General features: G+C 56.8%; 3 protein-coding genes and 1 long non-coding RNA gene across 13 annotated transcripts; 3 read left to right on the top strand and 1 right to left on the bottom strand.

The window, feature by feature from the left end:
* Positions 1 to 72,393: 72,393 nt before the first annotated feature.
* Positions 72,394 to 108,033, top strand: TCF3 (transcription factor 3). 7 transcript variants are annotated; one of them, XM_082650148.1, is made up of 19 exons: positions 72,394 to 72,478; positions 74,398 to 74,529; positions 77,729 to 77,801; positions 91,068 to 91,141; positions 91,301 to 91,379; positions 94,089 to 94,156; positions 95,416 to 95,545; positions 96,217 to 96,266; positions 97,483 to 97,585; positions 97,668 to 97,837; positions 97,928 to 98,060; positions 98,470 to 98,528; positions 98,630 to 98,708; positions 99,487 to 99,560; positions 99,920 to 100,078; positions 100,153 to 100,255; positions 102,824 to 102,953; positions 105,196 to 105,422; positions 105,639 to 108,033. In XM_082650148.1, exons 2-19 carry the CDS (start codon positions 74,458 to 74,460, stop codon positions 105,779 to 105,781), a joined length of 1,926 nt encoding a protein of 641 aa, XP_082506274.1. In that variant the 5' UTR covers positions 72,394 to 72,478; positions 74,398 to 74,457; the 3' UTR covers positions 105,782 to 108,033. The 7 variants fall into 7 exon arrangements, with proteins under 7 accessions (XP_082506274.1, XP_082506271.1, XP_082506273.1 ...); XM_082650145.1 differs by lacking the exon at positions 105,196 to 105,422 and adding an exon at positions 103,121 to 103,356; XM_082650147.1 differs by having other exon boundaries at positions 99,917 to 100,078; positions 105,199 to 105,422.
* Positions 95,059 to 112,634, bottom strand: LOC309819717. The gene is made up of 3 exons (XR_014296459.1): positions 112,533 to 112,634; positions 95,515 to 95,692; positions 95,059 to 95,242 (listed from the first exon to the last, which is right to left on the bottom strand). It is a non-coding gene; the product is annotated as an uncharacterized lncRNA (long non-coding RNA).
* Positions 112,635 to 112,805: 171 nt separating this feature from the next.
* UQCR11 (ubiquinol-cytochrome c reductase, complex III subunit XI) lies at positions 112,806 to 116,909 on the top strand. Its single transcript, XM_082652614.1, has 3 exons — positions 112,806 to 112,950; positions 115,890 to 116,038; positions 116,538 to 116,909. The coding sequence occupies exons 1-2, from the start codon at positions 112,901 to 112,903 to the stop codon at positions 116,008 to 116,010; spliced, it is 171 nt and encodes a 56-aa protein (XP_082508740.1). The 5' UTR covers positions 112,806 to 112,900; the 3' UTR covers positions 116,011 to 116,038; positions 116,538 to 116,909.
* Positions 116,910 to 124,591: 7,682 nt separating this feature from the next.
* On the top strand, positions 124,592 to 135,910 carry MBD3 (methyl-CpG binding domain protein 3). Of its 4 annotated transcripts, none has more exons than XM_082651763.1 (6): positions 124,592 to 124,802; positions 130,587 to 130,746; positions 131,302 to 131,439; positions 132,304 to 132,394; positions 132,853 to 133,030; positions 134,172 to 135,910. In XM_082651763.1, the coding sequence occupies exons 1-6, from the start codon at positions 124,789 to 124,791 to the stop codon at positions 134,362 to 134,364; spliced, it is 774 nt and encodes a 257-aa protein (XP_082507889.1). In that variant the 5' UTR covers positions 124,592 to 124,788; the 3' UTR covers positions 134,365 to 135,910. The 4 variants fall into 4 exon arrangements, with proteins under 4 accessions (XP_082507889.1, XP_082507888.1, XP_082507887.1 ...); XM_082651762.1 differs by having other exon boundaries at positions 124,592 to 124,898; positions 131,341 to 131,439; XM_082651761.1 differs by having other exon boundaries at positions 124,592 to 124,898.
* Positions 135,911 to 139,063: the final 3,153 nt, after the last annotated feature.

Here is a 139,063-nt window from a genome sequence, read left to right as displayed (position 1 = left end):
CTGACGGGAGGGGGTGGGTGTCAAAGCCAGGCCTTGAACACCAGGCTAAGTGGGGCTGGGCTTTCTCTCCTGGGCTGGGATGCCAGCAGGAGGGGTTCCCAGTGGCCTCTAGAACAACTCCTTCCAGCCCCAGTCTGTACAAAGAAGCATCCTCATGGATGTGGTGGGGGCTGAATGCCTCCCCCTCCCCCCAGGGCGGTGACAGTGGGGGAGGGAGAGGTGTTTGTTCCTGAACCCAGCAGGTGAGTCACCGAGGTGTGCAGGAAGGAAACAGTTTTCTCCTTCCTTCTATCAGCTGCCGCCTTCTTCCTCCCTCCCCAGGTGTGTACATGAGGGGGTTCCCCGAACCCTGGCGGGTCACGCGCCCAGCAGAACCCGGTTCTACCTGCCTGCCCTCCCCCCACCCCAGCAATGCTTGCTGTGTGCTTGGGGAGGTGAGACTCTGGGGGAGCAACGCTAATCATCCCCATTTTTCAGATGAGGAAACTGAGGCCCTGGGAGGTTCAGGGATTTGCCCCAGACCCCCAACCGGTGAGCCGACCGACCCCAGGCCTGAGTCCCAGTGTGCGCCCAGTTTGCATGTGTTGTGGACACACCGGTGTGTCCAGCTGGGGATAGAGTTGGTCTTGGCGGCAACGCTGAAGTCCCAGCCGAATCTGTGGGGCACGGGGTCCAGCTACACAGAATATCCCTGCCTGCGGTCCCTCCCTTCAACCCAGCGCTTTGGACAGTCCCAGGGACTCGGGGGAGGGGTGATGACAAGGAGACTGAGAGGGACACTCCAGCCTGCACTTTCAGGGCGTCCCCTATTCAGGGCCTGTGAACCAGCAGCCGAGCCATGGGGGCTAAAGTTTGGAGGGGCTCCTGCCTCCTCCCCCATGACTCCCACCCAGCCAGATAATCATTAAAGGAACTGGGGAAAGGTAGGGTCAACTGGCTCCTCCAGAAAAGGCCGCTGCAGTCCCGCTCGAACTCTCTCCAGCTTGACTTCTGGGGAGCCCCGGGAGTGGGGAGAGCAGAGCCTGGCCCAGACACCCCAACACGGAGGGACTGAGAGGGTCTGCCAGGAAGGAGAGGGGGGTCTTGATGCCTCCCTCTTCCCTCCCCATCCCTCCCCTTCCCCCCACCTTCTCCAGCTATTCCTCCCCTCCTTCCCTCCCCCACTTCTCTCCTCCCCTTCCCCCTCCTTCCCTCTCTCCACTCCCCTCCCCTCCGCTGCTAACAGCTGTAACTGCTGGTTAACCCACTTCCTTAACAAGCACCCTGGCCCCCAGCAGTCCCTGCCGGCTCCCTGTGTAATTGCCTCTGTAATAAATCCCTTACTTTGGCTGGGTAGGGAGCCAGCTTCCTCCTCTTTACTTAAGATACACACACACACACACACACACACACACACACACACACGCACATGCACGCATGCACAACATAACATTTCTATTATTATCGACCTCGAACTCCCTGTGCATCGGGAGGGAAGAAGCCAGGCTCCCACTGGCTGTGTCTCCCAGGGGAACTTGGAGGGAGAGACCCTCCAGCCCCCTCCTCGCCTGCCCTCCACATAGAGGGAAGGTAGGCGGGAGGGCAAGGGCCCTGGTGGAGCGAGAAATCAGGGATGTGCTCCCATCAGGAGGGTCCCCGTGTGGGCTGCTAGGCCTGGGGGGCGGGGTGTCCCCAGGACCATAGCAGTGGCAGGAGGGGGAGGGGTTGGGGAGGGCCGAGGGTCATCTGGTCGACCCCTCGCTTGTTTTCTGGGTGAGGAAACTGAGGCAGAACCCAGGCTCCTGCCTCCCAGAGTGCTGAGCAGCTCTCGGCTGCCCGGGAAAAGCCCTCTGAAGGTCCCAGAAGCATAGCGGGGGACAGGGTGCAGGGGGACGACCCATGTCAAGCCAGCTAAGTGCCGCCATGGCTGATTCGACCCCTCTGAGGGGCGGCCCATTTCACAGATGGGAAGATTGAGCCTTGTGCTGGCTGCTCCGTGGAGCCCCTGACCCCAGCCCCCTGGGGCGCCAATCCCCTGTGGGTGCCTCTTTGGCTCAGGGTCCTTGGTACCAGGGCCTCACCCCCCCAAAGTCAAGGGTGAGTTCTGAATGTGAACCCCAGTTCTCCCTTACCCACCTCACGGACCCTCTCAGCGCCCCAATGTACTCATCTGTGGAACGGACACAACACATACACGGCGCAAACCCGAGAGCACCTGGGTGATGCCCAGGAAATGCTTGTGCGGGTGCGGCCACCGAGCTGTGTCTGAGGGAGAGCGAACCGGGTGGGGGTCAGAGGGCCCCCGAGGCAGGGCCAAGAGGACAGAGCCTGGCATTGATCTGCACATTGATCCTGGGAAGCGGCAGGAGAGAAGAGCGAGGGGCGGGCAGAGGCGAGGGGGGCTCCTCCTTTCCCCTGCAGGCCCCACAGGACCCCGGCCACACTTCACAGGAGGTTCCAGGGCAGCGGCGCCAGGCACCTGGTGGTGGATTCAGGCGCCTCTGGTTAGCCAGCCCTCGTTTTGTGTGTTGGTTCTGGAATTCCCAGTCTGCCTGTGTACGAAGCCCCTGATTTTCTGTTTCTTGTACCTTCCCAGGGCTATTTTTTCCCCCAGTTTCTCTGAATGGGGCAGAAATGACTGGGCAGGGGCAGGGCTAGGGCCCTGGTTTCAGCATCCTTGGGCATCATTGAGCTGTGGGCCTCAGCTCACCTCCTGCCCCCGATCCCAGCAGGTGGGCAAGGCCAGGGTGGTCACCCCCCTTTTATGAGTGAGGAGACTGAGGCCCCAGCTCCCCCGCTACCTTGACGATCACAGACTTGGGGTGTGAGCTCAGGCCCCCGCTGGTGGACTCTGGGTAACACAACCAATTCGTTGTGCCTTGGTTTCCCCATCTGTGAAATGGGGATCACGTTGAGTTACTGTGAATTGATTCAAGGGAAGTGCAGGGCCTTTGTTCTAATGAAGGTGGCTGGATGCATACTCAGGCCTGTGTTTGGAACCCGGGGCTGCACAAAGCTGCACGGAGGCAGCTCTGGAAGAGGGGACTGGAGGGTCTGAGGACCACACCCTGAGAGGCCCCACTGTGATCCCGTCGTGTCTCGCTCCATCTGCTCTCCACCCAGAGTGTACGCTGCCCTGCCTCTTACCTGCTGTCTCTCTCCCAGGCCTGGACATCCCCTGAAGGCACAAACAGGATTTGGGGTGCCCTGGTGTCCCCATCGCCCCGCTCAGGCCAGGACCGCTCAGTAGGGACGGACACCTGCCCGGAAGGTCCGTTCAAGCGTGCTTCAGCAGTAGGCTGGGGCCTGTGCAGTCCCTGAGGACAGCTAAACACATGGTGTGAGCAAGCATCCTGCCTCAGCCCTGGGCCCCTCATCTTCCCTTTGGGGGGGCTCTGGGAGGGGCATGGGGCCGGGCCTTTGTCCGGGGGTTGGAGGGGGTCCCCAGCAGGCTGGTGCAGGGGCTTCACGTTGCTCGCTGGATCAACTGTTTCCCTGAAGCAGCGCTTTCCGTCCTGCCCACAGATCGATGTGTGGGTGGAGGTGCGTTTGCAGAAGATTATTGATGCTGGGGCAGCCCCACCGTCCAGCTGTGGGTTCAGGAGCGGGGAGGAGGTGACGGCTGGGCAGCCTTCCTGCTGGTTCAACCCTCTCCGAGGTTGCTTTGCAGATCAGTCTCTGTACGTGTTTTCACCGAAGGTCCGTGATGGGTGCCTATAGCCCAAGATCTCAAACCCAATCTCCTGGAATTGAGCCCAGCTTCTCACCCAGATTCTCTATTCCACTTCTTAGCTGGTGTCCCTGGGCTGGTTCTCACACCCGCTCTGTGCAACATTTCCCTCATCTGCAAGAGGGGGTTTTACTGAGGATGAAATGAGAGAATTCATGTCAAGCCCTTAGAACAGTGCTCATCTGCTGAGCAGATGGGAACTGCTATCCTTATCAGCCTGTTTTGGGTCCAGAAAGTTGGGACGGAGGAGGTTGCAGAGGGATAAGGCAGCCAGAGAAAATAAATTAGAAATGAGGTCAAGAGAAGCTGTAGCTGGAAGAGAAGTTAGTCCATAAAACCCACAGCAGGTGGTTCTAAACCCAGCAGGTGGGCCACAGTATTGGCTCTGAGCTCCCCAGCAGGCAATGCGAAAAGAGAAGCACTTGCCGGTATGTTCATGCTTATGGCCACGCATACTTTTGTGGCCATTGCTAAGCCTGGTCCTGGACGTGTGCATACGAGTGTGTGCCCGAGCAGGGTGTGCTCAGCAGAATTTTAATGGCCACGGAACCTGCACCCACAGGTGTTGCATCCTGTATAACCCCCTCTCCGTGAGTGTGGGCTTGCGTACCACCAGTGGAATATGGCAAAGGTGATGGGTGTCCACCCATAATTACACTGTGTTATATAAGACCCTATCCCAGCAGAGATTCTCCTGCTGGCCTTGAAGAGGTGCGCTACCATATTGTGAGGGACCCCTGGAGTGGAGCATGTGTTGGGAAACAGCTGGCACACTCATTACTGAAAGCCAGAAAAAATAAAGCAACCCGGACTTCAGTCCTACAACCACAAGGATTGAATTCTGTCAACATCCACGTGGGCTTGGAAAAGGAACTTGAACTCTAGAAAAGAACTCAGCCTGGCTGATACCTTGACTGTGGCCTGTGGGACCAGAGCAGAGGACCCAGTGCCCTGACTCCTGACCCACAGAGCCTGACAGATCGTAGATGTGTGCTGTTCCAAGCTGGTAAATTTGCGATGCTTTGTTATGCAGCAGTAGCTAACTAATACATGGTGTGACGTGCTCTTGCTTTCTGCATTTTTATTGGGCATCAGCTCAGGGGAGGGTTCCTGCTCCTTAATCAGTCATGCACCTGATCATCATTGGCACTCACATTTATTGAGCACCTACCGTGTGCCAGGCTCTGCACTAAGTATTTGATCTGGGTCATCTTGGTTCGTCCCTTCTCCTGTCACAGGAAATTGGGATGTTCACCATGCTTGTTTTCCCTACAGGGAAGCTGACACCTGAAGGTTGAAGTGAGCCTGCCCCAGAGCATGCAGACGGTAAGCTGGGCCTTGAGGGTGTCTGGCCCCAGGGCCCCCCCTTTGCCTGTACCTGGAGGTATGGCCCTTGTCTGGATCTCACCAATCACTGGTGCTTCCCCTGGTGCGGTGGCCTTCAGAGAGAGGATCCCCTGTTGAATCAGTGCCCCAGAGGTGGGGGGCTGGCTGGCTGGGCATCAGGGAGCCTTCCATGGGACTGTGAAACCTGCTTATGTTTCAGAACCACTGAGAGTCGGTTCCGGTGCCTTGGGGTCCCACACAGGCTGCTCCCTTCGGAGGAGGTCCCTCTTCCCAGAGGCCGCTCCTCCTGGCTCATCGGGGCTCAGCTGGTGTCACGGCCCTAAGGAAGTCCCTGACCCCTCCCTGTTTCACAGTCTCACACACCTATGTGTCTCTCACAGCGGTCATGTCACACGTTGTAATGATATCTTTTTTCCCGGAATTTTTGGGTTAGTACCCTTCTCTGCTACCAGACGGTGAACTCCAAAAGGGCAGGGGTCAGGGGCCGCCTGGTGGTGGCTGTGGCTCCAGTGCCCTGCGTGGTGCACGGTAAGTGCCTAGTAACCGGCTGCCGTACAAGTGAGTGAGTGAACGAGGGATGGGTAGATGGATGGATGGATGAACAAATGAATGGGCCTCCCTACCTTCCTGCTTCTTGATCGTCATGAAAATAAGGCAGGCATATTGCAAACAACCCGAAGATGTATCTCAACCTGGAGCTGCTGGAAACACCAGCTCCCCTGGCAGGGCGCATCGACCCACCTTGGGGCGGGTGGGCATCTGGCTTTGTGCAGGCAGAGGTGGGGGGCTTGAGGCGGTAGGGAGCTGCGATCAAAACCCACCCGGCAGCAATCAAAACACCCCCACCCCACTCCCAGCCATCTCTGCAGACACCCAGGCCTCCACAGCCAAGCGTGGGTCTGCTGATGGAGGGCTGCAGCGGTGTGTGTGTATGTGTGTGTAGGGGGGATAGCAGCCTCTGCGGCAACCAGGATGGAAAAGTCCTCTCAACACACAAAAGCAGGAAAGGCACATTAAAACCATTATCAATATTTTGCCTGGAAAAAATACAAAAAGCATTTTCTTCTCTGAAAAATTAATAACCTGAAAGACGGGGAGGCTGGGTTTGATGTCTGGCTAGTGGGGATAAGGTGAGGCTTTGGTCCCCGCAGTGGGTGCCTGGGCCCCTCTGAGCAGGCCTCCTCAGCCCCCACCTTCTCCTAGTCCCGGCCGAGGCCCCAGGGGGTCCCTCAATTCACCCCCATTCTCCCCTCTGGGGCGGGGGGCGTCCTCCTCATCTGAGTTCCTCCCAACCCTCCCCAAATGAGCCATGATCTCTCACCTGTGTTTCTGCTTGTCCCTCTGCTCACTCTAGGAAACTCCTATTCTACCTGCAGAGCCCAGTCCCAATGCCCCCACTCTATACAACTTCCCCACCCCTCCCAGATAGAACCTTCGCTGCCCTTCCCCAGCTGCCCGACTCCAGCACCCTCACTTCCCTGCTCCAGGGACTCCTGAACACTGGGGCTCGCACTCTGGCCCACCCAGTGCCCCCCGCCCATCTCCCCATCAGCCTGGGGGCTTCCTGAGATCCAGACCAGAGCTGGCCCTTGGGACTTTGGCATCTCCCAGCGCAGTGGATCAGTGTCTGGACAATGAACAGGGCTCGTTTTGGGAGGTGGCAGTTCCCTCAACCCTCTTCCCTCCCTGCCTCCCCCTTCCCATTCACCCTTAGGCCCGGAGAGAAGATTCTGGAATATGGCTGTGGAGGAGGGGTAGAGCCACACTCTCTTCAGGTCTCAGTTTCCCTGTTTTTGAACAAGGGGTTTGAGTCAGATTTGAAATTTTGGAATCATTTATTTACTCATTCACTCTGGCGTTGACTCTGCTCCCTCCCATCCCCCCCACCACAAGGGCGAGGCATTTTTCTCATCTTACTGGGGACACTGAGACCCAAGGAGGTCCTGGGAGGTGTCTCTCAGAGGTCCTGCGTTCTGACGAATGAGGTCCCCTCCCATCGAGAGAGGACTGGGGAGCTGTTCTTGGTGCTGAAGCTAGAACCGGAGGTCTTCAGTCTGGGGAGAGGGCTTCCCCACCCCCAACCTGGCCAGCTGAGCTCCCTCCCCTGCCACAGCGTTCAGAGGCCATGTCCCCCCTCCCCAGGCAGGCTGGACAAGCCCAGTCCAGTCACATCGGGTTGTCCGCCCTCCAGTTTGCTGCCATCGCATCCTGAGGGGGCTCCCTCTAGCCCTGCACCCTGTCTGGTCCCTCCCTGCTCTGTAGCTCCGGCGCCCCACCCCATCTTACCCAGCCCCTCATGTTAGCCCCACAGGGCTGGGAGTACCAGAGCCCAGCCCTGCCTCCCTCTCTGTTGAGCAAATGGACAATTGAAAGTGGTGGCATCTGGACACTGCTGGGTGACCCCACTCAGTCCCCGGTCCCTCTATGTATCCCAGCCTCCCACCTCCCAAAGCAAGGCTGCAGGAATCCAGAGCCTGACTCGGGTGGTCCTGGAGGACTTCCTGGGGGAGATGACCCCACCAGAATCTGGACAGATGGGAAGTAGGAATGGTTCTCCTTCCACCACCACCCTCAACCCTTGAGCTGAGCTTGAAAGCCTGGGAGGGGGCAGCATCTCATCCTCCCGGAGGGGAGAGAACGGAGCTCATTAGGGGAGGGGATCAGACACGCAGCTTCGGCTGGGCGGGGGAGGCGCTGACAAGAGGGAATGTTTTATCGAGGTGGCTGCAATCTCTCTTCCAAGGCCAGCGGCCCCTCAGATATTGAGTATCCCTGTCGATGCCGCTAGCTGTAAGTGGAGGAAAAAAATCGCTTAATGGGCTGCTTGAGTCTCATCAGGTGGGTGGGTGCCGGGTGGCGGTGGACCCTTAAAGGGGCCTCTGTCCCCCCCTCCTCGGGCTTGCGAGGGTTCATGGGGGGGGGCTCCTGATGGCTGCTAATAACCCTTCAAACAGTGATCCCATTTGCTGAGTTCCTGCTACAAGAGGCTGTGGAGTCTCCATTTATTTTAATCTTATAATCGCTCAAAGGATCTTTACCGCACCTACTGTGCGCCAGGACTGGACGGGGCGCAGGGGGAGCAGGGGAGTTCAGTCTGTGGATGACAGACCTTAAAGCATGACCCAGACTAAGGGGGGCTGAAAGGGGGACTGGGGGCTGGACAGGCAGCCTGAGGGCTCCCCAAGAAGAGCCCATTTGCCTTGAGAGCTGTAAGTAGAGCAGGAGTTAATTAAGTGAAGTGGGAACAGCATATGCAAAGGCTTGGTGGCAGGAGGAGGGCGAGCTTGGCAGCCTCAGTGTCCTGTATCTGTACGAGCCCCACACAAAGATGTGCCCCCGTTGCTTTGCTCAAATTTGAGCATCGTTCTCACTGTTTAGTACCTAGCTTTTTTTTTTTTTTTTTAATAATAGACTCTGCTTTTTAGAATAGTTTCAGTTTCACAGGAAAAGTGAACACTGTGTAGGAAATTCCTATATACACCCCCACCACACACACACACACACACACACACACACACACACACCGTCCTCTATTATTACCATCGGTGTGGTACACGAGCTACAATTAATGAACTGACCTTAATACATTACAAGTGATTGTTATCGGTTGAATTTTGTCCCTTGCAGAAGACACTGAAGTTCACCTGTGAATGTGACCTTATTTAGTAATCGGGTCTTTGCAGATCAAGTTGAGATAGGCATTGGGGTGGGTCATAATCCAACGTGCCTGGTGTCCTTATAAGAAGGGAACATCTGGACACAGAAGCACACACACAGGGAAAAGGCCATGTGAACATGAAGGCCGAGATCGGGGTGGTGCTTCTATAAGCCAAGGTCACCAAGGATCACCAGCGATCCCCAGAAACAGGAGAGAGGTCTGGAACAGATGCTCCCCCAAGCCCTCAGAAGGAACCAGCCCTGCCCATGCCCTGAACTTGGACTTCTGGCCTCCAGAGCTGGGAGGGAATCATTTCTGTTGTTTAAGCCACTCAGTCTGAGGTCCCTTGTTAGGGCACATTAAGGTCCATAACTTCCATTAAGTCTCACCCTTTGTGTTGTAAGTTCTATGGGCTCTCATGACATAATACTGTTCATCCAGCATTACAGCGTCATACAGAATGGTTTTGTAGCCCTAAAAACCCTCTGGGCCCCGCCCATCCATCCCTCTTCCCCCAATGCCCGCATCACTGATCCTACTCTCATCTCCAGAGTCCTGCCTTGTCTAGAATGTCCCAGAGTTGGAATCACAGTGTTTAGCCCGTTCAGACTGGCTTCTTCCTCTCAGTCATGTGCATTTAAGGTTCCTGCGTGTCTTTCTATGCATGGCTTGTTAGCTTTCTTCTTAGTGTGGAGTAACATTGCATCTTCTGGACAATCCGTCCACCTAGTAGAGGACATCTCGGTTACGTCCGGGTTTGGGCAGTTAGGAATAAAGCTGCCGTCAACACCCCTGTGCAGGTTTTTGTGCGGACATAAGTTGCTGGCCCCTTTGGGGCAACTAGCCTTTGCACTGAATACCTCTTGGGAATATTCAGTGCCGCTGCCTGGGCAGCACTTGCCTTTGGAACAGCTGTGTAGTGCTCGGAGCTGCCGGCACTCTGTAACTGATTTCAAGAGCATCTTATCCCTGGCTTTTAGGCTGTTTCCAGATTTTTGCTGGAACAACGAATGCCTCTAGGAACATACTCTTATGTAAATATTGCCCCACTGTGCATGTCCCCATGGGATGGGGTACATTTCTAGCAGTAAGAACACAGGCCAGGGGAATTCATTTACTATTTATTGAGTACCTACTGTGTGCTTGGCATGGTTTTAAGGGGCTCGGGACCCAGGGAGGAAGGGGGCAGATAAAAGTTCTTGTCTTCGCCAAGCTCGCATTTTCAGTTTGGGTTTTAATTTTTTGTTAGATGTTGACACATCATCTTCTGGAAAGGTCCACTCAAATGGACCCAATCACCACAAGTGTTTAATTGTGAGTAATTGTTTGTGTGTGTGATGGGCCTGTGAGAGGATCCTGGTGTCCCCTGTCCTCCTGGGCTGATGGAGATGGAGGTGGGGGGCTCCTAGTCAGGGTCCCTCGAGGGGCAGGAGTAGCCCGTAAGCAAACACGTCAATCACTCGATCAGTCGAATCAGGTTAATAAAGCTGCCAGATGGAGAGATGGCTGCGGAAATCCATGCGCCGGGCCAGGTCCGACAGGGAAAGTGTTCCAGGACAGCTGACACCCAGCAGGGCCGGTGCTTGGATGGGGTGGGAGGCACATCCCAGGGTGGGGGGACCTCTTGTCTAGGCCTCAGTTTCCCCATCCATCAAGGGGGTTTCCACGGCCGCCCTTGGCACAGTGTGCCGGTACCTACAGTCCAGGCCACTGTTCTTATCTACGGGTGTCGTACTCTCGTCCGGTCGTCCTGTCCTGGGCTCTGGGGACTGAGGACCGAGCCATGCTTTGGATGCGGGGCCCTGCCCTCAGACAGCTCCCAGGGGAGGTGAACATTTATGGAATGAATGCATCTCAGCATATTGTCCCGAGTGGGGCACCTGAGGCTCGTGAGAGACTGAGCAGGGCAGCAGTGAAGAGGTGCAGACCCGTGTCCCTGCGGCAGGGGCATCAGAGAGAAGGCAGGGAGGCCAGGCAGGGGCAGAGCGGTCTCGGGAAGCTGGGAGCTGAGCTTGCAGGAGCGAGGAAGGCAGGAGGGGCAGAGGCTCAGACACACAGCCTCACGCGCTCACGCATGTGCACCAACAAGGCACGTGATCCCAAGCACACGCACGCCTATCTAACCTGTAACCACTCACACACGGGCACGCACAGTTCTCACACACACGTGCAGAGGCATGCACTCACACACGATGCCTCCCACACACTCCTGCACATCATCCACATACTCACAGGCACACACACAGCTACACGCATGCATGCACCCACACCACACACACGTACCAACTCTCCCTCGCACACCCATGCACACACACTAAGAATACACGGTCAGGTGCACAGACCAGCCTCTGCCCCCTCCCTCTCCCCGCCCCCTCACACAGTGCACACACATACACACACTCACACCCGTTCCGTTCACACGCTCAAATGCACCCACATTTGCACACTCACACACACGCATTCGGGACTGCCTTGGAACCATTCACACATCACACACCCAAGCAGCCATTGTCAAAATTGCTCAGCCTGTGATAAAATCCAGCTTTTTCATCTTGCACACGAATTGGCCAGCCTCTCCCTCCCCCACCCCACTCAATAACCAGGTTAAAATAAAAATGGAATTCCAGCATCTGCTTTCAAAAATAACCCCACACACTCCACCGGTCAATGCAAGCTTCCTCAGCTGCTAAGAATTAGAAAGGCAAAGGCCAGGGAAGGAGACTGGGTGCAGTATGATGCGAAAAATAAAATAAAATAAATGCAAAACCCAGGGAGGCTGGCGGCTTTGTAAAGCGTGTCTGTACTGTGCACAGAAGCCAGGGAGGAGGCCTGAGCAGAATGACCACAGTTGATTTTAGGTGCGTGAGCCTGTGGCCAATGGTTGTGTCCTCTTCTATTCCTTTTAAAGTGGTTATAGAACTGAATTTAGAGTTTCTACCTCTGCAAAACAACGCTGATCTGTGGATATATGTGTGTGGGGGGGGATTAATTGAGATCATTTAAATAAATCTCTCAGCACTGGACTTGGTACAGGATACATATTAAAACTGTTATGTACATTCAATTTTTTTTAACAATCACATATTTGCATCAAATAATTCATTCCTGTTTCTCACCCTCAAAGAAATATTTTTTGCCCCATGCCAGGAACCCTATCATTTTATTATAAACAGCATCTTTAGTTTTACAAAAAAGCTTCCTTTGACAAAATCCAATTGTTCTTTTTTTTTTTTTTTTTTTTTTTTTTTTTGCGGTACACGGGCCTCTCACTGTTGTGGTCTCTCCCATTGCGGAGCACAGGCTCTGGACGCGCAGGCCCAGCGGCCATGGCTCACGGGCCCAGCCGCCCCGCGGCACGCGGGATCCTCCCGGACCAGGGCACGAACCCGCGCCCCCTGCATCGGCAGGCGGACTCTCAACCACTGCACCACCAGGGAAGCCCTAACTGTTCATTTTAATAAACCCAATTGACTGTTGGGCGCTTTGGGATTTTTTTTTTAACTGGAAGGTTTAGGGCAGCACACATACCCCCACCCCCTTCAAAATAACCAGTGTCTTTTCTGAAGTCTGTACCCTTGTGTCTGGGCCTCCCTGAACTTCTGTGAAAGGGGGGTGCCCTTTAAACAGGAAGATCCCACAGCACCCCCGAGCCCTTAATTTCAACATTATATTATAGTTTAAATCATTGTCCTTCCTTACAGGGGCAGCCAGTGTGTAGGACCCAGTAAGCACTGGATAAATGTTTCTATCTCCTTTGGGGAGGGGGGTGACTAGTGGTCACACAGATGTGGCAGAAAGAATCCAAAGGCCCTGAGCCACACTTTCTGGGTGGCAGGCCCACCTTCATCCTATGACCTGTGAACCAGGCAAGGCACTGCGTTCTTACTAGTCTTGGTTTTCCCAGCAAGGGAATGGGGCCAGCCAGTCCAGGGAGATGGCCAGGTAGGGTTCGCGGATGCAGCCCCGTGCATGCTGGGGCCAGGGGAGAGCTGGGGAGGGGTCCTCGCCCCGCCTCCTCACCCCCTACCCTGGCTATTCAGTCGCCCCCACCTCAGGAAGCCGTGCGTCCCCGAGATAAGACACGGGTCAATAAACTTTTTTCCAAGACGGGCCGGGTTGCTCCATCCTCCCCAGGCCCCCTTCCCGCCTGCATCTCCCTCCCCACGCCGGGAAAGGTCAGACGGGAGGCGACATCGACCCTCGCCCGGAGCCAGGCCCTCGGCCACGCCGCGGCCGCGCTGACCAACTGACCACGCGCAGCCGGGGGGCCCCGCGCGCTGCCGGCCAATGGGAGCGCGCCGAGCTGCTGTTGCTGGGCAACGCGGGCCGAGAGGAGGGGCGGGCCGACGCGCGATGGATCCGAGGCGGCCACGATCAATCCGGCACCCGTGCGCGTGCGCGGCCCGCGGCCGGGAGGGATGCTGCAGCCGGCGCCCAGTGGCTATCGATCGCAGCGGCCCGAGGCTCTTAATAAGCTCGGAAAAGGGCTTAAGGGGGGGTGGTGCCCCGCCATCCGCCACCTCCTCCCCTTCTGCTCCTTTCAATAATAATAACTACAACAACAGCAGCAGCAGCAGCAGCTCACGTTCATCCAGCGCTGGACCATCCACTTATAATCTCCCAACATCCCAGCCAAAGGAGCCCGTTGGTGCCCAGTTTCACCCCGGAGGTGCATGCAGGGGCCACCCCGGGGAAGCATCCTGTCCCCACCACCCACCGGCTGAGTGGCCTGGGGCAGGGGGGCTCCGGCCTCAGTGTTCCCACCTGTACCGTGAGGTAAAGTAGTACCTGCCCGGTTGGGGTCTGCGAGGTGTCCCATTAAGCTCTTTGTTTCTAAGTTGGCATCAACCATGTTTTGTTCTCAGATGGGGACCCTGAGGCCCAGAGAGGAAAAGTCACTGGCTCGGAGACTGCACCTGTTACAAATTCAGGGCGGTCCCCACTCCTCCCCCTCGCTTCTTTCTGCCTCAGATTCATCTTTTTCACAATATTTATTGAGCATTGAGAGAGAGCTAGACTTCACTAAGTGCTTTGCACGTGCAAGAGTACAGGTTCTTCAAAATCCTGTGCATTTGGGTAATGTATCCCCATTTTACAGATGAGGAAACAGGAAAAATGAGGCAAGCATGTCTGGAGGATCGAGGCCCCTCCCTCCTTCTGAGATCAAGGTGTCACAGGGCCGTGCTCCCTTGTAAAGCTCTAGGGGGGGATCCTTACTGCCTCTTCCAGCTGCCTGTGGTTGTCAGCAATCCTGACGTCCCTTGGCTGGTAACCACATCACTGCAGACTCTGCCTCTGTTGTCACAGGGCCATCTTCTCTCTGTCTCTGTGTGTCTCTCCTCTTTTCATAAGGACACCGGTCACTGGATTTAAGAGTCACCCTAATTCAGGATGACCTCATCTTAGCTAATTACAACGGCAAAGATTGTATTTCCAAATTTCCAAATAAGTCCACATTCTGAGGTTCCGAGTGGACATGACTTCTGGAGGACATTATTTGATTCACTGGGTGGGCATGGAGGGAGGCAGATATGGTGGTGGCCTTCTGCATGGTCTCAGGACATTTTTCCATACAACTGGCTCCGGGCTAGGATCCCAGGGAAATGCTGACAGAGGCAAGAGGCTTCACCAAAATGGGCTCATGTGACCTCCGGCTGTCATGTGGTCAGTGTCTTTCACTTTATCACATGGGTATCTTTCCATGTCATTAAAATTTCTCCTCCTCCCTCACCTCTAATACCCACCCAGCATTACCCGCAAGGAGGAGACATCTCTTTATCAATCCCCTTCCCTTGGAAAGCAAGGCTAGTCCCAGCACATGTTCTTTTTTTTTAAAAAAAGTAAATTTATTTATTTATTTATTATTTTTGGCTGCATTGGGTCTTCGTTGCTGCGCGCGGGCTTTCTCTAGTTGCGGCAAGAGGGGGGCTACTCTTCGTTGCGGTGCGCGGGCTTCTCATTGCGGTGGCTTTTCTTTGTTGTGGAGCACGGGCTCTAGGAGCACGGGCTTCAGTGGTTGTGGCTTGAGGGCTCTAGAGCGCAGTCTCAGTAGTTGTGGCGCGTGGGCTTAGTTGCTCCGCGGCATGTGGGATCTTCCTGGACCTGGGCTGGAACCTGTGTCCCCTACACTGGCAGGCGGATTCTTAACCACTGCGCCACCAGGGAAATCCCCCAGCACATGTTCTTTTGGCAAACAGCAAAATAGCACAGGGTAAGTGGAACAGTTGGGGATCAGAACATGGAAAATAAAGACCCCCCCACTGCCGCATGTCTGAAACTGGATAAAAAGCATTTAAAGTTTGTTACCCCACCTCAGGGGTGGGGAGGGGAGGCAGTATCACCAAAACATAGACAGATGCCCAGAGATGGGAATGGGCAGCCCACATGGTATATTGTTCTTTGTAGTTGAGGTGAAATTCATATAACATAAAACTGACCCTTTTAAAGTGTACAATTCAGTGGTAATTAGTACATACACAATGTTGTGCGATCACTACTACTGTGTAGCTCTGAAACATTTTCATCACCCCAAACTAAAACCCTGTCCCCAGTAGCCATCACCCCGCCACCATCCACTCCTCCGCCGCCCCTCCCCCAGCCCCTGGCAACCACTAATCCACTTTCTGTCTCCGAATTTCCCTATTGTGGACCTTTCATATAAATGGAGTCACACACTATGTGGCCCTTTGTGTCTGGTTTCTTTCTCTGAGCTTCATGATTTCAAGGTTCATCCATGTTATAGTGTGTGTCAGTGCTTTTTTCCTTTTTTTTAAGAAAATTTAAAAATTGTGGTAAAACATACATAACAGAATTTACCACTTTAACCATTTTAAGTGCATAGTTCAGTGGCATTCAGTACATTTACATTGTTGTTCAACCATCCCCACCATCTGTCTCCAGAAATCTTTTCACCTTGTAAAACTGAAACTGTCCGCGTGAAACACTGACTCCCCAGCCCCTCCCCCAGACCCTGGCCCCCACCATCTACTTCCTGTCTCTGTGGATCTGACTCTCCAGGGACCTCCTGTGAGCGGGATCAGACAGTATTTGTCTTTTTGTGTCTGGTTTATTTCATTGAGCATCATGTCCTCAAGGTTTATCCTTGTTGTAGCAAGTGTCAGTGCTTCACTCTTATTACGGCTGAGTAGTACATAACAATTCCATCGTATGGATGGACCACATTTCGTTTATCTGTCATCCGTTGATGAACGCCAAAACTTTGGGTTATGGTGAATAATGCCGCTGTGAACATGGGTGTACCTTGGTGACTTTTGACCTCATTAACTTCCATGTGGCAAGTCCTGGGGCAGCAAACAGACCCCATATGGGGCCAAGCATCCTCTATCCAACCCCACATGGGCCTCAAGACCCCAAGTGAAGGGAATATACCAGAAGGGGTCCTGGACAGAGCCCCAGGTACGGCACAGGACCCACCTGAGTTCGAATCCCAGCTGTGTGACTTTGGGCAAGACAGTTTCCTGATTTGGGCCTCAGTTTCCTTGTCTGTAAAATGGGGGTAGCGAGCTCATTTCTTTCAAGCACAGTGCCTCTGTATGCAGAGCAAGTCTTCAGTGAACTTGCTGTTGCTGTTATGATGATGATTTTGAAATGATTGTTGAGTGTCCTCACGGCTGCTAGACCCTCAGAAGCCCACACCCCCATCTCCTGCCTCTTCCTCCCCCCGCCCCAGGCATCCCCAGCCCTTAAGCAGCATGTGAATGCTGGACTTATTTCTGATTTATTCTGGGCCCCCAAAGAAATACATTTTCTTCAATTATTAATCATCGAGGTGTGAGAGATACACAGGAATGAAATTAACTGCCTGACCTTTGAGGAGAAGGACGCAGGGGTGGGGAGAGGGCAGCCCCTGTTCCAGCAGAGGTCAGATGGGGGTCCTGAAGTGGTGCTGAGACTCCAGGGTGGGTGAGGGGGGACTCATGGAAGAGACCAGAAAGGGGGTGGTCTGGTGAAAGGAGTGGGGGAAGGGAAGCCCCTTCACTTGTCTCTTCTCTTTTTTTCTCTTTTCTGTTTACCTCTTGGGAACCAGTCAGGTGGGGTCACACTGGTGGTGGGTTGGGGACTGGGTTCAAAGGCAAGAGGGAGCTGAGGGGGGTAGGACCCCCCCAGGTGGGCCTCAGCTTCCCTGACTGTGGGAGGAAGATTCCGGCTTTGTGTCCCCAAAGCCCCCACCCCAGTGTCTGCTACAAATGCCCCCCAGTACCCCCTTCATCATGGCTGGGAGACACAGAATCAGACACAGCCCAAAGGAGGCCCGAGGGTGGGGCTTGGAGGATGAGGAGGGCTTTAGTAGGTGCACTGGGTGGGGACAGAACTCCTAGCAGGAGGACAAAGTCCGGGTGGGATGAGAGCACGAGTGACAGCAGCTGGGGCAGCTGGAGCACCGCTGGCTGGCTGGCGTGTGGCTAGACGTGCAGTGGGGCATGTCACAGGCTGCTGTCCAGCTAGGGTGCCTGGACCAGCGTCGGGGAGCTATGGGAGGGCTTAGAGAAAGGGAGGGGCCAGTTCAGAGCTGGCCTTGAAAGGTCTCTGGGGGAGCCCATGTGAGGTTAGGGCAGGAAGTGGTGACCAATGTGCCCTGGGGGTGGGGCAGGGGAGGCCAGGCCATGCCAGGACCGAGGCATAGCTTTGGGGGGAAAGTTGCTGAGCCACTTGTCACTCCAAATCCTCCAGAGGCTCTCTTTTACCCCCGGGATTAAAAGCTAAAGCTGCCACAAACACCGTGCACCCTCCTTCCGAAGACAGGTCCCAGTCGCTTGTCCTGAACGCCCCATGTGGCATCCAGCCTCCAAGCCTTTGCACATGCTGTTCCCTCTGCCTGAAACCCTTCCTCCCAGCTGAGGAGAGGAGAATCACCCCAAAGATGGGAGGAAATGCAGAAGCCATAGACAGCAAGTAAGTCAGGAATTCTCGTTGGGGTACGGGTTACCACACCCATTTTACAGAGGCAGCAACTGAGGCCCAGAGAGGTTAGAAACGCACTAAGGTCACACAGCCCAGCAGTGGATGAGCCAGGTTTTCTGTCTTAATTTCATATCACCCACAACAGCCAGGGAAGGATTTGGGGGTCTGCACGTGCACCGGGGGATGCTCTCCCCAGGTCCGGAGTGGGTGGGGGCGGGCGCGTGGGGCCTCTGCGGTGGGAGACCGGTCTGCTGGCCCGGTCCCTGCCCCCAGCCCACTGCGGCGGCCGCGCCGATCAGCAGAGAGCGATCGATGGAGTATTGAGCACTTTTCAAGCTTCGGTGATTTTCGTGGATTCAGTGTAAACCACAGCCCAGGCCCCCCGCTCCCATCGACCTCGAGCGGAGGCGCCCCTCGCCACGATCCGGCGCTGACAGCTCCCGCTGCCCGAGGCTCTGCACCCCAGCACCCCGCGCAGGGCCGCCCCCTCTCCTCCAGCAATCGTCCCGGAGAAGGTGGGGGCTGGAGGGCACAGACAGGGCAAGGGAAGGGGGGAGGTGCCGTGTGCACAGAGCCGGGGCGGGGGGTGGGGCCCTGGAAGGTGTGGGGCGGGGAGGGGCCAACTCGGTGTCAGGGGGTCCCTCGGGAAGGAGGGCGGGCTGGGAGAGCAGAGGCTGGTCTCAGGCTTCCCACCCCTGCGAGCATCTCTCCTTGTCTGGAATCCTGTTCTTCCCCTCCCAGGCCTGGCCCTGCTGCCAGCTCCAAGTCCAGTGGCTGCTTCTGCTTCTTGCGACTCTTTGCCGTAGGGCTCCCCTCCCCCCCACCCCCATGCCGTCCTATTCTGAGAATCGCTTGCTGCTCCTGAGCCAGCAGGAGCTCTCCTCTCACAGCACCTGCACAGGTACAGTAAATACTCGGAAAGAGAGTAACCGGTGCAGAATAGTCCCACTTAAGCACCTTTGTTCACCCACCCACGTGCCCACTCATCCACACATTCACCAGCGTGCCCATCAGAGTATTCATCCATCCACCTGCTCATCAATTCACTCAACCCACCCACCCATCTGCCTTTTCACCAAGACAGTCGTCCAGTATCCACCCACCCATCCACCCAGACAGTCAACAAGCCATACATTCACCAACGTACCCGTTCATCCAATGCCTCCTCCATCCTTCCATCCATCCATCAGTGCTTCTGCCTACTCACCCATTGATTTACCCACCCATCCTCTTACCCATTCATCCATCCATTTATCTGTTCTTCTAGCCACCCATCCATCCATCCACCCATCCATCCATCCACTCATTTGTCTATTCATTCCCCCACACATTACACCCCTATTCACTCATCTGGCCATCTACTCACCCACCTACCCATCCACCCATCAGTCCATCCACCCACCCATTCATCCATCCATTCATCCATCCATCCATCCATCCACCTAGTGATTCACGTGTCTATTCCACCCATTCATCCATCCTCTTATCTATCCTTCTATCCACACATCCATCCATCCATCCATTCATCCATCCATCCATCCATCCACCTAGTGATTCGCCCACCTATTCCACCCATTCATCCATCCACTTATCTATCCTTCTATCCACCCATTCATCCATCCACTTATCTATCCTTCTATCCACCCATTCATCCAGCCACTGATCTACCCACCCAACCATCCATCCACCCATCCACCCATACACCCATTTGTCTATCCATTCTCCCACACATTACACTCCTATTCACTCATCTACCTAACCACTCAACCACCTACCCATCCACCCATCCATACATTCACCAAACCTTTCACCCATCTTGCATGCGTTCACCAACTCACCCATCCATAAATACATCCATTTGTTTATCCCTTTATCCAGCCACCCGTACAGTCAACAATCCATGCATTCACCAACATACCCAATGACCCGTCCATCCACCTAGTGATTCACCCACCTATTCCACCCATTCACCCATCCACTTTATTCTTCTATCCATCCATCCATCCATCTGTCCACCAAGCCATTCACCTGCCTCCCCATGCACTTACCTATTCATCCGTCCAGTCGTCCCTCCTTTTAGCCATCCACTCATCCTTCCTCCCACCATCCAGTTTCCAACCAAACACACATCCATCTGCCCATCTATCCACCCATCCATTTACACACCCATTCATTCATCAACCCTTCTACTCACCCACCCATCCAACCACCCTCCTACCCGTCCACTGATTCATTCACCCTTCCATCCACCTGCCCATCCACTTACCCATCCACCCACCCACCCACCCATCTATTTATCAATTCACCCATTCATTCATCCACCACAGGCATTTTCCGTGGTCCTTTCTGGGCCATGGTGATGCTGCCCTGTGGAGATAAAGGTGAGTCTGAGCTGGCCCCCGCCCCATGAGTTCCCAGACCAAGGACATTTTGCTCTCGTGTAACAACCATGTTCAGCCCAGACAAGGGCTGACACTCACTGCCCCCACCCTGGCTACCCTGTCTCTTTGGACTCCACCTGCAGGATCACTCAGCAGATCTTTATTGAAACACGGCAGGGAAAAAGCTGGTGAGGCCCCTCACGGAGCTTCTGTCCTAAGGGGGAAGACCGGGGGAATAAAACAGCAAAGAAGCCAAGAAATTAGAATCATTTGCTGCAAGACTGATTCCCAAGCTCTCTGTTCCTGGCTGCACTGGCAGGTGGGGGCAGGAGTTTGTCTCCCTCCTCTTCTCCCAGGCCTGGGGGATGCAGAGCCAGGGTACCACGGGCCCCAGACCCAGGGTGGCCTCAGGTGAGGGGGGCAGCCGCCAGAAGCAGGGATGGGGGGGCGCCATGTCACAGCAAAAGAAGGAGATGGCGGCTCTGAAATCCCCCTTCATAATTAATAAATGAAGAATATGGTTGTTAATCGATGCAGCTGTGAAGAGGGTATTGATTCCAGCCTCTCGCTATTTTGTGTGTGTGTGTGTGCCGCTTAGATTTTTACACTTCATTTAGAACAAGGCTTCCCTGGGGAACTCTTAAAACCAAAAGATATTTGCAAGACTCCAGTGGGGCAGGGGGCAAAGGGGGCTGGGCTGGGAAAGCTGGGGGGCAGGGGGGCTAGGAGGCAATAGCAGCAGGCAGGGTGGGAGAGGAAGGCAAAGAAATATTCTTCATCATCAAAGTTGCCGAATCACTGTGTCTTCCCTCGAAGCACACATTTGAATATCTGATTGAGGATCAATTACTGTGGGTATTGGGAAAGGTCATTGGGAAAATTCACAGGAGGCCATAGGGGAAATTCGTGGGTAGAAAAATAAATCCCTTTATTATTTTTTATTACACAAACACTGCCTGTCTGTGGTGGCAAAAATGTATTAAAATGAGGGTCATCATCCCCTACAACCAAAAGTATCCACCCCACCATTCCAGAGAGAGAACTTTCAAGATTTCCACGTACATTTGTGGAAAATAATTGTACCTAAATATTAAAGAAGTTTGCAAAAATGGCTTCATACATTGTCTGTGATCTGCACGAAAAGATTAGCAGCTCTTTCTGATTAAAAAAGTAATATGTCACCAGGATCAGAAATAATTAGAAAATATTGAAAAGAACAGAGAAAATCTAATCATTGGTAATTTCATGCCTTAGAACTGAAACAGCAGTTCTCTTCCTTAAAAAAAAAATTCTCAGGTTTAGGCACCAAAAAAAAAAAAAAAAAGCTTTTTCGTATTTTGGAATAATTTTAGACATACAGAAAGAAAAGTTGCAGAGATAAGGCAGGGAACCCCACCCCAGCCCCTACCCTTATGGAAACATCTTGTCACTGATGTGTGTGTGTTACGACCGAGAAATTAACACATTTATATCTTATAGACTTGATCTGTATTTCACCAGGTTTTTCGTAATATCCTTTTTCTGTTCCAGAATCTCATGCAGTATTTCATATCACATTTAGACCTCTCTTCTTTTGCGGTACCCGGGCCTCTCACTGTTGTGGCCTCTCCCGTTGCGGAGCACAGGCTCCGGACGCGCAGGCTCAGCGGCCATGGCTCATGGGCCCAGCCGCTCCGCGGTACGTGGGATCTTCCCGGACCAGGGCGCAAACCCGTGTCCCCTTCATCGGCAGGCGGACTCTCAACCACTGCGCCACCAGGGAAGCCCTAAACCTCTCTTCTTTTGATCCATAATAGTTCAGGCTTTTTTTCATGCAGATATGCTTAGGGATACGAATACACCCATTTTTATAAACAGGGAATCAAAATGTTTTTCAGTCTTTCTTCCCACTTAATGTAATATTGAGAATATTTTTAGGCCAGCAGATATCCATCTTTTCTACAATTTTTGCTAACAGTATTTTGCTTGCTGACATAACTGAGTTTCTTTCCTTTTCCTCTTTTTTAAGATCGAGATGAAATTCACATACCATAAAATTAAGCATTGTAAAGTGTGCAATTCAATGGTTTCTAGCATATTCAGAGTCGTGCAACCAACTTCACTATCAAATTCCAGAAGAGAAACCCCATCCCCACGAGCAGTCACTCCCCCAGTCCCTGGCAACTACGAACCCACTCTCTGTGTCTGCGCATCTGCCTGTTCTGGACGTTTCCCATCAGTGGAATCACACGCTGCGTGTCCTGTGTCTGGCTTCTCTCACTGAGCATCGTGTTCTCAGGGTCCGTCCACACTGCAGCGAGTGTCAGGGCTTCACTCCTTTTCACAACTGAGTGATATTCCCGTGTGTGGAGGGACCACATTGTTTATCCATAAACCACGGATGGGTATTTGGGCCGTTTCTACCTTTTAGCAAATGTGAGTCATTCTGCTGAAAACACATGTGGTCACATATTTGTTTGAACACCTGTTTTCAATTCTTTGGGGTACATCCCGAGGAGTGGAATTGCTGAGTCATATGGTGATTCTATGGTTAAATTTTAAAAAAATATTTATTTACTTATTTATTTATTTTGGTTGTGCTGGGTCTTTGTTGCGGCAGGCGGGCTCCTTAGTTGCGGCATGCATGTTGGATCTAGTTCCCTGACCAGGGATCGAACCCAGGCCCCCTGCATTGGGAGCGTGGAGTCGTCACCACTGCACCACCAGGGAAGTCCCTATGGTTAACTTTCTGACTATCCAATTTTATTTAATTAGCCACCTCTCATTTAAGGCTTTATAATAATTTTCTCTTGTTAAGAGCGATCCTGTGATGAATATCTGTACCACATCTTCTCCGATGGTTTCACAAGTTAAAGGACAAGTTAAAGGTTTCTTTTCATTTGAAAAGAAACCTTCTCAGAATTGTCACCAAATCATCTCACTGAAAGGCTGTCGACACCCACATCTGTTCCAGTGGTGGGTATCATTATTCTTTTTAGTGTTGCTGCCCTAATGTGGAGGACATAGCATCTTATTTTAATCATCTTATCTCATTTGGGTCATTTGTCACTGCTTCTGTGATGTTTTGCTCATTTTCCATTGGGGGTACCTAAGTTTTTTCTTAAGTTGTAAGATCTCTTTACAGATGGAAGACACGAACGTTGCCATTCATGTTTTCATATTCTTCTAGGTTTGTTAACCGCTTTCTATTTTTGCTTCCGGTGTTTTATTTCTAGCCCAATTTCTCTCTTTATACTTTCTGCCTTTGGTCTCTAGCTAAGGAAGCCTTCCTCTCCACCAAATGATATACATCTGACTATCCTCAGATTGTTCTTTGTCTTTCCGATACATCTGTGCTTTCACTACTTATGTTTAGAAATTTATTCCACCTGGGATTTATTTATCTCCATTTTACTGTCTTCCACAGCTTGTCATCCCGTTGTTGCCAGTCTGCGCAAAGCTCCTGTTGGTTCTGCGTATTTACACTGTAATTATCGTTAACACCTTGATGCCTCTTTATAAACTCTCTTGGGGTTTCCGCAATCCAATGACACCATCCCAAAATAGCAATGAGTGATTTCCTTTCCTATTTCAGCTGTACCCTGATTTTACAGCCCCCATGGGCATTGATTCAAGTGTTACCGCCCCTTCCGTTATTAACGAGGGCTATTTTGTTATCCTGCCCTATGGAGCTGGCTAGCACTTCCACGGTGGAGTCAACCCACCCTGACGATGTTGACAAATTATCTTCCATTGCAGGGATTTACCGGAAAGCTTCGTGGAAAACAGAAGGGGGCATGAGCCCATCAGAAGGAACTTGCCATCCCATTCAGCCGTCACTCTTGAGGTGCAGGCTTCAGGAATTTGGGGTTACCTGGTGCAGGTCCTGGGGTTTAGAATGGACCTCATGCCCAGCTCCCTGTTCCCAAGACACATATGGGTCCCCAGTGAAAAAACTAGAAGACGCTATTGGGAACCTCTCTCTCGGAGACTTCTGTGAAGATTTCGTGTGGTTAACAACGATGCCAATGCCGGCAGACCTGTCCATTTCTTCATCACGTTAAAGGTAGTCTCCTTTTCCCGTTTTACCTAGAACCTCTGGCAAGTGTTTGTGGCATCTCCTGAGGAGCCCTTGGTTCATTTCCTCCAATCTATTAAGACGGTGAAGTCTATTTTTATTTGAATAGATTTTCTAACACTGACTAGCTTCTGCCATCCTGGAACCAGCTTTAATTGATGACGGTCGGGTGTTTTTTCTTCCAATATCTCTGGATTCACCTGGATGAGATGAATTTTTCTTTTAATTTATTTTGTCCTTTTGCAGTTTTAATGGGTGGAGGTGGTCTGCAGATTTATTTTTCCTTTTATCTTTGGCAGGTTTAATATCGGGGTCCACTGATATTGTTAAGATCATGGGGGCCATATGAATTTCCTGGGCAGCCGTAACGAAGTACCACAAATGGGGTGACTTAATATGACAGAAACGTATTCCCTCACTGCCTGAGGACCAGAAATCTGAGGTCAAGGTGTCGTCAGAGCTGGTGGCTTCTGGAAGTATCTGAGGGAGAGTCTGTTTCTTGTCCTTCTGCAAGCTTCTGGGGCTTCTGGTAATCCTTGGCGTCCCTTGGGTTTGGCAGCGTAATTCAGATCTCTGCCTTTGACTTCACATGCACTTCTTATCAAATTGGATTTAGGGCCCATCCTACTCCAAGTACGACCTCATTTTCAGCTAATTACATCTGCAAAGACCCTATTTCCAAATAAGGTGACATTCTGAGGTTCCGAGGGGACGTGACCGGGGAGGGGGCACGGGACACTAGTTACCTCGTTGAGGGGTGTTTCTCATTTTCCCAGGCTTTGGGATAGTTAAATGGAATCACGTTGACTTCTCCTTTCTTTAACCTTGAAGGAACTTACCTGTGAAACCATCTCCGTCAGGCACCATCTCTTTTTTTGTTTGTTTGTTTCGTATGTTTAAAAATTGAGGTGACGTCCACACAGCACAATTAGCCGTTGTACAGTGTACAATTCAGTGGCGTTTAGTGCATTCACAATGCCAGGCAACCATTGGCTCTCTCTCGTTTCAAAACCAGTGTATGGGGCTTCCCTGGCGGCACAGTGGTTGAGAGTCCGCCTGCCGATGCAGGGGACGTGGGTTCGAGCCCCGGTCCGGGAGGATCCCACATGCCGCGGAGCGGCTGGACCCGTGAGCCATGGCCGCTGAGCCTGCGCGTCCGGAGCCTGTGCCCCGCAACGGGAGAGGCCGCGGCAGTGAGAGGCCCGCGTACCGCAAAAACAAAAACAAAAACAAAAAAAACAGTGTACTATGCTATCCACAGGCCAGTTTACTTTTTCCCAGCAAAGGTGTGGAGGTTTTTCCCCACACCAAAAAACTGTGAGACATCAGCTGAATGTCCTAAATTTAACTCAGTTCTTTTTTTTTTTAATAGTTGAACTCTTATTTTTATTTTTTTAATTTTTTGACCACACCATGAGGCTTGTGGGATCTTAGTTCCCTGACCAGGGATTGAACCCCAGCCCTCGGCAGTGAGAGCACGGAGTCCTAACCGCTGGACCGCCAGGGAAGCCTCTTAACTCAGTTCTGATACCATCTACCTGAAGACCACGTCAGATCCCACAGGTAAGGGCTCAGTCCCACAGGACTGCCCCCACTTCAGATGGCAATGGAAAAATCCGGGCTGTCACCTGTGTTATAAACCCAAGGGTCCCATGACCCCCTCCTCAGCTTCGATTAATTTCCTAGAGTGGCTTCCAGAATTCAGGAAACCAGTTTACGTACCAGATGGCCTGTTTCTTATAAAAGGATACGACTCAGGAACAGCTACACGGAAGAGATGCCTAGAACAAGGTATGTCAGAAGGGCTCGGAGCTCCCATGTTCCGGGGACCATCCTCCTGGGAGCCCCTTGCCATGTGTTCAACAACCCAGAAATTGTCCGAACCCCGTCCTTTTGGGTTTTTATGGAGGCTTCGTTGTTGCATGATTGATAAAATCACTGGCTGTTGGGGATGGTGAACTCAACCTCCAGGCCCTGCCCCCTCTCCAGAGGTCTGGGGGGTGGAGCTGAAAGTTCCCATCCTTTAATCACTGGTTCCCTGTCCTTAGGGACAGTCCCAAAGTCACCTCATTAACATAAACTCAGGCTAGTTGAAAGGGGTTTATTGTGACTCCCACAAGATCCCTCTATTTCTCTTGTCACTTAGGAAATTCCAGCATTTTACGAGCTCTGTATCAGGAACAGGGACAAAGGCCAAATATATATTTATTATTATTAATTTCAATATCAAAGCACTCCAGTGGAAAACCCCTACCTCATTAGCATCACCCCCAGCCCCTCCCCCAGCCCCTGACAACCAGGAACCCACTCTCTGTGTCTGTGGATCAGCCCGTTCTGGACGTTTCCCATCCATGGAATCTCACCCTGTGTGTCCCTCTGTGTCTGGCTTCTCTCACTGAGCATCGTGTTCTCAGGGTCCGTCCACATGTTATTGAGTGTCAGGGCTTCTCTCCTTTTCACGGCTGAGTGACAGTCCCGTGTGTGGAGTTTATCTATCATCTGTTGATGGGCACTCGTTTGGGCTACTGTGAATCAGGCTGCTGTAAACATTCATGAACAAGTATTTGTTAGAACATCTTTTTTCAAGTATTTTGGGTAGAGATCCATGGCTTCACCTGAGGGCAAAGCTCTCTCATGTTTTTCCTTGTGTTCTGCTGCTTTTGGGGTCAATTTAGAGAATTTATGTTTTTCCAAGAAAATCATCCATTTCGTCCCAGTTTTCACGTTCATTAGCATAGGATCCTCCATCGTTTTATCTTTGTGCAGCTAAACGTCCTCGGTATTTATGGTTTCATAGCCTGTCTTTCATTCCTAATTCTCATTTGTGCTTCTTCTCTCTCTCTCTTTCTTGATTCCACCAGCAAGTTTATCTATTTTAGAGTGTTTTCCTTTTTTTTCAGAGAAGCAGCCGTGGGATTTATTTATTAATTCTGCTGTGTTTCTCTTTTCTAACTGGTTAATTTTGGCTTTTAGCTTTATTAATTTGTTCCTCTGCTTTCATTAGCTCTGTTTTGGGGTTGTTGTCTTCTTGAGATGCTGACTTTATTTATATTCACTGTTTTTTCCTTCAGCCATAAAAGCGTTTTAAGGCAATGGATTTGTGCCTGGCCATCACCCGTAGATTTTGGGGAGAAGAGTTTCATTCTCATAATTTTTCAAGTACTCTGGAATTGTTTTGATCCGAGAATTAGTTCTTTTTAAGACTTTGGTATTTATCTCTAGATTTATTCATTGTGGTTGACAAACATCGCCAGCGTTCTTCCCACTCTTAGGAATGGATTGGGATTTCTTTGGGGCTCAGTAGGTGGCTGGCTTTTTTTTTTCTTTTTTTTTTTTTTTTTGCGGTACGCGGGCCTCTCACCGTTGTGGCCTCTCCCGTTGCGGAGCACAGGCTCTGGACGCGCAGGCTCAGCAGCCATGGCTCACGGGCCCAGCCGCTCCGCGGCATGTGGGATCTTCCTGGACCAGGGCACGAACCCGCGCCCCCTGCATCGGCAGGCGGACTCTCAACCACTGTGCCGCCAGGGAAGCCCCTTATCCGTATTTTTAATCATCCTTAGGTGAAGGCAGATCTGAGACGACTACCATTTGCTAGAAAATAGTGTTCATGTCTTCTCGCTGAGTCTCCTGACTGCTGGTCCGTCCTCTCTGTAGTAGAGGCGTGAGACCTCCCATCTCCTGCTGGTGCAGGCATAAGGTGGTCCCACCACATAGAAGTCCGGGCATGTCTCTTTATCCCATGTCCCAGCAATTCTTCTCTTGAGTGAATGCCCCAGACAGATGAGGGCTCATGTCCACAAAAACAGACTTGTTGGAGATCATTCATAACAGATATGTTCATGAGAGCTCCAAACTGGACATAATCCAATGTCCATCAAACCCAAATATCCCCATCTGCTTCCATTTATATGAATTTCGAGAACAGGTGAAACTGATTCTTGGTGATGGAGGCCAGGGTAGTGATGACTTCCAGGGGATATAGACTGGTTGGGGGCACGACAGAGCGTTCTGGGGATGGAGACGCTGTAGCTCTTCATTGGGATGAAGCTTACATAGGTGTATCTATATATAAAGATGCATCTAGCTGTAAACAACAAAATCCTCTCTGGTGATTCTAAACCGAACATTGGCATTGCTGCCATTCAGCCCCACGATGGGGAAAGGGGGAGGAGACTGGGGGAGGGTGTCAGTAGTCACGTTGTTTTCTCTGGATATGTTGGTGAGCTCCCATCTTGGCTTTCTCTTCATCCCAACAACTTAAAACAGTCCCTTCAGGCATGGCTGTATCCAGCTTCTGACCAGATCTAGGGAACTGCTCTGCCTCTGCATGGGGACACCTGCCTGGGTTCGGCAGAATAACAGCCCTACAAAGACGTCCCCGTCCTGGTCCTGGTACCTGTGGACTTGTCACCTCACGGGGCAGAGGGGACTTTGCAGGCGGGATTAAGTTAAGGTCCCTGAGACAGAGATGACCCTGGATTCCCCAGGGGGCCCAGCGTCATCCCAGGGTCCTTATAAGAGGGAGGCAGGGGGGTCAGAGGCAGAGAGAGATGGGAGATGCCGCGCTGCTGGCTGTGAGGATGCAGGAGGGGCCGCGAGCCAGGGGTGCGGCACCTCTAGAAGCTGGAAAAGGCGGGAACCGCTGCTGCCCTGGAGCCTCCGGAAGGACCAGCCCTGCCCACGCCTGCATTCAGCCCCGTGAGGCCTCTGACCTCCAGGGCTGTGTTGTTTTTAAGCCACTATCTTTGTGGCAATTTGTTATCTCAGGAATGGGAAACTAAAACCCCCTGCTTGAGGGAGGTCCCCCATGCACGGGGGAAGGAGAGTCTGGCTGTCGCCGGAAGCCAAGGCAGGGAGCTTTGGTAGCTGCAAACGCTGAGCCCATACGCTCTCCCATCGGGCAACCCTCAGTGGCCGTGAACCGTATCCAGGCCCACTGAGGGGTCCCTGTCAGCCCTGGACGATGCCTTCAGCGCCTCTCCAACTGCTGTCGCAGGGAAACAGGCTCCTGGCTGTGCCTCCACCCTGTTCCGTAGGTTCAGCTGTGTCCTGGGCAGTGGGCTGGATGCAGGAGATCGGGGGGGTGGGGGTGGGCGTTTGACCTTGCAGACTGGACGGGGAAGGAGGGGCCGAGTGGCTACGGGGTGGGGAGCCAGGGGCTGGGGGGGGCTACAGGCCGGCTGGTAGCATCCATCTCCCAGGCCAGTCAGCGCTCCCCAGCAGATCCATGCGGGTCGATGCAAAATTAATTAGAGTAATCAACTCGGCCGCAGCACCAAAAGCACCCACACGGGTTTCGGCCACTAATTGGTGGGAGCTGACAGTGTGTCCCCTGTGTCTTCAAGGTATTAACACTCCTCTCCCCACCGTAGATTAATTACCTTTTTGCATCTTGCACCTTGTGCGTTGCTCCTGGACCGGCCCTTCCTGAGGAGGAGGAATGGGGGTGGTGCGAGAGGGGGCCGCGTAGCAGACTCTGGGCCCCCTCATGTCCCCCCAAGAATGTGGAGAGAGACTGAGACCCAGAGGGCAGCAGATGGCTGCATCCAAGCCTGGAGGTGCAGCCCCCGTGAGCCAACCAGGCCTTGGAAGCGGTGGCCTGCAGCCCTGTTGGGTGTGGGAATCACAGGGACAATTGTCCACATATCCATCTACCCGTCTGTTCATCCATCCACGTGCATGGTCATCCGTCCATGCATCCATCTATCCATCCATCCACCACTCGTATATTCATAATCCCTCTGTCCATCCTTACATCCACCCATCCATAGACCCATCCACCCATCCATTCATATATTAATAAATCACCCATCCTCCATCCATGACTCATTCATCCATCCATCCATCCATCCATCCATCCTTACATCCACCATCTATAATATGTTTCTCTATTCATCCATCCGTCTGTCCATCCATCCATTCATCTATTAATACATCACCCATCATCCATCCATGACTCATTCATTCATCCATCCATCCATCCATCCATCCTTCCTTACATCCACCATCTATAATATGTTCTTCTATTCATCCATCCATCTGTCTGTCCATCTGTCCATTCATCTATTAATACATCACCCATCAGCCATCCGTAGACCCATAGATTTATCCATCATTCACCCATCCTTCCATCTGTCCATTCCTCAACCCACCCAACCATTTGTTGACATATGGATGTGAGCACTTATTTACACACCTAGTCTGCCTATGTATTCACTTACCCATCATGGCTTCATTCATTCATTCAGCCATCCTCCTACCACCTAGGCATTCATCGGTTGCACTGTCTACCCCTCAACTCCCTCCCCCATCCCATCAAAAGGTAACACTTAATTGATTGCTTACTGTGTGCCAGGCCTTGTTCTAAGACCTTCACCTGTTTTCTCTCATCTACCCTCCACCCGCCCTTCCATCCTTCGAGCCGTCTATCCGTCCACCTGTGTCCCCATCCATATGTCTGTCTCTCCATCTTCCAGTCAACACTTACCTGGCCCCTCAGGGCAGGGGTGACTTATAGCTGCTGGTCCCTAGAAGGGACCCTCAGTCCTCTGCCAGGGGAAGGGACAAGCCTCAAAGGCTGAGAGACGGAATCTGAGTGACAGGAGCGGGGTGTGGGAGAAAAGGCGGACATTTCAACCGGGAAAGAGTCCTGAGCCCTGGGCTGGGGAGGCAGCTCTGCTCTCAGGGGACAATGCTGCCAGCAGTGAATTTTAAATTACAAGCATGTTTACTTTATTATGTGCAGTGGCAAACAATATTTTCAGCCACAGCAAACAGAACAGAGCAAAAAGACTGCTATCTCAGTCCCCCTCCCCAGGGACGTGCGTTATGTGGAGTCTGGGATCTCCTTCCAGGCACAGGCTGGGCTTGTGCGAGCATGTGTGTCATCCACCCATGTCTCTTTTGACACTCTCCAACCTCGCAATTGTCCCTGGACCACTGGTCCACGCGAGCACTTAGAGATGGGCAGAGTTTGAGGGCCAGTCGGGTTTAGTCTGGTTCTGGGCAACAGCCCACCGTGTTGCAGTGGGCAAAAACCACAGTGAGGAAATTCCCAGAAGAGGAAACACAAATAACCAATCACACGAAAAACCGGAATTCATGAATAAAAACCGCAGCGTTCCGATCTGGTAGAATTCTTTTTACACAAGGAGCGGTGCGTTTGTTAAAACGCATCAAACTATAGACTAAGATCTGTGCATTTCACTGTGTGTAAATTCTACCTTGTTTTTATCCCTTTTAAAAACGTTTTTGTACTGTGGTAAAATCTATATAACATAAACATTTACCATCTGCACCAGTTTAAGCGCACAGCTCAGTGGCACTAAGCACACTCACACTGTCCTGCAGCCATCCCCACCACCCATCCCCAGAACTTTCTCATCTTCCCAAACTGAAGCTCTGTGCCCATGAAACACTCACTCCCCACCCCTCCCCCAGCCCCTGCCCCCCACCATCTATTTTCTGTCTCTGTGGATCCGACTCCTCTAGGGACCTCTTGTGAATGGAATCAGACAGTATTTGTCCTTCTGTGTCTGGCTTATTTCACTGAGCATCATGTCCTCAAGGTTCATCCACGTGGTAGCAGGTGTCAGAATCGCCTTCTTTTTTAAGGCTGAATCATATTCCAGTGTCTGGATGGACCACACTGTGTTTATCCACCATCCGTCAGTGGACCTTTGGGTTGTTTCCACCTATGGCGGCAGGGAATCATGCTGTTGAGAATATGTGTGCACGTGTACTTGTTTCAACACCTCTTTCCAATTCTTTTGGGTGCGTATCTAGAAGTGGAATTGCTGGATTGTACACCTCGATGTTTCAAAGGTTAAAAAATGCCAACTCCCCTGGCTGGCTTGGATGATGGCAAACGTACATGCTGAGACACAACTAAAGGATGTGTATTTTGTAAAGGTGCTTTGGAGGTAATTTGAGAAAGTGTATCATCAAAGCCTTAATATCTGTCTCCTTGACGCTGAGGTTGTCCTGAAGGAAACTCCACAGAGTGTCCAAGTGCCCATATTCAGGGATGCTCTCGGCTGTCCTGTCTCCAACAGAAAGAAATTGGAAATGACCTAAGTGTCCAAAAGAAGACCATTTGTTCAATAAACGATGACATATCTGTGTCCGGGTATTGAAAGTGAGGACTGCTGAGTATTTATTTGGGAAAATGTTCACATTATACTCTTGTAAATTGACAAGAGTGGAGTGTTTTGGATAAACCTACAGACAGAAAGAAAAGATTCCCGTGAATAGGAAAAAGAGTGAAAGGCCACACACAAATGTTTCGGAGCAGATATTGCAATAGTAGGACAGTGAACTAGTGTTCTGGGGAGCCTGAAACTAAGTAGCACAAAGTGGGTGGTTTAAAGCAACAGAATTTATTCTCTCCTAGCTCTGGAGGCCAGACGTCTGAAATCCAGGTGTCAGCGGGCTCGTTCCTTTTGAAGGTTCCACAGGAAAAACCATCCCAGGCTTCTCTCCCCAGCTTCTGGCGTTGCCGGCAATCCTTGGGTTGTGGCCACATCACTCCAATCTCTGCTTCCTTCTTCATGTCACCTTATTCCTTGTGTGTTTCTCTGTCTTTTCCTTCCACCCTAAATCCAGAATGATTTCACATCTCAAGACCCTTAACTCCTTACATCTGCAAAGACCCTATTTCCAAAGAAGGCCCCATTCCGAGGCTCCGGTGGACATGAATTTTGGGGGGATGCTATATTCAACCTATGACAGATGGACTGGGTAATTTTTCTTTTATTTTCTCTGCTTTTATCAGGATTTTTTTAAATGTCTATAAGGTTAACAAATTACTTTTGTAATGTGAATAAAGCTCACATGATTTTAATATATGAAACTATATCACAGGGAGTTCCCTGGTGGTCTAGCGGTTGGGATTTGGCACTTTCACTGCCAAGACCCAGGTTCAATTCCTGGTCTGGAACTGAAACCCCCACATGCCACACAACGCAGCCAAAAAAGAAAAAAACAAAAAGGAAGGGAGGGAGGGAGGGAGAGAGGGAGGGGGAGGGGGAGAGAAGGATCACAGATTTGATCTTCTATTTAAACAGAGCTGAGGAATGGATTGTGACTTTTCTGGGCAAATTGGGATCCAGATGAAGATCGGTTTTCTGGGATGCAGCGATGTCTGGGGTTTGTAGTGTTTTTGGTCCCTCCACTAAGTAGCCCCCAAGTATGGAACAGAATTTGTTGACTTCGGGCCTACCCTGTTTGCCTCTCCCCTCACTGTCACGTCTCAGCACATGCAGGTCCCTCTCCCCTTGAACTTGCAGCCTAGAAACAAGAACTTGGACTTTGTCATGTTTGTTTGTAGCCTAAGAGTCACCAGGACCTGAGTGAGTCTCTCTCCTTTGAATAAGGGTGCCTGTGTGTTCATGTTGGGATGTGGTGGGCCCTGAGTTTGTGTGCCTGGAGACTCTTAGCAGGTCCCTCCCCACTTTGGTCTCCTGTGTCACATCTGACCTCCCTCTCCTACCATCTCAGGCCTGACCAGTGCTTCTGTTACCCTCTGAGCTGAGCCAGAACTCAGGCTGAGTCCTTTTTCCATTCCAAGCCTCAGTGTTTCTCTCTCTAAAAGCGGGATGGACAGCAGGACCCACCCCTGACGTGGCCACCGTGAGGAGTCTGATCTGATCTTAAGAGCAACAGGGAGCCAGCGAGTGTCTTAGCAGGAGAGTGGTACCATCAAGTTGGCATTTCAGTCCCTCCAGCTGCTGTGACCAGAAGGATGTCGGTAGGCAGGAACTGCTGGCCAGGGCACATGTGGGGCCTCCCCAACAGCTGTGGAGAGATTGACCCCCCAACTCTGCTGGCCTTTACGCAGGCCAGGGCTTCTGAGGCAGGGAGAGAGCTCTGTCCTTCAGACCACCCCAGGAATGCCTGCTCCTGGGGGGCTTCTTTATTTATTCCTGTTTCTATGTAAGGATGTGTTATCCTGCTGGCCTGGTGGAGTCAAAACTGACAGAGACAGACAGACAGACAGGGAGGGAGGGAGACAGACAGAAACAGAGACAGTGTGAGCTGCTGCTGTGGCTCTAGGTTCTTTTCTATCCTCCACCTGCTGCCCCTCCTCTCTCTGTTTCTGTCTCTCTGTCTCTGGATTCTCCCAGCCCACCGCCCTTCCCATACTGGGAGTTGATGAAATGGCTTTGGTGGGATGCTGGCCAAGTGTCCACCCAGAGGCCTGGGTGGTCTTGCCCCGTTCTGTCCAGTTGGGAAGAGAAGGTGGACACCTGGGACCACCAGCCTGGTGTCCACATGTGGGCAGCCCAGCCGGGGAGCCCTGGGAGAGCCAGCTGCCTGGCACCCTCAACCCCTTTGACTGTGGCTCCCTGAGGGTCCCTGCTGTCCTGGCGGCACCACCAATGGCCCAGGGTGACCTCTCCAACACGGCCAGGCCGCCAGGCACAAAAGACAAGGCCAGAGGGTCCACCACACACACAAATGTTCACACACGTCCACACACATCTGCACAGACCACACCGACGTCCACACTGGGGCACACGCTGCCCGGACATCTACACAGGCCACTGGCGGGCACACAGATACCGATGCAGAGCATCGCTGCCACACGGCTGTGTGCACAGGTGCACAGGCAGACAGGCATATGTCCGCGGGCACCCATGCACATGCGCACCCGCGCCGTCCATTCCCCCATCCCAGCCCCTTGCGCCCCTCCCGCTTCGATCTGGGCTGCTCTCGGCTCCTGGAAACACCGAGAAGCCATCGATCCGCACGCTCCAGCCTTGGGAGGGATGCGCGGACTGGCCGGGGTGGAGGCTCCCGGAGGTCCGGCCACACGCTCCCCGGGGAGCTCCTTCGGGGGCCTCTGTGCGACCCCAGGCGCCCCCTGACCCCGCCCCCACCTCCGGGGGTGGAGTGTCTAGATCCCACAGTAGGTGCTTAATAAATGCTCCGTTGTGGGGGGCGGGGGGGAAGAGTTCGGGAAGTCAGCCAGGCCCTAGGCCGTGAGAGGGGCTCCCGCAGGCTCCGGAGCAGAGCCTGCCTCCCCCTCCCCCCAGAGTCGCCCGTTAAAATCACGAGGCCCAGTTACACGTGAGTTCAGCAAAATAATGACTATTTAGTGCAAGTGGGTCCCGAGTGCGGGTGCGGGTGCTCGTCCTCGTACTGGTGGCGCCTGTGGGGGTCCAGCCCCCACCCACATAAGCCCCGCCCCCACCCACATAAGCCCCGCCCCCACCCCAGTGAGTGGGGAGCTAGGTTCAAAGCCCCTGTGGTCGCCCGCAGCCGGGACAGACGTGCAGACGGGAGGAAGTGCTAAAACTTGCACTTGCGCTAGAAACATATTTGCTGCTTCTACGAAATTCGAATCTCATCCGGCTTCCTGTGTTTTTTTCCCTCTGGCTGAGATGCTGGCTGAGAGCACTCCCCAGATCAAGATACTTTTATAGGAGGAGAAACTGAGGCTGGGAGGCTGGGGGTGGGGCATACCCCAGGTCACAGCCAGGGCAGAGGGACAGCAGGATTTATTTGAAAGACATGGAGACAATGGTGGGGGGGGGGGGCAGAGAGACCTTGAGACCCACAGCCTAAGGGGCAGGGACAGAGTTGGATAAGCGCAGCCCTGTGTGGCCCGGGCCAGGCCAGAAGGAGGATTTCAATCTGGGAAATTCATGGGGAGGAGCAGTCAAGAAGGGCTGCCTGGAGGAGAAGGCATAGGAGCTGGGGATGGAAAGAAGTTGGGGTTGACCACCCGTGGGTAGGGCCTGCAGGCTTGGTCAGCCCCAGCTGCACAAGCATCGCTGCCCCTTCCTTGACTCCCCCACTCTCTCCCTTAGGAAGGAGGCACCCCATGCACAGGTACTGGCTGCTGACATCCGTAACTCCCTCTCCCTTCCCAGCAGCCCCCGATTTCCATCCCCAAGAAAATTACGTGCCAGAGGTAGAGCCAATCAGAGGGGCTCATCCGGGGCTCCGGGGATTAAGTCAGGGTGGTCTTGTGACTTAGTTGATCCAATCAGAGCAAACCTCAGGCCTTGAATTGCTTGGGGACAATGAGGGATGTGCCTCTCTCCCTCTCCTTCTCTCTCCTTCCTTCTTTCTCTGTCTCTCTCTCACTGAGCTCAAAGGAGGGAAGAGGCTGCTAGCCATCATCTTGGGGTTCTGGTGACCAGGCTGTGCCGCTGGATCAAGCCTTACCTGCAGCTGCTACCTTTGGCCTTCAGCACATAGGTCCATTCCACAGTTCTATTATTGGTGGCACTGAAATCCAGTTTCCTGTTTCTCATACCCACAAGCATCTGCCTGCTAAGGGAGCCCTGCTTATCTCAGGGAACTGGAGTTGTTTTCTGAAACTCACCCCCACTTTGCAGATGAGAGCCCTGAGACTCCAAGGGGTTGAGAAGTCAGCCAGGGTCCGCCCTCAGAGGAAGATTCAAACACGGGGTGGGGAAAGGATGGGGAGTCGCTGGGTCTGCTCATCTGTAGCACAGACCCCACCTCACAGATGGCAAGGGTCCAAACGGATAAGGCATGGGGTGCTAGGCCTGCAGCAGGCAGGGCCAGGGGGCTGGGACCCCACCAGGAATGCAGACCAGGGCAGCTGTGGCAGCCCAGTGGCCAGCATAGGATTTTCCCATGGAAATCTCATGGCTTTTGTGATGGAAACTTGTTCAAACTTGAACACTCTGCTGACAAAGGACATTCAACCAGGGTCTGGGTGGGGTCCACAGGGAGGTGAGGCTGACGTGGTCCCATCCTGGGCTGGGGGCTCCTGGGGGTGCTTTCTGGGGGAGATGTCACGTCCTAGCTTGGATTCTGAGAGGGAGAAAGAGAGAGAGGTACAGACTTTGAGAGAGAGGTCTCTGAGAGACAGAGAGAGACAGGGACAGAGGGGGAGACAGAGAGACACTGAGAGGGATAGAGACAGAGAGGGACAGAGAAATGGAGCTTAAAAGAGAGACAGAGACCCACAAAGACTTACTGGAGAAGCAGAGGCCAACAAGAAAGGAGAGATAAAGAGATGCAAAGACACAGAAGACAAAGAAACACAGAGACATGGAGACAGACAGAGATAGAGAGAGACCCACAAACATGGGAGCCGCAGAGCAGGGCCCGAGACCCTGATGTCTGGCCACAGAGGTGCCAGTCGTGCGTGCACATCTGACCCAGCCCGCCTCTCCCCCCACCAGCACCTCCCAATTAGAAGAGAGAAATCCCCAGTCTGTCTGCCTCGCCGGTTATTGATCTGCCTTCGTGGCTGTGGCTGGGAGCAGGTGGGGCTCCGGGGGGCAGCCTGGATGCCAGCCCCGGGCCTCCCTCCATATATCAGTATCATTATGATTCACAGGGAGCACCCCCTAGACTGAGGGGCTCAGCCCAGACACCCCCAATACCCATGGGCAGGTGGGCAGAGGACCAAAGGGGATCCACCTTGTCTCTGTCCCGTAGGAAGAAAAGACCCCAAGATCCATGGTCCCCCTACCCCGAGCCACTGGGCTGCCTCAGGTGGCCATCTCAGCCTCTCTGATCACCTGAGGGGTGTCCATAGGACCCCTTCCTGCCCAGATGCCAGGGACACAGGCACCCAGGACCTCCTGCAGATAGCCTCTTTGTTCTGGAAAGGGAGAGTCTCCTCCTTCTGGGCCCTCTCCAGTGGTCTCCACGTGGCTCAGCGGATCGAAGCTCAGGCCTTGGAGCCAGGCACAACCAGATCTGACCCCAGGTCACACGGGGTTGGGCCAGCCCGGGTGTCCACGCCGGTCCAGTGGGGCAGCGTCCTGGCCATGTGGGATGCAGCGACAGTAACCCCAGAATCCTACTGCAGCTACTGGCAAGCAAGGACCTCGGCCCAGGCTGGCTCCTGTGCCCGGTCTCCATTCCTGGGGAGCCGTGCGGAGTGGACCCGAGGAGGGTTTCAGGGGACGGAGGTGAAGAAGACCACCAACCCCTCTCAGCCCCAGAGGCTCTGAGACCGAAAGTGGGTCCCAGACCCCAGCCTGGACCTGCCAACCACTTTGGAAACGCCGCATATTCGCGTTCTCAGAAACTGGCTGTTGGAGAGAGGGTGAGGGAGGATGGGACCCCTTCACAGACGAGGGTGCTGGGGCCAGACCACAGCCCATGCTCTACGTCCTGCCTCGCTTGTTCGCCGAGCCCCGGGACCCTCCATCCACAGGCTCCAGTCTACACCGGCACAGTACCATCAACCACACGGCTCTCCGGAATTTTCTCCTGCTTCTTAAACGTGATGCTTGGAGCAGGCAAACTCCCCGAGTCTGCGAGTGGTGGGGCCCAACCTGGGGCTTTCATGACCTCCTGGTGATGGGTGACAGTCCCACCCGCCCCTCCCCGGCAGCCGGGTCCAGCCCATCTCTCAGGGGGTCCCTGGCTCCTATCAAGCCCAGAGCGCCTCTGTGGACACCCCCCACACACTCCTGTGGAAGGCAGGCGCTGCCAGCACCCAGCGGGAAGTTCATGCACTTGACACGGAGGGAGGGCGTCTAACACACGCAGGGGACAAGCCCGATCGGCAAGGAGGTGACCCAGGGACCACCGAGCTTCCGTCAACTGATACTGTGTGTGTGGCCCACACCAAGAGGATGGCCGGCCACCGGCCCAGGAAGGGGTCAGGACCAGGGCCTCCCTGGCAGGGGTAGGGTTCTCACCACCCAGGCAGCCCCGGGGTCACGGGACTCAGCTCCAAGCCATCCAAAAGGGCTTCTTAAACAGTCTCGTCGTCCTAGCCAACTCTCCTCTTCATCAATGCGTAAAAATCATTAGGCACGGGTCCCGAGACCCCGATCGTAAACCGGCAGGTCCCTGGGGCCTGCGCCCGGTCGGCGAATGGCATCCATCCGGAGGCTCGCCCGCAGCCCCCGCGCCCCCGCCCCGCCCGGCCCTGCGCTCGAGCTTCTTCCCGATCGATTTTATGAAAGCAGTTAGGGGTTCGCAGTGTTTCCGCCAGCGCTTTTATGCCCCTGTTTAAAAATTCTTAATTAAGCAGGTTTTTTCTGTTTACACTTGAACTAATTACACTTTTAAAACCAACAATAAAACATTAGGCCCAGGCTATTAAGGGCTTCGGCAGAGGCCTGCGATGCGGCCCATCCGAGCAATTCAGGAACTGGGTCCTTCCGCGGCAGATAGGGGTGCCCGGTGGCAGGCGGGTGCCCGGCTTCGCTCAAGAGGGTCCCTGAGTCTTATCCGCCTTCCTGGAGGGTGGGGTGGGGGACAGCAGGCAGCCGCCCGGGCCTGGCTTCCGCCCGCCCCCTCTGCGGTTGACGGAGCTATTGATCCCCCGGCCCTCCCCACGGCCCATCCTTCCGGGGATCCTCGGAGCACCAGGGTCTGTGCCAGGCGGGGCCCAGGGAGCGCGGGAGGCCGCAGGGGCCCAGGCGGGGTGCTCGGGGCCGGGGCAGCGGGGGCCGTCGGGGCCAGCTCAGCACCCGAGCTGGGGGCCTGTACAGGGCACCATCGGGGCCAATGGGCATTTTCTGTAGGACCAGCGGTCCCTGTTCCGTGTGGGATGAAGCCCCCATGCCTCTGGCCACCATCTGAAGCTCTGCCCGAGCTGCACCCAGCCCCCCCGGGCCAGCCTTGCCCCCCACCGCGTGGGCAACTCTCCCCGGGTCACTTGTAGTGATTCCACATACTCTAGACAAGCCCTAGACAGTGGCTCACGGGTTTCCTCGTAGGGGAAGCTTTCTGGACTCTGCAGCTCTCCCTGGACCAGCCGGGTGGCCACCAGGAAAGCTTCCATACCTGATGTCTGCCTTGCCTGCGGTGCAGTTCCGGACCCTCGGGGTTTCCGGCTGTGGGACCTTCTTCTGTCCCCACGAGCCACCAGGTGACCTCCAGCAACACAGGGGCCACTCTGAAGATAGTCAGCAGGGCCCTGGGGGCCCACTGGGGGCCTTGGCCCAAGCCCACCAGGCCCCGTGGAAGGTTCCAGGCCCACAGACCACTGCATTCCTCTCCTGACAGCCCCTCTCCATTGCCCCAGGCCCCCGACTTGGCCAGCTTCACTGGCCTCAGGGCCCTTCCGTGTCCCCATCAGTGATGGCCCTGCAAGCCACCCATCTCCCAGCTAGAGACGCTGTCCACTGGCCCTCGTCTGGCCCCCACAGTTAGTCCTTCCAACAATCTCCATCCTGCGTTCTGAGTCTCCCTGGAAGGGGCTGCCCCTGCAGCCTCCCTATGGCTTCGACTCCTCCTGGGCCTGCACCTCTGCTCTCACTCCTTTGGACCAGGCTGCAAAGGGCCAGAGAGTAAATAAGTTCAGCTTTCTGGGCCGGACGGTCTTTGTGAGGACAACTCAGCTCTGCCCTTGTAGTGAAAGCACCGTAGGTGATGTAGAAGTGAGTGGGCGTAGCTGTGTGTCAATAAACTTTATTGATAAAAACAGGGCAAGGGCCACATTTGGCCCTCAGGCCATAGTTTGCTAACTCTTGATCTAGACCACCCCCAACACTGACCTCAGGGGGTCTTTCTCACTCTCAGACCTGGTGCATACCTCCCCTGAGCTAAACCTTTTCTCTGCCTCTTCATTGGTGGGGGACAAAGGTCCCACTCTCCTGTCTTGGCTTGGAAGGCTCTTCAGGGCTTTGGCCTAGCCTGCCATCACTGCTGCCGTTTACAGCCATGCTTTCTCTCTCACTGATGCTGTTTCCTCTGTCATCCACCTTTATCACCAGGCAAACTCCTACTCATCCCTCAAAGCCCCAGCTCCAATGCCCCCTCCTCTGCGAATCCTCACCTGGGTCCCAAGCATGGCTTTTGACCATAACTTCTCCCCTGCTCTACCCCCAACCCAACCTTGCCACCTGGGCTTAAAAATATCTGTGTCCAGCCCTGTCTCCTCCCAATCCCAGGGATTCTTCCAAACCATGTCTTTGCCATGGGAGTGCTTTACCCAAGCCAGCCAATTGTGTAGTACCTCCTCCCTCTGGTTGTGCTAATTGGTCTAGAAATGAGCATGTGACCCACACTGGCCAATAAAATCCCTTCCTTGGGGTTTTTCAGTCAGAGGCAGCAAGGAGGAATCCTTCCCTCCCTTACTGAAGGCTGTGTGCTTGGCACCGTGGGGACTCTTGCAGGGCAGCTGGACTGGGAGAACGAATCGGGCCCCTCTTTCATGCAGACAACTTGAAATCAATTACCATCACCACCAACACAGGGTAGGTGTTTCATAGACGGAACAAATACATAACCACAGCTCCCTTTTCCTCCTCAATCTCCTACTAATTTCCTCCACAGCTCATATCACCATCTTGTCTACCTTACATTCAAAATATTCAGCTATTCCTTGAGTGTCTCTCCCACTAGAATGCCTGTCTATTCACAGCTGTCTCCAGGCCCCAGGATGCAGGAACCGAGGCATAACGGGTGGGGCTTTGCTGCAAAATGAAAATGCGGGACCGTCTGTTCCGAGAGCAAGAAATGATGCGTCGTTCAAGGTGCTAAAATACAAAGCTTTTTCCTTTCTCCCTCGGTGTGTGTCTCTCCACTTGCCATGGTTTTTTTAACACTTGCGATTCCATGTCTTTCTAAGTAACGAAAAATGAAAAGTTTGAATGATCAGCAGGGACATTACCACCTGTTTTGTGCAATTCAGGTCGTGCGTGCAAACAGATACAAGATCGCGTACCTCGTATGCGCAGCATCGCCAAAAACACAGTTTGGATTTTGTAGCCTGCTCCGGCATAAGCGTTTTGTTCTCATCAGAACAGATGAAACACAGCCCCAAACCTGGGTGCTTTCACTTCACTTCTGGACATGTGAACATTCTGCCAATGCTGTGGACGCTGGTGGCGCAGACAGGGCAGCAGGAACGTGGGGGCTCGCATTTCGTGCGTGGGTCCTGAGCTCACATCCTGCTCTGTGGTCCCAGTGGCCATCACTTACTAAACACAAGATCAGAGATCAAATGATTAAGAGTCTCAAGAGGGTGGCAGCAGGGTGTTAAACCAAGGGTAGAACCCTCGGCGACTACATAGGTCGCCTGCCTGCAAAGCCAGCCCCGCTAGAGAGGCCTAGTACACAGCAGGTGCTCAATAAATGCTTGTTGTGAGAGTGATGGAAGTTGGAGATCATCTAACCCCAGGGGCACAAACAGTTTCCGCAGCCTCAGAGGCTATGAATGGTGTCCCGGCTGCAAGGTAAGATCGGGATGAGAGGGGTTGACTGCGGGGGGTGTCCTCTGTGATGATCTGAATAGTGGCCCCCAAAGACACCCATCCCTAATCCCCAGGCCCTGAGGATGTGTCACCTCATGAGGCAGAGGGGACTTTGCAGGTGGGATTAAGTTGAAGGTCCCTGAGATGGGGGGTGATCCTGGATTCCCTGGGGGGGGCAGTGTCATCACAAGGTTCTTATAAGAGGGAGGAGGGAGAGTCAGAGGCGGAAAGAGATGGAGATGCTGCGCTGTTGGCTGTGAGGATGGAGGACGGGGCCGCGAGCCAGGGATGTGGCTCTTCTAGAAGCTGGAAAAGGCGGGAACAGATGCTGCCCTGGAGCCTCCGGAAGGACCAGCCCTGCCCACGCCTGGATTTAGCCCTGTGAGACCCACGTCCGAGTTCTGAACTTGAGGACTGAGAGAGAATGAACATGTGTGGTTTAAAGCCCTAATTTTGTGGAGTTTGTTACAGCAGCAACAGGAAACTCATACACCCCCAACCTGCATGCTTCCCGCCTCCCCGCTGCGGAGGGAACCCTGTTTCATCCATCCGAACCGTTAGTCTTCTGCAAATTGATTCTTTGAAAAAAGCGGTTCTGCCACTACGTGCAAAGATTTGAAGCCCCGGTCTGACCCCATCTGCCAACCACTCAGACAGGGAAACTGAGGAGAAGGGGGCAGCAGGGGGTCTGAACGATGGTCTGACTGAGCTGGGCTGAGCGTCCACCTCCTCAAACCTCTTGGTTTCACACCCCCACTTTCTCAGGTGCACGTTCAGGAGTGTAATGGGGCAGCCTCTGTGGAAAACAGTTTGGTGGCTCCTCAAAAAAGATAAACGTAGAATTATCACATGATCCAGCAATTCCACGCCCATGTATACACCCAGAAGGATTGAAAGCAGGGACTCAAATAGACATCTGCACACCCATGTTCACAACAGCATGATTCAAAACAGCCTAAAGGAGGAAGCAACCTAAATGTCCATCAACAGATGATGGATAAACACAATGTGGTCCGTCTCTACGGTGGTACATCACTTAGCCACGCAAAGGAGAGAAACCCTGACACTCGCTACAACGCGGATGGACCCTGAGAACACGATGCTCAGTGAGAGAAGCCAGACACAGAAGGACCCACAGGGTGTGATTCCATGGATGGGAAACGTCCAGAACAGGCAGATCCACAGACAGAGAGTCGGTTCCTGGTTATCAGGGGCTGGGGAGGGGGATGGGGCGACTGCTGATGGGGACGGGGCTTCCTTTGGGGTGACGGAATGCTCTGGAACTAGAGGTGATGTTTGCTCACAGCTGTGAATGTGCTGAAAATCGCTGAACTGTTCACGGTAACATAGTTAGCTCTACATGAAGTCAATTTTACCTCCATGTTTAAAAATCCAGGGTTGCAACCTGAGGCTGCCGTTGCCCATGCCGATCGCTGCCCTGGGGGTGGGACCGCGAGGCCACACGGCGACCATGCAACTTCTGAGGGATCCAGGGAAGAGGCCCCTGCGGCTGCCCCACCTCACAGCCCCTCCCACGAGGCCCTAGGATTCCAGTTCCTCCACCTCCAAAACTTCTCATTTTTTTTCCTGTCTGCGTTTTAAAGCCGTTCTGATGGATGTGAAACCTTTGATATTTGTAGCAGAAACTGGAGGCTGGGGGCTTCGACCCCTCCAACTCCCACCCACCAGGCTCCAGCTCCTGGGAGAACTGCCTGGTTTTCAGGCAGGGGTGGGGTGGGGAGACTGGGAGGGTGAGGCTCCGCTCTGGGTGCAGCCAGGTGAGGGGATGTTCCTCCTTTTCTCCTCAGTGTCTCCTCCCCAGCACTGGGGCTGGGGGCCTCCCTGCATCTCAGCACCCCGGCTACTGTCCACCAGAGCCCCACCTTCCCTCTGGGACACCGGGGTGGCCTGGGCCATGTAAGGACTCAGGTGGGAGCACTTGGTCAAGGATCAGCATCTCGCCTCCTGGGAGGCCCTGGGTGGGACCCCAGCCACACACAATGAGCGGCTGGTCCGCCTGGAGCGTGTGGCAGCCGTTCCCAGCCTGACATCAGGGTGGCCCCACCGCCCCAGCGCTGCCAACCAAGACACCCTGGGGGTGCCCTGGGCTGAGTCTGCTTCCTGAGCGAGGGGACCCAGAGATGGCCCACTGTGCAGGGCTCCTGTGTCCAGCATGGCCTTGGGCCAGGGCGGCCGGGGAGCCGTCGGGGAGGAGAGGCTGCAGGTCAGCGCGTCACCCCCTCCCCAGTGTGGGGAGGGGACAGTGGGCAGGCAGGGCCGAAGCAGCCCCCCAATCTGTGCTGAGTGGGTGTGAATTCTGGGCTCAAGGGGTTGTCAGCCCAAAGCCACAAGTGGACCCAGGTCAGGGCAGGGTGGGGAGGCCGTCAGCTCAGAACCAGCAGGTACGTGGGGGACGGGCCTGGTGGGCCCAGGGCCTGGAGGGGCAGGATGGGGGACACAGGCAGGAGGTGGGAGACACTGGCCTGGGTGGGGGGCTGTGGCTGGAGGGGGAAGATGGGGGGCAGCCGGAGGCAGGGGTACCGTCAGGGGCTGGTGTCTGTGGTGGTCCAAGCTCCCTGCCTGCAGCTGCCACGTCTCTGGCTCAGCCGCCTTTCTGCGGGCGGGAGGAGCGTTTCTGAGAAGGAGAAGCAGTCCCTCAGGGTCTCGGGGTTTCTCAGAACTGTCTCCACCTCTTCTCAGAACTACCTCCTCCAGGCCCATCCCCGGACCCCAGCCTGACTCACATCAAACTACCACCTGCGGGCTCTGGGAAGATGTGAGCTCCCTGTCCCTCAGGGGGTGGAAGCGGTCGGAGATGGGGCTGGGCTCAGACAAGGGCATGCCAGTCGGGGCAGCCATTTCAGAGCTGGGAAAACTGAGTTTCAAAGACACGCAGACCTGCTGCAGGCTGTTCCCGGGAGTTGAGAGGGACGCCGGGGCCCCTAAGGGGAAGAGGCAGCCCCTCCCTCCTCACCTCTCCCTGCCTGCCTGCCGTCCACACATCCAGGCTCTGGGGACACACCCGGGGCAGGGGGCCCAGCCTCCCCTGCAGGAGGTGAAGTTGTAATGAGGGTGGAGCTCATTTTACATGAGTAACCTCATCTCTGGCACCAGTCTGAGGCTCCAAGGTCAGAAGACTTCCTCAAGGCACAAACCACCCCCATTTTACAGATGGGGAAACTGAGAATCAGAGAGCCCAGTGGCTGGCCCAAGGCCCCCAGGGGCCAGTGGGACTGGCTGCTCTGGCGAGTCTGCACAGGACCCCACTCAGCCGCTCCCTGACCATCATTTTCCGAAGTCGTCGTTTTTCTCTAACCACCAGCATCCTTCCCGCCAGGTCCAGAGAGGAAGGTCAGTTGGCCCAAGGAACAGGGGCACCTGGGAAGCCCCTCTCAGCCGCCCTGGGCAGCTACGATTATTGTTGTTGTTGTTGTTATTGTTCGCCTGGCGCTCAACCAGACCCAGATGGGGAAGCTGAAGCCTGGAGGAGGCTCCCTGCCCTGACCCCTCAGGCTGGGGAGTTTGTGTACCGTCTCTCCATGGCAGAGCTCGTAGAGGGACCGCACACAGCTGCTCCTGCTTGCAGACCCCTATTAGCAACCTCTTTTCCATCCACAGGAAGCCCCACTGCACAGATGGGTAAACTGAGACCAGCCAGGTGGGGGAGCCGCCCGCCTGGGTGGCTGTTTGATGCTGGGCCAGGAGCAGTTTGCTTCCAGACCTGGCCGAGCTCACAACAGCAGCCGGATACTGTCGGCACACGTGCAGGGCTGGGATTCCAGCTCAGCGGCTGGGCCTGAAATATGTTTATGAATCATAATTCCAGGCAGCCCTGAGCCATCAGGATCGAAGCCTTCTGTCTGGGCTCAGGCAGCTATGAAGGTAGGGGTGGGGACACATTACCACCTGTGCCTCTCCCCAGGCCGATGGAGGGGTCCTCCCTGATTTTCCAACGCCCTCCCCTTAAAATTGGACGCTAGGGACTTCCCTGGTGGTCCAGTGGTTAAGACTCCGAGCTTCCAATCCAGGGGGTGCCCGTTCGATCCCTGGTCAGGGAACTAAGATCCCACACGCCTGGCAGCAAGGCAAAAAAAAAAAAAAAAAAATTAAATCTGAATCTGGCCACTTCTCTCCACCCCTGTAGCTCCCGTCCGTGACGCCCCTGGTTTCCTGCCTGGACCTTGATCCCCCACCTCCTCCTTCCTTTCCTCCTGCCTGGGACAGCCTCCGTGGGGAACCAGAAGGGATTTCCAAAACACAATTGCATTGTTGCCTGCCCCCTACCTTCTGGAAGCCCCCCATGGCTCTCTCCCTTCTCAGTAAAATCCAAATCCCCGACCACCCCACCCACTTTTCCAACCCGGGGTTTGGGGCTCTTCCACTCCCCATCCCTCACTCTGCCTGCCTCAGGGCCTTTGCACGTGCAGATCCAATCCGGGTCTTCTTGTCACGTAGGCAGCTCCTTCTCCTTACTCAAAGTCCTCTCCTTGGGGAGACTTCCCTGCCCCCCCAAGCAGAGCCTCCAATACCCCTTAGGCTCCACCCCGCATCCCCATCCCTCCCTAGCACCCCACTCTGCCCCACAGCCCTGGAAGCAGTCCGTGTCCAGTTCTGTCTGCCACCAGCCTCCGGGACCTCGAGACAGAGACCTCTCTGGTCTCAATTTAATCCAAATTCTTCCCGGGTTGGGGAATATTTGCTACCTGAGCCCTGCCCTCAAAGAGGGGAGACCTTGCCTGACTTGCCTAGGCCCAGGCCACGCCCCATATTGATCACGTCCACACGTAAATTCAGCGCGCTTGCCACCACCCCCACGCAAGCCGCAAGCCGCCCCTCCAGAGCTCTGCTCCTGACCAAATGCCCCATCCCGCTTCCCTCCCCGCGACTCCAGAATGGTTCCACGTTTGGGGGCTTTCGGGAGCCCCTTCATACCTCCCCCACTCTCCACCCCTTCCTGGTGGCATCGATTTGCCCCCGGCCACCCTCCACCTCAGCCCTTCCTCCTCCAGGTCTCAGTCCAATGCCCCCACCTCCAGGAAGCCCTCCCTGAATCTTTCACGGTTTTCTAGTTAGACCTTCATTTGTTTGTCTCTACCACAGAACAAGGTCACTTCCGATGTCCTCACTGCAACGTTCCCAGTGCCCAGACCGGGGGTTAGTACTTAGGAGGTATTCACAATATCTTTGTGTAAACATGCAGGAATGCGGGGTCTCAGTCCCCACTTGGAGGGTTCCTGAAGACCCCTGCCTGGCCCGTTGGCCTTGGGAGGGCAAAGGTCTGCCAGGCTGGGCTTGTCTAGAGGGGTGTCCTGGGAGCTGCCTGCACCCTTCACGCCCTAGGATCCCCCCAGCCTGTTCAAGCCCACTGACCCCTGAAGACTTGGAGTGCCCTCTTCCCTGGCAGAGTTTGGGGTGCAGGGCCTCCTGGGGGATTCTCCACCCCCCTCCTGGCCCCTGCCCTGATACAGCAGGTGCACAATCAATGCCACAGTGACCACCCCCAAAGTCCCAGCCCTCAGAGCAGGAGGCGCCTTGGGATGTGTTTAAACTACATCCTAGAGCTCGATGCCCGGTTCACATGACTTCCTCTGCTCCCAGCTGACACATTCAGAAACGGGTGCTTTGTAGCCCTTTGCCAGGATTAAATGAAGTGATACTTTGGGACTTCCCTGGCAGTTCAGTCGTTAAGACTCTGCGCTTCCACTGCAGGGGGCACGGGGTTCCATCCCTGGTTGGGGAACTAAGATCCTGCATGCTGTGCGGTGCGGCCAAAAAATAAAATAATAAAATAAAATAAAATAAAAAATTAAGTAATACTTAGCTCTAGGCTGGTCCCATGACCCGCTGGCGGATTGTTACGTTATTACCTTACTCCTTCCTCAGCAGGCTCCTTGCTCATCTGAGCAGCGCCCCACTTCACAGATGTGGAAACTGAGGCCCAGAGAGGGGCTGCCCCTGCCCAGACTCCTCTGGCCGCCGGGCCTGGTTGGAAAAGATAAAGCCGTGAGCCGTTATCAGCCAGAGCGACGTGACGGATGAGCTGGAGAAATCCTCGCCGCCGTCCAGCTGCCCATCGATCGGGCGCTCCAGCCTCCGTGGCCGGCCACGATTAATTTATGTGGGACTGGAGAACACTAATTAAGTCTGTTTAAGAGGAAGTTAACTTTAATGCCTTGGCCACCCGCCTTGCTCACTGTGAGAGCTGCCGGGAGTTTCCGCGGGCGCCGGGGAGACCCCAGACGTGGACCAGCGGTGCCGAGTCTGGAAGGGAGCCAGCACTGGCCTGCCACATACCACCCGGCCACTGAGACCTGGCTCCCGGCCCTGCGAGATTCAGCTGTTCCAGCTGTGCACAAAGGCATGGGAGGCCCTCCTGGGTCGCACGGTAGAAGCCTCAGGCTGGCCCGGGAGGCTAGCCCTGCTGTCAGGATGTGATGCAGGCAAAACCACCGCCACTGCGAGCCAACTCCAGCCTTGGTGTGCTGGTACCTCTGAGCATGAGGACAAAGGCTGGTACAGAGTAGGTGCTCAATTAATCCTCCATTCTCAGTGGGGCTTCTCGCTCCCACTTGCACCCAGTGTTGAGTTATACATCTGGGAGGCGCAGAAACTATCAACAATTGTAAAGCAACTATACTCCGATAAAAATTAATTTAAAAAAATAAGAAAAAAATAAACAAATCTGGGAGGCAGATCGGGGCCCCAGCCCTCCCCAACTTGAGCCCCCACCCCCGTGCCCTCCTGCAAGAGCACAGAGTCCTCAATGGACCCTGGAACCTTGGTCTCAGTCTGAGCCTCCCCTTCACGCTGCAGCCGGGCAGGACTTCTAAGGAAAGGATGCCCTTTCACACCTCTGAACCTTTGCAAGCTCTGGTCCCTCTGCCAGGAATTCCCTTCCCTCTTCACTCAGAAAATACCCACTTTCGCATCCTTCAAGCCCTCCCCCAGGCCCGGCCCTCAGCCCCTCTCTGACCCCCTGCCCCATCCCTGGATCTCTCTCTCTGACCCCACACTGACCTCCAGGGGGTTGGAAATATCTGTGCCCAGCTCTGTCTCCACTGCATCTGGACTCACCAGCTGGGGCTCCAGGACACCCAGGGAACAGAGAGGTGCACCTGGGGGCACGAGTGAATGAATGAACAACTGACAAATTCTCACAACAACCCTGCAGTGAGAGATTATTGTTGTCATTGTTGTGATTCGTGCCTGCTGGGCAGGCCTGCTGCATTTGTGGAGCCTCAGTTTCCCCATCTGTAAAATGGGCACTGCAGCCCTCAGAGGCTGGACCAGAACCAAGACAAGAGGCCACAGCTGGGAGAGCTGAAGACACTGCCAGCTGGCCTCCCCAGGGCCCCTTGGACGTGCCCACTGAGGGGACCAGCTGAAACTTCACACAGTCCCAGGCTGAGAGGGCTGGAGCTCAGCCTTCAGAGTGAGCAACAGGCAGAGGGGGGACTGTGAGTACCAAGGCAAGGAGAGTATGGGCCTTGAGACCCTGGCCCCGGGGCCATGACCCTGTGGGCAGTGGGCAGTGGGCAGTGGGGAGCCCTGGCAGGTTGTAGAGCAGGAGAGGGCCCTGGTTGGATGACTGGTAGAAATGGCTTGGGTGAGGGACTTCCCTGATGGTCCAGTGGTTAGGACTCGGCATTTTCACCGCCGAGGGCCCAGTTCGATCCCTGGTCAAACAGTGGGATCAAACAAGCCATGTGGCCAAAGAAAGAAAAGAAAAGAAAGAAATGTCTTGGGTGGGAGAGATGGAGACCAGGAGTCTGAATCCTGGCTTTGACATTTGCCTGCGTGTAATGCAGCCACACGGTGCCTCAGTGTCCCCTTCTGGACAAGGGGGACAATGACTGTGTCCATGACAGACTTGGGACCTGCTGGCCAAAGAAGTCAGCAAGGGTCTTGGGAGAGGAGGAGGGAACAAAATTGGCCCCAGGCCAGCAGGGACCTAGACATTCCTCAGGGGAGAGGCGCCCACCTCCCTCCTTAGACGCTTTGCCTCCCTGAAGGAGAATAAAGCAGCAGACCCCGAAAATCTCAGAATCCTGACATCCTGAAATGCCCAAATCTCCATGTCCCAGAACTCCGATATCCCGGAATCCCAGCGTCTAGGATGAGCGGTACCCCTGGTGCCATGGAGTTTGTGTCCCTTTACACCTTTCTTCCAACCCTCATTCCTGCGTCTCTGCCATCTCCAGGCAGATTTCAATTACTACCCTTATTTTTAGATTTTTTTAAAAATAAAAACTTATTTCATTTGTTTTACTCTGGTGCACCTATTTTTGTTCATACTTTTCTTACATTTATTAGTAACCCATTTCAGTGGAAATTTGATGGAAAATAGCTTTCACTTCTTTGAATAACAAACGGAGCAATGAAGAATGGCAGGTGTAATAACATCTATGGATAGTCAGTAGTGGTGAAAATATTAAAACAATGTATAAGCATTCAAGTCGTAACAAAGTTTAAGCTTAGATCCTCAGTAAAACACAGAGGCAGATGAAGCAGTGGAATCCAGTGATGTGACTAATTTAGTCTCTGTGGCGTCCATAGGCTCATTTATTAAATGAATGTTTTTTGTTTGTTTGTTTTATGGTTTGTTTTTTTTTTTGCGGTACGCGGGCCTCTCACTGTTGTGGCCTCTCCCGTTGCGGAGCTCAGGCTCCGGACGCGCAGGCTCAGCGGCCATGGCTCATGGGCCCAGCCGCTCCACGGCACGTGGGATCTTCCTGGACCAGGGCACGAACCCGTGTCCCCTGCATCGGCAGGCGGACTCTCAACCACTGTGCCACTAGGGAAGCCCCCTAAATGAATGTTTTAAATCTATCTTGATTTAGATTTCTTTTTTACATCTTTATTGGAGTATAATTGCTTTACAATGGTGTGTTAGTTTCTGCTTTATAACAAAGTGAATCAGTTATACATATACATATGTTCCCATATCTCTTCCCTCTTGCATCTCCCTCCTTCCCACCCTCCCTATGCCACCCCTCTAGGTGGTCACAGAGCACCGAGCTGATCTCCCTGTGCTATGCGGCTGCTTCCCACTAGCTAGCTATTTTATGTTTGGTAGTGTATATATGTCCATGCCACTCTCTCACTTTGTCACAGCTTACCCTTCCCCCTCCCCATATCCTCAAGTCCATTCTCTAGTAGGTCTGTGTCTTTATTCCTGTCTTACCCCTAGGTTCTTCTTGACATTTTTTTTCTTAAATTCCATATATATGTGTTAGCATATGGTATTTGTCTTTCTCTTTCTGACTTACTTCACTCTGTATGACAGACTCTAGGTCCATCCACCTCATTACAATAGCTCAGTTTCGTTTCTTTTTATGGCTGAGTAATATTCCATTGTATATATGTGCCACATCTTCTTTATCCATTCATCCGATGATGGACACTTAGGTTGTTTCCACCTCCGGGCTATTGTAAATAGAGCTGCAATGAACATTTTGGTACATGACTCTTCTTGAATTATGGTTTTCTCAGGGTATATGCCCAGTAGTGGGATTGCTGGGTCATATGGTAGTTCTATTTGTAGTTTTTTAAGGAACCTCCATACTGTTCTCCATAGTGGCTGTACCAATTCACATTCCCACCAGCAGTGCAAGAGTGTTCCCTTTTCTCCACACCCTCTCCAGCATTTATTGTTTCTAGATTTTGTGATGATGGCCATTCTGACTGGTGTGAGATGATATCTCACTGTAGTTTTGATTTGCATTTCTCTAACGATTAATGATGTTGAGCATTCTTTCATGTGTTTGTTGGCAGTCTGTATATCTTCTTTGGAGAAATGTCTATTTAGGTCTTCTGCCCATTTTTGGATTGGGTTGTTTGTTTTTTTGTTATTAAGCTGCATGAGCTGCTTGTAAATTTTGGAGATGAATCCTTTGTCAGTTGCTTCATTTGCAAATATTTTCTCCCATTCTGAGGGTTGTCTTTTGGTCTTGTTTATGGTTTCCTTTGCTGTGCAAAAGCTTTGAAGTTTCATTAGGTCCCATTTGTTTATTTTTATTTCCATTTCTCTAGGAGGTGGGTCAAAAAGGATTTTGCTGTGATTTATGTCATACAGTGTTCTGCCTATGTTTTCTTCTAAGAGTTTCATAGTTTCTGGCCTTACATTTAGGTTTTTAATCCATTTTGAGCTTATTTTTGTGTATGGTGTTAGGGAGTGATCTAATCTCGTACTTTTCCATGTACCTGTCCAGTTTTCCCAGCACCACTTATTGAAGAGGCTGTCCTTTCTCCACTGTATATTCCTGCCTCCTTTATCAAAGATAAGGTGACCATATGTGCGTGGGTTTATCTCTGGGCTTTCTATCCTGTTCCATTGATCTATGTTTCTCTTTTTGTGCCAGTACCATACTGTCTTGATTACTGTAGCTTTGTAGTATAGTCTGAAGTCAGGGAACCTGATTCCTCCAGCTCATTCTCAAGATTGCTTTCGCTATTCAGGGTCTTTTGTGTTTCCATACAAATTGTGAAATTTTTTGTTCTAGTTCTCTGAAAAATGCCAGTGGTAGTTTGATAGGGATTGCATTGAATCTGTAGATTGCTTTGGGTAGTAGAGTCATTTTCACAGTGTTGATTCTTCAATCCAAGAACATGGTATATCTCTCCATCTATTTGTATCATCTTTAATTTCTTTCAGCAGTGTCTTATAATTTTCTGCATACAGGTCTTTTGTCTCCTTAGGTAGGTTTATTCCTAGATATTTTATTCTTTTTGTTGCAATGGTAAATGGGAGTGTTTTCTCGATTTCACTTTCAGATTTCTCATCATTAGTGTATAGGAATGCCAGAGATTTCTGTGCATTAATTTTGTATCCTGCTACTTTACCAAATTCATTGATTAGCTCTAGCAGTTTTCTGGTAGCATCTTTAGGATTCTCTATGTACAGTATCATGTCATCTGCAAACAGTGACAGCTTTACTTCTTTTCCGATCTGGATTCCTTTTATTTCCTTTTCTTCTCTGATTGCTGTGGCTAAAACTTCCAAAACTATGTTGAATAAGAGTGGTGAGAGTGGGCAACCTTGTCTTGTTCCTGATCTTAGTGGAAATGCTTTCAGTTTTTCACCATTGAGGACGATGTTGGCTGTGAGTTTGTCATATATGGTCTTTATTATGTTGAGGAAAGTTCCCTCTATGCCTACTTTCTGCAGGGTTTTTATCATAAATGGGTGTTGAATTTTGTCGAAAGCTTTCTCTGCATCTATTGAGATGACCATATGGTTTTTCTCCTTCAATTTGTTAATATGGTGTATCACATTGATTGATTTGCGTATATTGAAGAATCCTTGCATTCCTGGAATAAACCCCACTTGATCATGGTGTATGATCCTTTTAATGTGCTGTTGGATTCTGTTTGCTAGTATTTTGTTGAGGATTTTTGCATCTATGTTCATCAGTGATATTGGCCTGCAGTTTTCTTTCTTTGTGACATCCTTGTCTGGTTTTGGTATCAGGGGGATGGTGGCCTTGTAGAATGAGTTTGGGAGTGTTCCTCCCTTTGCTATATTTCGGAAGAGTTTGAGAAGGAAAAAATATGGAACGCTTCACGAATTTGCGTGTCATCCTTGCGCAGGGGCCATGCTAATCTTCTCTGTATCGTTCCAATTTTAGTATATGTGCTGCCGAGGCGAGCACTAGATTTTTTTTTTTTTAATGGCAGAATCTGGGGACTTCTCTGGCTGTCCAGTGGTTAGGGCTTCACGCTCTCACTGCCTAGGGCCCGGGTTCAATCCCTGGTCGGGGAACTAAGATATCATAAGCTGCATGGCGCAGCCAGAAAGAAAGAAAAAAAAAAAAGGCAGAATCTGGAGTAAGGAAGTGGGAGAGCTTCACGATGTGTATTTTCTGTTCCTGGACCTCAGAAACTCCAGTCATGGGTTCCCCAAAAGCTGAGCCCAAGACCAGGGCTGAGTGAGGGTGGTTATCCAGGAGCCCACCCAGGAAAGATCTCAAAGGACACACCCCAGAATGGTCACTGTCAAGGACAAATGACGGGCACTTATCCATCAGGTCATGGAGGGATATTGCCCCTCGCCTCCAGTCCCTCCAGAAGCACATAGGAGGCCTCAGTCTCGCTGGGAAGAGGCAGCTGCAGCTATGCTGAAATTACAGGAGCCACGGGGCCAAGACCCTGGCCCCCAAAGTGTCTGCTGTTGGGGGGGCATTTGCTGAGTGTCACCCACACTCTGGGACAGACAGGGTCCCTTCCCTCAGCCAGGTGAGGCTGGCAGGGAAAACAGAGGACAAACAGGTAACCAAATCACCAGGACAGAGTCACGGGTGTTAGAGATGTGAAGGAGGCCCCTTGGGGTGGGGAGGGTCAGGGAGGTCAGCAGGGACAGATGAGTTTGGATTTTCTCCACAGGGCACTGGGGAGCCACAGATGGCTCTTGCACAGAGGAGGGATGTGATCTGATTTTTGTCCTTGAATGTTCCCCTGACAAGTCTAAGTCCGCCAGCAGGCAGGGAGTCTGGGAAGGATGCACCAGGCAGCAGGCACAGCGTGCGTAAGGAGAAAGCCACGCTTGAGCATTTTAGCCCGTGGCCAGCTGGCTGGGCTGGTGTTTGCTTTCCAGAAGCAAGGCAGCAGGAAGAGGGCTGGTGAGCAGTGGAGTGTCCAGAGGGGTCAGTCTGAGTTCTCACCACCCTCCTCGATTGCTCTGGGGCCTCCAGGGATCTCACTTCCTGCTCTGGCCTCAGTCTCCCCGTTGGCCCAGGAGTGTTGGTGTAACCCTGATCCGCTGGGTTGTTTCACCCGGACATTGGCTCCTGGTGCCCTGGAGACCCCCAGACCTGGGCCTGAGCCCCTTGTCTGCAACCCTGGCCCTGCCGCCCACTGGCGTCCCCTCTCAGGCAACATCTTCATTACGGAGCCGAGTTGTTTAAATAAATGAATTAATATTGACGAACCATCAGTGACCTAATAAATGATTAGTTAAGGCACACATACATCACGCCGCGGGGATGCCGGGAGCCCTTAATTACTGCTTCGGAGGGACCTGCAGGGCCACGGCCACTGCCCTGCACCCCTTCCTGGCCCTGGGCCCCTCCCTGGTCACCCTGCTTCTCTCTGTGTCTCTGGGGCTGGGCAGGAAGGCAAACCTGGCCCGTCGCCCCATCCTTGCCCTCGCTCAGGTGTCCACGTGTCCTTGCAGCAGCCTCGACCCAGCCTCCCCGCCTGCCCCCAACGTCCCTTCCCTCCCAGCGGCCAGGAGGCCTGGTTCAAAGCATGACTCTTTCCTCATCCGTGTATCACTCTAATGCCTCCTGCGGCTCCCCAGTGCACTCCAGAAAAAGACCCCAGACCTCCCCATGGCCCACAGAACCTCCTGCATCCTGCTGTTCCCTCTGCCTGGAAGGCTGTCTCCCCTCTGGGCCCGGGCCACCCTGCTCACCTCAGCCTGCAGCCCCTCGGGGTGGATCTAGACGGATCTATGGGGTGGGGATGCTCCAAAGCCAGGCCTGGAGGCAGCAAGGGGGACGGACGCCCAGCATCTGGGGCATCGGCCCTCCTTTGACACCCTTGTCCTGCTGCTGCCTCCGTTTCCCTAGCAGGATGTGAGGGAAGGTCCCTGCGGGAGGGGGTCAGATCTGAAGGACTGCTGGGTTCATTTCTTCTCTCCTCTCCCTCCACCCAGTGTCCGCTCACCACGGGCGCCTGGCCCTTCGGGGGCCCCAGGCTCAGGGACACAGCCCAAAACAGATTCTCCCAGCCTGCGTAAAGCTGAGGGCTGAGCCAGGGGGAGGGATGGGGCCCTGCGTGTCTCCTCTCAACTGCCTGGAGACCCAGCCCTTTGGGGGTCTACAGTGGGGTAACATTGTCCAGAAAGGGCAGGGGCCCTGCCAAGGCCACACAGCCCAGTGGCCTCAGACTCTGCTCTAGGAGGGGCGGGGGCGTCCGTGGAGCTTCTCAAGTCTTCGCGGCCCTGAGCTCCTGGGCCAGCCTCTCCCGCCTCCCCCACAAGGCTCTTGATGGCTGGGGGCTCAGGGCTGGGGCACCCAGCAAGGCCATGGCCAGTGGCTTCTGGGAGGGGGTGAGCCAGAGCTAAGAGGTGGGGAGACATGTGACTGCAGCAGAGCCCAGAGACAGAGATGGAGAGAGAGGGGTGGACAGAGACAGAGAGATAGGGAGAGACAGAGGGTCACAGAGACAGAGAGACAGGGAGACAGAGGGATGTAGAGAGATGGAGGGCTATAAAAGGGCACACGGCGGGCCCCTGGGGGAGCCCTGTGCTGGGGTGTGCAGGGAAGACTCTGGGAGGACATGGGTGGATCCCTCCTCCCCAGCCCTCCCGTTGCCCAGCCCCCAGGCAGCCCCTCCCATGGTCCCCTCTGGGCCTTCACGGTGCATCTATTAAGCTCCTGTTGTGTGTAGGGCCCTTCTGGCTGGCTGGTCTGCGATCGCCTGTGGGCGTGCTCCCCTCCCGGGACCTCCCTCTACTCAGACCCCCCTCCAATGGCCAGGCCGCTTCCCTGTGTGCCGTCCCTGGTGAAGCTCTCAAGGTCACACTGTGTGGTTTGGGCCCAAACCTGGCTGGTCCCCACTTTTGTCTAAACTGCCTCCCTGGCTCTGGGCCTCAGTTTCCCCACATTCAGAACCTCAGAAATACACGATCAAGCCCCTTTCCTCAGAGATCACCCGAGGGTCAGGCAGAGATGGATCTGGGTTTAGAACTCATCTTCTGGGCTCTGCAATAAAGCCCCACCACCTCCCTGACCCTGTTTCCTCCTTTGTAGACCAGATGGGTCATATTTCCTGCCTCACAGGGCTGTTGAGGGGACGAAGGCGGTAGCTGGAGCATACAGTCTGCACTCAATAGATGTTGGGAATGATTGGATGATAGAGGTTTGCGGGATGATGAGGCTGGGAGGGTAAGCAAGAGGCGACATCCAGCCTAAGCCTTTTGGATTTAATTTATTGCTATTACCATTACTGCTAAGCACTATTGTTTAGCCAATCGACAAACGTTCACTGTTGGAGCATTTGGAAGTGGGCCTCAGGGAGCCTCCGGGGTGAGCGTGGGTGGACGTAGGAATCAGCTCTCGCTGCGTATCCTGGCAGGTGTGCTCACGTGAGGGCCAGCAGGGTCCCGCATGCGCACACAGTAGGTGGTCAAGGAAGTCCGCATGTGCTCTGGTGTGCCCCTCCCACCCACTCCCCAACCCACGGAGGAGTGTGTGAGCCAGGCGGGTCCTGCGCGCTGCCTGCGCGGCCCGGTCCACGCGCGTGGGCAGGCCTCGGGTGAGTGAAGCTTTCTCCCCAAGCTTCAGAAGTTGGTGGTGGAGGGGGCGCCCCAGCCCCGCACAGGCGCGGAGGCCCGTTAGTCCTCCCCACGCTGTCCTCCCCACTGGCCGCCTCCTCCGCCCACAGTGGGGGGTGAGTCTGCCTTCAGTCCTGCCCGCCACGCTCAAGCACCAACCAGAGGCCTTTGCAGGTGCAGAGCGGGGTAGGGTTGGTGGAAGGGCTTGTACCCCAAACCGGTCCCTTCCCGACCCTTTCCAAGTGACCCGCCGGGGACGCGCCCCAGGAATGAGCCGGGGGCTGCGCGTTCTGGCTCAGCCCCTCGGGCTTGCGAGAGCTCAGGCCTCGGTTTCTCCGTCTGTAAAATGCGATCATGGGCTCCCCCAACCCACACCAATTGTTGCAGTGATGCGAGAGGCCGCGTGTAAAGCCTTCGCAGGACAGCGGGACAGCACAAGCCGCAGTTATTATTGATGGTAATAATACCAATTGATTATGTTTTTCTATATAGTGACTATTGGATTCACGCTCCCCTCACATGAGGCGCTCAATATATGTGGCTGGACAACGGCACACCCCTCTGTGCGCCCCAGTTTCCAAACATACAAGATGGGGGCACCGGTCATCCACCCCTTCGTCCCTCCCGGGAACACAGGGCCTCCCGCACCCGGGAAGCCCCCAGCGTCCGGGCCCGAGACCCAGCCCCAGTGCCCTTCGGGGAGCCGTTTACAAGAAGCCTGCAGTCCCGGGGCGGCCCCCCGCCAGGCTGCTGTTCCCAGCCCATATAATCTAATAGTGTTTCCAAGGTTGCGATCGATAACCCGAGGCCGCGCCAAAACGAGGCTCTTAAAGGGCCAGTGGCCCCGCCCGGCAGGCGGGGAGGGGGTCCCCAGCTGCCCCCCGGTACCTGCCGCAGGGTGGGAAGGCCCTGGGTAAAGAAAGGCTTTTGCGTCAGCACAGCGCGTTGCGGGCCCCCACCCCCAGGCTGTGTGGTCCTGGGCCAGCAGCCTGACCTCTCTGAGCTGGAGGTGCATCCTCTGGAAAAGGCGGCCCGGGAGGCCCACTGCAAACCGCCTCCACATCTGCACCTCCCCGATGGGGAAAGTGAGGCTGAGGTATCTTCTGTGCTCTGCTGCGCCCCCAGCCACAGTGTCCCCACTCAGCCCCCCCAAGATCCCCCGAGGCTCCCATGGCCCTGCCTCCCATCCCCTCGGGCCAGGGCTACCTGTCTCAGGATCTATACAAACGCACTTAGCAATCAATGTCCTCACAGGCCAGGCTCATCGACCTGCCACCGGGCCCCCTGTGGCCCCAACCCCTCTGTCCTGCTCTGCGGAGCTGTGCCCCCCACAGCTGAGGAAGGGAGACAGCCAATTCCTCCTGGTGTGTTTGGGGACCTTCCCCTGCCCAGAAAGGGAAAAACCTAAAGGCCCCTGGGGGTAAACTCTTCAGAAGCAGTGATGGAAGAATATTCTAGAAGCAGTGATGGTGAAATAGTCTAGCAGCGGTGACAGTGGAATCTTCTAGAAGTGGTGATGGGGAATATTCTAGAAGCAGTAATGGTGGCCTGCAGTAGCAGTAATGGAATATTCTAGAAGCAGTGATGGTGGAATAATCTAGAAGCGCTGACAGTGGAATCTTCCAGAAGCGGTGATGGCAGCCGGCTCAGGAGCTGGAATGTGGACTTGCCTGGCGTGCTGTGGACACAGCCCTGGTTTCCAGGGCCAGCTCTGACCAGTGCCCGGCCAGGCGGCCTTGTTGTCAGCCGTAAATTGGGCTGAGGAGCAGGTCACATGTCGTGAGTGCTCGGAAGAACAGGCCTGGACCTGACTTGGAGTCACTGTGTGCCCAGGGCTTGCTTGATCTCTGACCCTGCTGACCCTACCCCCAGGGACCCTCTCTCCCCCTCCACACCTTGCCACCCCCACCCTGGCTGAGGGACCCCTGTCCTAACCCTGCAGCATCCCCCCACCCCACGCTCCAGGCCTGACCCCACTTCCTTGTCACTGTCCAGGTCCAGGGTCGGGGCTGCCGGGGTGAGAGGAGACTGATGGAGCCCCTGACCCCATGGCCACCGTTGCCAAGGAGATGGCCCCTGGGGGCTGGGTGGGGGTGGCCAGGCCGGGGGTGACAGAGGGACAGAGAGAGGGAGGAGAGGGAGGTAGGGATAGAGGGAGGGGATGGACAGACAGAGGGAAGGACAGAGGCACGGAGGGAGGGGCGCACATCAGAGCCTCCTGGGCAGCATGTCAGCTCTACCAACAGCTGCGGGGTGGCCCGGGAACCGGCATTCACCCTCCCTGTAGTCCACCTTTGATGCACCACTGATGGCCTTCTGTGTGCACACTGGGCTTGGACCACCCGGGGTCAGCCTGCCTCCATGGTGGCCTCTCATCCGTGCACGCCCAGGAGACCAGGCGAGGCATCCTAGAAGAGGGGCCAATGGCACAGGGTCCCACAGGATGAATAGGAGTTTGAGGGGTGGAGAGGGAACAGTAAGGATGAGTGGCGTGAGTGGAGAGGAAGGGGTGGGATGCTGGGGTATCAGGCAGGCTCCCTGATGGTGGCACTTCTCCGAGGCTGGCGGACTGTGGCTGGTTGTCAGAGCCGGGCATAGATTTCCCATAATCATGGGGACTGCTGGGCATGTCCTTCAGACAGTCGGGCCTCTGAGCTTTCTCAGGTAGGTGCCCATGGGGTGCTGGACATGAGGGGTGACTTCACAGAGCACAGGTCATCATGGGGGAGAGGCAACAGTCGACACCGAGACCTGGGCAACAAAGGAAAGAAATGGGGTGGGGGACCTTGTGGGGGCCAGTGCTGGCCAGAGGTGACGCCAAGCGGGGGACATTCCAGCAGAGTCCTGGGGAGGTCTGGGCCAAAAGCCACAGCAAAGGCCTAGATGTCAACTCGGCCAGAAGCTCCCTGTGCAGGAGCTGGGAGTTTGGAGCAGGTGACATGGAGCCTGTGGCCACCGATGGGAGGAGATTGAGGGTAGGCCATAGAGAGAGCAGGGAGGGAGCGGGATGGGCGTCAGGACCTCGGGGAGGACGAGGACGGCTTCACGGTAGTCAGGCAGCTGAATTGGTAGGAGGGGGTCCTGCTGGGACCAGGGTTTCCGAGGAGGGGGCCCAAGTGTGGGCTGTGGCTTTGAGTGAGCACAGGTGTGTACACAGATATACACATGAGCATGCCTGAGCACACGTTCATGTGCCCCATCACAGTGCACATGTGTGAGTGCCCCATCACAGTGCACATGTGCGAACACGCAATAAACATGCCAGAATATGTGGACACGTGTTTGCCAGGACATGCGGATATGCCAGGCAGCACGTGGAGACTTACACGTGTGACCATGCCGGAGGGCAGGCGAACAGATCAAGGCACAAAGGAAAGGTGGACGTCTGGGAATGGCCAGCACGTGTGCACACGCATGAAAAAACATAAACACGCCTCACGGGTGCAAACACAAATTGCGTGCATGTGCATGGACACGCCAGGACACACGTACACATGTGAACACAGCTGAGCACTCTATACCCAAACGAGCTGTTGCAGCCCGTGTGGGCACCCACGTCAACGTAGACACGCCAGCGTGCAAGCAGGACCGAGCGCGTGAGCACAGCTGAGAGCTGCGTACACGCGAGCACATTGTACTCGCACGTGCGAGGACCCGCCCGGGCACGCGTGGACTTACCTGCGCGAGTCGCAACGCCGCCAGCACTCAGAACCCACGGGCACAGGGCACGCTCGTGCGCAGATGGTGGCCGCTCACAGCAGGCGCCCCGCGGGTTTCTGGGCGGCGGGCGCCCCCTAGTGGAAAATGGCCGCGGCCCGGGCCCGGCTGCGCGTTTGTCCCGGGTAGCGCAGAGGAGGGTCCAGACCGGAAGACCCCAGACCCCAGCGCCACCGGGTCAGGCCGGGAGTCAGCGTGAGCGTAAAGTGGTCAGCTTAGGGTGAGAATGGGACGGGAAGGTTTGGAGAAGCAGGGCGGGAGGGGTCTGGACAGGGTCAGGACAGGGCAGCCGGGTCGGGCCCCCATTTCTTTTCTCACCATTGAAGCCTCTCCATCCCGCCCATTGGCGTCCAAGCGCCCGGGTCCGGGGAGTCTGGCCCGGCTCGGTATCCCCGCACCCGGGGGCTTCCCGGGGTCCCCCAGCGCGCGGTGGTCTCCATAGGGTGAGGGCTCCGATGCCGGAGGAAAACCGGCAGCCCCACCTCGGGGCGCCACCAGGTGGCAGCACGCGCCCAAGTGCTCACCTCGGGCCTGAACCCCAGGACCCCGAGTCCCCAGGGTCCAGCCCCCGCCCCCGCGGCCCCTGGGAGGGGAGCGGTCTTGGGAGGACCCTGTGTGACCCCGAGCACGCGGCCTCGTCGCTCTATGCCTCGGTTTCCCAGCTTCGTGATGGGGACCTGGAGGTGACAGGGCTGGACACATGCTTGGGCAGGGTGGCTCAGAGGACCGCTCAAGAGGTGACCTTGTAGGGAAAGGAGGAGCACACCCGGCGCGGGGAGGGAGGGGGCTGCATGTGCTAAGAACCCGAGGTGGGCAAGTGGGAGCTGGAAGGCGTCCTGAGCCTGGGTTGAGAGAGCCTGGGGCCAACTGTGGGGCGCACCGCACCCACCACGGGGGCTGCAGGGAGTGGGGGTGGGGGCGGGGCTTCTGGCCTGAACGCAGGAAGTGGGGATGACTGCTGCATCCAGGGTCTATGAGAGAATCCGCAGGTTTTAAGGCAGTCTGATCCTAAATTCTCAACTTTCCCATTATGGGATGCTCAGGATGGAGCCGCCTGCAGAAAATTCCAGAATCCCCATTCCCGCCAGGGTTGATGCCCCAGTTTCAGGAGCAGAGACCTGGAGACCCCTCGGGGACATGGTCCCTGTGACCCGAGGGTCAGGGATCCTGTCCCCAGAGACCCAGCCCCCCCCACCCCTGCCCAGTGAGGACTGCCCCTTCCTCACCCCTCAGCAGTTCCAGAGTTTCTGCACCTTTAACATAATGCGGCAAAATTAGCAGCTCTGCCTGCATTAATATGCAAAAATGCAAATCAGGGGGTGATTAAGCCACAGCCCCCAGAGGATATTTCTGCCTGGATGGATTCTATTGTCAGGGAGGTGCTGGCAGAGGTGGGGGGATGTGGCCTGGGTGGTAAGGGTCCTGGGGGGGAGGGTCACCCAGCTCCCTGCCTCTGCAGCGTCCTCCTTGCTGCTTGCACACCCTGGGGGGCCGGGGGGGTGGGTACGGACACAGTGGGCAGGGTCAGCCAGCTCAGCTTGCTGTGAGACCTGGGGGTGGGGACCCAGGAACTTGGCTGAGGGTGGCCCCAGGCCTCACAGCTTTTGCATAGGCTGGGGCCCCCACCAGGATCGCTCCTGGCCTCTGTATCCTCTCCCCGGGGCCCTCTCGGGCCACCCAGCTCGGACCCCCGACAGGTTTAGATGCCTATAACGTGGCTCCTTGGTGACTGTTTCTTCCCAGGCTAGCTGTGACCCACCCCCACCCCCACCCCCGTGCCCTGGCCCAGAGAGGGTGCCCACAAACACTCTACAGGTGGGAGACTTGCTCGGGGTCCCCTAGCCCATGAGGGGTGTGTCCCAGGCTCCCCATCTGGGGAGGGATAGAGACCACAGTGAGGGTACAGAGGCCCGGGTGTCCTTCAGTTCATGGAGTCATGCAGGCGGGTCTAAGTGAAGGGGGGATTCTAATGCTCTGAAATGGGGCCAGCCCCGCCCCCAGCCCCGACGGAGGAGGCAGAGAGCGAGAGAGGGGAGACAGAGACAGAGACAAAGAAACAGAGACCCAGAGAGACAGAGGGGGACGGGCAGAGAGAGAGATAAAGAGAAACAGAGACCGAAAGAGAGAGAGAGAGAGAGAGAGAGAGAGAGAGAGAGACAGTCCCCGTGCAGCCCCTCCCCGCAGAGCCCCAAGCTGGCGCAGGGCCAGCCACCAGCTGCTGCCTTCCCCTCCCCCTCCCCCTCCCGCCCTCCCTCCTGCACTCCGGGTGGGGGTTGGGCCCCAAGAGCCCCAGCTGCTGCTGCCACACAAGCAGGCCCGTTAGGCGCCCCACCAGCTGCCCCAGGACCCCGCAGCCCCCTGAGAGGGAGGAAATGCCTTTGCCTGTGCGGGGGCTTCTAAGTGCCTCTCTCTGCCTGACCTCAGGCCTCTCCCTCTGAGCCTTGGTTTTGTCACCTGTGAAATGGGGACCACCATCCTCCCCAGCCTCTCCACCCAGTGGGTGCCCACCGTGTGCCAGGCCCAGGCCTGGGGGCTGCCCTGCAGGAACTGGGGTGGGGGCACTGAGCAAGCAAATCAGACAGTCCTGGGCATTGGTGGGGCGAGGGGCGAGGTGAAAAGCCAGCATAATAGGCTGGAGAGTGAGGGAGAGAGGTGCTCCGGGCCAAGGGCCCAGCCGTGCAAGGGCCCAGCCGTGCAAGGGCCCTGAGGTCAGAATGAGGCGTGGTGTCCAAGGAGCAGGGAAGAGGAAGCCAGTGTTGCTGCAGGGGCTGGAGGGAGGCCAGGTCAGAGGGCACAGTCGGTGCTTCTGCCCCCAGTTTGCTCCTTCTCCGGATCGCCCCCCACTGAGGCCTGCCGGGACCCCAGCCCTGGCTGGGAGGTGTCATTGTCCAGCCTGACACAGCCAGGCCCCAGGCAGGGAAGGAATTCGGAGCTGGTTGGTCTGGTGGGTGAATTTCTCGTTCTTCTCTGTGCCCATTCTGCAGACCTTATAAGTGAGGCACAGAAAAGTCACGGGCCGCCTGGGGCCAGCTGGGGGTGGGAGGAAGCCAAGGAGCAGTGAGGGGCCAGGCCTCACCCAGACAGCAGGGTGATGGGGAGGTCAAGCCAGAGAAACCAAGAGCTGGGTGGTTCCGAGGGTCTGAGGAAGGACCTCCACTCTCCAGGCTCCATGCAAAGGGGGAAACTGAGACAGGGACCTTCAGAAGGGATGCTCCGTCACCCCGCATTACCCAGTTCCTCTGGGCAGTGCTTGGGGCCGTCCCTGCCCTCGGGGAAGGGGGCCCTCCCTCTGCGCTCCCCTAGCACCTGCCCGGAGACCAGGCAGCCCAGCCTCGCCCCTGGTGGGTGGCGTGCTCACAAGTCCGCTTTACCTGGTGAGAACTTGGGCCCCGAGTAGGGAAGTACCCCACGCTGGACTCTCTCCTCAGTGCTCCCTGTACTTGGCGTAGTCTCAGGGTCGCCCTCTGTGGGGGGGCCTCCCTGGGGCACCTCCCTGGCTTTCCCCCCCAAGGACCCCGGGGCAGCTGGAAGCCTGCTCCTTCCAGGGAATGCCCAGTGAGCCTGGTCCCCGAGGGGGTCAGGGATCCCCCAAGTGGAAACCCACCCCACCCCATCCCATGGCTCTTCAGAGACCCAACTTCAGCCATGAGTTGAAAATGAAACTTTCTTTTAAGTTAAAAAATACCAGAACACACACACTCACACAGAAATACAATCCAACCTCTCAGCTCATCCCACCTCTTGAATATAAATATAAAGTAAGAACTGAAAGTTCCCCCTCCACCCCGCACCCAGAGGGACCGCGGAACCCTTGGGGCATTTCCTCCGCCTGTATTTCTTCAATACACACTTTTTTGCGTCGCAAAAAACTTTACTCTCAAAATGGCACCATGGGTCTCGAACTTGTATTTTGTCTGAACAGTCCACCTCGGATGTCCTTCTGGCTCAGGACCGGTGTGCAAACTCCCTCTGCTGTCAGGCAGGATGGTTTTCCTTGTTCAGTCACATTGGAATTTTCTCACGCATCCCCGGTTGCCCGCACGGGTTGTTGGGTTGTTTCTGAGTATTAGCTGCCACAAACCTTGTTCTAATGAACACCCTCATTTTTATTAGATTCCTGAGTGTTAGGGCTGGAATTGGAGGGAGTTCAAAGGGATTCAGGGCTTCTGTTTTGTTTTGTTTTGTTTTTGCGGTACGCGGGCGGGTCTCTCACTGTTGTGGCCTCTCCCGTTGCGGAGCACAGGCTCCAGACGCGCAGGCTCAGCGGCCATGGCTCACAGGCCCAGCCACTCCGCGGCATGTGGGATCTTCCCGGACCGGGGCACGAACCCGCGTCCCCTGCATCGGCAGGCGGACTCTCAACCACTGCGCCACCAGGGAAGCCCAAAGTGGTTTCTTATTTGCGTATTTGTTTACACTTTTTTCAGTCATGAGTGACTAAGCTTCTTTTTCTCTGTCTCTCCAGTGGCCATTTGTGTGTCTTCATGTGTGAATGAATTGTTCCTTTCTTTGCACAGTTTTCAGTTTGGTTGATTTGTAGGAACTCTTTGTATACGAAGGACCCAAATCCTTATTCTCTTACCGTGTGGAAAATATTTTCTCCCCAGATGTCCCACCTCATCTAACCTCACCTGTCGGTTTGTTACAACTCAGAAGCATATTTATGGAGTCACATTTGAAGATGTTTGTCCCTTTATACCTCTGGCTTTTCTGCCTTTTCCACCCCCAAAGAAGGTAAGGAGGTGGGGGGAGATAGGAGGCCAGCCTTTTCAGAGTTTCCTCCAATCCTGGGAGCACAGGGACCTCAGCTGAGTCAACAGATCCCACCCCACACACGCTCCCTGCTGGCTGCACAGGACAAGTAGGGGCCAGGTGGAAAGATTGCAGGAGATGCTGGGCAGAAAAACTGCATCATGTTGATGGGTGACACCATTGACTTGCCCCTTGTAAGCACCTACCCAGGGACCCTGCCCTCAGATGGTCCTGAGCATGGAGCCCTGCTGAGTTCGCCGCCTGGTCAGGTGGCTTTGGTCATGTGGCTGCGGTCATGTGGCTGCATTCCTCTGGGCATCAGTTTTACCATGTACAACACGGACGCCGTATGGTCACTGCCTCACAGGGCTGAGGTGAGATTCAGTGAGATGATACCTGCAGGGAAAGTGCCACTGAGCAGTTCCTGGGGCCCGGAGATGACCCAGTCCAGCCCTGCCCAGGGTCATACAGCCAAGACTCGGGGTGGGGTGGGGGTGGGACTTGAACTCAAACCTGTTGGGGAGCAGGGCTGAGGGGCTGGGAAGAGTCCTCACGCTCCGGGTCCTCCCCGGGACACCCACCTGTCTGGCCCCAAACCTGTCCCTAGGAACCAGGAGCCCTGCTGGACCTCGGCTGCCTCACTGCCACCCTCCAGGCCTCCACAGCACCTGGTATGCCCCATGCCTCGTGGCGTGACAGTGAGCAAGGAAGCTTGGGCCGCCACCCGGGAGCCCTTAATCTGGCGCGAGTGACGGGGTGACAGAAACGGCAAAAAGACGGATGAATGGTGACAGGAGTTATAAGACAGGCAGGGGGCCTGGCCTGCCCTGCTGGCTGGGAAGGCTTTCTGGAGGAGGTGGCACCCAAGCTGAGGGCCGAAGGATGAGGAGGAGAGAGTCAGGCACAGCAAGAGGAAGGGTGACCCGGGAGGAGGGCACAGCCAGGACAAAGGCCTGGAAACTCACGGGGGGCTGAGGAGGGGCAGGCAAGGGGTCCCAGCTCCAGACAGGGTGGCCGGGACCAGGGTCGGTGCCAGGGCTCTCCAGGGCCCTCAGTGCACACCAGGGAACAATTTTGATCCCCCAGGCCACACCCGGTCCTGGCCCCAGCTGTGCCCTCTTCCTGATCACCCTCCCTCAACCTTTCAGTCTCAGCTCCTGTGTCCCCAAGGAAACCACGTTGCCCTCCTGGCTTTCCCCAGCACCCTTGAGTAAAACCCACACCCCTTAGTGTGGCAAGGTGCTGGCAGCCAGGATGTCCCCCTGTTCCTGGAAGGCACCAGGGAACAGGTGAAGGAGCTTGGGCGGACAGGTGAACCAGGTATAGGAGGCTGGCCTGCCTTAGGCAGGGGCCAGAGCCTTAGTTTGCCCATCTGACCAATGGGTGGTTCCCACCGCATGAAGCTCAGGGGAGCTGCAGGGCACTGGGGAGAAGGGTGTCTGTGCCCTGGGTAGCTAGGAGCACCCCCATGCCGCCGCAGGCAGAAGTCAGTGGGGCCACCCTGTGGGTGGGGCCATGGGCAGCAGTAGGTCCCCTGCCCTGCCCCCCTCGCCCACCCCCACCCCCGCCCCAGAACTGGGCCGAACAATGCCTGGGGGCCAGTCCAGGGGGAGGCGCCCAGTGTTGACACAGGCCGCCCCGGAATGTGGTGGGACAGGCCCCCAGGGCCCCTGAGTCAGGAGCTGTGGGCACCGGGCCAGGAGGAGGAAGGGCAGCCCTCGACAGGTGGCACCAGCCCCCCGGGGCGGATGGGCACAGGGCAGGGGGAGGGGGCAGGTGGGGGGCCCGGGTGGGAGAGGCTCAGTGCGGTCGGGCTTGGGCCAGGGCCAGGGGCTCAACTTGGTCTCAGGGTTTGATCCAGGGTAGGGGCTCAGAGCAGAATTGGGGCTCAGCTTGGGGCGGTGCTCATTCATTCATTCGTGCAGCCCCTCGTGGCCAAGTCCTGGCTCTGCCCCCTGGGGCTCTGTCTCCTGGGGCCTTGGCAGGGCTGGGACTGGGACGCGGGCTTCCTGTGCCCCATTCATCCCTGTCACTGGCCCTGAGACGGCCCTGCTCAGAGGAGGGCACCACTACTGAGGCAGTGAGGTCCCAGGCCTCACACCCAGTGCCCATAGGTGGCTGCCTCCTCACCCCCACCCCAGGCAAGCCTTCTGTTACCCCTCAAACGTACCCCCAGCCCACCCAGCTCACCACCCCACGGCCAGCCCCTCTCTCCCCTAAAGATCATCCTTCCTCCTCCCCTTTGAACTTGCAGCCTCCAAATGGCACCACTGGGACCGCTTCTCTCTCCTGCTCAGATCCCCACGAGGCTCCATTGTGACCCCACCATGGAGACCCAGTGCCCCTGACCTTCGCTCATCTTCCCTCCAATTGTCTGGGCTCCAGCCTCATGGCTTCCTGAAGTAACCTGTGCAGTGCCCCCACTCCCAGTGCTTCCTATTCTTCACCCACTGATATCATTCATCTTTCTGGTCACATCCAAGTGTCGCTGCCCCAGGGAACCCACCGCAGAGAAGGTAAGTTTAGAGCCCCTCCTCGTGCCCCGGCAATGGGGAGGACGAGGCTGGGGCTCCAGGCACCCACCCTGCCCAGCCCTCCTGGCCCTCTGGCTCCCTAGGACAAGCTCAGGTGGAGGGACGGGGTCCCCTCCTTATGCCCACGGCTGTGAGCGCCAGGGGAGGCAGGCTTGGGGAGTGGCCAGCAGTGCTGCTTCATCGTCCACTTTATGCCCGCCACGGCCAGCACCTCCTCCCTCCTCTGCATAGGGTAAGAAGCCCCCCACCCTGTATCCAGCGAGAGCCCTTGGCCCCAGACCCGAGCAACAGGCCCTGCAGAGACCTCTCTCCCAGAATCCAGGGAGAATGAATGAATGAATGAATGAATGAGCCCCGATGATGTCTGGGGTGGGGGTCATGGTGAGCGTGGACAAATCGGGGCCAGGCCCCTCCACAGGGGTGGCTTACCAAGCCCCCAGCTCCAGAGGCAGTGCCGCCCCCTGCTTCCCTCGGGACCCTGAACCTAGGTTTGTGTGTGGGGTCTGGCTCGACTGATAAGGGCCCCTCCCTTCCTCCCGGGCTTCAGAAAAGCAGGGAGGGGCTGGGTGGGGGTGGGAGAGTGTTGGGGGTGGGCTTGTTCACAGCCCAGGAGAAGGTGCCCACTCTGGAGACAAATAAGCACGATGTCAGCAGGGTGGCCCCCAAGTCCTAAGTCCAACTGCTTTCTCTCCGTGCTCAACCGTGGCCTGCACAACTACTGTCTTCTGGAAGTTTCCACCACCATCCCCATGTTCTGTCCCCAGCTGCCCCACTCACTGGTGGGAATCTGTCCTTGGCATGAGTTTGCTCAACCAGGAATGGGGTCCTCCTCCTCCTCTGGGTCCCTAACCCCGGCAGCGCACAGTAGGTTTGGCTTGGGGGGAGGGAAGGCAGCCCCAGGTGGGGAGGCAGGTCCCTGGCTCCAGCCTGCCTGCCCGGCTGGCACCCAAAGAAGAACAAAGGCCGCAGTCAGGAGGGGGGGGGCGGGCTGTGGCTGGCCTCGAGGGGCCCCTGGCACCAGCTGCTGGCTGCCTGTCCCCATGCCAGGGCCCTGTAGGGCACACCCGGGCCTCGGGGCTGGGCAGAGCTTGTGGCCGAGTGGGGCCCCCACGGGCTGCTCCTCCCGGTGACTCAGCCCCAAGCTGGGTCTCCCCAAGGAAGACAACGGTGGCCTGTGGGTGCCGGGAGGGCCTTCTGGCAGGTGTGAGCCCCAGGGTGGACTGGGCCCCAGGGAGGAGATTTCTAAACCTCATTTTCCTCATCTGTACAATGGGTTTAATCACTCAGGCGTGAGGACCTGACAGCCAAACATATGGATGGAAAGAGCACATTTGGTACTAAAGGGAGGAGCCTTTTAAAAAAATTAATTTATTTATTTATTTTTGGCTGTGCTAGGAATTTGTTGCTGCGCACGGGCTTTCTCTAATTGCGGTGAGCGGGGGCTACTCTTTGTTGCGGTGCACGGGCTCTAGGTGTGTGGGCTTCAGTAGTTGTGACACGCGGGCTCAGTAGTTGCGGCTCTTGGGGTCTAGAGTGCAGGCTCGGTAGTTGTGGTGCACAGGCTTAGTTGCTCCGCGGTATGTGGGATCTTCCTGGCCCAGGGATCGAACCTGTGTCCCCTGCATTGGCAGGCGGATTCTTAACCACTGCACCACCAGGGAAGCCCTGGGGGGGGAAGCCCTGGGGGGGGAAGCCCTGGGGGGATGCCCTGGGGGGAAGCCCTGGGGGGATGCCCTGGGGGGGAAGCCTTTGATGGCTCATCTTGCCTTGGAGGATGGGGACTGGACAGGTCACAGTCACCAATGTGCGCCAGTGTCCAGCACCAAGCTTGGCACACTATCTGTGCTCAGTATTTGCATGGCCCATGAATGGATCATTCCCCTGCTTCGGTGGGTGTGTCAACTCCAGGAACACTGGCCCCATGCGGGTTAGAACCTTAGCATTGTCGGGGGAGAGGGTGCTGGCCCGACCTGAGTGAGGCTGGGGTCCCGGAGGGGCCTCAGCCTCAGCCTGGTCCTTGAGAAACCCCTCAGGCTAGGAGGAAGCCAGAGCAGACCATGGACTTGTGCGGTCATGGTTGGCCCAGGGAAAGACTGTGGGCTGAGGGGACTCTCATTTCGGACACCTAGGTCTTACAGTGGGGAGAGGCCGCAGGATGAACACACATGTCCTCAGCACCTACTCTGTGCCCATCAGCACCTACTCTGTGCCCATCACCCTTCCATTCTCCTGATGGGGAAACTGAGGCCAAGAGAGTGGCAAGAACTTGGCCGAGGTCACAGTGATGCTGGGAGGGATGAGGGATTTGAACCCCGACCCCAAGACCCTCAGTCCTCTCCCCAGACCTGTGGCACATGGAGGCGCTCTGGCCCAGACGCGGTCAGGGTGAAGGTCAGCCCAGTTTGCATGTAGCAGGAAGAGGCTTTATTAAAGGAGTCCCATGAGCTCCCCACCTGCCCCTGGGGTCTTCTCCACCCCCCTCCCCCCAGGACCCCCACTTTTCTTCCTTCCTTTCAGCCCTGCTCCCTGGACCGAGGGCTGCCCTGAACTGTGGGAACTCAGGGCTGCAGATGGGGTGGAAGAGCCTTCCAGGCAGAGGGCACAGCCAGGGCAATGGCCCAGAGATGAGAATGAGCGTGGCAGGTTCTGGAATAGTGAGGAGGAGGAGGAGGCCGCTGAGGCCGGAGCCCAGTGGGCCAGGGGTACCCGTGGCCTCTTCCCAGCCTGCAAGGGAGTGTACCTTTCTCTCTGAGGACACAGGGGGCCACGAAAGATTGTGTTATTTTAATTTATACTAATTATTATTTTTATTCTGTAGGGTCTATGGTTCCCAAAAGCTGAAGAGCCCCTGGCTGTGTGTGTGGGGCCTTGGGATCTAAGTGGACTCTCAGACCACTGAGAGTCAGAAGCCCTGGTCCGGCCTTAGTACTGCCCAAACTCAGGTCCAGATCCCATTTTATGGATCAATAAACTGAGTCTCAGGCAGGCAAAGGCAACCAGCAAGTCAGAAGCACAGAGCGGGTTACACGTGGGGCTGTCTGACCCTAAAACAGAGCTGGCATCGGTGGCCTGGCAGGTAAGATTAGTCTGAATCGTTCTCGGGGGGTCTGAAACGCTCGCCACACCCAGCACCGGGGTCCAGCATTAGGAACTCAGATACGACCGAGCCAAAACGGCCGTGCGGGCGGCCACGCAAACCTGAAAATAAAACTGCAAGCCCCACCCCCTACCGCTTCTCGCGGCCTCTAGCTCAGAGAGTCCTGCCTCTTCCTTCATTGGGACGAGCGAAGGGGGCGGGGTGGAGGCGGGGCCTAGTTACGAAAGGCCGAGGGCCCCGCCAATCAGGCTTTCGCACTCTCCGATTGGCCCCGGTCGCTCTGCCTTATCTTTCCATCTCACTGCCCTACCCGCTTGCGTCAGGCAGTGCACTGAGACCACGTGCGCCTCCGCGCTGGAAGATAGTCCCTGCCCTCGACCCCGGTCGTTGGCCGACGGAACCCCAGCGCGCCCGGTCCAGGCTCCTGACTCCGCGGGACCTCAGCCGCGTTCAGCGGAAGCGTGGGGCGGGCGGCGGCGGCCGGGCGAGCGGGCAACGGCGGAGGGATCCGCGGACGGCGGCGGGGCGGGGCGCGCGCGGGGCGGGGCCTGGCAGGGGCGGGAGGCGGGGCGGGGCGCGGCGCGGGGTGGGGGGCGGAACATGTCTCCCGCCGCAGGAAGATGAGGCAGCGGCGGCGGCCGCGGGCGTAGCGGGCCGGACCGAGCCCAACGACGCGGCCGGCGGGCACCGCGGGCTCCTCGCACGCCGCCTCCGCCAGCGCCTTGGCCGCGTAGGGCCCGCGGGGCGGACACGCGGGGAGCCGGGCCACGCGCCGCCGCCCACGCGCGCCCTTCGGGGCCGCGACGCCCCTTTGTCCGGGGGGGCCGTTCATGCCGCCGCCCCCCGTGCGCTGCGGGCCGGGCCACGCCGAGCAGGTGAGCGCGCCGGGACCGTCCGCCGCTTGGTGTCCGGCGGGCCGGGCCTTCCCGCACGGCGGCGGGACGCGGGCACCCGGGGACGCGGGGCGGGGGCGGGCGGGGGGCGGGGGGCGGCGCGGCCGGAGTCATTGTTCTCCAACTTTGCGCGCTGGAGGGGGCCGGCGACGTGGAGTGCGCGCTCGGGCCCGCGCGCCCCCGCCGGCCGGCACTTCGGGAAAGTTTGTGGAGCCGGGCGGGGGCGCGGGGGGCGCCGCGGGGCCGCCCAACTTCGCGGCGGGGCAGCGGCGCAGAGGCCGCGAGCGCCCCTTCCCCCGGGGGCCCGGCCGGCGGCGGAGTTTGGAGGGGAGCGAGTGAGGGAGAGGGAGCGTCCTTTTGTCTGCGGGGAAGGTGCGCCGCGCGCCTGCGGGCTCGGGCCGGGGGCCGGGCCGGGGGCCCCATCTGTTCCGCGCTCCGCGGGCACGGGCGGCAGCTTCGGGGCGAGCAGCGCGGTGGCAGCGGCTGCGCCCCGAGCTTCAAAGGGTTCCCGGGCTGCGCCGCCCGCACCGGCTGCGGGGGGTGGGGTGGGGATTGGTTTCCCGGGCCTCCTCCCACCCCTCCCCCCCCAAAGGAAGACGTTTCTGCTTCTCTGCTCCCAGGGTGGCTTCACACGTCCTTCGAGTCCCCTTCGAGCCCCCAAAAGTTCTCGTGACACCCCAGAAGTGTTTCAGCTCTTCTAGAGAAGCCTGTTTAGCCCCCCCAGATCTGCCTTAAAATCGGTTTCAGCCACCCCACGAAAAAGTGCGGTTTCGTACTCTTCAAAAAAAGTCAGTTTCACACGCTTTCCAAAAAAGAAAAAGCTTCGCGGGGGAGGGGTTGCGCTGGGGCATCCGTTTCACACTCGTCTCCAGTTGGCAAACAAAGCGGGGGTTTCTCCGCTTCTGAGGTCGGGTCTCCCTCGATCTCGGAACCCCCTTTCGCTCGCGACCCCCGCCCGCACCTGGGGCTCGGGGAAGAGAAGCTGGAGGGACTTCACTGTCTGACTGTGGGACGGAGACCCTGTCTTCCTCTCTTTCCAGGGTGTGGGATGGGGCCCGGCAGGTGGATCCCCCCCATGCTAGAATGGAGCCCCTAGGGACCATGCGGGGTGGGGGGAAACCCTGGTCTTGGGACCCCCACCCCCGCAAGGGATGTTTTCAAAGTTGCTTAAGAATAATTCCCGGATACATCGTGACAATAAAACAATCTAGGGTGTTGTTTTTTTTTTTTTTCCAGAATTTGGTTGTTTTTTATGGGGGGGAGGAGGTTAAGTGTAGTGGGAAGCTTTGCGGGTAGGTCCCTGCGCGGGGCGTCCCCCCTATTTAGTTGTGGAGCAGGAAGGGGGTTTCGCCGTCTTGTGGATTTCTTTTGCTTTGAATTTGGGGGTGACCGGGCCTTCAACGTGCTCTGACAGCTGCTGGGGGGGTGTCACCAAATTTCCCTTGGGGCGGGGCCGGGTCGCCCCTCCCCCTTCCTGGGGTGGGGCCAGTGGAAAGCCTGAGGGTGGGTGGAAATGGGAGAGGTGGCGGGGAGAGGGGCGGGTTCTGGCTAAGCTGGGAAGGGACCACTCCACCCCGCATCCAGTTTAAAATTTGCAACTTGATTCCTTGGTGGTCGCAGAGGGAGTTCAGGGAATGTACTCTGCGCTCCCCCCACATTGTTCAAACTCCCTGAGGGCTCTGGGGAGGGGTCTCTAAGGGCCCCAGTCCCTGAATTCTGGCTGTCCCACCCCCATGTCTCAGAGTCTGGGAGGGACGCAGCCTTCGAAGACCCAGATCCAGAGCAGTTAGAGGGGCTCTTAAAGAGCTCTCCCCCATCTGCTCACCTCGGCCACTGTCACTCATAGCTCTTCTTTTCTCCACCCCTCACCTCTCCTTGCATCCGTTGCGGGCACCCTGCAGGGCTGTCTCTAGGCCTGAGGAGCCCATCCCCGGCCCCTGGCTCCCCGTTGCCGCTGGAGAATGAACCAGCCACAGAGGATGGCGCCCGTGGGCACGGACAAGGAGCTCAGTGATCTCCTAGACTTCAGCATGGTGAGCGGCCCTCTCCGTCCCCCCCCCGTCGTCTCCCCCCTGCCCCCCGCATGCCCAGCTGTCCACACTCCTGCACCCCCCAGACATTGGGAAAGAAGCTTGTGCCAAAAACACTGCCAGCATCTGGACCTCAAGCTCCTATGGGTTAAAGAGCCCCAGGTGGGGCTAGGGGAATTGGGGCGCCCTTGGATGGATGGGTTGACGCCTCCGCGGCGGGGTGCAGCTTTGGGGCCCTTGTCGGCTTCCAGAGGCACCCGTCGTCATCCAGCTGTTTGCCCAGGCACAGAGTGGGTCCAACCCACCACTTTTCAGTGGGGGAAACTGAGGTCCGGAGCGAGGGAGGGACTGCCCATGGCCTTTAGCTTTTCTCTGGGGAGGCTCGGCTGTGAGGCCCCAGCTTGGCTCTGGGCATGCAGTGACCTTGCCTTGGGACCTGTAAAACTGTGTGATCGGGGTTATTCATGCTCTCGTGGGTGCCAAAGATGGTGGGAGCCCATAGTCTAGGTGTCCTCTGTGGAGACCTTCTGTAAATGAGGAGAGGTCACAGGCAGTGGACGTGTGATTCCTCAGTTTATTGACACGAGAGCCAGTGCCGTGGGTCTACGGGGTGGGGGGGGGGGCAGGGGGATGTCCTCACACTTCCCAGGCGGTGTGCTCCATTTGACACAGCCCGTTCCCCAGCCAGGCCGATGGAGGTTCAGAGAGGGTACTGCCTTCCAGAGGTCACGCAGCTCAGGCGGGCCCAGGGAGGCTGGGAGCTGGACCGTCCCTTGGAGGGCTGGGGGCCTTGGTTTGCCTGTCTGTGCAGTGGGCCACTTGTGTCGGGGGGAGGGGGGGTGGTCTGCGTTTCCTCACAAACCCAGGAGCTGTGTGTGGACTCCCTAAATCCTGCCCCCACCCCTCCCCCAGCGAGCACTATTTTGGTTTGAAATGGGTTCAGGGAGGATGCTTTCGGTCTGAATTTAATTCTCTGCCGGTATGAGGCCCAGGCCACTGAGGTCTGTCGAAACAAAAGTCCCCAAACTGAAACGACATCATCCGCCCTGCGGAAAAACACAGCCCACGGGACGGAGCGGCCGCGGCTCCGGAAGGGCCATGCCGGTATTTTTAAGCCCCGTTTTATTTTTGCGTCCCAGCTGAGGAATCAGGGGTGCTGCTCAGTTGTTTTTTTGTTAAACTGACAAGTCACAGACCACTGGGCCAGAACAGACCGGCTTGGGGGTCAGGGGAGGGGGTGGTACAGGTTCTGATCTCGCCCCCCCCACACCCACAGCCTCAACCACTTGCCCACCACCCCCTGCTGTCCAGGGGGTCCAAACTCCCCCGCCCCCAGCTCAGACCCATTTCACAGATGAGGAAGGTGAAGCTGAGCGTGCGAGGTGCCCAGTGTGTGTCCTCTGGGAAAACCCAGAACTGGATTTTTGTTCGACCTCCTTGTTCCCGTGAGGAGAGAGGCCCTGAGGCAGCCCCCCATCACAGGAGGCTCACACCCTTTTCTTCCCACCTGCCCCAGAGACACTGAGTTAATTTGTTTTTTTGAAACAAATTTTCGACTGAAAAGATTTTGAAGGGAAAGCGCTTCCTTGGGGTAGGTCCCTCTAAAGTCAACGAGGCAACTGCCAGTTCAGTGCCAGGAAAAGCGGCTCCTCCTAGCTGGTAAAACTGCACCTCTGCCCCAGCCCTGAGCTTCGCCTGCTAAGCTGGTGGCTCCGAGGGGGTGTGGGCCTCAGGTGGTCCCTGGGTCTGACGACAGCCGTGAAGGGCGAGGGGCCGGGGAGGGTGCTGTGGGCTTGCCTGGTGGCCCGACCGTGCTCCTCTGAGCTTTGCGCGTGCAGAGGCCCTTACGTGCCCACGATGCCCACGTGCGTTTGGGTTTCATAACAGCCTGCACGGTGCGAACGCTGCGTCCGTTTCACAGTAGGGAATACTGAGGCTCCGAGGGGGGTGTGGGGGCCTGGCTGGGCTGATCACAGACCTTCAGTGCCCGCAGGACACAGACCAGTTCCCTCCACCCACCCCACCCACCCCGTGGCAAGTGCCACGTCAGCGGCCCCTGGCACCCTGGAGGGCGAAACAGAAACAGAATTGAGCACCACCCCCCTCAGACTCCTGATCCCCAGGCCTGCCCCTCCCCCAGCGCAAGCCTCAGTGTCCCCAGCAGGAAATGGGCCCGCCTTGAAGCCAAGGCCCTGGGTGCGGTGAGCACAGCCCTGCCCCCGGAGAGGACTACAGACCCCGTGAGAACCCGAGTCCTGGGTGTGCCTGGGTGCACACCTGCCCCGAGTCTGCACTCGCCCTGCCAGCTCAGCCTGTGGCCTCAGTTTCCCCTTCTGGAGAACAGGGTGTGGGGGCAGGACCCCCTTTCCTGGGTCACTCCCAGGGCTTGTGATGCTGCCCCAAGTCATGCCCACAGAACGCACACCCCCATGTCCTGCTTGTCAGCCGCTCTCCACAGAGCCTTAATGCTGATTGCGGCCACTCTAAATTGCTTGGTCCCCAAAAGAACCTCTGAAACTCAGGCCATTGGGGCAGGGCAGGGTCATGGTTTGTTTCTTCTGCAGCACGAGGGTTTGTTGATGTTGGGTTTTCCCAGTTAATGCTGCTAAGCTGTTTAATCTTGAGGGACTTAACACTGGGTTTGGGTGAGCGAGTTGGGGGGGGGGGTCGTGGCCATGCACTCACACTCGGTGCCCGCCCACCCGGGAGAACTGCACTGTCGTTGGCCGGGAAGGGTGCAGCTCTGAGCCCGGAGCCCGGCTCGTGGGGGCCTCCCCGCTCACCATCCCAGTGGTAGGGCCTGGCTGTCTTCCCTGCACTCCCACCGCTCGGGGTCAGGGGCTCGTGGGGAGGTGGATGCCGGGCTCCTAGGGTGAAGGTCGGGGTCCGCGGCTGGGACACGGGTGGGACAAGCGATCCACCTGGGAGTGTAAGTGATCTCATTTTTTATAAAGCCAAAACTTGAAGAAAACTTTGGATCACTTTTAAGCGGATACATTGTATCAAATGCCTTCATGTTATTTCATTCCCGTAAAACAAATACAGAGGTAAACAGGGGAGTTTTCCCTGCTCCGGAGGGGCACCGGGGAGCCTCTTCCCACCAGGGCCCTCGGGGCGCCTCGGGCCTCCTGGGGGACAGGACCCCGGCAGAGCTGTGGCCCTGGGCTGTGCACCCCCCCTCACCCCCTCTTTCTCCCCGCAGATGTTCCCCCTGCCGGTGGCCAATGGGAAGAGCCGGCCCACCTCCCTGGCCGGGGCCCAGTTTGGAAGCTCAGGTAGGACCCCGCTGGCTGCCTGGGGGCTTCTTGTTTGCTTGAGGAGATCACCGCGTGTGAAGGGTGGGCCCATGGAGGGTGAGGGGGGGCGACCGTGGGGTGGGGCTGGCTGCCGGGCGCAGCCTTGTGGACTAGGCACTAAGGGGAGAGGTGTTTGGGGGCAGCGCTCAGGCCCGCCAGGTGGAGTGGGGGTGAGGGGCCTGGGGCGGAGGTCCAGGTGCCCATGTGGGCGTGCAGTGGGGGGATGGTGAGCCTAAGGGAACCCCAGGAGGCGGCTGCCGCTGTGCTTGTGTGACTTGCCTTGGGGCTAAGGGAGGGAGCCCCGTGGTCAGCATGGTGTCACCGTCCACCCTGCCCCGAGAGCCTGGCCCCTGGTCCGGGTGTGGGGGACTCGGTGACTCACGAGGGCCTGGGTGAGCTGGGCACTTGAACCTCCAGGGTCTCCTTGGCCCCAGTGGGGTTCTGGGTGTCCAGTCCCTCCCCAGGGAGGGAACCTGAGGCCCAGGAGGAGTGTGATATGGAACCCCAGCTTTCTCCAAATCCTGATCTGATCCTGGCTGTTTTCATTCAAGTATGTATTAGGTGCTGATCGTTGATGCGACCTGGCACTAGCGTGATCACCTGGCATGGTTTGTTCGAGGTCTGGGGGGGGTGTTCCTGGGATCTGGGACTTTGAACGTTCCAACTGGGGTCATCCCAGGCACACCTGGATGAGCTGGTCACTCTGCCTGGTACTGAGTGCAGAGGACATGGCCCAGGGAGGACAAATGGCATGGCCTCAAGGAGCATAGAGCAGGGGTCAGGTTGCAGAGTGGTGGGGAGGGCAGTAGGGGCTGTCTCCACAGAGGTGTTTGGATGTTTGAGCAGAGGCGTGGGGGCTCAAAGGCCCTGGGGCAGCACCATGCCTGGCGAGTTGGAGGAACAGTGAGGAGGCCTGTGTGGATGGAGCAGAGTGAGGGAGGGGGAGAGGGAGGAGGGGTGGGGAGAGGAGGGGGGGAGGGCAGGCCGTGCAGGGCCTTGTGAACTCGGGCTTTTGAGAGGAGCCACATGCATGGGGAGGAGCCCACTCTGGCTGTCGGGAGGATATAGGGGACCCCTTGGGCAGGCCAGAGCTCTGCACGGACTTCAGTATCTTTTTGGGGTCTTGGGATGGGGGCCGTGTCCCCCCACGTCTCTGGGGTCCAAGATGGAAGGGTCTCTCTTTTCCAGATTCTATCAGGGTGTCTAGTGGGCTCTGGCTGGAGGAGGAGGGGGTTTCAAGGGTGGTTTGTACTCCCCCCACCCCCCCCTGCAAAAGGAGGGACATCGTGTTGCTGACCCCACTGCCCCACGCTGGCCTTCCTGTCCGCCTGAGGAAGTGGCCTCAGGGCTGGCCAGAGTCCTCCCTGAAGTGTGGAAATCCCCACAGGCCACCCTGCCTCCCCATTCCCAAAACAGCCCTGGGGAGCAGGGGGTGCTGCTGCTCCCCTGCCTCAGGCAGAGGGTCAGGCCCCGGCAGGCTTCCTGGAGGTGGTGGCACAGTCCCTCCCTCATCTTCCCCCAGGTCATCCCCCTGCTCTCTCCTGTTGCCCAGTGTCCACTTGGGGCCAGTAACCCCCAAGGAAGGGGCCCCTCCAGGACACCCCATGCCTGGCCCAGCCTGACTGGGACCCCTGTGAATTTTGCAGGTTGATTTTGTGTGGTTTCTGCAGCCGCAGCCCGCTCAAGGGCCCTGCCCTGGCCACTTCAGGTGGGGAGGGTCCAGCCTTGTCCTGCTGCACATCGGGCTGAGTTTTCTTCTTCCCCACGAGGGTTGTGGTGTGGTTGGTCCAGCCCAGGAGGTCTCCAGTTCTGGACACACAGCTGGGGACCCCTTTCCCCAATTCATTTGAGCAGTTAGTGCTGTCTGGGGCGGGGGAGGGGGCACAGGACCGGGAGCCCTAAGACCTGAGCTTAGAGGTTCCCTCCTTGCTGCCACTTCAGGCACAAGGCAGGCCGTGTCACCTGACACAGGTGGTGTGACTGCAAGCCTCAGTTTCCTAGTCTGTAAAATGGGAGTCTCCCCATCGGCAGAGGGTTCAGCGAGTCCTTGGGCGTGAAAGTGCCTTATAAACTGAGGCGTGGGGCGCATCTCGGTGTCTGCCTTGAGGGGGTGCAGGGGTTCGCAGCTCCAGACCCGGGAGCCACAGGAACTGAGACTGGTCCCTTTGGGGGGCTCTCCCAGCTCTGAGCTCATTTCCCTACTCCCTTGTTGGTGGAGCTGGAGACTCCAGGGGAAGGTGGGGGGGGTGGAAAGGTTGGTGGTCCAACAGCGGGATAGGGCTTGGGGAAGTCACCCCTTTCTGAGCCTCAGCTTTTTTCATCTGTAAGATGGGTCACCGCCCTGCAGACGGGCAGTGTCGCTTTAAGGGGACAAGAGTTTCTGAATGCTAGTAGGTCACGCTCAGCCACATTCTCCCCTTCACCCTCCTTGCAAGTCTTGGCCTAGTGTCTCTCTACTTAGAATTCCTTTGAGTCAACTTGCTTCTTTTAGATTCACTTCGAAAGGGCACTTCATGTTAGGAGAGGAGCAACCCAGGCCAGCGGGGACAGGTCTCTGAGGAGGGGTCTCTGAAGGTCTCGGGAAGAGGAGCTGAGCGTGTGGGGTGTGTGGGCTGCTTGCGCCGTCCCTGAGGCCAGAGGATTTCTCCTCATCATCTAGAGCAGAAGACTGCAGAACGGGGATAATTTTTCCACTCCCTCCCTTTTGGGAAACCCCAAGGCACAGATCTCTCAGTGGCAGCACGTCCTCTGCCACAACCTACAGGGTCCGAGGCCCCACGAGATATGGGGAAACACCTGCTGACACCGGAGGAGACGACGTCTTCCCTGTTTTCCTGTCTCACAGCTTTCCTGGTCTGTGTGACTCTAAAGGTAACGTGCCCTTGGGTACAAACCTAACAGGTAGGCAAGGCGGCATCTACCCTGGTTCAGCACAGCTGTGCGGTCATGGCCTCAGAGTAAGTTCCCGGCTAGAACTGCCAGCCGTGGACTTGCTTCCACAGTAAGAATGTCCCTCTGGCGTCCCAGTGCTGGCTGTTTCCAACCTCTTCCAAATGTGCCGTTTCAATGGGCATTTACATGTTAATCATGGGCGATTATCTTTCCAAAAGCAGATTGGCCAGATGAGTTATTTTTTGATGAATTTCTGATCACTACCCCCTTTTTTTCTTGGATTTGGTGAACTTTTTATTTTGAAATAGTGATATATTCACAGGAAGTTGCAAAGAAATGTGCGGGGCGGCCCCACACGCCCCTCCCCAGCCTCCCCAGCTGTCAATCCTGCAAGTTCCTCACATGACACCAACTCGGGAGGCTGACCTTGGTACGATCTACAAGAGTTTATTTGGATACTGTAGTTTATTCACAAGATCTGCGTGCCCACATTTGTGTGTGTGTAGTTCTGCTTGGTTTTATCCCGTGTGTAGTGCCATGAAGCCACCACCGTGGTCTGTTCAGAATTGTTCTATCGCCTCATGACCTCCCACCTGTTGTCACCCACCACCCCTCACCCTAACGACCCCTGATTTACTCTTTTCCATCTTCCCAACTTTGTTGTGTCGAGAATGTTACATACATGGAACCATACAGCATGGAACCTTCTGAGATTGGCTTTTTCTGCTGAGCACAGTTCCTTGGAAATCCCTCCAAGTTGTTGGCTGGATCAACAGCTTGTTCCTTTTTATTGGTATCTGGTGAACTTTTTAAAACAACAGCAACAGTAACACTTATCAACAGCAACTTAAGTCAACATTTGTTGAGCGCTGTATGCCAGGCACTGAGCCTGGATAGTTTATTCTGAGTCCTCACTCCTCACAGGTTGGTGAAATAAGGGCGATTGTCATCCCCATTTTACTTATGATGAAGCTGAAATTCAGAGTTTATTAACCATCTCAGCTAGCCACCCAGTGTTGTTTCCCTGTAGTGTCTTGTACTGCTGCACTGTGCTGCACTTACTGATTTGTAATAGCTTTTTATAGAGGAAGGATGTTAGTCTTTTGTGATCTGCAGCCTTTTCCCTAAGTTTTCACTTATAACTGTTGTTGATGATGGAGACTTTTAATTTTCCTCAGTGCTTTACAGGTTTCAGTTTTATGTTGTCAAGTCTTCTATGTTGTTCTAGCTTTGGTGCCATTTCTGCAAAATCCTTGAGAATTAGATGACACAGTCCATTCTGCATTGCAGATGTGACAGTCATGAATGTGCCTGTACCTCATTCCATCAAGTTGAGGAATATACGGGAAAAGATGCTGGAGGGCAGAAAAGCATGCCTTTGCAGTTCTTGGCAGAGCAAAAAAGTGAAAAATAAGTGGGAGGTAGAGAACCTCAACAGTGAAGTGATCAAGGTTGAGCTTATGCAGCAGTTCCTGGCCAAGGGCACACACCCAGCTCACCCGTGGGAGTGCTCAGAACACACACCCCTGGGCCCTGGACCCAGAGACACTGATAAAAAGCCTGGGATGGGGCCTGTAAGAGTTTCCAGGCAATTCTGAGGGGCACCTCCAGTTAGAAGCCCTTACCTTTAAAGGCCATGCCTTGTAAAAGAGATCATACCGTTCTTATAAAAATTGGTCACATACCGTGCACAGAAAAAAACCTGTAACATAAAGAAAGTGACCAAAAAAAAAAGTGACCAAAGTATAAGCCATATTCTTTGAGAACAATGTGGTAAAACTGGAAGTGAAAGACCAAAAAGCGTAGAAATAAGTAAAAAGCTTAATGACTTGGAAATAACAAAATTCTTTTTTGTTTACCTCTTGGGTTAAAGAGGAAATTAAAACAGGCTAGACGGAAATCAGCAATAATCTAAACACACTGAAGCTACAAGGTGCAGCTAAAGCTGTATTTAGGGAAGAATCATAGCCTTTGACAGTCTTCAGATACAATGAAAAGAAATGGAGTAAGCATTTAATTTAGGAAGTTCTAGGACAACAGAATAAACTCAAGAAAACCTTTCTTGGTGGTTCGAAATACCTTAAAGCATTTCCTAAATTGCCATTTACCCATGAATTTTTGTCTCATCTTTTTACCTTCCTGTTACTTTAGTACTACCTGGTGTCAGTTACCGTAGCTTTTTAGAATTATTACTAAATTTTTCTTTTTTCTTTTTCTTTTCTTTTCTTTTATTTGGCTGTGCGGGGTCTTAGTTGCAGCGTGTGGGGTCTGCGTTGCCACATGTGGGATCTTTAGTTGTGGCGTGTGGGATCTTCATTTGTGGCATGTGGGGGTCTTTAGTTGCAGCATGCAGAATCTTTAGTTGTGGCATGTGGGGTCTTTAGTTGTGGCATGTAGGATATAGGCCCCTCTCCAGGGATCAAACCCCAGGCCCCCTGAATTGGGAGTGTGGAGTCTTAGCCACTGGACCACCAGGGAAGTCCCCTAGTTACTTTAGCTTTGTGGTGTTTTTATAGTCTTCAATTGTTGTTTTTCAGGGTCCCCCACCCCCACCCCATATTCAGACATGCTGATTCTTCTTCATGATCTTTAGAATAACTGTTATGTCTCCTCCCACATCCCTCCAAAACAAACAAGCCTACCTGTTGGGATTTTGATGTTATGTTAAATTCATAGGTAAATTTCGGAAGAACTGTTTGTGTTTATAGTAGTGCATTTTCATATTTTAAGAACTTGGTGTTTTCTTCCTTAAGTTTTGACCCTTAATATTAAGTTTTTAAGATAAACTTTGAAAATGAAAGCATAAGGCACTTAGCCATTTTATAGTTTTGTTCCTTAATTTGCTCACATACTTTTGCAGTGAGGGTTGTTTCTAGGTGTTTTAGGATTTTCCATGCTGTGGTTTGGGGATCTTTTTTACCATATTTTCTACCTGGTTGCCTCCTGACATCCCCTAATTATTTGCATTCTTCCCTTGGCTTGGTTTTCCAGGTAAATCATCCTCAGGTCTCTTCCATCCTGGTGCGGAGGCCATGTGCCTTTTCACATCAGCAAGTGTTCGTAGAACCACATTGGGTGTGTGCTGTTCGGCTTCTTGTCAGCAGGACCGGGCCTGATCCTGGCTGTTGATTCAAGATAGATCTCTCTGACTGTCTGTGTTTATCATGTTCAGGGCGTTTCCTTCTGGTCCTATGTGACCATCCACGCGAGTGATTGGCATCACTGTGGTGTGTTGGGTGCCTCAGGACAGCCCCTGGTTTCCTCCTTCCCCACGTCCTGACGCTGTCCATTAATGGTTTTTCTCACCCAGCTATTCCCTGAATTTTGGGTTTGGTCCATATCCTTGTTTAGCTGCCAGACCAGATCTGCCAGCATCCGTTTTGCATTTTGCCTGCGTTCCCATGTCGTGTGGCACTGAGGCTTCTTGTGGCTCCCTGCCATGTTTCTGCACCAGTTTCTCTGGAACAGTCTCCAGCAAGTGGGGCCCCCCATTCTCTGGGCACTGGGGAGCAGACTGCCACCCTGTTTGCATGTGACACCTTCCCCAACTGCTTTATTTCTGCTGCGGCGATTGGCCTGTTGCGATTTTGTCCAGTCCTCTTGTAAATTCTAGCATTTTGTTGGGGAAAAAAATCATCCGTTTCAGGCACATTTAAAAATGGTTCATGTTGCATTCTTTAATAATATAGGAATCCGGGCTTCCCTGGTGGTGCAGTGGTCGAGAGTCTGCCTGCCGATGCAGGGGACACAGGTTCGTGCCCCGGTCTGGGAGGATCCCACATGCCGCGGAGCGGCTAGGCCCGTGAGCCATGGCCGCTGAGCCTGCGTGTCCGGAGCCTATGAATGCATGTCTCAGTCCTGAATCTACTTATTCTTTTTGTTCCCTTGTCCTGGACCCAGCTGTCTCGTGTCTGTATTGACTTTTTTCCCAAAGAATCTGCTTCATTTACGAATCGATCTTTATCAATTAACTGCTTTTCTCTTCACTACTTCTATTTAATTTAGTTAATTTATCCTTTTTTTTGCCATGCCATGTGGCTTGTGGTATCCTAGTTCTCCAACCAGGGATCGAACCCGGGCCCTGGCAGTGAAAGCGTGGAGTCCTAACCTCTGGACCACCAGGGAATTCCCCACTACTTCTGTTTTAATTCCTCCCGTTTTTTTAGTTTTTCTTTTCTTTTTTCTCTTTTGACTTTTGAATAGAAGGCCCGTTTGTTTATCACTGTTCTCTCGCCCAGTAATCATGTTGAGGGTTATAGATTTCCCTCCGAGGACCACTTTGGCCATATCCTGTTGGTTTCAATAATGCGTATTTTCGTTATTTATTTTTTTATAGATTCTTGGTAATTTTTTTTTTTTTTTTTTTTTTTTTTTGCGGTACGCGGGCCTCTCACTGCTGTGGCCTCTCCCGTTGCGGAGCACAGGCTTGGTATATCTATGTGCGTCGGATTGTCTTCCTGAGTCACTCGTTCCAGAACTGTTTTCTGTAGGTGCTGTGTTCTCAGCTCTCAGAACAATTGAGTCTGCATTTGTCTTACACGTTCCATGCTTTTATTTGAGGTTTTCCCGTCTTCATACTTTGTCCTTGCAGTCGTGCCTGGTGCTTTTCTTGGGTTGGGTTTGGAAGGCTGTGCTGCTGGTGGTGCTAATGGTTTTGGGGAGTGTGCTGAAGCCCCCGAGTCTGGCTCCTTCCGCCTCAGGAGTGAAGTCACATCTTGCTGTCCTGCAGGAAAGCGTTCCTCCCCAGCCCTCCTGTTCGGTATAAACACGTTGCCACTCTTTAGAAATGTTGTTTCTCTTTGTTCGCAATGTTCGTGTCCGGCTGAGAAACACGTGTCCTTACTGTGTTCGTTCTGCCACTTACGAGGCTTCAGTCTCCTCATCTGGGAAGTGAGGTTGATGGCGGCCACTTAAGGGTTCAGTGGGATAAACCACAGGAAGTGCCTGAAGCAGCACGACACCTGCGGGCTCTGGTGCCCGTTCTTGGGATGGCGTCGAAATTCCACTTAGTTTAACTTAACGCGTGGCCCAGATGTGCTCAGCATCCCTGCACCATTGCGTCCTCCAGACTCGCAGGGTCTGTGCTGGGACTCCCCTCCCTTGGGGTTGTTCTCCAGGGAGGGGTGCGGCTCTGGATGTGCACCTGGCTCCTGCCTCTTGTGACGGGCAGTGGGTTGGGGGTGGAATTCCTGGGCCCTCGCCTTCCTTCTCTCAGCTCCAGCCCCATGGGTGTGTCATCGTGCGCGCACAGCCTCCAGGGAGCGTGCGCGGGTTTTTCCGGGTTTTTCTCTAACTCCAGGTTTGGGTGTTTTTCCTGTTCCTCCCGGGATGCCGGCTCCGGTGTCTGGGCTCGTGTTAGGCCCTCGTGTCTGTTGTCTCAGAATCCCCCCTTCCCTGGTGTTTGGGGGCGTCTCCAGAACCCACCCTTCTGTTCGATCACCTCTTCTGCATTGTCACTTCTGCCTCGCCGCCTCTGACGCTCCTTTTTTTTTTTTTGCAGTACGCAGGCCTCTCACTGCCGCGGCCTCTCCCGTTGCGGAGCACAGGCTCCGGACGTGCAGGCTCAGCGGCCATGGCTCACGGGCCCAGCCGCTCTGCGGCATGTGGGATCCTCCCGGACCGGGGCACGAACCCGCGTCCCCTGCATCGGCAGGCGGACTCTCAACCACTGCGCCACCTGGGAAGCCCCTGACGCTGCTTTTAAAATCTCTTGTGAATTGGCAGCAGAAACTTCTTAGTTTTTCCTGCTTTGGCTCTTCCTCTCTCCCTGAAGCCTTATCTTCCATCTATTCTACGGCACCCACAAGCTCTGCAGTTGCCTTGAGGGCGCGTGGTGGTGGTCTTAGATATGCTTCTGGGATAAATCCTAAATCTGTGAATGTCCATCTTCTGTGTTCCGCGCTTGTTTCGCCCTGGGCCTGTTTCTTGCAGGGAGGTCCCAGCTGGGATTCTGAGCTCATACTTGGCTGAGCGGTGGGGTGGGCGAGATCCTCCCAACCTCGCCGTTGGACAGAGGGGTCCCCCTTGAGACTGAAGCAGGATGGGGTCTTTCTGCTGTTGCTTTGGTCACGAATCTGAAATTCACAGGAGGGAGGGGGCAGGGCAGTTTCTGCAGCTGGGGGACCCCGTTCCTCTGAATTACCACGCATCTGTGGGCCCCCCACCTGAGGACCAGCTCTGCCCATTGGGGAAGCCTCTGGGGTAGGGAGGTTGCAGCTCCGGGGGTTCAGGAGAGGTTGGGTTGGACCCAAGCCCTGGTTTGGGGGACCATCTGCTCTTGGAAATGGTGGGCTGTGCCCTCCACTCACTTCCTCTCCAGCCTCAGATCCGCTTGCTTGGGCGCAGCTCCAGGTCCCCTGTCTCCCCACCCCCACTTTCAGGGGCAGGAACGGCAAGGGCTGTGAGCCGCTCCGGCACTTTTCCTCCAGCCACTTGGAACCTGCTCCCTCTGGCGGGAGCTCCCTGGTGCCCTGGAATTCCTAGCAACTTTTGAAACTCTGAAGGCCAGAGACAAGCGTAGCTGCTTGTGAACACGGAGGGGCGAATGAAAAAGGGGGCGCATATAAGGCATGAGAGGGTCTGGGGCATGTCGTGCATCTCCCCGCAGCTTTCCTTCAAGTCTGAAGTGATGTAAGAGTTCAGAAGTTGCCCCAAACATCACAGGAAGAGAGGTGAGGACCCCACTGGCCCGTGTAGGGAGGCCCCGGCCCACTTGAGGAAGGACTTTCTCCTGACTCACACCTGTGTTGGGCTTGCCCCTCATGAGACCCCAGGTGCTGCTGAACAGGCCACCATCCCGTTTCTCGGGGATTTTAATTCTAAGGGGAAAAAGCCAGAGGGGGAGCTGACGGCCTTGGGGAGCTGATAGTGGCGGGAAGGAAACACTTACGTGAGGACCAGCAGACGGCTGCCCTCAGGTGCTGTTAATTTATTCTCAGCTGTGATCATGGTGCATGGTGGTTATTTTTATTGCCGTTGCTACTTTAGTCTTTACCTAGGGGGCCACACGTCCAGCACAGCAGCCGCTTAGCCACACAGGGTCATCTACTCGTGCGTTAATTAACATCTCGTCGAGTGGGGAGCTCTTTCCGCCAGTCCCGTGGTAGCTGCCTGTGACCGCAGGAGGATGGCACTGCCGGAGGACATTGTGATTGGTTGGATAGTTATCAGAGCAATGAAGAGGCCAAAAACAGATACTTGTCGAGGTTGTTTGGGGGCCAGCCCTGTTCAGGCAATGCTGGGGACAGGGGGCCAGCAAGGCAACCTCCCTGACGGGCGATGAAGGTGTGGGGACCACTGGGGCAGAGCTTGGGTCGGGGTTGGGGATCTGCTCACTTGTTGGGCAGGGAGGAGTGAGCTGGGGGCGAAGGGCGGTCAGGGAGGGGTCTAGTCTTTACCCTGAGAGCAGTGGGGAGCCATGGGAGAGTCTAGAGGGAGGGAGGAGAGGCAGGTTTTGCTTCCAGAAGCTCCCATCAGGCTGCTTGGGGTGGAGTGTGGGCAGGGAACCTGGGGTGGGGGGGACATTGCTGTACGGATGGGGCTTGACCCAGGGGACACAAGGCCGAGCCAGGCTCTGATCCGAGACCATGGGTAGGGGGCAGTGGAGTGAGGGAAGGGGAGAGCACGGCTCCTGGGATTTAGCCCGGGCACCCGGGTGGGGGGGTGCTGACAGAGCTGGGGCTGCAGCACGAAGCCCCTGACGACCATGGCTACGTGACAGGTTTGTGGTGGGGACGGTGCAGGGCCATGCCTAGGCCCTGTGACCACGTCTTCTCCACACTCCAGGTGCTGAAGTCTGGTAGTCTGGCTACTTCATACGGAGGGACTTGCTCCTGGAATCTTCTCCGTGCCTGGGTCAGCAGACCTTCCCTGTGAAGGGCCAGACAGCTTCTATCGCAACTGATCTCTGCGTTGTAACCAACACCGCTATATACAGGGAACAAACGTCCGTGGCCATGCGCCAATAAAACTTTACTGACAAAAGTAGGCAAGGGCCATACTTGGTCCAGTCACAGTTGGCACACCTGCCCTGGAGGAATCAGCCGGGACGGAGGCCCCTCAGAGGGGCCTGCCTCCCCATGTCATCCAGCCAAGGGGGTGTCCGACACCGGCTGGAGCCCGGGCTGGGCGCGTCCAGCTGTGCCACACTGGTCATCCTGGCGGCAGCCCTCACGGTGGGCAGTTCTGTCACCCAGGCTGTCTCGGATCAGATCTGAAACTCCGAGGGGCGGGTGGTGCCCTTGGGCACACCCAGCCCTCTGCTTGTCCATCTCCCACCTCTTCCTGGGGGCAGGGCTGGGTCTGAGCAGAGAGATGACCTTTCCGGGGGCTGCCCTGCCACCACTTCACCTCCAGCACTTCAAAAAAAAGAAATTATATTGCGACAGCAACGTTTCATTCTATTAGTACATTTTAATTAGAACGTGAATAAGAGATGTTATGAATATTCATGATTGGGTTATTTAAAATGCATAATTAACCAGTGGGGGGTTAATAACTATTAATGGCAGCGGTGGGGGAGGGCCCATCCCTCTTTCTGTCGTCTGGTCTCCAGCAGCGGGGAGGCTGGGGCTGGGTGAGGGGGGTTTTACCAGAAAGGGCAGAGCAGGGCCTGGTTGCCTCTACCTGAAGCTTGTGGGGCCCAAGTTGGAGGGGTCCCTGGGTGTCGGCCTCAGGAGCGCCCGTCACCCTGCCAGCCCTCGATGGTGGGGTAGGGGGGTGGGAAGGCCTGGCTTTGGCCTTGGACCTGGCCTCCTGCTCTCTTGCTCAAGGGTCCTGGCGACTCTGGGGCCCGTGGTGGATGCCCATGGGGGTGGGGGACCCAGAGCCGAACGAGCTCGTGGGCGGGCACCGGAGAGCGAGGGGATGACAAGTAAGTGGCCGTGGAGGGAAACGGGGGCTCGGGTGCTGGGCCTTCTACCAGGGTCACCCCCCCTTCACCAGCTGCTCTCGGCCCCAAAGCCCAAGTGGGGACTCAGGACCTTGGGGTGCAGACACCCCAAACCTGGCAGCACATGTTAGATGGATTTGTGGAGACCATGGGAGCTCCGTCTGACCCCCTGCCCGCCAAAGCAGCCCCCAGCTCCGCATTGTAATCACATTGGAAATTTTTGATTAGAAAACAGAATCTAACCGAGGTATATGAATATTTATCAGACTGGGAGATTAATATGCATAGTTATGCAAATCAGACAGCAATTAAACACCAACTCCCCAGGGGAATGATTAACTCAGAGGCACCAAAAGAGAAGGATGCAATTTGAAAGAAATTTCTGGTACAGATGCGCAGAGGAGGGCGGGGTGAAGGATTCCGGCTGGGGTGTTTGGGATGTCCACCACGTGGGGTCGGGGGTGGGGTGGGGTACGTCCCCTGGCACAGATGGCAGGGCTGGGCACGGCCTCTCTGGCTCAGCCTGGCCTGGGCAGCTTTGACTCAGACTCGTACGTGGACACCCCCAGCGCTGCAAAGTAGGGCGTGTTTGTGACCCCATCTGAAGAGCAGGGAAACTGAGGCACAGGTGGGAGGGGCCCGGGGACTGCTCCCGTTCTGCTTGTGCAGGCCCTGAGCCCCGTGGCCCTTGATGGATGGTGTTGGAGCTCACGCAACCGGGAAGGGTGCAGGCCCGTGTGCCTGCCTGCTGGGAAGATCCGGGTCCTGGGCTGGGCCCCTGGGCTAGTGTTCAGGGAGATAAGGGCCCTGCCCTGCCCACCCTCCATCGAAGGTCCTTGTCCCCACGGTGGCTAACCCTGCCACACCTGGGCCTCCCGGGCCCCGCCTAGCTTACCGGATTGGATTTCTCCTTCCCTGCCGCCAGCCTGTGCCTGGCGGGTAGTCCGCGGCAGCTGCCGCTGTTACTTCAACAAAGGGACAGCCCCGCCTCTCGAATTGCCAGAGATGGGAAGGGGGAGGCTCCCACTCTCGAGATGAGAGATATCCTTCATTCCCATTCCCTGACGCCTTCATGAGCCTGGGCCAGAGGGAGGGACTTGGGCCTGGGGAGGGAAGCCCAGAGTGCAAGTGAGGGCTCCGTCCAGGGTGGGCTGGGAGCTGCACGGGTGGGTAGAAGTGTGCCAGCAGCAATGGCAAGTTTGCCAGCAGCTGGTGGTGGAATTGTTTCTTGGGCCGTGGACCCAGAGGTCTGCTTAGTGCCGGTGTGTCCGGGGTGCTTGCCGCTGGCAGTGGTGTCACCATGGGTAGTGCTAGGGTGGGTGCATCTGGACGGGCTCCAGCTCCAGGCTGGGTCGGGAGGGGCCTGGAAAGCTTCCCAGGTCGAGTGAGGGCTCCCCGAGGCGATGCGGCTGGTGTGGAGCGGCCAGGGGCCGGGCCCCTAACCCTGCCTTCCTGCCCTACAGGTCTCGAGGACCGGCCCAGTTCGGGCTCGTGGGGCACCGGCGAGCAGAACAGTTCCTCCTTCGACCCCAGCCGGGTGAGGAGCCCCTGGAGGCCTGAGACCCTGGGGTGGGGGTGGGCGAGCGCGAGGAGAACCCCGGCCTGGCCTGCAGGTGCTTTGGGCTCTGTGGCGCGGTCACATCCTGACCCAGAGGCGTCCCTGAGCCTCCCTCATCCCTGCCCGTCCCCTCTACAGACCTACGGTGATGGCGCCCACTTCAGTGAGTCCCACGGCACCCTCGCTTCGTCCACATTCCTGGGACCTGGGCTCGGAGGTGAGTGTCCACGTGGTCCCTGCCCCCACCCCCGTGCCCGCTCGGTCCTTGAGCACCAGGGCTTCCGGGATGGCCACCCAGAGCAGAGGACACAGGTGGGGACCAGCCAGGTGCCTGCCGGGAAGTGGACTCCGGAGTCCTGACAACCTGGGGAGGCCGAGTCTGAGGCCGGCCCCCTCGCCTGCTCTCCCCAGAGCACCGGCATCCTGACCGTGAGAATCAGCATCGGGACCTGGGTGAGGGTCCCCTCTCTAACCCCAGTTTCCCGACCTGCGGGGATGGGGATTCTCAGAGCCTTCTGCGTAGCCAGTGGTAAGGACTCACCTGGCTCCCTAGGCCCGAAGGCCCACCCCCATCTCGCAGATGAGCAGACTGAGGCTCAGCGAGAAGGGACCCGGCCTCTGGGACCCTCAGGCCCTGGTTGGGTGTCCGAGCGCTGGCCCTGCTGAGCCTGGGCCCTCCCTGTTCTGAGGGAGTGTCGGGGTGACTGCCAAGCTGGCATCTCTGGAGGTTGAAAGGGGCCGGGGGGTGAGTCAGCTCCCGCCTCAGGGCCTGGGCTGCGCACTCCTGGTGCTCCTGAGACACGAGGTCCTTGCACATGACAGCCGGGTGAGGTAGGCTCCTTTGGCGCGGTTCCCAGGCCGAGGTGCATGGCGGCAGGGTTGGTGGCTGCTGGGGGAGGTGGGTGAACTCTCGTTGCCGGGCCCAACCAACCAGTGGGGCAGCCAAGGCCGGAGGGCCTGGGGTCCAGCCCTTGTGGACTGGCGCATGGAAGGAGCCAGACGGGCGAGCGTGGCCTGGGTGCAGTCCCAGGCAGGAAGGGGGAGCACAGTGTCCGGCACCCACTGTGTCTAGCGGGAGTCTGTGTGCATCTCCCAGACCGGGATGTGAGGGCTGGCCGGGTGGCCTCTGCACCTGCCACGACACCGGTTCCCCTCTGCTGTTCCTTCCTCCGGCTTCTTCCTGGCATGGGCAGTTCCCACGGCCGGGCCTGGTCAGCAGGGCCCAGAGCCCAGCTGTGCCACACACCCGCCACACGCCCCAGTGGCCGAGGAGCTCAGAGAGTGCAGCAGGGAGCCCAGGCCAGGCCCAGCGAGACAGTGGGGAGGTGGGCGCAGTTTCGACCTCCCTGGGCCCTGGTTTTCTTGCCTGTGGACTGGGGCTGGCGATAGCCATGGTGGGGCAGCGGGCGGTGAGTGCCAGGCCCAGGGGGCGAGGGTCGCTCTGTTCCCGTGGGGCCCCCAACCTGGTCCAGCTCCTCGATGAGACCTGGTGGGTCTGCTCTTGGTGTCTGTCCTCCTTCCCCCTCTCATACTCTGATGCCCGGGCCCGGTGCATGGCTTGGGCACCCGCTGTATACCCACAGGGCTCGTGGATCTCGCAGGTCCCCTCCCAGAACCTCTGTTTTCTCTCCTTGCCTCCCTCAGCCTTCCTTTCAGGATGCCCCTGCTTGGTGCCTGCTGTACGCAGGGTCAAACCACAGCAGCCCCACCCTGCAGTGGGGAGCCCAGAGCCCTGGCTGGGCTGGCCAGCTTTGCTTCCCACGTCCACCCTGGGAAGGGAGGGAGGAGTGCACCCTCTGGACTGGGGGCGAGTCCCTCTGGCCTCCAAGCTGTGGTTTGTTCATCCCTAAATGGGCCCCGTGTCGCCTGCCCTGAGCTTGAGCTGGTGGGCGTGGCCTGTGGGGCATCTGCTGTGTTGGTAGGAGCGTGGTCCTTCTCCCTGTCCCCTAAACAGCATTTGCTCCAAGAGTCCACTTGAAATTGTCCTTTTAAAATCAAGGGGAGAGGGAATTTCCTGGTGGTCCAGTGGTTAGGACTCGGCACTTTCACAGCCGAGGGGCACAGGTTTGATCCCTGGTCGAGGAACTGAGGTCCCACAAGCTGCGCAGCGTGGCCAAAAAATGAGTAAAAATATTCAAAAAATAAATGGATAAAGGGGAGAATTCCCCCACACCCCCTGCCCAGTTTGAGAATAAACCAAATTAGTCAAGCATTCTGATTTCTTGCTCACGGTAAGGCTGGTTAAGGTCCGCCCTCAGTCAGGACAGGTGCCCAGCTGAAGCCAGAAACAAACTGAAATTGTTCAGGTACTGATGGATCCAGGGACCTGCTTCAGGCGAGGCTGGATCCAGGTGTTTGTGTAGCTGCAGGAGTCTGTTCATACCAGCTGCTCTCTCGGGCAGGCTGTCCCCCCACAGCTCGGTCTTGCCCACCCACACAGAGGAAGGGCTCCTTCGCACTGAGTGGCTTGAATCAGCATCCCCAGCGATGCCACATGCTTGGTCGTGAGCTGACCCTGTCCAGGAGCTGGGGAAGGAGCCCAGGGCCTGGGTGCTGAAACTTGCAAGATACCAGGGACCTCGACCTGTCCCCTGGGAACCCAGCACCCTGGGGAGTTGACACCTCATGACCTTGAACAGAGGAAACCAAAGCTCGAGAAGGGCAGGGGTGGGGAGCCGAGTCGGTGCTGTCCCGCTCTGGGGATGGGGCACGGGGGGGCCCTGGCGGGTTTGCAGAATCCTCTGCGGGTCATCTGGGGATAGCGTCTGGCTGGAGCCCCACTTGTCCCTCAGCCCCTCGCCACTTGATGGGGAGACCAGTGTGCCACCACGGTTTTCAGTGTCGTGAACTTGTGGAGAGCCTGCTGTATGCGGGCGTGTGCCGGCCTCTGGGTCAGCTCCGGGTGACCCTCCTTCCTCTTCCACAGGCAAGGGCGGCGAGCGGGGCGCGTACACCCCCTTTGGGAGAGACGCAGGGGTCGGCAGCCTGACTCAGGTGAGGCTGCGTCTGCAGGGTGGGCAGGGGAGGGCGTGGGTCCCGTCGGCCCCCAGTGGCCCTTGGAGCCTGGAGAGCCCCCGTCTCCAGGTGGTTAGGGATGGGAGGTTCCCAGTGGGGGCCACAGTCACCGCTTGACTTCTCACCCCACCTTGTATTCCCTAGTTTTAATTTGAAACGAATTCGTCCCAAATTGCCTCCTGATCTGGGAAGGCTCAGCCAAGTGCTGGTCACTCTCCAGCAGCCGCTGAAACGGGCCCGGTCCCTGGGTCAGGCCGGGTGGGTTGTCGATGGGGAAAGGGGAGGCTGGGGTCCAGCCTGTGGGGCCCTGTGCACAGCTGAAGGGGTTCCAGGAGACACCTGTCCGCCCGCCTGCCCCCAAGTGGCAGACAGGGAAACCGAGGCCAGCCAGGTAGACGAGGCCTGACCCTCGCTCCGTGCTCCCAGCCTTGTGGTCCAACCTCGGCACAGTCCCCGGCCTGGGCGAGATTGTCACCCTTGGCCACCCCACTGGGATGCTGACGGGCCAGTTGCCTGGCACAGTGGTCCCTTGTGGCCTCCTGTCCTGCCCCACCTGGTCTCTCTCCCGCCCCACGCCCGAGGGCTTTATTCCCTGCCTGCAGTCCTGGAACCTCAGGGTGCAGCTAGGCCCTGCTGCAGGCAGCACCGCCTGTGTGCACACTGGGCCTCAGCCAGGTCACAGCCACTGAATGCCTGTGGGGCCCCAGGTCATCGGCCAGGGGCAGAACGTGCATGGCCCCATCTGTCCCCACGACGCCCCTGAGCCATGGAACGTCTGACATGCCCATTGCACAGACAGGAGAGCCAAGGCTGCAGCACTGCGCCTCGAACCCCAGTCATTGTTGCTTTCCTGGGAACAGAGTCTATTTCAAACGCATGTCTGCGAGATTAAACCGTTTACCTTAAAAAAAAGGGGGGGGGGATACGTACGAAGTAAAACACACAGATTCCCTTGACACCTGAAGCATAGTTGTGCCCGTTTAGCGCCCAGACAGCAACACATCTTCAGGCTTGACGGTGTTTCTCTCCTCATCTTTTTCCTTCATGAAAATGAATCGGTGGTATCTTAGATAAGAGAAACGCCAGTGGTGTCAGCAGGGAGGGACCTATGCCCCAGGTCACTGTCACCCCAGGACCCTGCCATTGGCCTGGGCCCTTGCTCTTGTCTTTGTTGTTTTAAACCAGAATGGCCTGGGGGCTGGGCAGGGGACCGGCTGCTAACCCTCCCCCTCCCTCAGGCCAGCTTCCTGCCCAGCGAGCTGGCCCTCAGCAGCCCGGGGCCGCTGTCGCCCTCGGTCGTCAAAGGCGGGTCCCACTATTACTCCTACTCCGGTCACCCTCGGCGGAGAGCTGCAGATGGCGGCCTGGGTGAGTGGGGCGGTGGTGGGGACGGCGGTCCCTGTGGGTCCTGGCGGTCGCGTCCTGTGAGGTCGGGCAGTGCTGAATTGGCGCGGCGAGGGTTCCACAGCCCTTGGTCGCTTCCCCAGCCATACACACCCTGCGCACTGTGCAGTTCTGTCGAAAGACGCTTCGTTTAGCGAGGTTGCTTTGATTTAGTGATGCTAAAGTCACCCACCCAGAAGTACACAGGTGCCAACGCAGGCCCACAGCGAGTGGGACCGGGATCCCAGCTTCCCGTCCGGGCCGCACTGGAGCCGGAAGGCCAGCGGCACCTGGCAACCATGGAGGCGCCCAAGCCAGGGTTGGGGCTTAGCAGTTTCGGCGAGGGGGAGCTTGCAGGTCCGGGACTCGGCGACCGGGCAACTGCCAGGAGCTGGGGCTCGCGGAGCGGGCGCCGGCTCCCGTGTCCACGAACCCTGCGACCCGGCTCTCGGCACACACCCGCCCCCTGAGTTCGCCACGTGGGCCTGAGGCTGGTTTAAGTCATTCTCTTAGTAGGGGAGCTTGGGGGTCTCTTCTCCGAGCTGCAGGGTGGGACTGTCTCCCACCCCCTAGTGACAGGAGTGTCCAAGCGGGAAGGGCCCCAGTGGTGAGGGCGGGAGCCTGGCCGGGGGTGCTCACTCCTCTTGTCCCAACAGACACGCAGCCCAAGAAAGTCCGGAAAGTGCCACCGGGTCTCCCATCCTCGGTGAGTTGTGGGACAAACGGGCCCCACAGGCCGAGTGCCTCTCGTGACCCCCTCCCGAGGGTGGGCTGGCCCTGCGTGGGGTCTGACAAAAGCCCCATGGGCTCAGCTGGACTTCTTCCCTGAGGCCCCAGCCCTGAGGTAGTCGGGAAGTCCTTCCTTGGGTCTAGCCTGGGTCCCTCCTGCTTTAAGAGAAGGTGGTTTCCTCTGGCCGAGGCGCCTCAGAAAGGGTGTGAACGGGGTCCTGGAAGCGGGAGTGGGTGGGCATCCTGGCAGCCAGTTAGAGGGTTTCCCGCCCCATCCGCCCTGCTTGGAGCTGCCCTCTGTCCTCACCCCATGCCTGGTGGCTGGCAGGCTGCCAGGCCCAGCAGATGGTGCTGAGCCGTCAGCGGCTCCCAGCCCCGTGCTCCCGAGACTTAATCACGTTGGGAGAAAAGGCACTTTGCTGGACTCCCCGGCTCGGCCACCACCCTCTCTGCTTGCCTTCTGTGCTGAGCCCCGGAGGCTGATGTGGCCCGTACCAGGCCGTAGGCCCAGAGGCTGTTTTAAGACTCAGCTCGTGATGTCACGTCCTGGAACATCAGAGCTGAGAGGCCCCTGAGCCCACTTTGTCCTACCATCTCTCGGCACTTGAACCCCGCTTTCTGCTCCAGTGCCGGGGCAGACGTGGCCAGTTGACCCCAGCACTTCCCTGCAGTGCCCAGCCGATCAGGGTCGGCGCTGATCCTTGAAAGCCTTTGCTGTCTTACTGCTCTGGGGCAACTGGGGCAGAATATTCACCCAGGGCCCTGCCTCTGAGGCCCCCAGGTCTCGTGTGATCAGGGCTGGGGTTAAGGCAGGTTCCAGTGCTGGGGGCGGCACAGCTGGGCTCTGCTGGATCAATAGGAGTTTACTGGATTAAGGAGGGAAAAGGCAGTCTGGGCTGGGGGTCCAGTCTACAGAGGCCTCAGGCGCAAGGCTGGGACTGTGGGGAGGGCAACAGGTGGGGGTGAAGGAGGAACAGCAGAGAGAGGTGGTAACGCGAGCAGAGCCTCAGACGCGGGGCTGAGGTGCGGTTCTAGAGGGAAGGTTTGGAGAAGCACAGGGAAGTGGGTGGTGGGGTGGACAGCCCTCCAGGTGGAGGGGGAGACCCAGCAGGGGGAGCTGCGAGGCAGGGGCTGGCCGGTCCCCACCCCCCCCCGGCCCCTCCTGCCTCACCATGCCCGCTGGCCCAGCACAGGTGTACCCACCCAGCTCAGGTGATGATTACAGCAGGGACACCACCGCCTACCCACCCACCAAGACCCCCAGCGGCGCCTACCCTGCCTCCTTCTACATGGCAGGTACTTGAGGGCTCGCCTGGGTTGCCTGGGGCGGGGCCCGGGCTCCCTCTGCCCGCCCACCTCACCATTCCCCTCTCCGCAGACGGCAGCCTGCACCCCTCGGCCGAGCTCTGGAGCCCCCCAGGCCAGGTGGGCTTCGGGCCCATGCTGGGTGGGGGCTCATCCCCCCTGCCCCTCCCGGCAGGTGGCGGCAGCTCCGTAGGTGGCAGTGGCAGCGGTGGGTTTGGCGGCCTGCACCAGCACGAGCGCATGGTAGGCCCCGTGGGGTGGCCGTGGCCGGGGCGGGGGAGGTGGGTGGGCAGTGCCCCGTCTGACCCCTTCTACCCCGTCCCCTGCACACAGGGCTACCAGCTGCACGGAGCAGAGGTGAACGGCGGGCTCCCGGCTGTGTCCACCTTTTCCTCGGCCCCCACGGGCGCCTACAGCAGCGTCTCCAGCCACACACCCCCTGTCAGCGGGGCCGACAGCCTCCTGGGTACGGCCCCCTCACCCCACACCTCCGGTGGGCTCAGGATCCAGCCCTGGGTATCATCATTAACCGCATCCCCCTTGCCTGGCTCGGGCTCCTCGGGCCCCCTCAGACGTTTCAAAGTGGTTCCTCGATGAGTAGGTCCCACTGTTCATTTGGGGAAACTGAGGCGCAGCGAGGGGGCTGCTCACCCCGAGCCCCGCAGCCTGCCTGTCCCCAGAGCACTGTGGAGGTACGTGGTGAGGCGTGAGGAGACACCCGACAGAGACCGGGGCTGCCCAGGGCCAGGCTGTGGCATCCGTGCAGGCAGATGCGTGCAGAAGGGAGCTCCCCGTCAGCCGGGGCGAGCAAGCCCAGCCCAGGTGCTGGGGCTGCTGCATCCCAGAGGCTGGGCCTCACCTCTCTCCACCCACAGGCTCCCGTGGAACCACGGCCGGCAGCTCTGGGGACGCCCTTGGGAAGGCGCTGGCCTCGGTGAGACTCGGCACGTGGTGGGTGGCTGGGTCGGTGACCCAGGAGGCTGACTCCTGACCAGCCACGTGGTGGCCCTTTCTCTCTCCCTGTCCCCGTCACAGATCTACTCCCCAGACCAGTCAAGCAATAACTTCTCATCCAGCCCCTCCACCCCCGTGGGCTCCCCACAGGGCCTAGCAGGTCTGTGCAGCATGCTGGGGGAGGGGACTGGGTCTGCTGACTAGCCCCGGGTGGGCGGGGAGCTGGACAGACCACATGCCTCAGAGCTCACGTTCCTTGGCCATCGAGGAGGGCTCCCTAGAGGATGGGGGGCTTCTAAGCCAATGCTCCTAGGTCACAGCAGAGGCAAAGATCAGGAGGTGCGACGCGGCAGGCCATGCGTTGTGAGCGTGAGGGGCATGTGGGATCCAGCGGGGGGGCCTGGGATGCCCAAGAAGCAGAGCAGCCGGCCCGAGGCTCCCGCCTGGACTCCAGGACATGGGCATGTTGGCATTAATTCACCCCAGAAGCTGTTAGGCACCTACTGTATGCCTCATGTTTGGCTTTGCCAAGGGGGCCGGGTCCCCTGTCCCTAAGAGGTTGCACCCGGGGCTCAGCGAGGGGCCGTGGAGAAGTGAGGGCCACGGTCTCCAGAGGGCACACAGGCCTGCACGGTGCCTCTGGGGCTCCGGTGGGGCGGGACTGGGAGGGGCCGCCTGCCCCGTGGGTTTTGCAGTTGGAGAAACTGAGGCTCAAAGATGTGACCTGCCCACTGGGTTCACACCCCAGCCTGGCAGAGCTGTCGGGCCAGCTGGGCTGAGATTTAGACGTGGGTCCCTTAGACTGCTCTGTGGGCGTGGGAGCCCCTGTGTGGCCAGTCTGGGCATCACAGCCGCAGACTCCCAGCCCAGCCTTTCTCCTTCCCTGGGTCAGGCTGCACCGACCACCCCCCCCACTCACGCGCATCTGCCCCTTCCAGGGACGTCACAGTGGCCTCGAGCAGGAGCCCCCGGTGCCTTATCGCCCAGCTACGATGGGGGTCTCCACGGCCTGGTGAGTGTCCTGGGGGCTGGGGAGGGTGCACCCTCGTGGGAGCACAGGGAGCAGAGGTGCTTGTGAACACACAGGGACACCCGTTTGGGGTGGGGGGTGGCTTCGCATGTCTGCCATGGCCACAGAGCCACATCCTGTAAGAGGTCTCAGGTGTCGTGGAAACAGCAGAATGTGCGACAGGACAGGTGCCCCTTGACCAGGTTAAACTTCTCAGCTAATTTGTTGGGAATAGGGTCCAAAGCTGGTGGGTGGCCAAAGCTGTGGCCGTAGCCTGTGGCCCGCGATGGGCAGCTATGCTGTTGGCAGGTGTATGGGGTCCCGGTGGCCCAGGCCCCTCACCCCTGTCCACCCCACAGCAGAGCAAGATGGAGGACCACCTGGACGAGGCCATCCACGTCCTCCGCAGCCACGCTGTGGGCACAGCGGGGGACGTGCACGGACTGCTGCCCGGCCACGGGCCGCTGGCCTCAGGCTTTGCTGGCGCTGTCATGCCACTGGGCGGGCGGCATGCTGGCCTGGTGAGTGCTGGGCAAGGGCAGGCCGGGGGGTCGGTTGGGGCCAGGCCAGCACTGATAACCCCCCTTGTCCACAGGTGGGCGGCAGCCACTCGGAGGACGGCCTCTCCAGCAGTGGCGGCCTCGTGCACAACCACGTGGCCCTCCCCGACCTCTCCCGGCCGCCTGACTCCTACAGCGGTAAGTCCCTGTTACGTCCCCTGTGCAGAGGTGGCTGCACCCCAGGGTGGCCCACACCGTGGGCCCGCCAGTAGGTGTCACTCCTCCTTGGAGCCACATTCCTCCTCTGGAAAATGGGGACTGAGAGCCACCCGCCAACCTTCCCGGTGGCCTGTGGGCCCGGGACTGTCCACCCGCATCTCCAGTTGAGGAAACTGAGGTCCAGGGTAACTAACTGGGCACTGGTGCGGAGAGGGGGAGATGCCCCTGCCACATCACCAAAGCCCTACCTGGCTTGGTGCCAGGATCCCACAGGGGTTGGGAGGGGCCCTGCTGCTTCCGGGGTGGGTTGCTACCTCTCTCTCTGTTCGCCCGGTCAATCGGAAGAGTCCCAAAAGGCATATGTTTAGTGTCCATCGTGTGTCTGGCACTTTTCTCGGCACCAGGGAACAAAACAGATCAGGCAGAGAAAGGGGGTGACTTGTGCGGAAACTGGAAGGTGAAGGAAGCGTGTCAGGATGAGTGCTGGGGAGAGAGTTGTGTGTGTGTGGGTGCACGCGTGCAAAGGCCCTGGGGCAGAGCTGTGCCTTGTGTGTTGGAGGAACAGCAAGGAGGCCCGTGTGTCTGGAGCAGAGTGAGCGAGGGGGAGAGAGGGAGGAGGGCAGGGACGGGAAGGGACGGGGTAGGGGATGGGGCAGGTCGTGCAGGGCCTTGGGGAGGACTTGGGCTTTTACCCCAGGGAGGTGAGGGCCCTGGAGGGCTGTGGGTAGAAGAGGGGCAGGGCCTTGCTCAGGTGCTCATAGACGTCCTCTGGTGGCTGCTACTGGAAGGACAGACTGGGTGGGGGGCTTGGGTTGGAAGTGGGAAACAGGGCAGAGGGGGACTGCTGGTCCAGGAGGAATGGTGTGGGTGGATGCTGTGGACTGGCCTGTGAGGGGCCGAAGAGGGGGCAGTGGTGTGCGATTTCCAGGTGCTTTGAAGGATTTGCAGATGTGGAGGAGGAGGTACGGTTCCAGTCTGTAGGTGGGGTCTCGGGGTCCTTGGCACACAGTGGAGTTGATGGTGGGGAGCCTGGGCAGGTCCCAGGTGGGGCAGGGTCTTAGGCGGGGCCAGGGTCCCGGGCAGATCGGGGGGGCGGGCATTGAGGGGCCTGGAGGAGGGTGCACTACATTGGATGCTGAGTTGAGGGCCCCGTCAGGGCAAGTGGGGCGGCGTTGGTGGAGTTCTGGGTTGTTAATTGTCTGGGGAAGCAGAGAAATCAGCAGTAGCGAGAGGGGCAAAGTCACTTGGCACGAGGTTAGCTATAGAATGGGGTAACGGGCAGGCTTGCGCATGCCCACTGGGGTTTGGGGCCCTGGGTGTCACAGGGTCCCGTCCCAGGGTCAGTTAATGCTGACCCTGCAACAGCCGGTGAGACCCAGGCCTGGGGAGGATCCAGGACTACACCCACCCTGCCCCCATCGACCTGGTGAAAAATGCGCTGTGCCACATGCTCTGCGCATTTGACCGCAAGGCCCCCCTGAACCCACCACACAACCCTCAGGCCCGCCTGAGGGCCCTGCAGCCCCAGAACCAGCCTGACTCTTGACTGGGTGTCCAGATTTTGTCACTGCACACCTGGGTGGCGTCTGGGGACATCTTTGGCTGTTACAGGGGCAGGGATGACGCTCAGCCCCCACAGGGCCCAGGATGCCCCGGCCTGGTGGCAGCAGTTCTGACGGAGCCCCCGAGCTGGTCTTTTAAGCACTGCCCGCGTCGTGCGGTTCAGCTGCGGGAGAGCCCAGGCCAGTCCCGCGGCCACGTGGTGGTTTCAAGCAGCTGTGTGCCCTCGGCCGCGGGTCTCTTTATGTGGCCTGGGCCTGGGGTTTTGTGGGTCATTGTCCTACTGGGTGGCTTTCCCACCCGACTGCTTGCTCAGCTGCCATGCAAGGACCAGCCCTGGCCTCACGGGACACTAGGTCCCGCCCCAACCTGGGCCCACGCGTGGGCGCTCTTCCTAACCTTCCGAGCGTGTCTCCTGGTGGCGGGTGTGATTCTGGGTTGGAGTGTTGCTGGGCACACACGTGCCCGCCTTTTCCAGATAAGGCGGAAAAAGTGTTTTCCAAAGCGGTCACACCCATAAGCGATACTCAGACCCGCAGCATTTCAGCATTTCCTGAAGCGATGACGCAGATTGCAGGCTCCCGGGGGCCCTCCCTGCCCCCCTCGGGCTTCTCCATCACATCCGCACTGACTTGTAGCAGTTCTTTGGGATCGTCGGGACCTGCCCTTTGTTGGCTTGTACGTGACGGCGTCTTCTGTCCAGTGGCGCAGCCGCTTATTTTCTTGGTGATGAGAAGTTCTCAATTTTGATATATTCAAGTTTATCGATTTCTGTTTCTTTTGAGGACAGCTCCTTAGCGTTTTAGGAAACAGTTTTCCGCCCCTGAGTGGCCACGACATTTCGGCGCACTTTCTTCTGAAGGCCTTTCGGTCCGTGGGGTCTGGAACGGGTGCCCGCGTGTGGCGTGAGGCCGGTGTCCCGCTCTTGGTGGGCTTCTGGGTGGCTTGCCGTTGCGCACGGAGGCCCCTGACTCCGGCCCGTTGCAGATCTCGGGCGCGGCGCCGCCCCAGGGCCCGGCGACATCAAGCGGGAGGAGCAGGAGGACGGAGAGAACGTGGCGGCCGACACCGCCGAGGACGAGAAGAAGGACCTCAAGGCCCCGCGCACCAGGACCAGGTGCCGCCCCCCCCACCCCCACAGGCCGGCTGCGCACGCGCGCCCCGTGAGGGCGCCGGCTGCGCATGCGCACGGGGGCCTCTCAGGGCGCCCCGTGCCTCCCGAGGCCGCGGCAGGCCCTTGCCCGGCCCTGCCTCACTGTCTCCCTCTGGCCCCTGGCCCCGTAGCCCGGACGAGGACGAGGACGACCTTCTCCCCCCAGAGCAGAAGGCTGAGCGGGAGAAGGAGCGCCGGGTGGCCAATAACGCGCGGGAGCGGCTGCGGGTCCGAGACATCAATGAGGCTTTTAAGGAGCTGGGGCGCATGTGCCAGCTGCACCTCAACAGTGAGAAGCCCCAGACCAAACTGCTCATCCTGCACCAGGCCGTGTCGGTCATCCTGAACCTGGAGCAGCAGGTGCGAGGTCAGTGGGGGCGCCGCTCCCCTCCCCCACTGCTGCCCTCGCTCTCCCCTCCTCCCTTCCTGGAGCCCACCTCCCCTGCGTGACATCCCCCGCTGTGACCTTTCTCCCTTGCCCTGTGACCTTTTCCCTGCAGTGACATCACCCCTGCAGTGACCTCCTCTGCTGACTTTCCGCTTCCTACAGTGACCAGCCCCCCTTCAGCGACCGTTTTCCATTTCCCTGCTGTGACTATCCCCCCAGTGACCATCCTCCTCTGCAGTGGCCGTTCCCTCCTCAGTGACCATCTCCCTCCTGACCGTGGGCCCTCTGCCTAGCCAGGCCCCATTGCTGTCTCCAGTGGGTTTTTTTGGCCGTGCTGCGTTGGCAGGCGGGATCCTAGTTCCCCAACCAGGGATTGAACCCGCACCCCCTGCAGTAGAAGCGGGGGAAGTGTTAACCACTGGACCGCCAGCGAAGTCCCATCCCATTGTCTCCTCAAGTGAGAGGAACAGACTCTCGACTCCTAGCCCTGTAGCCCTGGGCACTTTGGCACAGAACTGTCTCCTCAGACCCCAAAGACTCCACCTGCCCAGCCCTTCCTTCTGAGGAAGCCCAGAGTCCGGCTGGCAGGGACTCGTGTCCCCTGGCTCCCAGAGAATGTCACTGTCGCTCTAGCTCTGAGCAGACACTTCGTGGGGCGCCTGAGCCCATCGGTCCCCACTTGCAGGTGGGGTTCACTCCCCATCCCCAAGGCTGAGTGAGGGTCAGGGAGGCTGTGTGACTCCCTCCAGCTGATTCCTTAACGACCCCCACCCCACCCCCGCTGCCCCATTAACCCTTTCTCTCCTGCAGCGCTGTCGCTTGGACCGGAGCTAGGGCCCTGGCCTGCCGCCCACTGTCCCCTGAGCTCTGGGGTTTCCGCGTCCCCACGGCGGCATGGGCGTCACGCCGCGTCCGCCCGCCTCTCTGCTCTCTGCCCCCCGTGCTCCCCCACCCTGGCCGCCCACCTTCTCATTCCCACCGGCTGCCCTCCTTACCTCGCACTTGCGCCCAAGCGCTGAAACGGCAGGGCTGCGACCCGGGCCTTTCCTCCCCCACGGCCCCCATCGGGACTTGAGGGAAGAAAGGGGCCCCGAGGCCTGTCTGTCAGTTTGGTCTGCACGCTTGTCCTGAGCTCCGGCCGCCGCCGCCACCCGCGGGGGTCGCTCAGGCCCGAGGGCAGGGTGGGCGGGCAGGACGGGCTCCCAGGGAAACAGGCAGATGGAGAGGTTGTTCGTGCAGAGCCCCACGCTGCGCCCCTGGGGGGCCTGAGCTGGGGTGTGGACCCCGTGGTCAGCTCTCTGAGCCCCTGTTCCAGACTCGTTGGGGGGACTCAACACTGTGCCCGCCACCCAGCGGTTAGAGCACAAGTGCCAGGCCTCAGGGTCCTCCAGGCAGGGCTCAGGGCGGCCACTCCAGGCCCAGCTCTCAGGCAGCCAGGGTCCAACGTGGGGCAGGTGCAGTCCTGTGGCGCCCAGGCATGAGGGGTCTCCAGGCTGTGAGCTGGTTTGCTTCTGTGGACTCAGTGTCCTGAGCTCTGGGAGCCCCAGGCCTAGCTCTCCTTCACCCAGCAAGCAGCTGCTCTGAACGGGGAAGGTCGTCATCCTGGGGGTGGGGGGCATGGGGCCTCCCTGTTTCCTGGCCAGTCCTGGGCACGGCGAGCGGGCGGGGGCAAGGGCTGCGCCCAGCTCCATGCACGTGCGCGGGTGGGGGTCAAGGCCCCACCTCCTGCCAGGCACACGGCATGCGCACTCGCAGCCAGCGGGTGCCCTCCCCACGACCCCCGCTCGGGACTAACGGGGCCCCGGTGCTGTGACCCAGCAGTACGGAGGAGGTGCTGTCCCTGGAGGAGAAAGACCTGAGGGACCGGGAGAGGCGCATGGCCAATAACGCGCGGGAGCGGGTGCGCGTGCGGGACATTAACGAGGCCTTCCGGGAGCTGGGGCGCATGTGCCAGCTGCACCTCAAGTCGGACAAGGCGCAGACCAAGCTGCTCATCCTGCAGCAGGCCGTGCAGGTCATCCTGGGCCTGGAGCAGCAGGTGCGAGGTAGGCGCCCGGGCCGGCCCCGCCCCGCCCTCCCGCCCACCGGGGACCTGAGCCGCCGGCGCCCCCCCGACGCTCATCCTGCTCTGTAGACCCCCGGCCCGTATGGCCTTCTCGGGGACGGGGACAGGTCGAGAGATGGAGCAGCCGTGCGGGCCCCCCCCCAGTTTTTCCTCCCCCCGGGGACCCTCTCCCACAGTGCTCTCCCCCTCCCCCCAGAGCGTAACCTGAACCCCAAAGCGGCCTGCTTGAAGCGCCGAGAAGAGGAGAAGGTGTCCGGCGTGGTCGGAGATGCCCAGATGGTGCTGTCGGCCGCCCACCCAGGCCTGGGCGAGGCCCACAACCCTGCCGGGCACATGTGACAGGAACGCTGCCCAGACGAGTGACCCCACCTTGGTCTAACCTGGGACAGTCAACGCCAGGCGCCTGGTCCCCACCCCACGCAGCCCGTGGTCAGCCTTGAGCCAACACCGCCCTGGGCGCTCCGGAGGCAACACCACCGCCAGGCCTTTGGCTTGATGGATCCTGAAACTGCGTCTCGGCCCTGCTGCCCAGGCCTGGGCGGCAAGGAGCATTGTTTTTGTTTTTGGTATATACATGTTGTCAGACAAGAAAATGAATGCCTTAAGTATAAAACGTGAAGACTCAAACATACCGTTCACAGGAGGGAAATGCTGTGCGGAGCCAGCTTGGTCGGCAGCCACCAACCAGCAACTTGTGCCTACGCCTGAGAGGTTTTTTTTTTTTTTTTTTTTTTTAAGGAAAATAAAAGGAAACTTAGTTATGAGAGTTTTTTTTTTTTTTAATGTAGAAGAAAATTAGTAAGAATGATGCCTTTGGTCTCTCTTTTTTTTTAGCTTTTTTTGCGTATGTTTTCTAAGCAACAAATTTTTTTGTATAAAAGTCTCGTGTGTCTTGCTATTTTTGCTGCTGTTTCTAGAAATGAGCATTGCATTTCATGATCAACAAGGTTATTAAAAGTTGTATTAAAAAGACCCCAGGACTTCCCTGGTGGTCCAGTGGTTAAGATTCCACGCTCCCAATGCAGGGGGTACGGGTTCAATCCCTGGTCGGGGAGCTGAGATCCCTCGTGCCACGTGGCGTGGCCAAAAAACTTTAAAAAGATCCCGTGTAAACTTGAGGTGCCCCCGCCCCGGGAGCCACTGGACCAGGGGTGGCAGGTGCCGTCCAGTTCAGGTTCTAGTGTGGGGGGCTTGCTCTTGTGGTTTTGCTCCCTGCGAAGTAGCAGGTGGGCCCTTGCTTGGTGGGGGCCTCCCCTGCCAGATCTGCTCCCCTCCCTCAGGAAGGGGGACACCCTGCTGGGGCACCTCCAAGGAGGCAGGGACGCTCCCCTGTCACACAGCTGAGGTTCCTGCCCGCAAGCAGCTTGGGTCCCCCAGGCCCCTGCCTGCGGCCTGCCAGCCCCACATCCCTCCAAATCCTGGGACCTCTCTCAGACGGGACTTTGTGAGGAGCAGCATTCCTGGGCCCGGGGCCTGCGTTGCTGAGCGTGGTGCTGGGGGGCCTCCCTAAACACCCCGTTCTTCATTCTCTGAACTCTGGCACAGAAACCCCCTGCTCCCCGAGTGGCCTTCCTGGTGTGGACTGGGGAAGTTACAGGATCCCCCTGCCCAGAAAGGCCCCCAGGCTGTGTGTCTGTCAGGGTTGACGCCCCACTGCAAACCAGGAGGCTGAGCCGCTCTCAGGCCCTGGGTGCCAGCTCCCAGGCCTCCCCAAGTAGCCCTCTCTCCCGTATGTTCAGGGGAACCCACTCGGCCTGGGCTGTCCCAGGTTTAAACAAAGTCCAGGGCGGTTGGTCACCTTACGTGTCACCTGGGTGTGGGGTCAGGCCTGCTGGGGTCTCACCTGCCCTCCCTCTACCCCCTGCAGAGAGGCCTTACGTACCCCCAGGCTGGCTGCATGCACCCCACCCTACTAGCATCCCAGGTGTCTCCCCCCAAACCCCCTCACTCCTCGAGCACTGGGGCGGCCTGACTCCTCAAGACTGGAACTCCCCACGGCTGGGGGCCGGGTGCCCCACGGGAAGCTTGAGGGAACCCCAAGGCCAGCAGGAGCGGGACATCCCAGCTTGGGGCCGGGGCCACCTCCAGGTCCCTGGGATCCCCTGGGGTCTGCCCCTAAGACCGATCAGGGGACTCTCCTTGGTGACTCCCCTGGTCTGTGGGTCTTGTCTCTCTTTGGGGAACCTGCCTCAGTTTCCCTCTGCCTCGGGCCTAACCCACAGACCCAGATGGGCAGGGGCTGAGGAGCCTCTGCGGCCCCCCCGAGGCCCACAAGCTTTTGAACTGTGTATTACATATATAATTTAAGTTTTATATATTTTATATATATATAATGAGATTAACCCAGCACGGGAAAAAGTAGCCTTGGGGGAGGGGAAGAACTACAATTACAGGGAAAATTGTGCTCTGAGTGCCTCAGGATAACTGATTTTTTTTAAAAACAACAAAAAAAAAGTTTTTTAAGTAGAATAATTTTATATAAGTGTCAACACAGCTGGCTGAATTCTTTGGGATTTTTAATAACGATCCTCTAAAGTCGATTTGGAGACCTGTACATAACAGCACTGTAGCAATAAATGTGACATTTTATGACAATACTCTGCTGTCCCTGGATCTTTCAGCTGCTGTGTGCTTACAGATGAAAAGAGGGGTTGGGAAGGTGGTGCCCCCGGTGTCGGTGTCGGCGTAGGCGCTCACTAGGTGGCCTGAGTACATCCCACCAAGGATGGCCCGGGGTGTTGTGGACTTATCCGCACTGCACATCTGGACAGCTAAAACAGCTCGGCGGGCGGGCAGGGGGCTTGGAAACCACAGGAATCTGTTCTTACACATTCTGCAGGCCAAATGTCCCAGGTCCAGGTGTGGTAGGGCCGCGTTCCCTCCTGACCCCCCCGCCCCAGGAGAGTCCTTCCTGCCTGCCTCTTCCAGCTTCTGGGGGCCTCAGGTGTGCCTCGGTTTGCAGCCGCATCACCCTGATCTCCACCTCCATCTTCAGGTGGCCTCTCCCTGTGTGTCTTGTGTCCAGGTGTCCCTCCTACACACACACCTGTCATTGCCTTAGGGCCGCAAAATCTCTAGCATGACCTCATCTTAACCAATCACATCTGCAAAGACCTTATTTCCAAATAAGGTCCCGTTCACAGGTAGCAGGGGTGGGGGGTGGTCAAGACTTGAACATGTCCTCTTGGGAGGACACAGTTCAGCCCTCAACCGGGGTTTGATGGGGTGGTGGTGAGCAAGGCCGCAGACACTGGGAAAGGTGGCCACGGTGATTCCTTGTTCTAGAAGCAAAGTTCCTCGGGCAAAGCCAGGGAACTGCACTTGGAATAAGGGCTCCCGGGATGTGGAAGCTGACTGGCTCCTGGCAGAAGGCCACTCCCTGAGTTAGTATGTATGTATGTATGTATGTATTTTAACATCTTTATTGGATCCCAATGCAGGGGGCCCAGGTTCTATCCCTGGTTAGCGAACTAGATCCCACATGCCTCAACTAAGACCTGGCGCGGCCAAATAAATAAATTAAAATAAAAAAAAAATATTTTAAAATAAATAATGTAATACACCAAAACCCACTGAATGATTGATGCACACTGAATGGGTGAATTGTATGGTGTGTGGATTATATCTCAATACAGGTGTCTAAAAATATCTTAAAGGTGCCAAAATCCTTATCCAGGGAGGCGTCGCCTCTCTGTCCCAGCAGGGGTTGGCTCCATGAAAATTTCTTGAAGGAGCATCTGCTTGACTCAGGTCAGAGAAATCTGGTGGCAGGGGGTTGGGCACAGGGAAACTGGGGCGGTGGATGTGTGTGTGGCTTGACAGTGCCAGTGGTGTCGCAGGTGTGTTCCTGAGTCCAAGCCTTTCAAAGCCTGCGGCTCCCCATCTGCTGGATGCCCACCGGGCCCTCCAGGGCTGACAGAGAATGCGCAGAGCCCGGTCCTGGAACAGCCCTGACACCCACAGGCCAGGGAGGGAAGGGACATGCCTGACTGAGACAGATGGTGCCGGGCTGCAGCAGGGTGATGGGAACCACAAAAGAAAGGCCCACGTCCTGACCTGTGAAGGGCACCCTATTTTGAAAAAGGGTCTTTGCAGATGTAATCAAGTTAAGGATCTCAAGATCATCCTGGATTAGGGTGACCCCCAAATCAATGACAAGTGTCCTTATAAGAGACAGAAGACAAGAGACACAGACGAGAAGCCACGTGACAACAGGCTGGAGGGATGCAGCCACAAGCCAAGGGATGCCGGGGTGGGGTGGGGGCGGGGTGGCAGGGGACAGAAGCTGGAAGAGGCAGAAAGGACCCTCCCTTGGAGCCTCCGGAGGGACCACAGCCCTGTGACACCTTGATCTCAGACATATGGTCTCCAGAACTGGAAGAGGATAAACCCCTGTTGCTTTAAGCCACCCAGCTTGTGGTCATTTGTCACGCAGCCACAGGAAATTAATAGCATCTGTGCCCTTTTTTAAAACGGCAAAACATCCAAACGCAACAGGGACTCTTCATACCTCGCTGGTCGGAACACAAACAGATACAAGGACTTTGGAAAAGACTTTGGCGGTGCACCTGAAACTAACATGTTACACATCAATTACACCTCAACAATAATAAAAGCCTGTGGCAGTTTCTTCTACAGTTAAACATAAGCCTCCCCTACAAGTCAGCCAGCAGCCAGTCCACCCCAGTCATCCACCCAAGAGACACAAAGACACATGTCCACACAAAGACCTGGATGCAACTGCTCATTGCAGATTCCTTTCCCATCGCCAAAACGTGGAAACCACCCAAATGTCCTTCAACAGGTCAGTGGGTAAACACAAGGGTCCACCCACTCCATGGTCCACGACTCAGCAGTGGAAAGAATGAAACTCTGACGGAAACAATGGCTTGGATGATTCAAAATAGCTACGCTGCGTGGACAAAGCCAGACACCAAACAGAACATACTCTATGATTCTCGGTAGAAAAGTCCAGAAAATGCAGACTAATTCACAGTAGCGTGGTTGTAGGGGCTGGAGGGGGGAGTGGGTGGGGTCCCAAAGGGGCAGGAGGAAACTTCCAGGGGACGAGGGGGAGGTGTTCATTATCTCCACACTGTGATGGTTTCATGGGTGTGCACATATGTCGAAATACCAAATTGTATGTTTTAAATACGTGCATTTTTGTAGGTCAAGTATACATCAGTAAAGTTGTAAAAATTGTAAAAGAAAAGAATCCAACAGATGAACGGATAAACACCATGTGGTCCCTCCACACAGGGGAACATCACTCAGCCATGAAAAGGGGTGAAGCCCTGACACTCGCTACAGTGTGGATGGACCTTGAGGACACGACGCTCAGTGAGAGAAGCCAGACACAGAAGGACACACAGGGTGTGATTCCATTGATGGGAAACGTCCAGAACAAGCAGATGCATAGGCAGAGAGTGAATTCCTGGTTGTCAAGGGCTGGGAAGGGGGTGGGGGGTGGGGTGACTGCTGATGAGGACGGGGCTTCTATTGGGGTGATGGAATGTTCTGGAATTAGATGGAGGTGGTGGTCGCACAACCTTGTGAATGTACTAAAGACCACTGAATTCTACACTTTACAATGGTTAATTGTATGTTATGTGAATTTCACATTGATGAAGACAAGAAAAGTCGTTCCGTTTCCTGAGGGCCAGATAGGGATCCTGCATGGAACCCAGGAGGCCAGGGCAGAGGGCCAGCAGGGTGCGAGCGGGGCCAACCGTTCTTGCTTATCCACCATCTCTTCTGGTCACAGAATCCTGGTATTTTCTTTTGGGGATTCTCCTCCAATTTCAGCCCACATCCTCAAATGAGAGGGGCCAACTCTGCCCTGTTTCCACAGCACGCGAATGAGAAGCAGCTTGGGGGCATTTTCTGTGATTATTGGGAAAGAGGTGCCATCTTCCTGCAAGGGTTGCTGTAATGTCAACCAAGAGTTTCTGGGTGCCTCTGCTCAGAGTTCACCACAGAGTAAGGGCAACACAGAGGAAAGAAGAGCTGAGAGATAGAGAGAAGATTCATAATCATATTGCTAGACTCCTGGACGCAGCTGTGCCTGAAGCCATCTAACATGCCACAGAACTTCCTTCTGTTCTCTTAAGCCAGTTTTTGTTCTTCGTTTATCACTTGAAATGAAAAGCATTCTGCCTCGTGAGCTGAAGTGCATTAAGCAGAAGGAACAATGCGGCAGAGCTTCAGAAACTGCTGGATCCAGGACCTGCAGCCCCAAGGCCTCTATGCCCACCTCTGCTCATCTTTTCACGCAGGTCTAGTCTCTGTCTCATGATTTCTAATCTCTGTCTCAGATTCTACAATCTCCAGGGTGGCCCCTACATCCCACTTTTTAAGTTTCCATCGAGGACAGAGACTTAATTCAGGTCCTCTCTGATCCCAAGCTCAAAAATCCCAGGGCAACTGGAAAGGCGGAGAAACAATGTCCAACTCAATAGCAACGAGCACCCCTCCTGCCCAGACCATGGTCTCCAACCAACCCCATGGTCGGAGGCCAGGGCTAGGTGAGAACCTGCAGCCCTCTGGGAACCGCAGTCTTGGAGGGTGCCGAGGGGCCGATCCCAGCAGGATGGGCTGGGCTGGGCAGACAAACCCCACAGTGTCCAGTCCGCATCTCCAAGCCTGCATTCGACGCTGGGACCCCGGAGGCGGTGAAAGGAGAAGGCGAGCCCGAGCGAGCCTGGGGCGGCGGAAAGCCGAGGGAGGAGGACCCACCTGTCCTGGGTCCATCAGCTAACAGGTGGCATCCTGAATGTTGACAGCGCGAGGAACCAGGCCTCCCTCTGCTGCCGGAATGAGGAATCACTCCCAATCGAAACGTGCAAACAATTTGCCACCGAGCCTCTGAGCAACAGACAACAAAATGCCAGCAAACCGAGGCTCGGGGAAGCGCTGTCATCTGGCCAAGGTCCCACACACAGCGAGTCCAGTGACAACGCCTAATTCCTCCAAAAGGGAGTTCAAATCCCACCCTTCCCCTCTGTGCGACTCTGGGCTTAACCCTTCCCTGTTTGGCCTGTTTCTTTAACTGTAAATAAAGTTCTGGCACGTAATAAGGACACAAACTCACCAGTCAAATGTCGCGGGCCACACTTATTCGCTGGACGTTGCGCAGCTTGGGGCCACTCTGACCGCCGGAGCGGAGAGGCAGACCCCGCGTACTCACGTCACGTGGTCAGAAAGCCCCGCCTCCCTGGCCCGCCCACTCTAGTCTGCGTTCTTCAGACCCTCCCCGGAAGTGAGTGCAAATATTTTCCGAGTCTGCGCGCGCAGCGGCGGCGGTCCCCGGATCTCGAGCGGTCAGCCCGCCTGGGCTGGGCTGGGCCGGGCAGGGCGGGGCGGGGCCTCCCTGCGGGCCTGCGCGCTGCTGGGGCCGCGCCTGCGCAGTGCGCCCGAGCCGGAGGGGTCAGGGTCACCCTGAGCTGAGACGGCGCCGCTATGTTGGAACGGTTCGTGGGCCCGCGCTACCGCCAGCTGGCCAGAAACTGGTGAGGATGCGGCTACCGCCCCCGGACCCCTTGTCCTCCCGGGTCCCAAATGGGGAAACTGAGGCACAGAGCGGCGGCGCGGTCTGCCCCGCGAGTGGCTGGCCCCCAACCCTGAGGCGCTTTGCCTGGGGGCCGCGATGGTGCCCACCCAGTCCGCGCCCAGCATCCCCGGCTCAGCTCCTGGGGCTGGAAACTGACCCTATGCGCTCCTGGCTTTGCTTTTGTTTGACGTTGTTGTGAAGCCGAGGGCTGCGCCTGTCCTTGACTGACCCCCGTGGGAGGCGGGTGGGTTGGGGGTGACCCCACGTGGCAGCCGGGATTGGGGAGCACACGACGTGAGGCGCTGAGAAACAGCGGGCCTGTACTCCGCAGTCGTGTCCCTGAGCCCCGGCAGGGACCTTCGGGTGGACAGTGACAGTGGCGCTTTACAGCTGGGGCGACCCAGGCTCAGGACGAAAGTCCGTCCCTGGCGTCGGGTGGGACCGCCAGCGGCCCCTGCAGCCCCTACCGCGGGCGGCTCGAGCCTCCGGGCGCTGTCGGTCCGTCCCTATCTGCGCGTGGTCAGAGCAGCGACCCCCTCATCCAGGGTTTCGTTCAGTCGGCAGCAGCACCCACTGAGCAACTGATGTGTGCTCGCACTTACTACTGAGTCGGGTGCCGGAGACACAGCGATAAACGGAACTTTCCTGGCTGACGCTCTAGGTCGTGGACCAGAAAAAAATTAAACCGATGTGATCCACGGCATGAGGTTGATGTAAAGTAATAAAGGGGGTGGGTGCAGTCCTGTCCCACCCACACTGGCTTCCTGAGGCCAGGAAGCGGGACTCACCCCCAGGAGACACTATGGAGTTGTGGGGTCTCAGTCTCGGAGCATCCGCGCTCACCAGCGGGGTACTCTGCACTCAGCTCCTCCGGGCGTCTTCCTGTGAGGAGGGGGAGGAGAGGTGGTGAGGGTGTAAAGAAGTCCCACGAGGGACTGTCAGCAGCATCATCACCTTCGGTGCCCCGTGGAGGTCAGGCGTGTGGCCACCTCCCTCTCTGTGAGCTGCACCGGGCCCCAAGGGGAGCGGCCAGGATGATGGCGGGGCGGGGCGGAGGGGGGCGGGCGGTGGAGGCCTCCCTGAGGGCAGGCTCCTCTGACCTCAGCACCCCTCAAAGCTGTTGGGCAGTGAGAGGAAAGATTCCCTCTCTGTTCGTGACACCTGCCCCAGAGCCTGTTCCAAAAGCAGCAATAACCCGGGACCCCACCAAGGCGCAAAGTTGAGTTGTACGGGCCTCTCCCCAGGGTCTCCCCAGGGAGCAGGGGGTGTCGTTGGTGAGGCAGGTTGGGGAGGGGGTGTTGCTGCTTCCATCTCTCCACCCCAACACCCCAGGCCCATGGGTTATGGCGATCCGGTGAAGTGGGCACCCATGCACAAATTCTGCCCCTGCACAGACCAGCGATGGAGCCTGTGAGAGTTCTCTGTCGCTGCATAACAAAGAGCCCACCAAATGCAGCAGCTTTGCAGACATTCATTGTCAGTTACTGTGGGTCAGGAATTGGAACACAGCTGAGTCCCCTGCTCAGTGTCTCATCTGAAGGCTTTACTGGAGGATGTGTTTCCAGGTCACACCTGTGGTTGCAGCAGGGGGCCACCCTCAATCCTCTGCCACAGGGGCCCCTCTACAGGGCAGCTCACAAACTAGCAGCTGGCTCCCCGCAGAGAGGGTAAGAGCAAACGAGCACGCCCTGACGGAGCCAGTCCCTAAAAGTCCATCTCAAAAGTGACATTCCCTCGCGGTCCGGTCCAGTGGTTAGGACTCGGCGCCTTCACTGCCGGGGCCTGGGTTCAATCCCTGGTCGGGTAACTAAGATCCCGTAAGCCGTGTGGTGCGGCCAAAGAAAACCAAACCAAAACGAAAGAAGTGACAGCCCATCATCTCTCATATTTGATTTATCAGAGGCGAGTGACTGGATCCTGCCGACCTCAAGGGGAGGGGCTGTACAGGGGTGTGAACACCAGGAGGTGGGACTATTGGGGCCGTCCTGGACCCTGCCCATCAATGGACGTAAATGGGGAGTGTGGTGGTCTTGGAGTCCCTGCCTCGGCTCTGCACCCGGTGGGCTGTGTGTCTCGGGGGCATGGCTTGCCCTCTCTGTGCCTTGGTCTCATCTGTGAGACAGGGACCCTGATAACTCACACCTCCCTCAGTCCATCGGCTGTCTCAGGGATCGAGCTGCTGCAAACCACATTAACGTGCCTACCTGCAAAGTTTAGATATCCTTATGCTTTACAAGCTTGGGCTTTTTTTTTTTTTTTTTTAGTGGAATTCCTCAAATAAAACCTTAATCAGGGACTTCCCTGGTGGCGCAGTGGTTAAGAGTCTGCCTCCCAAAAAAAAAAAAAAAAAGAGTCTGCCTCCCAGTGCAGGGGACCACGGGTTCGAGCCCTGGTCCGGGAAGATCCCACATGCCACAGAGCAACGAAGCCCGTGTGCCACAACTACTGGGCCTGCGCTCTAGAGCCCGCGAGCCACAACTACCGAGCCCACGTGATACAACTACTGAAGCCCGCACGCTCACAGCCCGTGCTCCGCAACGAGAAGCCACCGCAACAAGAGAAGCCACCGCAATGAGAAGCCCGTGCACCGCAACTAGAGGAAGCCCGTGTGCAGCAACGAAGACCCAGTGCAGCCAAAAATAAATAAATAAATTTACTAAAAAAACAACAAAAAAACCCCTCATGCATATCCTCATATGAAAGCAGATGGGAATGGAGTTGCCTCGGGGTCACTTGCCTGGTGCCTGCCCTCCTCGGGGTCATCAGCAGGATGTGTCCACAAAGCTGGGCAGGGCCTGGTGTGTGGGGGTGGTGTGGGCACCTGATAAATGGCAGCTTGGGATGGGGGGGATCCGGCCACGCTACCGGGAGGGTGAGGCCTGACCCCCGTTCTTGCAGGTTACCCACAGTGGGCATGTGGGGCACCGTGGGAGCCCTGGGGCTGGTGTGGGCCACTGACTGGCGGCTGATTCTGGACTGGGTGCCCTACATCAACGGCAAGTTCAAGAAGGACGATTAATTAAACCCATCCCCCTCGGACCCCTCCGGTAAGTTTCAGCAGCTGTCGGCTGGTGTAGCCCGGGATTCCTGAGCAGCAGAGGAGCAGTGTTCCCCGCAGGTCCAGGGCTGGACCGGCAGGTGTTGGGGGCACACCTGGAGAACCCTGCCTGAGGGCGGAGCCCTGCACTAGCCTCCTGCCTGGTGGCGCAGAGCTGCCAGCCAGCAGCCTCGGTTTGTGGGGCTGGGGAGTGGGCGCTGCCCCTCGGGGCTCAGTCCTGGAGGCTGAGCCTGCACCCTGGGTGGGGCGGAGGGATGCCCCGTTTTACAGACAGGAAAGTGGAGGCTGGCCTCCCTGGGCGGGCTGCTATGAGCTCTGACGAGCCTGGCGCTGTGCTGCCCACCTGACAGCCCAGAGTGCACGCGCATCCCCATTTCACAGACTCCTAAGTGGCACAGCCAGATCTGGTGTTAGAGCCTGTTGGCGGCGTCTGTGCTCTTACTGGGCGCTCAGCATCTGCTGCTCACCCTGCTTCATTCCCCCTCCAGGTGTCTGGTGGTGCTGCCCCCTTCCATCTGCATCTGGAACGGCCCAGGCTCTTGGGATTGACCTCGAGGAAATACACGGCGCGAGTTAGGTTTCCTACGTTGGTGGAAATAACTTTGGTGTGTGAACACACATGGCATTAAACCTCACTCTGAAACCTGCTGGCCTGCATGTGCTCATGCTGGGGCTTGGTTATGTTGACTGCAGGCCCAGGGGCCCAGATGACCCGGGGAGCCTTTCAACTCCAAAACTGCGAATCTGCAGTTTCCCAGCGGCTGGCAGACATGGTTTGATTACTTCAGATGTTTAGTGGATAATACCTGCACGGGGTTTTTATCGATTGCTGCCTTAAAAAGTTACCCTTGACCTAGTGGCTCCAGACGAACATTCATTATCTCTCAGCGAGAATTTGGGAGTGATCTGTCTGGGGGGGTCTTGGCTGAGGGTCCCTCATGAGGTTGCAGTGGTGGCATCAGCTGCATGATGAAGGGTGGCACCGGGGTGGGGTGGGGAGTCGGGGCTTCCCGGCGGCCCCCTCACGTGGCTCCTCCCCACGTGGGCCTCCCAGACGCTGCTTGAGCCTCTCTACTACACAGCGGCCCGAGAGCAGGCAGGGAAGAGCCTCTGTGCCTTGTATGACCTACTCGGGACTCTCAGGCCATCTCCTGCTCCACACCTGATTCGGGAGGAGAATTAGGCTCTGTGCCTTGAAGGAGGAACATCAGAACCTGTAGACGTGTTAAACCATCACCGGGGATACAAAAATGAGCGGGTACACGAGGATATACTGCATACAGGCAGTTCCCTCCAACTCCTGCCAAGTTCCGGAAAATTCTAGAAACGTTCTATTTGTGAAGAAGAGCTATTTTATTAGTCTGTTTGGGCTGCCACAACAAAACACAGGCCAGGCAGCTTAAGCTACAGAATGAGTGTCTCACAGTTCTGGAGGCTGGAAGTCTGAGCTCAGTTCTGGCAGGGTTGGTTCCTGGCGAGGGCCCGCCTCCTGGCCTGCAGACAGCCCCCTTCTCACTGCATCCTCACGTGGCCTCTCCTTGACGTGAGCAAGTGAGCTCTCCAGGGACTCTGAGGACATGCTAATTCTAGGGGACCAGGGCCACACCCTTCTGACCTCATTTAACCTTAATTGTTTCGGGGGGGCATCTCCACATACAGCCACACTGGGGGTTAGGGTGTCAGCATATACATTTCAGGGAGACACTTTCAGTCCACAGCAGCTTTGTATATTTTAACACAAGTAGTGGCATGTTCTACACACTTTTCTGCACAAACATTTTACACCTATTGCTTATTTCCTGGAAGCCATGCCACTTTGGAAAGCACAAAGCGTCATGAAAAAGTCTACAAATAAGGGATTTCCCTGGTGGTCCAGTGGTTAAAATCCACCTTGCAGTGCAGGGGTTGCAGGTTCGATCTTAGTTCGGGGAACTAAGATCCCACATGCTGTGGGACAACTAAGCCTGTGTGCCCCAACCAGAAGCCTGCAACGAAAGATCCTGCGTGCCACAACTAAGACCCAAAGCAGCCAAATAAATATTTTTAAAAAGTCTGCAAACAAATGCTGGAGAGGGTGTGGAGAAAAGGGAACCCTCCTAACACTATTGGTAGGAATGTAAACTGGTGCAGACACTATGGAGAACAGTTTGGAGGTTCCTTTAAAAACTAAAAATAGAATTACCATATGATACAGTGATTCCACTCTTAGGCATATATCTGGAAAAGATGAAAACTCTAATTCAAAAAGATACGTGGAGGGCTTCCCTGGTGGCACAGTGGTTAAGAATCCGCCTGCCAAAGCAGGGGACACGGGTTTGAGCTCTGGTCCGGGAAGATCCCACATGTCGCAAAGCAACTAAGCCCGTGCGCCACGACTACTGAGCCTGCGCTCTAGAGCCCGCAAGCCACAACTACTGAGCCTGCGCTCTAGAGCCTGTGCGCCACAACTACTGAAGCCCGCGTGCCTAGAGCCCGTGCTCCGCAACAAGAGAAGCCACCACAATGAGAAGCCCGCGCATCGCAACAGAGTAGCCCCCACTTCCTGCAACTAGAGAAAGCCCGCGCGCAGCAACAAAGACCCGATGCAGCCAAAAATAAATAAATACATTTATTAAAAGAAAAAAAAAGATACATGGACCCCAATGTTCATAGCAGCACTAGTTACAATAGCCAAGGCATGGAAGCAACCTAAATGTCCATTGACAGAGGAATGGATAATGTGCTGCATGTACACAGTGGACTATTACTCAGCCATAAAAAAAGGATGAAGTATTGCCATTTGCAGCAACATGGATGGACCTAGAGATTATCATACTAAGTGATATAAGCCAGACAAAGACAAATATCATATGATATCACTTATATGTGGAATCTAAAAAGATGATACAAATGAACTTATTTACAAAACAAATAGGCTCACAGACAGAAAACAAACTTATGGTTACCAAAGGGGAAAGGGGGGAAGGGAGGGATAAATTAGGAGTTTGGGATTAACGTACATTGCTATAAATGAAACAGATAAACAACAAGAACCTACTCTATAGCACAGGGAACTATAGTCAATATAATAAACCATAATGAAAAAATATGAAAAAATATACATACATGTGTATAACTGAATCACTTTGCTGTACACCTGAAACTAACACATTATAAATCTGCAATTCAATTTAAAAAAAAAAAACACACAGCATCCTCAGTTTTTAAACGGCTGACTAGTACCAACATTTACTAACCAGTCTATTAGCAAAGGACATTCATTTCCTGTCATTTGCCATTATAACAATATCTGTGGAGTGAGGTTATTTCAGACATAAATGAATAGATGCCACTTAAATACCTATAAGTGACGGATTCTGAGATAAGTTACTCGATTTTTTTTTTAAAAATTTCTAACTCATGCAGATGTGGAGAGTCCCACAGCCCCCCATCAAAGCCTGAAACAAAAGGAAATGTGAGCCCCTATACACGAGTTTTTATGTATTTTTGTAATGGCTAATGGTTTTAATGAAAATATCTCAGTTTGCTTCTGGGAAAGCCAAAAGTAAAATTTTAATAACTTCAGGTTCAGATTAAGTACAATATTTAGGCTTAAACTTCTGTGAGTTTTCATACAACTCCTTTTCAACATTTCAATACTTTTTCAACCACTTCAGTGTTCAGGGAGGGGAAAGTTAACCATCAAAAACTACACAAAGGACTTCCCTGGTGGCGCAGTGCTTAAGAATCCACCTGCCAATGCAGGGGACACGGGTTCGAGCCCTGGCCCGGGAAGATCCCACATGACGCGGAGCAGCTAAGCCCATGCGCCACAACTACCGAGCCTGTGCTCTAGAGCCCGCGAGCCACAACTACTGAAGCCTGCGTGCCTAGAGCCCGTGCTCTGCAACAAGAGAAGCCACCGCAATGAGAAGCCCACGCACTGCAACAGAGTAGCCCCTGCTCACTGCAACTAGAGAAAGCCCGCACGAAGCAACAAAGACCCAACGCAGCCAAAAATAAATAAATAAATAAACTTATTAAAAAAAAAAACCTACATAAAAACATATTGTATAAAGGGGGACTTCCCTGGTGGTCCAGTGGTTAAGACTCTGTGCTTCCAATGCAGGGGGTGTGGGTTCGATCCCTGGTCGGGGAACTAAGATCCCACATGCTACGCTGAGCGGCCAAAAAATAAAATAAATTAAAATTAAATTAAATTAAATTAAAAAATAACTAAATAAATAAAATAAAAATATCTTCCAAAAAAAAAAATCTTCCTACAATGTCTTGTACTAGGTTGGTGTTCAGTAAATATTGCGTTAAAAATGTATAAAGCGCATATCTTCCTCATTTTGTCTCACTTTAAAATGGCACAGTACTGTTCAATCTGTATTTAAATTTTTTACATTTTGTATACAAATAGCTCCTACAATTCAATAACAAAAAAAAAAATCCAATCGAAAAATGGGCAGAAGACCTAAATAGATATTTCTCCAAAGATGGCCAATAGGCACACCAAAAGATGCTTAACATTGCTAATTATTAGAGAAATGAAAATCAAAACCACAGTGAGTTACCACCTCACACCAGTCAGAATGGCCATCATTAAAAAGTCTACAAATAATAAATGCTGGAGAGGGTGTGGAGAAAAGGGAACCCTCCTACACTGTTGGTGTGAATGTAAATTGGTGCAGCCACTATGGAGAACAGTATGGAGGTTCCTTTAAAAACTAAAAATAGGGACCTTCCTGGCAGCCCAGTGGTTAGGACTCCGTGCTTTTACTGCCGAGGGCCCCGGTTCAATCCCTGGTCGGGGACCTAAGATCCCACAAGCTGCATGGTGTGGCCAAACAAAAACAAAAAATAGAATTGTCATATGATCCAGCAATCCCACTCCTGGGCATATACCAGGCAAAACTATCATTTGAAAAGTTACAGGCACCCCAATGTTCATAGCAGCATTATATACAATTGCCAAGACATGGAAGCAACATAAATGTCCATCGACAGATGAATGGGTAAAGAAATTGTGGTACATATACAATGGAATACTACTCAGCCATCAAAAAGAATAATGCCATTTGCAGCCAACAGGGATGCAACTAGAGACTGTCATACTACGTAAGTCAGAAAGAGAAAGAAAAACACCATATGATACCACTTATATGTGGAATCTAAAATACAACACAAATGAACATATCTACAAAAGAAAAACAGACACAGAGGAAAAAACTTGTGATTGCCAAGGGTGGGGAGGGATGGAGTGGGAGTTTGGGATTAGCAGATGCAAACTATTATATGTAGAATGGATAAATAGCAAGTTCCTACTATATAGCACAGGGAAATACATTCAATATCCTGTGATAAACCATAATGGAAAAGAACATGAAAAAAATATGAATGTATGACTGAGTCACTTTGCTGTATAGCGGAAATTAAACACAACATTGTAAATCAACTATACTTCAATAAAATTTAAAATTTTTTTGACATTTTGTTCATCATGGATTGTTTGCATTCATTTTGGATTGTTAAAATATTGCATTAACTGCCATTAATCTTGAAGTTTTTGGCGCCCACTAAATTTTCTGCCCAAGGTAAGTGCCATGAATGCCTCATATTAGCTTGCAGGAATGCTTGGCTGGGGACATCTGTGGTTGTCACGACTGGGGGGGGGGGTCTCCCGGCATGAGTGGGCGGGGCCAGGGATGCTGCTCCACACCCCGCAGTGCCCAGGATGACCCCACAGAGAATGCACTGGCCCCAATAGCAGCAGTTGCAGGGCAGAGAGACCCTGCCTCCGAAAGACTTTTCAAGGTCCTCACATGGCCCCTCCTGGTTTAATTTCTATTTTTCACCTTGTGGAGACGGGCAGGAGAAGGCGTCTGCTTGGGGACTGGGCCAGCAGGCCTGGGCAAAGAGTTTATTTCAAAGGAGCAGCGCCCAGCCCAACGGGAGAGGAGCTGGGCAGCCCCCGTCCCTCCCATCCAGGCCTCCTGGCCTCTCGTCTCTGCGTCTGCCGCCAGCACCCTGGGTCACAGCCACCCTCCCGGTCAGGCCTCTGGACCAGTCCCTTGAGGACAGTCCTTGGCTCGGGCCAAGTAACTCCCAGAGTCCCACTGTCTATGCTCTGGGGTCAGCCTGGACCCGAGGGGTTCAGATTCCCTGAGAAGCAAGTGAGACCGGCGGGGCTGGTTCTTGAGGTGGAGGCGTTGCTTTTCCATCATCCAACCATGAGGTCAAATCCAACACCACACGTCCATGGGTATACGGCTGTCAAAACCCAGGAAATAACAATGGAGGATGTGGAGAAATCAGAGCCTTTGTTCGCTGCTACTGGGAATGGGAAATGGGGCAGCCACAGTGGACAACAGTCTGGCAGTTCCTCAAAAAATTAAACACAGGGCAACAGGCATATGAAAAGATGCTCAGCATCACTAATCACCAGAAAAATGCCAATCAGAATCACAATAAGGTATCACCTCACACCTGTCAGAATGACTATTATCTAAAAGTCTACAAATAAAAAATGTTGGTGAGAATGTTGTGGAGAAAAGGGAACCCTCCTACACTGTTGGTGGGACTGTAAATTGGTGCAGCCACTATGGAGAACGATAAGGACGTTTCTGCAAAAACTAAAAATAGAAGTACCATATGACCTAGCAATTCCACTCCTGGGTATATATCCAAAAGAAGCAAAAACACTAATTCAAAAAGGTACATGCACCCCAGTGTTCAGAGCAGCACTATTTACAATAGCAAAGACACGGAAGCAACCTAAGTGTCCAGTAACAGATGAATGGATAAAGATGTGGTACATATATATAATAGAATATTACCTATAAAAAAGGAAATTTTTCCATTTGCATCAACATGGAGGGATTTGGAAGGTATTACACTAAGTGAAATAAGTCAGACAAAGATAAATACTGTATGATCCTGGTCATCTATGGAATCTAAAAAATACAGCAACAAAAAAGAAGCAGACTCACAGATACAGAGAACAAACTAGTGGTTACCAGCGGAGGGGGAGAGGGGCAAGATAGGGGTTGGGGGTGGGAGGTACAAACTGTTGGGTGTAAGATTGGCTCAGGGATGTACTGTAGGACATGAGCAATATTGCCAATATTTGGTAATAACTGTAAATGGAAAGCACACTTTGAAAACTGTATAAAAGTTACAAAAAATATATTAATGTTTTGCCCTTCTCAAAAAATGAACAAAAACAAAAAAATAAAATGTAGGATCGCCAGTGATTCCAGCTCTGGGTGTGCACCCAAGAGAAGTAAAAGCAGGGCTGGAGTGGTGCTGGGGTCTCCTGTCACAGGAAGGCTGACAACTTTTTCCTTTAAGAGTCTTCACGTGCTTTCACCGATTACAATGCACGCGTCTATCTTTGCAACTTTGATTTTTAAATTAAAACGAAATCGCACACACTGGGAGAAAACACAACAGCGACCAGTACTGCTCTCTGTGGAAGGCCAGGTCCTGGAGCACTGGGTTTGGGCCTGACCTGCACACAGGCATACAGTGCCCCGAACCAGCTTTGTAATGGGGTGACCGCTCGCCGATCAGGGTGCCTCCCGGCCACTATGCCCTTTGTCTGTGGGAGAGCAGCCCAGCTACCCCTTGGGGAACGCAGGAGGGAAAGGGACGTTAAGGAATTGAGAAGTTACACTTACCCGGGGACTTAATATAAATAAACAAGTGACACCTGCGGGCCATGGTCTTCGGCGTCCCGCCCAAGCCCCGCCTCCAACTAGAGCAGGGACCTGGGGGGGCCCCAAGGCTGCGAAGACACCTGCAGGGAGCTCCAGGTGCGCGGCCCAGGCCTGCTGCCCTCGGGGGAGCCCAGGGCCTTCCCACCCGCAGCCTCCCCCTCCCCCAGGGACCCGACGCCAGGACAGGCCCGTCGGGAGGCCCAGCCCGCACCTGGCACTGCCCACAGCTAAGGCCACTCACTCAGCAGTCTTTTCTTAAGTACTTGACCTGGGCCGGCCAGGCTCTGCCCTGGGGGAGCAGGGCAGGCAGGAGAGGGCCTGGGGGAGGGAGAGGGGACACAAGGTGGGGCGGGAGATTCCCAAGTAAGGGCCTGGAGCCCCAGGAGACAGAAAGCGGCTGGACTAAGGAGGAGGCAGGAAAAGGGGGCCGATTCTGATATGTCATTAAAGCGTCGGGTGGGCCTTGGGGTGTGGAGGTGGGTGGTCACCGACAATGACCCTAAACGCGGATGCCAGTGACGAGACCAGGGAAGCGGCGGGATGGCGGTGCGGCACTGAACGGGCATCCCGGGACACAGGCCTCGGAGGAGACGCGGGAGAGACCAAGGCGGACAGCGCAGCGGCAAGCAGGGGCCACCAGCCACTTGCGGGCGGGCCAGGGCGCAGGCGCGGAGCGGAGGAGCCGCGCGCCGCCGCAGGCCCCACCTTCAGGCCGCGCGCTGATTGGCGCCGCCGCCGAGGGGCGGGGCCTGAGGCCACGGGCGGGGCGGGACCTGTGCGGCGCCTGCGCAGCACGGGGCCCCCGCGCGCGGGCGGGTGGGCGGAGCGGGCCCCCCGAGCGGGGGCTGGCGAGCGCGGGGAGGGGGCCGAAAGGGCGGCAAAGCCGGCGCGCGCCCGGCTTGGGGCGGAGGGCGGAGGCCCACGGGCCGGAACAGCCGCGGCAAGTGGCGGCGGCAGCGGTGGAGGCAGCTGAGGCGGCGGCGGCGAGCGGGGGTCCGGGCGGCAGCGGCGGCGGCGGGTCGAGGAGCCGGGCGCGATGGAGCGGAAGAGGTGGGAGTGCCCGGCGCTCCCGCAGGGCTGGGAGAGGGAAGAAGTGCCCAGAAGGTCGGGGCTGTCGGCCGGCCACAGGGATGTCTTTTACTATAGGTGAATGAACGTGCCGGCCGGGCAGGGCCCCAACGGGCGTCTCCCAGCGGCCTCTGCGGCGGCCTGGGCGCCCCGACCCGGGCCGCGGCCTGGGCCCCGCGCGTGCGTTGTGCGTGCGTGCGTTGTGCGTGCATGCGTGCGTGCGTGCCGGCGCGCGGCGGGCGCTTGGCCCAGTGCGCGTGCGTGCCCGGCGGGCCCGAGCCCAGTGCGCGTGCGTGCCCGGCGAAGCCTTCGCTCAGTGTGCTTGCGCTCCCCCCGCTGCCGCATGGTCCTGGGACCGGCCCCGGGTTGGCGGCGGCCTTTGTTCGGCGGCCGCGGCGAAGCGGCCGGCTGGGCAAGGGGCACCCCGGCACGGGCCAGATGCCGCTGGGAGGCGGGGGTGGGGGCTGGGCTGTCCCTTTGGTTCTCGTGGGGCGCTCCTGGGGCCGCGCGCAGTCTGGGTCGGGTGGGGATCCCGGGTTTCAGGGAGCAGGGTTCCCTCTGGGGGACCAGGAAGGGCTGCCTAGAGATGCAGGTTTCTGGGCCCTTCACAGGGTGGCCTGGTCCTGGAGCTGCGTGTCTTTTAAGAGCCGCCCCTCCCCCATCCTTGGGCACCGTGGGTAGTGGCCTCTCCAGTCGCCAGACCGGGGACGCGGCCTTTGTGAGCTTCCCTCACCCAAACTGGAGGGAGGGCTGCCCTTGGCCCGAGAAAGGTGGCAGGGACCCCCCCACCCCCAGTGAAACAGAATCAGTAGGCGGCTGGAAGCCCAGCCTCAGACCGTCAACCACCTGCTGTTTGCCTTTTCCTTCCTTTTTTTTTTTTTTTTTCCTCTTGATTGGTGGAAGATGCTTTTGTTTCTGAGCCAGGCTTGATGGCTCCCTCCCCTTTGCTTTAGGACCCTGACAAAAGAAAAGCAGGCGGGACACCTGCCACGTGTTGAATGCCTGCCAGGTGTTGGGGGGTGTGCAGCAGGTCCTGGGCCTTTGCTGTCCTCGCTTTGGGAGGAGTGAAGGAAGTGAGCAGGGTAAGGATGGCAGCTCATCCAGGACAAGCTCAGGTTCTAGTGTCCAAAGAGTGCTGGTGGCCCTCCAGTGTGTACTGTAATTGGCTGCCCCTCTCGTAATGTCAAGCATGAAATAGTGGGGTTACGATCATCTTTTAGGGAAACGTGTGTATTCCCCCTCACTGCGGCTGTCTGTGACGTCACTCCCTCGCTGGCTGTTTAGAGAAGCTTCCTTCTGGGTGCGTGAAGAGGCCTCTCACCACCGCCCCTCATTTAATTCTGAGCGCACTGGTGTTCTCACTTCTTCCTTTTAGGTCTGAAGAATGAGGCAGGTCTCTGTTCCTCTAGTCCTTTGTTAATTTAACAGATGCCTCTGCAGCACATGCTGGGTGTCCTGGCCATTCAGCTGGGAGTGAGACCTGGGCCCTCCCCTCCTGGGTGACAGCTGGTGCCCCAGCCATCACCCCGTTGCTTTCATAGTTAACAGGTGATGACATATGCAGAGAGATGTGGGGGTCTGTGAGGGGCAGATTGATGGGAGTGCCTGGTCGAGCTGGGTGCGGGTCAGTGAGGGCTTGTCTGGGGAGGCAGCACAGAGGTGAGCCCTGGCAGTGGGGCCAGGAGGAGGGTCCAGGCAGCGCCAGCAGCCTGTGAGGAGGCTCAGGAGCTGAACCGGGGCCAGCGTGGCTAGAGGGCCTCAGCCTGTCATCGCCTCACCTCTTGTCCCCACCTGCCTGGGAACCTCTCCGGGCTTCCATCAAGTGGGACCCCGCTCCAAGGCCCCGCCCCCGAGCATAGGGGTCTGGTGGTAGGGAACAGCTCCAAACTGGGGCTGGACAGATGGAATTTCAGTTTTCCCACGGCTCCAATGAGAGGTGAGGGCCTGAGACAGGATGCAGGGTGCGGGGTCCAGTGCCACTCCCAGGTCTCTGGTGTGGATGACCTACCCTGTCCCAGCAGGTCGGAGGTCTGGGGGGGATGTGATATCTTTTCTGGAATGTGGGCCCTTGGCCTTCTCACCACCTGATGCCGAGCCAGGTGTCTAGGCAGGGAGCACAGATGGATTTCCCTGGTTCTCTCTCTTTTTTTTTTTTTTTTTTAGTATTTATTTATTTGGCTGCGCCAGGTCTTAGTTGCGGCACATGGAATCTTCGTTGCTGCTTGCGCGATCTGTAGTTGTGGCATGTGGGATCTTTTACTTGAGGGATAAGTATCTAGTTCCCTGAGCAGGGATTGAACCTGGACCCCCTGCATTGGGAGCGCGGAGTTTTTTTTTTTTTCCCCCGGTGCGCGGGCCTCTCACTGTTGTGGCCTCTCCCGTTGCGGAGCACAGGCTCCGGACGCACAGGCTCAGCGGCCATGGCTCACGGGCCTAGCCGCTCCGCGGCATGTGGGATCTTCCCGGACCGGGGCACGAACCTGCGTCCCCTGCATCGTCAGGCGGACTCTCAACCACTGCGCCACCAGGGAAGCCTGGAGCGCGGAGTCTTAACCGCTGGACCACTAGGGAAGTCCCTTCCTGGTTCCTTAATGCAGAGGGAAAGCAGATCTCCGGTGCTGTTGAGTCGGACAGACCTGTCCTTGGATCTTAGCCCTGCCCCTAGGGATGTGGAACCTTGGTTTGCTAGTCCAGAGAGTGGGAGAGAGCCAGTGTGTTCTTCGCAGGAGAGGTGGAGCAACCTCACAGACAGTTCTGTAGGACTCACCCACACACCCCTCCAGCTTGGTGACCTGGCCCTCAGGACTGGGAGATGGCGGTGGAGCATCTGGTTACAGCCGAGCATTTTCTTTGGAAAAATCATCTCCCTGCCTGACATTTACAATCCAGGCAAGAAGTTGAGGACTTGGAAGTTAGCGTCATTCTTTGGGGTGTGTGGAATAGAGAGGACTTTCCAGAGCTTTTTTTTTTTTTTGGCTGCACCATTGCAGCATGCAGGATCCTAGTTCCCTGACAAGGGATAGAACTCACGCCTCCTGCCTTGGGAGCGTGGAGGCTTAAACCACTGGACCACCAGGGAAGTCCCAGAGCTCTTTTTTTTTTTTAAAATAAATAAATAAATTTATTTATTTATTTTTGGCTGCATTGGGTCTTCGTTGCTGCACGCGGGGTTTCTTTAGTTGCGTCGAGCGGGGCTACTCTTCGTTGCTGTGTGTGGGCTTCTCATTGCATTGGCTTCTCGTTGTGGAGCATGGGCTGTAGGTGTGTGGGCTTCAGTAGTTGTGGCACGCGGGCCCAGTAGTTGTGGCTCGTGGGCTCTACAGCACAGGCTCTGTAGTTGTGGCGCATGGGCTTAGTTGCTCCGTGGCATGTGGGATCTTCCCGGACCAGGGCTCGAGCCCGTGTCCCCTGCATTGGCAGGCAGACTCTTAATCACTGCGCCACCAGGGAAGACCCCAGAGGTCATTTTAAAGGTGCAAATACTCAGGAAAGCAGGAAGTGCTCGGCAGGTTGACCCCCCTTCCTTGGGCAGCGGGCTCAGCTTGGCCAGAACCAGCTTCATCTTGCTGTTTGGGCCTCACTGGGCATCTCGGGTTACAAGCCTCCTTATAGGCCTGGGGTCAACACTCACTCATCACGGCTCGGCTCCTACAGCCCTGCATCCGGCCCAGGCCCTGGGCTCCGCGCTTGGTGCTGGCTCCATCCCCATGACGGCCCCAATGCTTCAGGGTCCTAACCGACTCAGCCGAGGGCCACCAGGCTTCTGGCTACCTGTCTACTCCACCGGGTAGGCCTGTTTCCCTAGAAAGACCGCAGTGCTCATTTTTGTTCTACACCTGTGGTTTTACTGCAGAAGTTTTTTTCTTTTATTGGATAAAACAGCTCATCTTTCTGTCCCAATACAGATCTGCAAAACCTGTTTTTAAAATTGAGATATAGTTCACATTCCATACGATTCAGTGTTTAAAAGTGTCCAGTTCAGCAGTTTTCATGCACCCATCACCACTCTCTAGTTCCGGAACGTTCTCATCACCCCAAAATGAGCCCTGTGTCCATTAACTCCCCAGCTCCTCGTAGCCCCCATCCACTCTCTGTCTTGCGTTCACTTTTGTGACAGCTTCATTGAGGTAGGAGTCACATGCCATACTGTTCACCCGTGTAAAGCGTACAATTCACAGGTAGCAGCACCCACCACCACGGTCAAAGTTAGAGCCTTTTCCTCCCCCCAGAAGAGCCCTAGACCTTTAACTATCTCTGCCCTTAGCCCTGCTCCCCAGCCCCTAGTCTACAGTTCTGCGTTTCTGTTTCCCTGTCCTCATGCATTTTTTAAAGCAGAACAGCAGCAGGTGGGGTGACTGGAGGCCAAGAAGTGCTGGCGAGTGCTTGTCAGGGTCCTGGCCCTCTTTGTGGCCATAGTTGGAGCCAGAGTCGGGACTCAGGGTCCTTTCCGCTGCTCCAGGCACGTGGACCCTGTTCACGTCAGCCAGCACAGAGCATAACGGAAAAATGGATCTTCCAGAAGAGTCCACGGGGGTCTCAGAACCCAAGGTGGTGGGGCTGGCCCTGACCCAGGTGAGGCCCTGGTGGGGCTGGAAGGGGTTCCACTCTTCACACTTTTGCCACTTGTCCGCAGTGCCCAGGGACACCTGGAGGGGGCGGGCGTGTGCTGGCTTGAATTCAGGCTCAGCCTAGAGGCTCTCAGGGGAGATCAGCAAAGTGCAGGCCCTCGTTAGCCTCAGATGGAGAGTGACAGGGACGTCCTAGACGGGTGCCAGGCCTGCTGGAGGATCATGTGTGCCGCTCACTGGTTTCTAGTACATTCAGGGCTGTGCAACCATCACCACTAATTCCAGAACATTCCATAACCCCAAAGAGAAGCCCCAGTCCCTGACAGCCAGGAACCCACTCTCTGTCTCTGGATTTGCCTGTTCTGGACGTTTCCCATCAGTGGAATCACACACTGTGTGTCCTTCTGTGTCTGGCTTCTCTCACTGAGCATCATGTTCTCAAGGTCTGTCCACGTTGTAGCGAGTGTCAGGGCTTCTCTCCTTTTTGTGGCTGAGTGATGCTCCCATGTGTGGAGGGACATCTGGGCTGTTTTCACTCTGCCCAGAGAGTCATGCTGCTGTGAGTAATTAGGTGTAAGTTATTATGTCGACATGTGTTTTGATTTCTCTTGGATACTTAGGGGTGGAATTGCTGTTTAACCATTAGAGGAGCTACCAGACTGTTTCCCAAAGTGGCTGCAGGAGTCCCCGTGCCCAGGGACGTGTCATTATTAGTGCTCACTGGGTCCCGTTCTGGTCACCTGTAGCATGAGCTCTGAGTCTGCACTGCAGCTAGAGGTTGGCGTTAGCTTTTTCTAGAAAGGCGAGTCCGCTGAGCTGGTCCGTGGGGTGAGCAGGATGGCGGAGCTTCACAGCCAGGTTTCAGGCTTTCCCAGCAGGTCTCGCCTGGGCAGCTCTTTGGTGCCCAAAGAGCCCCAAAACTGAGGTTTTACAGCCCAGCCCCCCCAGGACAGGTCCATAATGCTGTAATGGACCTGCTATCCTTGGGTCTTTTCTCGAGAACATGGCCAGATTCTGCTTCTGGAGTGTTCCAGAAACTCCAGCCAGGCTCCCAGGGCTGGGCCCCATCCTTCCGAAGGTCGGGGCGTCCATCCCTGCTCTCGGCCTCAGCATCTGCTGCGCTGGGGAGAGGGTGGACCGGCTTGGCCTGGCGCCCCCGTCCCGGCTCCCCCCTCCGCTGACCGCGCTGTGTCTGCAGCCCGAGCGGGAAGAAGTTCCGGAGCAAGCCCCAGCTGGCGCGCTACCTGGGCGGCTCCATGGACCTGAGCACCTTCGACTTCCGCACGGGCAAGATGCTGATGGGCAAGATGAACAAGAGCCGGCAGCGGGTGCGCTATGACTCCCCGAGCCAGGTCAAGGTGAGCCCACGCTGACCGCTGCTGGGTAGGGCTCACCCACCGTCCTGGAGTTAGAGGCCTAGCTACTCACTGTGGGGAGCTCAGCAGCTGTGGAAAAGCAGAAAGAAGACAGGAAACCGCCCATCATCTGTCCCCAGGAGAGGCTCGGGCACGGGGCCTGGGAGGCGGCTCAACTCTGGTCCACACTTGGGTGCCTGGTGACCAGTGTGTCTGTGGGTCTTTGATGGACGCATGTTCGGGGGACTTTGTTCCCTGCCCCGACTGCAGAACAGAGGTGGCCAGGGCGCCCCCAGTCCCGTTCTCTGCGGAGAACGAGGCGCGGGAGGTGAGAAGGGCGGGGTGGGGGGATGAGAGAGAGCAGGTGTGTGTACGGAGTCCCCGCTGCGGCCGCACCGAGGGCAGCGAAGCGGCTGGGCCTGGGCTTGGCGTTGCCTCTGGATCCGTGGGTGCCACGGGGTGTGTTGGTGACTGGGGCCTGTTCCCCGAAGCCCCTTGTGGGGCACGGCTTTCTCGCTGACGGGGAAAGCCCGCTGAGGACCCTGCCCGACCCTGCAGGGCAAGCCCGACCTGAACACGGCCCTCCCGGTCAGGCAGACGGCATCCATCTTCAAGCAGCCAGTGACCAAGATCACCAACCACCCCAGCAACAAGGTGAAGAGCGACCCCCAGAAGGCCGTGGAGCAGCCCCGGCAGGTGAGCTCCAGCACTTGGTCCACTCTTTAGAGCTGAGTCCGCGGGCCCGGGGCCCCAGCGCCGCGGTCAGGAGCCGTCACCCCGGGGCACGGTCCCGCGGGCACCAGCACCCGACACGCGTATGCGGGGCCTCCTCGGGCCGGCTGCTGTCTTGAACAGATTGAAAAGATCCCACAAATGCAGTTTTGTGATCTGTTTTCCAAAAACTGAGCCTTAGCCGCGTTTTCACGCATCTTTACAAACGCCCGGTAGATAGCGGGGTGTGGAGGTGCTAGGCCAGGGCAGGGGGCCATGGCCGTCAGAGGGGGAGACGCTCAGGAACCCTGCAGGACATGGGCCCCGCCATGGCCAGCTGCCCTGGGTGCTGTTCCATTTGGGTTGGAGCCCTCTAGGTAAGAGGTCAGAAACCTGTGGGGCTGCCTGTCGCCCCCCTCCCCAGAGTCTGGAGGTGCACTTGAGGGTGTGAGCTTGTTGCCCGTCCGGGGGCTCCTGGGTCCCCTGTCTGCACCAGGCGGTGCCCACGGACAGCGCTTGTTCGGGCTGTGACAGGGGTCGGCCAGGGCTGTTGCCCTGGGCCCGTGGCTCAGCCCGGGGTGGAGGTTGGACCTCCCAACCCCCAACTCCAGGGTGAAGGGGAGCCACAGACTGTCCGATGGCGCATCTGACGTCCTGGGTCTTCGTCCTGCCGGAAGCAGGGCTTGGGGTTTCTCTGCCCTGTGAGGACCCCGGGGCGCGAGCAGCCCCAGCAAGTGTGGGGGTCAGAGGTCACACTGAGACCCCCATCCTGGCCGCCTAGGGTCGCCTGCTGTGGGAGCAGGTGGCCTGGCCGTCCCGTCGGCCTGACGTCTGTCTGTGTGGCGGCAGCTCTTCTGGGAGAAGAAGCTGAGCGGCTTGAATGCCTTTGACATCGCGGAGGAGCTCGTGAAGACCATGGACCTCCCCAAGGGCTTGCAAGGTGACCCCCTGCAGGGGGCAAGGGGGAGATGGAGGAGGGATGAGGCCCGTGCTCCCCCAACCTGGGGCCAGCCGGGCTGCACCTGACACTGGGGCCGCGTCTGGTCACGGGGTCCTGAAAACACTCGGGGGTCTGGTTTCCCTGCCGCGCCATAAAAGCATCCCTGCTGTCCCTGAGAGGGTAGTTGTCTCCCTGTATGTCGTGGAGTGACCGCCCCCTTCCAGCGTCCGGGTGTGACATGGAAATGGCCAGGGAGGGCTCGATTCAGACAGGAAGACGCCTGGGGGACAGGGCTCCTGGCCCTGCGACGGCTCCCCTGAGTGGGACTGCCCGTGGGCTGTGAGGCCCTGGCACACGCAGGACCGGGCAGGGCCTGCTGTAAAGGGAGGTTCAGAATGAAATCGGGGCTGAGGGGGCAAGGCTGGTGCCCGCAGCGACCACCCTCCCTTGCCCGGCAGGCGTGGGTCCCGGCTGCACGGATGAGACGCTGCTCTCGGCCATTGCCAGCGCCCTGCACACCAGCACCATGCCCATCACCGGGCAGCTCTCAGCCGCCGTGGAGAAGAACCCCGGGGTGTGGCTCAACACAGCCCAGCCGCTCTGCAAGGCCTTCATGGTGACCGATGAGGACATCAGGTAGCGTCCCACCCCCCCCACGCCAGTATCCAGGTGTGATGTGGAAGTGGCTGGGGGAGGGCTCAGTTCAGACAGGCGGGCGCCTGGGGGGTGGGGCAGCCTGCAGGGGCGGGAGAGGACAGGGCTCTTGGCCCTGCGATGGCTCCCCTGAGCAGGACTGCACGTGGGCTGTGAGGCCCTGGGTCAGGGGGCGCTGGCACATGCAGGACCGGGCAGGGTGGGCTGAGGGGAAGCAGAGCACGTCCCGGGCCCTGGATGCTGGGCCTGTGCTTGGCCAGGACCCTGTGGGTGGTGTCCAGGTGCGGGTAGAGCTGTCTGGGAGGGCCTCCTGGAAGGTGGTTGGAAGTGGCTCCTGGGCAGGAAACATCTAGAGGTGCTGAGAGGGTAGAACATGCGTGGTGTTCAGCTTTGAAACATCAGTGCACAGCTGAGGTTGGGAGAAGGCGGAGGGGCTGGACGGCAGAGCAGCTGCACCTGGAGTGCTGTGGGGGGCAGTCTTGGCACTGCAGGTAAAAGCCAGGTGGGTGCGAGAGGGCAGCCCTGTGCCCCGAGAGAGGCGAGGACACGGCGGTGAGACCACACACGTGTACACACACACACACACAGAGGTACACACGTGTGTACATACACTGCACGTATGCACAAACACGTACACATATGCACGTACACGTACATGCACACATACACGCGTGCATGTTCACATACGTGTATGCACAGGGCTCATCCCTAGGGAAAGGGCAGGAAAAGAGCACGACTGTCTGAAAAGTCCAAGCAGATCTTTAAAGCACAACTTGCAGAAATAGAAAGTCAGTGAGGTGGGAACCGTAGGTGTCAGGTCCAGCAGTGGCAGTGGCTGTGGTCCTGCTGGGAGGAGGGACTCGTGGCCGGTGGAGGGGAGCGACAGGCACAGAGTCAGGTCCACGTGCTGAGGGGGGCACCTTAGAGGCGGCAGGGAGGGGACAGGGGTCCTTGGCCCGGGCCAGCAGCTGCCCTCTCAGCGGCGCTGATTTGGGGAGGGCCTGGGGGCTGTGCTGGGGCCGGGGGCGGGAGCGGGGGCGTCTGTCTGGACGGGGCGCTTGCAGCGCCCCCGTCTCCCCAGAGATGGACGTGCCCTGGCCAGCAGGTCTTCCTGTGTCCGCAGGAGGCAGGAGGAACTGGTGCAGCAGGTCCGCAAGCGGCTGGAGGAGGCGCTGATGGCCGACATGCTGGCTCACGTGGAGGAGCTGGCCCGGGACGGCGAGGCGCCACTGGGCAGGGCGGGCGCTGACGGGGATGAGGACGACGGGGACCAGGAGGAGGGGCCCGACCAGGACCAGGAGATGGAGCACGTGTAGAGCAGGCACTGGCCGGGTCCCAGCTCCAGCTCGCGCGGGCAGCGACCACGGGTGAGGGGTGGTCCGGGTCCCTGGGGCCTGCCTTGTGCCAGTGGCAGCAGTGCTGGGCCGGGCGCCTCCCGAGAGCACCTGTCTTCAAGGAGGACGGCCTGCCAGGCACGGATGGTGCCCTCTCTGTCCCTGCACGGGCCCCACCCGCCTGCCCTCCCGCATGGGGCCACCTGCAGACTCGGCCCTCACCCTGCCCAGGCGTGTCCCCTCCCCTGGGCCACGGGGACATGGCTGAAGCACGGCCTCTCGCCTGATGGACCCCCCCATGTCTGCCCCTCCTCGGGGTCATGGCTCCACACTGAACTCGGGCCAGCCTGGTCCCCGTGGCTGCTGCCCTGGACCTCTCGCACAGGACAGCTGCCACTGGGCCGCCTGCGAGGCTCCCCGCGGGGCTGGAGAAACATTTGTGGAACTGTCTCCCCTCCCGACCTGCACACATGAGGGACGGTATCCCGGACTGCCCATCAGCCCTTCCAGAAGGGGATGCAGGATGGCTCCCCAGGGCCCACCCGGCGGGCACAGCGCTCCCAAGAGCAAATGGCACAACCCGGACATTTTCCTTCAGTAAAACTCATGGTAGAGGTGAGGCCGATGTCCACGTAGCTGCTTAACCTTCTGTCTGTTGCACACGGATGGGAACTCAGGCCTCAGCGCCTGAAGACCTCACTGTCTGCAGCCCGGCCCAGCCTGATGGTCAGCGCCGCGGACAGAGAACTAACTGCTCACGGCCGGACTCGGGCCAGGCTCCAGGCCAGTGCCGCCATCGGCTGACCTCCAGGCCTCAGTCTCACCTCATAGAACAGGGACAGTGGTGCTGATCTGGCAGGTGTGGGGCCTCCCACCACCTGGGGCTTCTGCATCCCCATCCCAGGCGCGTTTCCTGGCCAGTCCTGGGCAGCGGCCTCTGTGGAGCATGGGGTTTGGAGGCGGTCAGAGTCACGCTGTCCCCCCCTGCAGCAAGTGCCCCTGGCCAGGGGAGCTTCTGCTACCCTGAGTGGACCCCGGGCCAGCCCCCTTCCCTCAGCCCCAGGAATGCCCTTGGGGTGGCCCCCAGCCCCTCCATCGCCTGGAGACACGAACCCCGGGCCGGTGCAGCCCCAGGGCCCGCCAGTCCTGTCCCAGCCCTGCCACACGCGCGGCCGTTACTGTCGGGGGGGCGGGGGAGCCTGGGTCGCTGCCTCATCGGGCCAGACACCGTGGGCTGCCGTGGCCTGCCCGGCGGGGTGACAGTGGCAGTGGGAGCCCCTCGGGGCTGGGACTCGCTGCCCACTCCCTCCAAGGACTCTGGCCCAGGAGGTTGGGCTGACTGCATCCTTCCTAGTCCAGTCAAAGCACAAAGCCCTGAGGACTGCGGCCACTGCACTGCGGAGGCCGCAGTGACACTGCCGGGGGCCAGGCCATCACGGGCCCCAGGAAGGCCCCTCCACAGAGGCTGCGGCCCCGAGGGAGGCTCCTGTGGGTGGGGTTGAATAAAGCGTGTCGGGCCAGCGTGGTCTGGGGCCTTGGTTTATCAGAATCCCAGGTTTTGTGTCGCAGCGCTGGGAGCCTGCCTGTGCTGAAGTTCATCATCCTGCCCTGGGTTGGGGGATGGGAGGGGATGGCAGACCCCTGGCCTCTCCCAGGCAGGGTGGGCTTCCCATGGCCCCAAGTGGGGCCTCCTGACACTTGGGCCCCGGCAGTGTTGGCGTGAGAGCTGGGTGTGGAGGCTTCCTGAAAGCCAGCACACTTGGGTACCTTCAGCGCAGTCCCCGCAGCTCCCTTGGAGGCCCCTGCCGACTCTGCGGGTGGGGGCGGGGCTGATGCCAGGTGCGCCCATGTCCTTCCTGGGAGAGATGAGGACCTGTCAGTGGGGTCCACGCCGGGAGCTCAGCGGGGGCTCCTCGTGGCCCGGCGCAGGGGCAAGGGAGAGGGTGTGGCTGAGCTGACCCTGTAGGCCCGGGCCAGTGCCGACAGGTGGCTGGGGAGGGCGGTGCTAGGACATCGGCCACACCGGTCCCCTTTTCAGCTGCCCTGCCACCCCTGGTCGGGTGGTCATTGCTGGCTTTTCTTCCGACCCAAAGCCAGGGCACGGGAGCTGGGAGAACCCTGGCCCCTCACCTGCCCAGGCACCCCAGACTGTTTTTTGCAGGCAGCAGAGGGTCTGCCTTGCCCAGGGGGAGCAGGGTCCCTCCCCAGCTGCCTGGACCCCCTCCTCACCCCTACCGTGTGGGTCTCACAGGTGTGGGCAGGGCGGGTCCTTCCGGAGCCTCCAGGGGAGTATTGGTTCCCGCCTTCAGCTTCTAGAGGCGCCGCATCCCTGGCTCGGGGCCCCTCCTGCATCCTCACAGCCAGCAGCGCATCATCTCCCGTCTCTCTGTGACCCTCCCGCCTCCCTCTTATAAGGACCCTGTGATGACACTGGGCCCCTCGGGGAATCCAGGGTCATCCCTGTCTCAGGGGCCTTAACCCCACCTGCAAAGTCCCCTCTGCCCCGTGAGGTGACACTTCCACAGGTCTCAGGGTGACTTTGGGGTACATTAGCCTGAAGACAAGTTTTCCTGTCTTGCCGAGGCCGCCCCTGGCCACATGGCCTCAGCTTCCACCATCTCTTCTTTCATCCCCAGCTCATTCCAGCCGCTTGGGCTTTGTCCCCACTGTCCCCTCAAGGGGAATGAACAGCTGCTACAGAAGCCCTAGGACTGGCCAAGCTCGGGATGTACCGGGTTTGCAGAGCAAGGGAGCTAGAGGTGACCGGAGGCAACGATGCCTGGTGACAAGTTGGGAGTTTCCCGGTCAGAGAAGAGGCAGCGAGACCGGCTGGAGCAGAGGGGCCAGCTCGGATTTCTGCAACAGTCCACCGGGACCCCCCACCAGCCACATGTGGCTCGGAAGTTCAAACTGGTGACAACAAATTACATGTTGCGCTCCTCAGCTGTTCTGGCCACATGGGGCTGGGGGCCATGACTAAACAGAGCAACAGGTAACATCTCCATCCACACCATCTAGAACACGGGTTCTGAGCCTTGGCGGGGGCGGGGTGGGTGACACCTGTAAGATCAGTAAGTCTTGTCAAAAACTGACCACACAGGGCTTCCCTGGTGGCGCAGTGGTTAAGAATCCGTCTGCCGTTGCAGGGGACACGGGTGCTGTCAGGCCCACGACTTTTTGTTGAAACCATTTGGGAAAAGAAATTCTGTTTCTCCCGGGACTTGGAATTGGGAGAGTACGAGCCGCTGGGCAAACGGATCTGCTCAGAAGAGTGAGGCTGCTCAGCACAGAGGAACCCAAGCCACAAGGGGGGCCTCCCCAGGACCCCATCCCCGCCCACACTTTGCACTTTGAGCCAGTGGATTCCCTCTTCTGCTTAAGTCAGTTTGAGCAGACATTTGTCACCTGCAGCCCAGAGTCTGTCCTTGACCACGTCCCTGCTGACCCCACCTGAGATGCGCCACAGCCGAGGCCTGACTTGGTGGAAAACACCGCCCCGCCCGGGAGCCTCCAAGGACCGTCCTGGGGCTCCACCTGCTCGGATGGGGGGGTGTTGGTCCTGCTCACGAAGGCATCATGGCCACCCTTCCTGGGGCTGAGCTGCACTCCAGGTTGGGGGGAGGGGGGAGCTGGCAAGGAATGGGATGTCGCTGCTGCCTGGAGCTGGCCCAGTGCCCACATGACAGGGCACCTCCTTAAGGGATGGGGCAGCCAGGGTCAGAACAGGAGAGTGCCGTGTTCTCGTCGGGGGCAGCACCCCAGTCGCTCCAGGCTCTGTCCAGGAAGCTACCACAGGTACCAGGACATTCCAGGAATTTCACTTCTAGGTCCTCACACCCAGATCGCCTGCCCACTGGGGCTCTCAGCTGGCCTGCTCACCTCCAACCTCCAACCTCCAACCTCAGGTGAACCCGATGGCCTGTGTGCTGTCTACACTGCAGCAGCCAGGCCAGCCATCCATCCAGTCATCTGTCCACCCATCCAACTTACGATAAGGACACGACTGAACAAAGCAGAGAAAGGCCTCTGCCCTAGTGGAGCTGCCACTCCAGTGGGAGAGAGACAAGAACTACGATTTTAAAAATAAGTAGAACATGGAACACCTGCTGGTGGTAAATGCTTGGGAGAAAAATAAAACCAGGAAGGGCGATCAGGAATGTGTGGCAGGGTTGCAATTTAATAGGGTAGTCAGGGGAGGCGTCAATGAGAAGGCAACATCAGAGCAAAGGCCTGGAGGTGAAAGAGGGAGCCTTGAGAACATCCGGGGGAAGAGCGGCGCAGGCAGAGGGCCCAGGGGCAGCACCATGCTTGGCACGTTGGATGAACAGTGAGGAGGCCCGTGGCCATGACAACTTCTGTTTTTACTGAGAGCCATGGGGAACCATGGGAGGGTTGGGACGATCCGCCTGCCCAGAACAGGCCACCAGCGAGGGCAGGTGTGGGGTAATCTGCCTGGCAGAGTCCTCCTAAGAGGATGAGGGCCCTCATTTTCCTGGGACCAGACAGAATTAGCCTCGGGGACCCTGCCCTGCCCTACCTGTCCAGCTCTGGAGGAGCCTGGAGGGCGAGAGGGCCCTGATCCAGCCCCCCAAGCAGTGTGGTCCTGGCACTGTGTGTGTCCTCCAGCTTCCTTCAATCTGGTGGGCACCAGTGGTGGTGGATGGAAAGGACAATGATGAGT

The sequence above is a fragment of the Grampus griseus genome, assembly GCF_964374135.1.
Source record: "Grampus griseus genome assembly, chromosome: 3".
NCBI lineage: Eukaryota > Metazoa > Chordata > Mammalia > Artiodactyla > Delphinidae > Grampus > Grampus griseus.
Note: the sequence above shows the minus strand (reverse complement) of the source record. Positions and strands in the feature narration are given on the sequence as shown.

Bases quoted from the DNA above. Each gene is read 5' to 3' on its own strand.
- TCF3 (XM_082650144.1), top strand. From the start codon at position 74,458: ATGAACCAGCCACAGAGGATGGCGCCCGTGGGCACGGACAAGGAGCTC. The intron at 98,061-98,469 runs GTACGGCCCCCT...CTCCACCCACAG, and splicing joins CGGGGCCGACAGCCTCCTGG to GCTCCCGTGGAACCACGGCC. The intron at 100,079-100,152 runs GTGAGTGCTGGG...CCTTGTCCACAG, and splicing joins GCGGGCGGCATGCTGGCCTG to GTGGGCGGCAGCCACTCGGA.
- UQCR11 (XM_082652614.1), top strand. From the start codon at position 112,901: ATGTTGGAACGGTTCGTGGGCCCGCGCTACCGCCAGCTGGCCAGAAAC. The intron at 112,951-115,889 runs GTGAGGATGCGG...CCGTTCTTGCAG, and splicing joins CGCCAGCTGGCCAGAAACTG to GTTACCCACAGTGGGCATGT.
- MBD3 (XM_082651761.1), top strand. From the start codon at position 124,789: ATGGAGCGGAAGAGGTGGGAGTGCCCGGCGCTCCCGCAGGGCTGGGAG. The intron at 131,440-132,303 runs GTGAGCTCCAGC...GTGTGGCGGCAG, and splicing joins CCGTGGAGCAGCCCCGGCAG to CTCTTCTGGGAGAAGAAGCT. The intron at 132,395-132,852 runs GTGACCCCCTGC...CTTGCCCGGCAG, and splicing joins CCTCCCCAAGGGCTTGCAAG to GCGTGGGTCCCGGCTGCACG.